Source organism: Rhinoderma darwinii, chromosome 10, assembly GCF_050947455.1.
Source record: "Rhinoderma darwinii isolate aRhiDar2 chromosome 10, aRhiDar2.hap1, whole genome shotgun sequence".
Classification (NCBI taxonomy): Eukaryota; Metazoa; Chordata; class Amphibia; order Anura; family Rhinodermatidae; genus Rhinoderma; species Rhinoderma darwinii.
In genome coordinates this window covers 19552677-19694325 of record NC_134696.1, presented here as the reverse complement: position 1 = coordinate 19694325, position 141649 = coordinate 19552677, and the positions used below count along the sequence as shown (strand labels likewise).

Genomic DNA, 141649 nt, shown 5'->3' with positions numbered 1-141649 from the left:
AGAGGTAGAGAGGGCTGGTGAAGAAACATCTCCAAATCCGGGCACGATGCCCAGTACAAGCGACCTGTCTAGCTTTAGTGAAGAGGCGCGTGCCAACCTACAAGGGAGCTTGCCACTAGATGTAGTATTTATTAGATGGCACCATACAGCCCCCTGTAGATAACATCATACAGCCCTCCCCATGTAAATAACGTCATACAGCCCTCCCCCTGTAGATAACGCATACAGCCCTCCCCCAGTAGATAACGCATACAGCCCTCCCCCTGTAGATAACGTCATACAGTCCTCCCCCTGTAGATAGCGTCATACAGCCCTCCCCCTGTAGATAACGTCATACAGCCCTCCCCCTGTAGATAACGCTATACACCCCCCTGTAGATAATGCATACAGCCCTCCCCCTGTAGATAACGACATACAGACCTCCCCCTGTAGATAGCGCCATACACCCCCCTGTAGCTAATGCCATACACCCCCTGTAGATAACGCCATACAGACCCCCTGTAGATAACGCCATATAGACCCCCCCCTGTAGATCACGCCGTACACCCCCTGTAGATAACGCCATACACCCCCTGTAGATAACGTCCCCCTGTAGATAACGTCATACGGCCCTCCCCCTGTAGATAACGCCATATAGACCCCCCCTGTAGATAATGCCATACACCCCCTGTAGATAACGCCATATAGACCCCCCTGTAGATAATGCCATACTCCCCCTGTAGATAACACCAGACAGTCCCCCCTGTAGATAACGCCAGACAGCCCTAAACTCCCCCCTGTATGTAACACCATGCAGCCCCCAACAAAAAACGGTGTATAATTTGTCCTACAAAAGACATGCAAAATGAAAGGAGCGCTGGTCACGCATGCGCACAAGTGCGACCGATGCACAAGTCATTTTTATGGAGCTGCCGACACAGACCCCGGAAGTCCGACGTTTGTCATGGAGAACGTCGGGGGACTTTCGTTCCCCTGTTCTCCTGATCGCTGCCAGCGATCACACATGTATCCCCTATCCTGTGTATAGGGGATGCATGTTTTTTGTAGGAACAACCCCTTCAGTGGCGTCGCGCTGTAGCAGCCATAGCGGCTGCTAGCATAGCCTCCGGCCATGGAAGGGGGGGGCCCGTGCCGGCGGGCAAAGCGGGCCCCCTCATGCTGCGGGCCCCATAGCAGCCGCTACGGCTGCTACTGCGGTAGTTACACCACTGTTTCCAAACAAATTTATATGCTTCCCAATTCATTTCTCAGAATCCCCGATCCTATTATGCCAGGCAAAATGTAAGGTGGCCAACAGATATTGATGTAATTAAAACATTTATAGGCCTCACATTTGCCATGGGGCTTGTTAAAAAACCGAGCATTCGATCTTACTGGTCCACCCATCCTGTTCTAACCACTTCTGCCATTCTTCCTAGAACCCGTTCTGAAATGCTCATGAGATTTTGGTATTTCAACGATAATAGCCAGTGCCTCCTTTAGTAGTGCCCCAGATTATGACCGACTCTACAAAATCAGGCCCATCATCAAAGTGTTGTCAGATATTTTTACGACTTTACACCCCCACGCAAAACATTTTCATCGATGAGTCCCTGGTAAAATTCAAAGGTTGACTACACTTCAAACTATTTATTTAATATAAAAGAGCAAGATTTGGAATAAAGCTCTATGAAATGGGTGAGAGGGAAACAGGGTACACAACCGCTTTTTGCATTTATGAGGGAAAAGGTAGCCAACTAAACCCACCAGGATGCCCCCCCCCCCATCTAGGGACAAGTGGAAAAATTGTTTGGGTGCTTACTCCCTCATTTCTAGAAAAGGGCCATAACCTGTATATAGACGACTACTACACGAGCATACCCCATTTTTTAAAAGTTTGGTCGAACGTAACACAGGGGCCATTCGTAAAAACCGGTAGAGGTTTCCACATTTATTGTTCATTAAAAAGTACAAAAAGGGTCAGTCAGGCGAAGTTCGCAGTGGAGTGCTGCTTGCCCTAAAAGCCAAAAAGGATATTTTTATCCTCACACTGATGCAACAATGGATATTGTACAACTAGGTTCTACTACCCCAAAGCAAAAACCTGTGTCAATCGTTGATTACAACAAATACATGGGGTGGGGGTAGACCTTGCTGGTCAGGTTCTACAGCCCATACCAGGTTTTAAGAAAATCATATACCTGGTACAAAAAATTTGTTATTTACCTAGTTCAGGTTGCCACATATAACTCGTTTGTGTTATACAAAAAGGCAGGAAATTCAGATACTTTTCTTGATTACCAGCAAATGTTGGCCCCTCTCATCCATTAGAATGTGAATCTGTCAAAAGACTCACTGAGCAATATTTTGTTGCTGTAAGGCTGGGTTCACACGAGGTCATTACGTCCGTAATGGACGGAACGTATTGCGGCCGCAAGTCCCGGACCGAACACACTGCAGGGAGCCGGGCTCCTAGCATCATAGTTATGTACGACGCTAGGAGTCCCCGCCTCGCTGCCGGACAACTGTCCCGTACTGTAATAATGTTTTCAGTAAGGGACAGTAGTTTCATGGAGAGGCAGGGGCTCCTAGCGTCGCACATAACTATGATGCTAGGAGCCCGGCTCCCTGCACTGTGTTCGGTCCGGGACTTGCGGCCGAAATACGTTCCGTCCATTACGGACGTAACATGGTCGTGTGAACCCAGCCTTAGGGTATGTGCACACGATAACGGCAAATACGTCTGGAATTACGGAGCTCTTTTCAGGAGAAAACAGCTCCTGAATTTCAGACATAATTGCTCTTACTCGCGTTTTTCGCGGCGTCCATTACGGACGTAATTGGAGCTGTTTTTCAATGGAGTCATTGAAAAACGGCTCCAATTACGTCCCAAGAAGTGTCCTGCACTTCTTTTGACGAGCCGTCTTTTTTACGCGCCGTCTTTTGACAGCGACGCGTAAAATGACAGGTCGTCGGCACAGTACATTGTAAAACCCATTGAAAGTAATGGGCAGATGTTTGTCGGCGTAATGGAGGCGTTTTTCAGACGTAATTTGGGGCGTAAAACGCCTGAATTACGTCTGAAACTTGGTCGTGTGAACATACCCTTATTCTCTTAACTGAGTCAAGAAAGTACCCAGGAGAAGATGTCGTGTATGTACCAAGATAGGAATGAGGTGTGATACCCGTTATTATTGGCCAGATTGCCCATCACTCCCAGCCTTGAGTCAAGGACCAGACTGAGACAAAAAAGCAGCCCTGGCACACAAGCCCCAGCAGCCAACACTCTGTCTAAAACCGGCCCTGGCCCTAAGCCCCCCAGTCACAGCACACGGCGCACGTCGGTCGATTCGGTCCAAAGTTATTTCTATTGAATGTCAGATTACCGCTCTTTTTTATGAGGTGAAATTGCGTTCCGGTGGAGCAGCGAGCTCACAGCTTATGTGCTTGACATTCAGCTTTCCCCCTTCCGTTTTTAAAAGAGGTGAAAAATGCATCCTCATAAGGCTGCCATGCAGCTAGCTCACAGCTCACGTGATCCAAGTTGAGTGCAGGAAGCACTTCTATACAATGTGGGTTCTAACCCCCACATTGTTCTCCTGGTGACCTTGGGCTCCTCCCCCTTTCCCAAAGTGCCACCCACAGAGGGATGGATTCTGATACCTGTTTGAGTGATGAGTATATTGCTGAAATCTGTAATAATCTACTATATAAATACAGCTGTCTCAAAAGAGACAGCTGCATAAGTAACTATCTTTAAATAATAAACTTTCTTTTGCAGCAACACTGCACTGCCTCCACACCACTATAAACACCACCCAGGAAAGTACCATTTTGGACAATCCACACATGAGGACTTGAACCAGGGGCTGCACAGAAGACACTTACTGTTTAGACACCACTTAATCACCACACCACCAGGGCACATTGGCACATTGGCACATTGGCACATTGGCACATTGGCACATTGGCACATTGGCACATTGGCACATTGGCACATTGGCACATTGGCACATTGGCTTTTTAGCTTTCTTATTGGCCCCATAATACCAAATGAAATCATCACCCAGCAGGAATAAGAACATATCATCTTTGGAAGAGTTTGTGGCCAGCTCTTGACAGCAGAGGTAGTGCACTGGTAATGTTCTCTGCTGATGAATTAGAGGAGTCAGGAACATGCGGGCTCTATCCCCAGGATCTCCTCCTTGTGTCTCAGTTTTGAAAGTCTTTCACCAGTTTAAGTTCACAAGCCGAGGCATCCTTTTAAAGGAGGAACACATTGCCCTGTTGAGCGTCAGCTGATTGCCAAAATTGTTGGAAAAACATCACCAAGCAACAAACTCGTATAAGCAAGGAGACCACCATCTACCACACAAGCAGGATGCTTTGAACCTAGGCTAACTCCATAGAAAACCAGGCCTAGGCACTTAAGCCACCATGCTGTCATACTGAAACACCACCCCCCCCCCACCAAATGTGATCTAAAGCTTTTCTTGTTGAAGGTCCGATGACCTGGTTTTAAAAGATGTGAAAAATGCGTGCTTGGAAAGCTGCCGTGCAGCTAGCTCACAGCTTGTGTGATCTGAGTTGAGCACAGGAATCACTTCTATACAATGTGGGTTCTAACCCCAATGTTGTCCTCAGGCTGCTCCCCCTTTCCCAAAGTGCCACCCATGGAGGGATGGATTCTGATACCTGTTTGAGTGATGAGTATATTGCTGAAATATGTAATAATCTACTATATAAATACAGCTGTCTCAAAAGAGACAGCTGCATAAGTAACTATCTTTAAATAATTAACATTCTTTTGCAGCAACAATCTCACTGCACTGCCTCCACACCACTATAAACACCACCCAGAAAAGTACCATTTTGGACAATCCACACATGAGGATTTGAACCAGGGGCTGCACAGAAGACACTTACTGTTTAGACACCACTTAATCACCACACCACCAGCTCACAATAGTAGCTTAGCTTTCTTATTGTCCCCATAAGACCAAATGCAATCATTACTTTCAGCAGGAATAAGAACATATCATCTTTGGAGGAGTTTGTGGCTGGCTCTCAGCAACAGAGGTAGCACACTGGTAATGTTCTCTGCTGATAAACTAGAAGTGTGAGGGATGTGTTGGTTCTAGCCCCAGGATCTCCTCCTTGTCTCAGTTTTGAAAATCGTTCACAAGGCATTCATGGGCTAACTCCATAGCAAACCAAGCAGTGGGTAATGTACACATATAGGGTAACTACACATTCCTTGAGGGTAAATTTTCCAAAATATGGTTTTTGAGGGTTTCCACTGGGGCTAAGCAAATTTGACATGGCCTGTGCACACCATACCAGATAAATTGGAGCTTCAAAAGCCAAATTACGCTCCTCCCCTTTTGATCCCCGCCGTATGTCCAAACTACAGTAAAGGACTGCATTTGGGGTTTAACTGTACTCTGAAAAAAATGTTTTGAAAAGGTTGGGGTGTTTTTTTTCCTTTAGTCGCTGGAAATATAAAAAATGGTTCAAAACCTATGTTTTATCGGGAAAAATTTAGATTTTCATTTTCACTGCCTAACTTCAATATTATTTGCAAAAAAACTGTAGATTCAAAATGCTCACTATACCCCTAGATAAATTCCTTGAGGAATGTAGTTTCCCAAATGGGGTCACTTTTGGGGGTTTTACACTGTTTCGGTCCCTCATTGGCTTTGCAAATTCTACATGGAATCTGCAAACCATTAAAGCTAAATTTGAGCTCCAAATGGCACTCCTTAATTTCTGAGCCCTGCCATGTGAGCAAACAGCAGTTTATGACCACATATGGGGTATTACCATACTCAGGAGAAATTACTTTACACGTTTTGCGGTGCTTTTTCTCCTTTAGTCCTTGTGGAAGTGAAAAAAAAAAAATCTAAACCTAAATTTTATTGGAAAGAAATGTAGATTTTAATTTTAATGGCCTAACTCCAATAATTTCTGCAAAAAAACATCTAGGATCAAAATGTTCACTATATCCCTAGATAAATTTCTTGGGGGGTGTATTTTCCAAAATGGGGTCACTGTCTAGGGGTTTCCACTGCTCAGAAGAGTTTGCTTTACAAATGTTGGGGTGCTGTTTCTCCCTTACCTATTGTAAATATGGAATAATTTGAGCCAAAACGTCATTTTACTTGGAAAAAAAAAACCTTTGATTTTTATTTCCACGGCCTAATTACACTAAATTCAGCAAAAAAATCAGTGGGGTCAAAATGCTCACTATACCCCTCAATAAATTCCTTGAGGGGTGCAGTTCCCCCTCAGGGGCTTTGCAAGTGCGACTTGGCACCCAAAAACCATTCCAGAAAAGGAAAATGGCGCTCCTTCCCTACTGGCCCTGTAGTTTGTCCAAACAGCAGTTTTTTGCCACATATGAGGCACTCCAAAATGATGGGATACTTTTTCTCCTTTATGCCTTGTAAAAACAGAAAATGTCACCGTTTTATTGTAAAAAAAAATTTAGATTTTCATTTTCACAGCCTAATTTCACTAAATTCAGCAAAAAACCTGTGGGGTCAAAATGCTCACTATACCCCTTGATAAATTCCTTAAGGGATAAATGGTGTCATTTTGGGCGGTTTCCACTGTTTTGGCACCACAAGACCTCTTCAAACCGGACATGGTGCCTAAAATATAATCGAATAAAAAGGAGACTCCGAAATCCACTAGGTGCTCCTTTGATTCTGAGGCCGGTGCTTCAGTCCATTACCGCACTAGGGCCACATGTGGGATATTTATAAAAACTGCAGAATCTGGGCAATAAATATTGAGTTGTGTTTCTCTGGTAAAACCTTCTGTGCTACAGAAAAAAAGGAATAAAAACAGATTTTCTGCAAATTTTCTGTTTTAAATACTTTGAGGGGTGAAGATTTTAAAATGGGGCGACTTATAGGGGGTTTCTAATATATAAGGCCCTCAAAGCCACTTCAGAACTGAACTGGTCCCTAAAAAAGGTTTTTGAAATTTTCTTGAAAATGTGAGAAATTGCTGCTAAAGTTCTAAAGTTCTTGTAACATCCGAGAAAAATAAAAGTATGTTCAAAAAACTATGTCAATCTAAAGTAGACATACGGGGATATGTGAACTAGTGACTATTTTGTGTTGTATTGCTATTTGTCTTACCAGCAGATACATTTCAATTGATAGAAATGCTATTTGTTTTTGCAAATTTTTACAAAATTTTGGTGTTTCCCACAAATAAACACTTAATGTATCGACCAAATTTGACCACTAACTTAAAGTACAATATGTAAGGGCCTGTTCACATCAGTGTTGGCTTTAAGGTCCGGGGTTCCGTCGGAGGTTTCCGTCGGGTGAACCCCGCAACGGAAAGTCAAACTGAGACCACAGCTTCCGTTTCAGCTACCATTGATATCAATGGTGACGGAAACATTTCTAATGGTTTCCGTTCATCACCATCCCGGCAGGTTTCCGTTTTTCCGACTGAATCAATAGCGCAGTCGACTCCGCTATTGATTCCGTCGTTAAAACGGAAACCTGCCGGAATAGTGACGAACGGAAACCACAAGCAATGTTTCCGTCACCATTGATACCAATAGTGACGGAAACGGAAGCTGTGGTTTCAGTTTGACTTTCTGTTGCGGGGTTCACCCGACGGAAACCTCCAACGGAACCCCGGAACGGAAAGCCAACGCTGATGTGAACAGGCCCTAACCCATGTCATATTTGAAAAAAAATTGACCTGGTCCACAAGGCCAAAACAGGCTCAGTCCTGAAGGGGTTAATGGTCTTTGAATCCCTGTGTCATGCTCCGCCCAGTCAGACCCTGCACTAGGTATAAAACATTGTATCCATTTTTCTCAGAGTCTTCCTGTTATGTTGTGGAAAAAAAATCCATATAACCGCCCCCCCCACACCCCGGTAAGGGTGGAATACATTTACGTAGTACGGCGCTGTAGGGACGCTGTGTGCTGTCATCTTCTTGAGACCTAATTTAAAGGGGATATCCACCCAAAGTGATCTTCTGATAGGTCATAGGGAGCCATAAGCTCAGACCTTTGACGATTTCCCAAATTTCAGAGCTGTCAGATCTCTTTGACACGGAGATTTACCTTTATCGGATATCTGGGATATTACATTCTCAACACTGGTTCTCAGAGATTTCCTAGAAATGAGGGGGCAGGGGTCTGTATAGAGCAGGACAGCCCCTCCTGAGATCAGCAGCGACTCCTCATTACAGAATATAGACATTTATATCAGTCTATTTAGGATCTTCTTGGGATTGGTCATTTTAGGGTGAAAGCCTCGGCCACAGCAGGTTTTCTGCATGAGTCATCAGGACATTACCACCATCGCCTGCAGGCTCCTCCTCGACATACATCACTCCCCATGGAGGGAACGTGAGGCGGATGTTCCTGGGACCAGCCCGTGCGATCCTCAAGAATTAAATTCTTAGGCCCCATGAACATGACCGTAGATTTCTTCCGTAATTATGGACCCATTCATTTCTATGGCCGACGGTTGCCTTCCCTCCCAACTTTACAATGGGAGCACAGTCCACAAATACGGATGACTGTCCGCGCCCGTAATTACAGACCGCGATTACGGGCACGGTTGTGTGCATGGAGCCTTCCTAGATGACTCTGGAGACAGGATGGCCACTGGCTCTGAATATCTTCATAGCAGTCATCTCCATCAAATGGCTCTCCAGCTGTTACATAACTACAACCCCCAGCATTCTATGTCAAAGCATGCTGGGCATTGCATTTTGCAATAGTTGGAGATCGTTATTCAATAGTTGGAGCGTCGGTTTAATATGAGGCCCAGACCGGGCAACTCCAAGGCCCCAGGTACAAGCGAAGAAAAGGGCGCGCAAAGCATTAAGTAGGGTACAGCTAAAACCTTTGAATATTCTGCCCACCCCCCTTTGTCTTCTAGCAGTGAACATTGTCCCAATGTACCGTAGGTGCTAGGGTTGTATGCAGCCGTTATTCGGGTGCTGTGGCTGACATTGTATAGGGGAGCAGTGTATTAGGCTCTGTTCACATTACGTTTGGGGCATACAAACCTGCAATGTAAAGTTCCCATAATATTCTATAGGGCAGATGTAAGTCAAGAGTTCTTTCGCCGTACGTTTTCCACTCACTAGAGATTTCTTGCTCCGACTTTTAGGGTCTGACATGATTAGGCGTCACCTATACAGGTGATGCTAACAGAATATCGGTCTGCAATGTCTACATCTTTACATGTATGGCCCAATCGTGTGAAGCTGCCTGTGAGGACAGGACTGGCGTGTAACATAAGGACAGGATCTTCTGCTTGATATATTACGCTGCAGTGTAATGTTTTCTAATGTGTGAGGATATGAGAGCTGAGATGATAATGACACGAACACATGACAGGAAGGAGCATCCCATGTGCTGGCGTTATTCCATTAGTCACAGTGAAGATATATCCGCGTGACGGTCCTGCCGGGATTAGTAAAGTGGATGGTATTTTATAATTACTGCACCTCTGTGTAAGGAATATGACATAATATAAATGATCATCTCTTTATATAATACTGGGAGGGACTGACTATGAGAAAAAAAAAAGTTAAGGGGGTATTCCGAGACTAATATTGATGGTCTATTCTTAGCATAGGCTATCAATATCTGTTCGGTGGGGGTCTGACTCCCGGCACCACCGCCAATCAGCTGAATGAATGGGAGTGCTGCGTCTTCTTCAATGTTACTCAGGTACAGCGCCATACATTTAGTAGTGGCTGCGCCTGGTACTGCAGCTCAGTCTCATCCATTAGAGCATCAGTAACTGGCGCCACCACAACTAAATGTATGGCGCTGTGCCTGGGTAGACATTGCAGGGGATTCCAGTTAGCGCTGCAGCCCCTTTATTCAGCTGATCGGTGGGGTTGCAGGAAGTCGGACCCCCACCGAACAGATATTGTTGGCCTAAGATCATTTGCAATCTCCTAAAATTCTTTCTACTAATACCAGTTTTTTGGACAAATATGTAAAAATAGTATTATAGGGAACGCAATTTTAAAAGGGACTTCTGAGTTAATAAAGGGGGCTCCCCCATGGAGGATCCTCATCTATTAGCCACAATGAGGAGCAGCTACAAATAGCGTTTCATCCGTACATTACACGGCGGGACTCTTTGTGATCAGAGGTTTGAAAACCCCCGTCCACACATAGCGGAAAACAGAACATGACGCAGATTTTCAAGTCCGGAACGTGCTCATTTTTTTTCTTGCAATGCAGTGAAATCTGCAGCAGAAAAAAGTCTGCTGTGTGTGAACTGCCCCTGAAGCAAACAGCTCTTTTTGGCAGAAGTTGCTTTTGGCTGCAGCGGCCACTATAGGGGAAATGTAGTATTACATGCTACCATTCAGATGACTGGCTGAGCAGAACCCACCTCTATCACATCTGTCTGCCAGAATAGTATTGGGGTGTTCATAAACATACTAGATCAACATCTTGTACTCAGCAATCCTCATCTCCACCGGTTATTCACCCACACGGTCAGTTACCCATCCCATTGCCCAAAACCACCCTCAAACATGTAAACCTGCTGTTGATAGTGTAATTGTTTTGCATTATTTAGGTATGATCTCAGCTTGCTGTCAGTGAATATAAAAATGCTTGTTTACATTCAGCAGCTGAAAAACCTGTCATGCGAGTGACACGAGTGCAATAGTGTCCTTTACTGCCACCCTGTGGCCATCCTTGTGTATTGCAAACAGATGTAAGATGGGAATCCCTACTAGTATATAGTTGGCAGTAATGGTCGTTCAGTTATAATTTAGGGCAGGAACAGCTTTAAATTTTACATACTTAGGAGCAGATTAAGGGCTCATCCACACGTAGCGGAATTGCGGACGGAAAATACGAAGAATACAGTAGCAGCAAGTGGGTGAGAATCAACAAATTTCATCCACACGGAGTAACAATTCCGAGCAGAAATTGACGTGCGCTGCGTATTTTTCAGACCGCAGGATGTCAATTCCTGCTGCGGAAAGTGACTGAATTGCTGCGTTTTTCAGGGGAGACGTCACCATCCCCCAACATTGGGAAAAACGCAGCAAAATATCCACCATTTTCTGCAATTTCGTTACGTGTGGACGAGCCCTACAGCCACTGAAAACAAAGTCATTAACCCCTTTATACCCCTCAATTTATAGCCTAATAAAGAGTTCAATATAGCCCCAAATTTATTTGATTAGTCCCCATCTTTCTTATCTGATAGGGACTATATAGCCAATTCTTTTTCTTCATTTGTTACGATCATCCTGCCGCCTTCATCTACAGTGTCATAAATCAGTTAAACCGTTAATTAAACTTACATTTCAGCGCAACACTTGTCCCTGACTTTCTTTGCAAAGATGATCCATCTGTGGTGCATACCAGCTTTGGGGGGGGGGGGGGGATACTGCGGCTACTGAATACCAGCTTGGGGGCGCTGCACACAGAGAAAGCGACTACTGAACACCAGCTTTGGCGCATACAGGATACTAAAGACCAGATTGGTGAGGGGAGCATAGGAGAGACCACGGCTACTGAACACCAGCTTGGGGGGTGCACGTAGGAGAGATGTAAACTTTTGCTAACGTTTTCTTTTACAGAGCAGTTTCTGAACTCCGTCCTTGTGACTATGAACTATGTCACTATGCACTTGGTGACGCTGAATTGTGTGCACTGCTGTCTCTTTTGATCAGCGCCGCCAAGCGCATATTGAAGTGCCACCATCTCTCGCTGTGTTCAGCGCTGCCAAGCACGCACCGGTGCTCGTTACTGGGAGAAGGAAGTGTGCCAGCAAACCATGCCCCAAGTGCCGACCCCTGATCTAGAGGAAGGCAAAACCACCCTAATGAGGGCATTAGTAAATTTTTCAACACATCACAATTAGGTTTGCCACCAAAAAACAGGGGCCTGGTTCAGGCTTCATAGCTCTCCACTGCAATCTCCCACCGGCGCTAATCTCACAGTTCACCTAGTCCTGGCATTGCCAGCGTTCCTAGGGCTTACTGGCCGGGCAAAGGAGGAGAATCCAATCTAAATAAAAAACGTAATAGACTGCGCACGCTTTATGCCAAAATCCCGCACTTGCTGTTGTCGGTGAAGAATTTTTACCGCCCTACCAGTGTAAATACCGGCTAGTGGCAATAACCGTGACACACAGAGGAAGAAAAGGTAAACCAATCCGCCCCTCCTGCATGGCTGGAAATGAGACGCACATCACACGGATGTCACATACAGTATTTCAATATGGCTGCATAATCCATCAGTCGCCATAGATCGGAATGAGTGATTGTAAGGGGGGAAACTGGGCGTAAAATAAGACACGGCCACCGAACTATCCCAAATGAGGAGTTACAGAAGAGATATACACGAAGTCCGCAGCAACTAGAATGAAAACTTGGTGTCGTTTTCTGAACACATTCGGCTAAGAAACGGTTTTAAATGGTAACATAAACCTTACTGATACATTTTTTTATAGTCATGAAATCACTTCACAGCCCTTTAAAGGGGTTTTCTGAAAATGTAACATTGATGACTTGTCCTTAGAACAGGGAACCAATATCTGATCTGTGAGAGTCCGTCACCCATCACCAATGCTGATCGGCTGAATGACAAGGCCATGTCCCCTTCAATGTTTACCCAGCGCCGTACATTTGGTTGTGGCTGTGCCTGGTACTGCAGCTCAGTCTCATTAACATATCTGCTGTAAGGTGCAGTACCAGCCACAGCCACCACCAGATGTACAATAGAATAATAAGGAAGGTGCCCAAAGATACCAACTACAATAATATTTTCCTTTTTTTTTTTATAAAAAAAAAAAAAAGTAAAACAATGTTTTTCCAACTTACTCTCTGCGAGCGGCAACTGAATTATTACCAACAAATAATCGAAAGCAGAGAAAACAAAACTTCTTTTTCGAGCCGCCGCAATCCTACAGGAGTCCTTCGTTATCTGGTGCCGTATAAAGCAATGCAAAACTATATTAATTAATATATGAACTGCTGCATTATTGAAAGCGTAACCAGGGGAGTGATACTTAAGGCGATCGAGGATCAGAGGGGCGCTTAGGTGCCCGGCCCTCCTCATATGCGTGTACTATTCAATTTGTATGCCAATCTGACTGCACTGCACTGAACTTCAATACAGCCGCTCGCCAAAGTCTTTTTCTATATTTTTATAACCAGAAGTATGGCGCTGCGCCTGGGCAAACTTTGAAGGGAACGTGAACCTGCTGGAGTGCTGCGGGCCCTACGTTTAGCCGATCAGCGGGGTGTCGAGATCAGATCCTCGCTGATCCCATTGTAGTAAATGAGAATTGTAAAAATGCTGTTTATACAATGCACTAAAAAAAACGTAATTCTCAGTATCACCAAATCTAAATAAAGGATCTGCTTCTTCTGTAGGTGGACTCCGCGTCTACACAAACATCTCACGTGCAAGTCAAAATTAGATCGATTTAAAAAAAAGTAAATTCCAAATGTGTGGTAGTAGGATGTGATATAATAAGGACAGCTCACGTGTATATCCAGCAGGAGACTATTGTAGCTTTATTATTCATATTCCTGCGCCTTCACCCACATGGCACTAGAAGACTATTACTCAGCAGCTTGAGAATGCTTTACTTACAGCGCCACCTTGTGTCCAACAGTGTTACATGAACTATACTATTAACTCACTAACTGTATGTTCCACTGTGCGAAAGTAAAATGTAAAAAAAAACCCCCCTGTACATATCTGGTAACGGTGAAAAGGTAACGTCACATGCAATTAAGCGGTTATTTATACCGTATGATGAAGAAAAAAAATAATAATTTTTTAAATTGTGGTAATGAAAAAACAAAAAATTTAGAGTCGCGAAGGCCACAATGGGAACCCAATAAAACCCTGTTCAGGCCGAGTTTTTTGCAGGCAGAAAAAAAATCTGCCTCAGATTTCATTTAGGAAATTTGAGACCTATTTTGAACTGCCTGTACTTTTTTTTCTGCCGCCATTGAAGCTAATGTCTGGGCCACTGTCAAAAACAAAAAAGCCACGAAAAACACTCAAAAACGAGTGCGGCAGGTTCTTTCTGCCTCCCATTGATTTCACTAGAGGGGGGGGGCGATTTCAGTTGTTTTTTGGTGCCGATTCCGACGTAGTTTCCGCGTAAAAAAACTCTGTGAACTCACCTCAACACTGTAATCTTTCCTTTTTTCCCGATTTTTGATGCAGTATGTGAACCAATTACAATATTTCGATGTTGAAAATGTGAGAAGCGGCGCAATCACTGTAAAATGTAAGTGTTGTACGAGCGCCGAGTGCCCTTACTCCCTCTAGGGCATTGCACTTATCCCTAGGAACTTTCCTTTTGGTGCACACCTGGCGGAGTGATATAAATAGTGCACAGTGCCTGTCAAATATGACCCAATTTAATCACATTGAACATAAGAAAAGGTGATGAAGCAAATTACAAATATGAATCTAGATGCCGGAGCCGTTCAATGAGCAATATAAATTTGGAACGACAGGTAGTCTTTAAGGAAGTCTGACTATTTAAAGGGTTACTAAACATTGAACAAACTTCTGACGTGTCAAAATGACACGTCAGAAGTTTTGATCGGTGGGGGTCCGAGCACTAAGACCCCCACCGATTACAAGAAGGAAGCGCTCGAGTGAGCGCTGAGCCACTTGGTTTCTGATCGGCTTTTCTCGGAAAGCCGATGTAGCGGTGTAAGGACTCAACAGAAAGTCTATGAGCCCGTACACCGCTACATCGGCTTTCCGGAAAAAGCTGATCAGAACGAAGCGGCTCAGCGCTCACTCGAGCGCTTTGTTCCAGCAATCGCTGGTGGTCCCAGTGCTCGGACCCCCACCATTTAAAACTTCTGACATGTCACTATGACACGTCAGAAGTTTGTTCAACATTTAGTTACCCTTGGAGCCACAATCCAAGCTTTTTGGGCCATTGCTTAGTAACAGAAGATGGAGCCTGGGGGTGACAATCCTGGATCAATGCTCTTGTAGATGCAGTGTCGTGACTCTGTTAGGCCCTATTCAGACCTGTTCTCTTCATTCCATGGTTCTGCTCCACCAGAGGAGCAGAACAAGGGAATAACCGGAAGCCCCTGTTCTGATGCACCACGGCCACCACCGCCGGCCAACCCATTGACTTTAATGTCTTCCATCGGCTTTCTGTCAAGGTGTCCGTGGTTTTATAGGAAACAATAGCACACCATCCAGAAATTTCTCGACCGGATCTGCGATGGAGGCCCTAAAGCAAATGTGAACCAGCCCTTAACAGTCCCAGCCCAGGGAGATGGCGGTGTACAGATGGAGCTAGGTCCCAAAACGACAGTTAATACTAGTGACATAGCTATATAGAGGTAAGCGGGGCCCAAAGGTCCCTCTGAAATAGAAGTGACAGCATTATTATAAATGGCACCTTACCCCTGAAGGCCCAGGAACTTCATTAAAACTTTATAACGACAACAATGCTTGTAAATTGTAGGCGCTATATATAATATACAGTTTGTCTGTAAATAAAATATTTAATTTGTAGGTCCCATGATGCATCATTCCTAGCTGCCATTTTCAATTCTTTACCTCCTGGGCAGAGTTCAGTCGGATGGTAATTTGCTGCAGTTAGCCAACAGGGCGTGAACTACCCTCAAGCTGCCACACGCCGATTGGACAGCATCAGAGGCAGGGAAGTTAGCTCCACCCCGTTGGCTAACTATAGCAAATTAGAATAAAGGGAGCCAACATAACAGTGGGCCATATCTCTGAAACAGGTGGTCCAGAAAAAAAAGAAAACCAGTGCTGGAATAGGGGAGACAGCGCAGGTCAGGTCAGTAAACCAGTTCAACTTACATGTCCTAGTGACAGGTCCTCTTTAAATCAGATGTCCAGTTAATAGTCACTATCTATTTCTGCTGCTTACCTTTCTATTTTCTCCAGAGTTGGCTGCATTTCACTTCTGATCCTTTCAGGCACGGCTATGATCAGTGACTATAGCTTAGCTGCATTACCTGCAAGTAGCCTGAAATCCATCTCCTGTCTCATCAGAGGCTTAAAGCGTCTCTGTCACCACATTATGAGTGGCCTCTCTTGTACATGATGTGATCGGCGATGTAATGTAGAGAACAGCAGTGTTTTTTATTTAGAAAAACGATCATTTTTGACAGAGTTATGACCTATATTAGCTTTATGCTAATGAGTTTCTGAACTGGGCGTGTTTTACTTTTTGGCCAAGTGGGCGTTGCACAGAGGAGTGTATGACGCTGACCAATCAGTGACCAATCAGCGTCATACACTTCTCTCCATTCATTTACACAGCACATAGCTATATCAAGGCAAGCGTAATTTCGTTTGAAATGACAGTTTACAGCTTAATCTCGCGAGATTACGCTTGCTGTCCTGTAGTGTCGGGATTGTATTAGCAAACTGTCAGGATTCTGAATACACATCACGTCCTGGCTGGAGGTAATGTATCTTCACTGTCAGGACACTTCAGTAACGTTATAGTGTGTGTATGTGGCTGCACATAGTGATATAGCTATATCGCTATGTGCTGTGTAAATGAATGGAGAGAAGTGTATGACGCTGATTGGTCACTGATTGGTCAGCGTCATACACTCATCTGTACAAAGCCCAATTCGCAAAAAAGTAAAACACGCCCAGTTGTTCATTAAGAAAGTCATTAGCATAAAGCTAAAATAGGTCATAACTCCGTCAAAAATGAATAAAAAACACTGCTGTAATCTACATTACAGCACCGATCACATCATGTACAATATAGGCCACTTATAATGTGGTGACAGAGCCTCTTTAAGTTGCTGCTCTGTCTGTCCCCAATACTTTACACTGTAGTTCTGCCTGTTCAGATTAGCTGCTGTAGAGAAGGACAAGCCTACCACAAAGTCAGTGCATGGAGAACGGATTTCCATTACAGTAAGGACAAAATGATTAACTAAGTAACTAAACCACAAGTGAAAAAATTATCAGGTCAAATGAACGTTCACTGTACAGGAGAGACTCAAAAGGACTCTTGGCAACACTTGTGCAGTAAATGTTGACAAGTATCTAACTATAGCTTAAAACTCGGATGCTGTTAATTTTGCTACTACTTTAACTGTCAACATGTGACACTGTTGGTCACTCCATACATTGCACAGTGTGCGCGTGTGTACCTGCGGTACATCCTATATTATACTTCAGAGCTGCACTCACTATTCTGCTGGTGGAATCACTGTGTACATACATTACATTACTTATCCTGTACTGATCCTGAGTTACATCCTGTATTATACTCCAGAGCTGCACTCACTATTCTGCTGGTGGAGTCACTGTGTACATACATTACTTATCCTGTACTGATCCTGAGTTACATCCTGTATTATACTCCAGAGCTGCACTCACTATTCTGCTGGTGGAGTCACTGTGTACATACATTACTTATCCCGTACTGATCCTGAGTTACATCCTGTATTATACTCCAAAGCTGCATTCACTATTCTGCTGGTGGAGTCACTGTGTACATACATTACATTACTTATCCTGTACTGATCCTGAGTTACATCCTGTATACTCCAGAGCTGTACTCACTATTCTTCTGGTGGAGTCACTGTGTACATACATTACATTACTTATCTTGTACTGATCCTGCGTTACAACCTGTATTATACTCCAGAGCTGCATTCACTATTCTGCTGGTGGAGTCACTGTGTACATACATTACTTATCCTGTACTGATCCTGAGTTACATCCTGTATTATACTCCAGAGCTGCATTCACTATTCTGCTGGTGGAGTCACTGTGTACATACATTACATTACTTATCTTGTACTGATCCTGCGTTACAACCTGTATTATACTCCAGAGCTGCACTCACTATTCTGCTGGTGGAGTCACTGTGTACATTCATTACATTACTTATCCTGTACTGATCCTGAGTTACATCCTGTATTATACTCCAGAGCTGCACTCACTATTCTACTGGTGGAGTCACTGTGTACATACATTACGTTACTTATCCTGTACTGATCCTGAGTTACATCCTGTATTATACTCCAGAGCTGCACTCACTATTCTGCTGGTGGAGTCACTGTGTACATACATTACTTATCCTGTACTGATCCTGAGTTACATCCTGTATTATACTCCAGAGCTGCACTCACTATTCTGCTGGTGGAGTCACTGTGTACATACATTACTTATCCCGTACTGATCCTGAGTTACATCCTGTATTATACTCCAAAGCTGCATTCACTATTCTGCTGGTGGAGTCACTGTGTACATACATTACATTACTTATCCTGTACTGATCCTGAGTTACATCCTGTATACTCCAGAGCTGTACTCACTATTCTTCTGGTGGAGTCACTGTGTACATACATTACATTACTTATCTTGTACTGATCCTGCGTTACAACCTGTATTATACTCCAGAGCTGCATTCACTATTCTGCTGGTGGAGTCACTGTGTACATACATTACTTATCCTGTACTGATCCTGAGTTACATCCTGTATTATACTCCAGAGCTGCACTCACTATTCTGCTGGTGGAGTCACTGTGTACATTCATTACATTACTTATCCTGTACTGATCCTGAGTTACATCCTGTATTATACTCCAGAGCTGCACTCACTATTCTGCTGGTGGAGTCACTGTGTACATACATTACTTATCCCGTACGGATCCTGAGTTACATCCTGTATTATACTCCAAAGCTGCATTCACTATTCTGCTGGTGGAGTCACTGTGTACATACATTACATTACTTATCCTGTACTGATCCTGAGTTACATCCTGTATTATACTCCAGAGCTGTACTCACTATTCTTCTGGTGGAGTCACTGTGTACATACATTACATTACTTATCCTGTACTGATCCTGAGTTACAGCCTGTATTATACTCCAGAGCTGCACTCACTATTCTGCTGGTGGAGTCACTGTGTACATACATTACTTATCCTGCACTGATCCAGAGTTACAGCCAGTATTATACTCCAGAACTGTAAAAATTATGTTTAAAGTTGGACATTATTAGGCTTGGGGTGGAGCTGCACTTTGAGAAGACTTTAATAAATTCTACAGCAGGGGTCCTCAATTGGCATACAAAACTCCCAACCATGACGCCAATTGTCCGGACCAGTGGTGTCACCGGACGACTGCCACATTAAATTGTATCTGCATCCTTAGGACGCAAATACAATTGCATTTCTATGGCAGGACAGAAAGCTATCAGCTTCCTGCTCCGCCATTCACTACGCTACAGGCCACGTCAGGCCTGCAGCCTATAAGACGCCGGGACAGGGTCGCACTGCAGGCTGGCACGATGACATCACTGCATCGCATCGGGCTACGCATGGGTCTGGTCTCAGCACCCCAAAAGCCTCAAGCATAACGTGTTTGAGGAGGTCTGCTGTGGAGCTCCGTTCATTGCGGGGACGGGGAGTACAGGTTCTTTTTATTATGTGTTTGTGGGGCACTATATACATGGGGTCTGTGTATGGTGCCATCTGCAGGGGATCTGTGTGTGGCATTCTCTACAGGGGGAACTGTAGGGCACTATCTACAAGAGGCATTGTCTGGCACTATCTAAAAGGGGCATTGCCTACACGGGGCACTGTGTGGCAACTATCTATAAAAGGCACTGTGTGTGGCACTATCTACAGGGGTTACTGCATGGCACTCTCTATAAAGGGTAGTGTGGCAGATAAGTCTCAGATTTCTGCCGCAGATCCTCGGGTCAGAATGGCCTATGGCAAATCCGACCCGTATGAACATTACTGTTCAGCTTGGACCACCACCTGATTGCAGACCCAGGTAAATGGACCTTCACTGAAAATAGTTGAGTACCCCTGTTCTTTAGGAAAAGATTTCTGGTTGTTGGAAACCTCAGACCTGACATAATTCATTCAGCATCTCCTTATACAAGTGATTTAGGAAAACACAAGTCCCCAAGAATCCACAAGCCTTGGAAAAATATCCTGGTTTATTTCACATTGTATTTATTTCTGGTGTGTGGAGCAGAAAGTAGAAAATAAACCTTTTCATGCAAATTCCTGGTCAAGTCTCTCGGATGGCCGCCTGCGGGATGGACAATCTGCTTGGCAGATGAGAAGGATTCACATTCTGTTGTGGAGCGGTTAATAAAAGCCATCACGTTCGATAACCAGCCCTGTGGGTGCAGCGATGGACCCCCACCCTCATATAGACAAAATATGACATCTATTCATCTATTCTCAGCCTAGAGGATCACAGTCTGCATAAAGGGATCACAAGGGAGGCCCTGAGGTAACGCTTCGCCTTGGTTAAAACAAAACACAACAAGCTTCTCTATGAAACCGGGATAAAATATTGAGCAGAAAAAGAAAAACACATGGCCGACAGCGGGTTTTCAAGGGTGTGCCAGGAAGAGACTTTGCAAACAAGAAGATGTGCAATTAAAAAATTCTAATAAAACCTGTATGTAAATATTCAATAAATAGGTACCCACCTCCTGGCACACGTCTCGGGACAAGCACCGCAACTCATTTGGAATTTTGAATATTTGGCATAGTAACAAAAAAAACAAAAACAAAAAAAATAATAAAATATTCTAATACAAAAATTATATATATATATATAAAGTAAAGTTCGTATAGTCCGATATCCACAGATCTGATGCCAGACTATTGGATCTTCGGACCTTTGAGCATCCTGCATGGTAGTGTTCCAATGACACATAAGAGATTGCACCAAAAACCAAGGATTCTGCAGTCTGGCCTCTGATTGGCCAATCTCATGGGTCTGGACTCAGGCTTTCATGCCCCAGACTAGTGCAGTTCAAAGCTTAGTTTTGATGTTGATTGGGCCTAAGGAGCCCCACACACGAGCGTGTTTGGTCCGTGATATACGGTCCGTATGGCGGCCGCATTTCCTGGGCCGAACACACTGCAGGGAGCCGGGCTCCTAGTATCATAGTTATCTATGACACTAGGTGTCCCTGCCTCCCCGCGGAACTACTGTCCCGTACTGTAATCATGTCTTCGGTACGGGACAGTTTTCCCGCAGTGAGACCTAGTGTCATACATAACTATGATGCTAGGAGCCCGGCTCCCTGCAGTGCGTTCGGCCCGGGAAATGTGGCCGACATACGGACCGAACACGCTCGTGTGTGAGGCTCCTAAAAGAAAAGGGAAAAACCCTGCCCTTGCAAATTCCTAAGGATGGTCATGTCCAGTTGAGTTTAATATATTTTCATATGTAGTGTCGCAACTGGCTGAATCCAGATGCACTTGGGACACTAAACCTGAAGTTGAATACAATCTATTGTTCCCTTTTATCAGCCATTTCAGGCAGAGGAGAAAATGACTATAGTGCTGGGATGACAAAGGAAGTCCACAAAACCGTCTCCCCCCATGATCGCTACTGTAGGTCACATATCTCCGGTGCTGGGAGACTCCAGATACATTTACATCCGTAGGTGTGACCGATTATAACACTGCTGGACTATTATAAGCGGCTCCTTTAAAAGCCAAGGAATATGCGGATACAGACATCATGTAACGGACAAGAAAAAAAGCCGGGTTACAGCGACATAATGGCTTCTCCACATGTAACCTACACCAGTGGTATGCAATGTGTGGCTTTTTAGCTGTTGAAGTACTACAATATCAGTACATGATGAGAGTCGTAGTGCCACGGCAGCTAAAGATGCACAGGTGGCAGAGCAAATGTTAGGACTGTTACAAGAAAGGGTAAAACCAGTTGATCCTTACTAAAGAGAATATGGCTCTGGTAAAACAAGTGTCATTTTATCTGCATATGCTCATTATTATATATTATTTTTAACAAGTTTTTTTTGTCTTTTTTAATAATAGGATATAGTAAAAAAAACAAAAAAACAAAAAAAAAAAAAAAAAAAATTCAGCTTGTCGGATTGATGTGAGGATAATCCAGGGAAGCGGTTCCAGGTCTGGGATATACGAGCTCTGAATATCAAAGTTCTGCTCCTGGAATGGTCTAGTTGTCCGCATCGATCTTGTGAGCTGAAAGAATGGAGAGAAATAGGAGGCCGATCATAAAATCACACTAAGAGCCGATATCACAGGCAGCGCGGGGGGAGGACATTGCCGCGCTCCGTCAGCTTTCCATGCAGGATGTGGTTTCATGTGGATGTGAAATGTTAGAAGAAAATTCAGGACATCCTGTTAAATTGGGAAAAGGGGGCGGGTGGCAATATTGGTACCTTTAAATGTGTCTATAAGGGCCAGGGGGTGCGTTACGTTCCCTTTCCTGTCACCCACCACTCGTCTCGGTGGGTCTACGTTTCCTGCCACAAGCTGCTGTTAATACCAGACCTGTGTATGCAGACCGTGCAAGCCAAAGGTTGGCGCATCTGAACAGCAAGAACAGGTAAGCTATGGGCACTATATGGCACATAGTAAAACGGTACCATTCGTATGGGCACTGTATGGAGTCATTGGAGTGTAATGTGTACTAGTTTTCTGGGCACAATATGGCACCATTAATTTGGAAGTTAAATAGTGCTATATAGTGCTTAGAAGACATTACATATCTCGGGACAGTGTAGCTTTTCTGGGTTCTTCATGGCACTATTTATCTGGGGGTAGCGTGACATTGTCTGGGTACTTTATGGCACTATATATCTGGGGTAGTGTGACATTGTCTGGGTGCTTTATGGCACTATTTATCTGGGGTAGTGTGACATTGTCTGGGTACTTTATGGCACTATATATCTGGGGTAGTGTGACATTGTCTGGGTGCTTTATGGCACTATTTATCTGGGGTAGTGTGACATTGTCTGGGTACTTTATGCCACTATATATCTGGGGTAGTGTGACATTGTCTGGGCACTTTATGCCACTATATATCTGGGGTAGTGTGACATTGTCTGGGTGCTTTATGGCACTATATATCTGGGGTAGTGTGACATTGTCTGGGTACTTTATGGCACTATATATCTGGGGTAGTGTGACATTGTCTGGGTGCTTTATGGCACTATATATCTGGGGTAGTGTGACATTGTCTGGGTACTTTATGGCACTATATATCTGGGGTAGTGTGACATTGTCTGGGCACTTTATGGCACTATATATCTGGGGTAGTGTGACATTGTCTGGGTACTTTATGGCACTATATATCTGGGGTAGTGTGACATTGTCTGGGTGCTTTATGGCACTATATATCTGGGGTAGTGTGACATTGTCTGGGTACTTTATGGCACTACATATCTGGGGTAGTGTGACATTGTCTGGGTGATTTATGGCACTATATATCTGGGGTAGTGTGACATTGTCTGGGTGCTTTATGGCACTATATATCTGGGGTAGTGTGACATTGTCTGGGCACTTTATGGCACTATATATCTGGGGTAGTGTGACATTGTCTGGGTACTTTATGGCACTATATATCTGGGGTAGCGTGACATTGTCTGGGTGCTTTATGGCACTATTTATCTGGGGTAGCGTGACATTGTCTGGGTACTTTATGGCACTATATATCTGGGGTAGTGTGACATTGTCTGGGTACTTTATGGCACTATATATCTGGGGTAGTGTGACATTGTCTGGGTAGTTTATGGCACTATATATCTGGGGTAGTGTGACATTGTCTGGGTACTTTATGGCACTATATATCTGGGGTAGTGTGACATTGTCTGGGTACTTTATGGCACTACATATCTGGGGTAGTGTGACATTGTCTGGGTACTTTATGGCACTATATATCTGGGGTAGTGTGACATTGTCTGGGTAGTTTATGGCACTATATATCTGGGGTAGTGTGACATTGTCTGGGTACTTTATGGCACTATATATCTGGGGTAGTGTGACATTGTCTGGGTACTTTATGGCACTATATATCTGGGGTAGTGTGACATTGTCTGGGCACTTTATGGCACTATATATCTGGGGTAGTGTGACATTGTCTGGGTACTTTATGGCACTATATATCTGGGGTAGTGTGACATTGTCTGGGCACTTTATGGCACTATATATCTGGGGTAGTGTGACATTGTCTGGGTACTTTATGGCACTATATATCTGGGGTAGTGTGACATTGTCTGGGTGCTTTATGGCACTATATATCTGGGGTAGTGTGACATTGTCTGGGTACTTTATGGCACTACATATCTGGGGTAGTGTGACATTGTCTGGGTGATTTATGGCACTATATATCTGGGGTAGTGTGACATTGTCTGGGTACGTTATGGCACTATATATCTGGGGTAGTGTGACATTGTCTGGGTGCTTTATGGCACTATATATCTGGGGTAGTGTGACATTGTCTGGGCACTTTATGGCACTATATATCTGGGGTAGTGTGACATTGTCTGGGCACTTTATGGCACTATATATCTGGGGTAGTGTGACATTGTCTGGGTACTTTATGGCACTATATATCTGGGGTAGTGTGACATTCTCTGGGTGCTTTATGGCACTATATATCTGGGGTAGTGTGACATTGTCTGGGTAGTTTATGGCACTATATATCTGGGGTAGTGTGACATTGTCTGGGTAGTTTATGGCACTATATATTTGGGGTAGTGTGACATTGTCTGGGCACTTTATGGCACTATATATCTGGGGTAGTGTGACATTGTCTGGGCACTTTATGGCACTATATATCTGGGGTAGTGTGACATTGTCTGGGCACTTTATGGCACTATATATTTGGGGTAGTGTTACATTGTCTGGGTGCTTTATGGCACTATATATGTGGGGTAGTGTGACATTGTCTGGGTGCTTTATGGCACTATATATCTGGGGTAGTGTGACATTGTCTGGGTAGTTTATGGCACTATATATCTGGGGTAGTGTGACATTGTCTGGGTAGTTTATGGCACTATATATTTGGGGTAGTGGGACATTGTCTGGGTGCTTTATGGCACTATATATCTGGGGTAGTGTGACATTGTCTGGGTACTTTATGGCACTATATATCTGGGGTAGTGTGACATTGTCTGGGTGCTGTTTGCCACTATATATCTGGGGTAGTGTGACATTGTCTGGGCACTTTATGGCACTATATATCTGGGGTAGTGTGACATTGTCTGGGTACGTTATGGCACTATATATCTGGGGTAGTGTGACATTGTCTGGGTGCTTTATGGCACTATATATCTGGGGTAGTGTGACATTGTCTGGGTGCTTTATGGCACTATATATTTGGGGTAGTGGGACATTGTCTGGGTGCTTTATGGCACTATATATCTGGGGTAGTGTGACATTGTCTGGGCACTTTATGGCACTATATATCTGGGGTAGTGTGACATTGTCTGGGTACTTTATGGCACTATATATCTGGGGTAGTGTGACATTGTCTGGGTACTTTATGGCACTATATATCTGGGGGTAGTGTGACATTGTCTGGGTACTTTATGGCACTATATATCTGGGGTAGTGTGACATTGTCTGGGTACTTTATGGCACTATATATCTGGGGTAGTGTGACATTGTCTGGGTACTTTATGGCACTATATATCTGGGGGTAGTGTGACATTGTCTGGGTACTTTATGGCACTATATATCTGGGGTAGTGTGACATTGTCTGGGTACTTTATGGCACTATATATCTGGGGTAGTGTGACATTGTCTGGGTAGTTTATGGCACTATATATCTGGGGTAGTGTGACATTGTCTGGGTACGTTATGGCACTATATATCTGGGGTAGTGTGACATTGTCTGGGTACTTTATGGCACTATATATCTGGGGTAGTGTGACATTGTCTGGGTAGTTTATGGCACTATATATCTGGGGTAGTGTGACATTGTCTGGGTACTTTATGGCACTATATATCTGGGGTAGTGTGACATTGTCTGGGTACTTTATGGCACTATATATCTGGGGTAGTGTGACATTGTCTGGGCACTTTATGGCACTATATATCTGGGGTAGTGTGACATTGTCTGGGTACTTTATGCCACTATATATCTGGGGTAGTGTGACATTGTCTGGGTGCTTTATGGCACTATATATCTGGGGTAGTGTGACATTGTCTGGGTACGTTATGGAACTATATATCTGGGGTAGTGTGACATTGTCTGGGTACTTTATGGCACTATATATCTGGGGTAGTGTGACATTGTCTGGGTGCTTTATGGCACTATATATCTGGGGTAGTGTGACATTGTCTGGGTACTTTATGGCACTATATATCTGGGGTAGTGTGACATTGTCTGGGTGCTTTATGGCACTATATATCTGGGGTAGTGTGACATTGTCTGGGTGCTTTATGGCACTATATATCTGGGGTAGTGTGACATTGTCTGGGTACTTTATGGCACTATATATCTGGGGGTAGTGTGACATTGTCTGGGTGCTGTTTGCCACTATATATCTGGGGTAGCGTGACATTGTCTGGGTACTTTATGGCACTACATATCTGGGGTAGTGTGACATTGTCTGGGTACTTTATGGCACTATATATCTGGGGTAGTGTGACATTGTCTGGGTGCTTTATGGCACTATATATCTGGGGTAGTGTGACATTGTCTGGGTACTTTATGGCACTATATATCTGGGGTAGTGTGACATTGTCTGGGTGCTTTATGGCACTATATATCTGGGGTAGTGTGACATTGTCTGGGTACTTTATGGCACTATATATCTGGGGTAGTGTGACATTGTCTGGGTGCTTTATGGCACTATATATCTGGGGTAGTGTGACATTGTCTGGGTACTTTATGGCACTATATATCTGGGGTAGTGTGACATTGTCTGGGTACGTTATGGCACTATATATCTGGGGGTAGTGTGACATTGTCTGGGTGCTTTATGGCACTATATATCTGGGGTAGTGTGACATTGTCTGGGTACGTTATGGCACTATATATCTGGGGTAGTGTGACATTGTCTGGGTGCTGTTTGCCACTATATATCTGGGGTAGTGTGACATTGTCTGGGTACTTTATGGCACTATATATCTGGGGGTAGTGTGACATTGTCTGGGTACTTTATGGCACTATATATCTGGGGTAGTGTGACATTGTCTGGGTACTTTATGGCACTATATATCTGGGGTAGTGTGACATTGTCTGGGTGCTTTATGGCACTATATATCTGGGGTAGTGTGACATTGTCTGGGTACTTTATGGCACTATATATCTGGGGTAGTGTGACATTGTCTGGGTACTTTATGGCACTATATATCTGGGGTAGTGTGACATTGTCTGGGTGCTTTATGGCACTATATATCTGGGGTAGTGTGACATTGTCTGGGTACTTTATGGCACTATATATCTGGGGTAGTGTGACATTGTCTGGGTACGTTATGGCACTATATATCTGGGGGTAGTGTGACATTGTCTGGGTGCTTTATGGCACTATATATCTGGGGTAGTGTGACATTGTCTGGGTACGTTATGGCACTATATATCTGGGGTAGTGTGACATTGTCTGGGTGCTGTTTGCCACTATATATCTGGGGTAGTGTGACATTGTCTGGGTGCTTTATGGCACTATATATCTGGGGTAGTGTGACATTGTCTGGGTGCTGTTTGCCACTATTTATCTGGGCGCTACCTGGGAGCTTTTGTCACTGTAATACTTCTATTATATTCCGCGAGGAGCGGGACGGCAGCGCACCTCCTCCATCAATACTTTGTGTTCATATGGAAGGTTTTGTCTAATGAGGCTGGACTTTCTTAAATATAAACTCACACTGCTTTGGTATCCTAAGTGACTCATTGTCTCCTGACATGACTTGGTGCATAACCCCTCTGAACTGGTAGAGGATCTTTAGGCTTTTATCTTCCCCGATACACGGGTCATAGAACCCAGGCAGTCCGGCCTACGGAGAAAGAAGGGAAACCGTGTTAGAGGCCAGAATGCAGGGACAGCAACTTCTCATTTATTTGTCCTCTAGGGGGAAATATTCATCCTGGAAATAAAACGTACACACAACGCGGACCCTGTTCATTATTGTATTTACCTTAGAAGCTTCTGTGAGGATTAACTTAGAGTCTTTGACCAAACACTGAAGGGGTACCGTCACGTCAATGACTTTCACTTTCTCGTTTTTCCGGCTGTTATCAGTGACAAACTTCCCATACCAGGCATTTAATATTATTAAACCTAAAATAAAAAAATAGACAAAAATGTAATTGGGTGGAGATATTTTAAGAGGGCGTGTCATGTCCCTACACACAGTCTGACAATGTCCAATCAGTGCTCACAGTGTCAGATTATGTAGGGACACACTATTGACAAGGAAAGTGGTAACACCCAGTTGTCGATTAATACATTTCCAGGAGGAATAACAGAGGAACAGCACAAAGAGTTCTAAGAAGGTAATTGTCAGTAGAGCTCTGGTCTTATTTCAGACTAGCTTCTATATTTCTTTTAAATGTGTTCATGACCAGAAAGGTACAGATGGGTCCTAGGGATCTTAAAAACTATTTTTATTTTTCTTACCCATTCTAGACTCCTCAGCTTCTATGATTCTCCGTACAGACTCCTGCATTAAACGCACCTACAAATCAGAAGACACATTAAAGGGATTGTCTGGTTTAGAAAATCAATTTTCCTACACTCTATTAGGGGACTATGAGTTAATAGAGGGGGGGTCCCCTGTTCCGGATCTTTATCTCTTGGGCAGCGTGTAGAGTGGTTCCAAAACGTCTCTCGATCTGAAGGACCCGTCCTGTCCCGAATTACATAGACAACACATCTATATGAATGGACACGATGTAATGCTTAATTTGCCCCTGTGGTGGCGCTGCAGGGAAATGAATCACTTACTGACAAGTTTCCCCACAGAATGGAGCTGATCGCTGGGGGTCTCAGCAGGGGGACACCTTTTGTTCTGCTTATTGTCAAGGGACCCTTTTAACAAGTAGGGATTGTCAAAAGCAGAGAAATCCTTTAGGCTGAAAGAATACGATAAGTATTACGTGTGGTTTTGCCGCGCCTATTTGCGTGCGGCAAATCCACAGTGTAATACAGTACCAGCACAGTCAATGAGAGTCCAGGAAATCTCATGTACACGCTGCAGTATTTTCCGGGACGGAAATCGACCTGCAAAATCCGCAGCATGCCAATTTATCTTGCGTTTCTGCTTGCGAATTGTATCTGCCTAGCGCTGTGGAAAATCGCGCTAAAACCCGCAGCATGAGAACGTGCTAAAGAACGCATCAAAACGTAAAAACCGCACCGAAAAACTGTTTCTTTGTCTCCTATTGTAGACAGAGCAATTGCGGGAGGCTCCTACTGCAGCCAGTTGTCTTACAGTCAGGCACAGGATTGTGAGGAGGAGGAAAAGAAAAGGCGGTGTGTCTGATCTCCGTGGATACATATACAAGCATTTTTTCTGTATTACGAAATTATGTTCCCTGTGATGTGGAGTTTCATACAACGGGAAAAGTAGCGCCTGCGGTGCACAGCAGCATACGCATAACGCATTCTGGTGCATGGATCTAGATCATCTAGAAAGCACCTCCTGGATCTACATTATAGTATGAGAATGAAGGACGATACTCACTGCAGCCTCGGCTTCTTGCTTCTTCTGTAAGACGTCAGACGCCGAGTTTTCCCTCTGCTTCTCCAACTCTCTGTCAATTATAATAAAAAAGGCAAAATTTGCTTAGCAAGAGGTGGTGCCGCTAGATGGCTCAGATCACAGGAGGAGTGCCCGGGCGAGGGGACGGCTGTCTATTGCTTTAAAAAGTAACTAAACTTTCAAAAAACTTTACACACGTCATAGTGACATGTTAGAAGTTTTGATCGGTGGGGATCCGAGCACTGAGACCCCAACTGATCGCTAAAACAAAGCAGAAGTAGCGCTGTGCCGCTTCGTTCCTGATCGGTTTTCCTCATAAACGTATCTATTGAGCCCATACACCGCTCTGAGGAAAGCCCAGCAGAAACGAAGAAGCACGTTGCTCACCCGAAGGCTCCTGCAGCTTAGTTTCAGCGATCAGTGGAGGTCTCAGTGCTCGGAACCCCCCCCCTCTTTAATGTAAAAACCTTCACTGACAAAATGATATCTGGAACAGGACTGCATAAAAAACGCCGACATCCTACCCAGTGCAACGACAGGTGTTTCAACTCTGCAGATTTAGATTTATAGTGAAGCTCCAGTTTGGGGCCCACTTCAAAGTGAATGTCCCCTCTAAACACGATTTGCAGTTTATATATGGACATAATCTATGTACATAAGTGTCACATAGTAAAAAAGGACTTATTACATTATTTATCTTGATCCAGAGCTGAAGTCTGTTTTATACTCCAGAGCTGCATTTACAATTCTGCGGTTTATTAATGGAAACGGTCTGCAAGCATGTTGTCTGACACACTCCTTACAGCAATGGAATTTCCTACAGGGGCAGTTTGCTTTTTCTTACATCCCATTACTGTACAATGCCTGGTATAAAGACACTTCCCAGAATGCAGATCACCAGAGCAAGCACTGTACAGACCCTGAACAAGCAAAGAATACTGGAAGATTTTAGCTCTGGAGGCTGCATTAGTGTGAATGCAGTTTTGGAGTATTATACAGGTTGTAACTCAGAATCAGTACATTGTATTTCTTATGGCTAAAGATTATATATATATATATATATATATATATATATATACACTAAAGAGGAGATTGGGATTCTGTATATTACCATATGTAGAATGTTTATGTTTGCAAATTTAAGGTACCGCCTACTCTCATTTTCCTATAAATAAAGATGGATCCGCCCCCTAGGGTAGAGACGGTTTGAACACCAACCCTGTGCGTCATTGTCTCTCTGGCCGGCCACTCTCTAAACCTCCAAAGAAAGAGAGTATCAATGGATTTGGAACTCAGAAAAATGCACATGAATTCCTAAACAAACTCTATCTATAAGTCAATTCTGCAGCGACAACAGTGACTCCACCAACAGAATAGTGAGTGCAGCTCTGGAATATAATACAGTCTGTAACTCAGGATCAGTACAGGATAAGTAATGTAATGTATGTACACAGTGACTCCACCAGCAGAATAGTGAGTGCAGCTCTGGAGTATAATACAGGATATAACTCAGGATCAGTACAGGATAAGTAATGTAATGTATGTACACAGTGACTCCACCAGCAGAATAGTGAGTGCAGCTCTGGAGTATAATACAGGATAGAACTCAGGATCAGTACAGGATAAGTAATGTCATGTGTGTACACAGTGACTCCACCAGCAGAATAGTGAGTGCAGCTCTGGAGTAGAATACAGGATGTAACTCAGGATCAGTACAGGATAAGTAATATAATGTATGTACACAGTGTCTCCACCAGGAGAATAGTGAGTGCAGCTCTGGAGTATAATATAGGCTGTAACTGAGGATCAGTACAGGATAAGTAATGTAATGTATGTACACAGTGACTCCACCAGCAGAATAGTGAGTGCAGCTCTGGAGTATAATACAGGATGTAACTCAGGATCAGTACAAGATAAGTAATGTATGTACACAGCGACTCCACCAGCAGAATAGTGAGTGCAGCTCTGGAGTATAATACAGGATGTAACTCAGGATCAGTACAGGATAAGTAATGTAATGTATGTACACAGTGACTCCACCAGCAGAATAGTGAGTGCTGCTCTGGAGTATAATACAGGATGTAACTCAGGATCAGTACAGGATAAGTAATGTAATGTATGTACACAGTGACTCCACCAGCAGAATAGTGAGTGCAGCTCTGGAGTATAATACAGGATGTAACTCAGGATCAGTACAGGATAAGTAATGTAATGTATGTACACAGTGACTCCACCAGCAGAATAGTGAGTGCAGCTCTGGAATATAATACAGGATGTAACTCAGGATCAGTACAGGATAAGTAATGTAATGTATGTACACAGTGACTCCACCAGCAGAATAGTGAGTGCAGCTCTGGAATATAATACAGGATGTAACTCAGGATCAGTACAGGATAAGTAATGTAATGTATGTACACAGTGAATCCACCAGCAGAATAGTGAGTGCTGCTCTGGAGTATAATACAGGATGTAACTCAGGATCAGTACAGGATAAGTAATGTAATGTATGTACACAGTGACTCCACCAGCAGAATAGTGAGTGCAGCTCTGGAATATAATACATTCCATAACTCAGGATCAGTACAGGATAAGTAATTCAATCTATTTACCATTTGACCCCACCGATATTGTTATACATACATAATGACTGACTGCATTCAGGTATAAATATTTAGTGTACAATTGCCTCAAAAAATAATTGTATATGTAGATTATATTTTAATTATTTTAGATTTATATTCTATTTTGAGTTATGGTGGGAAAACCCTCTTAGCAGCAGCCATACTAGCGGTCACCCAGCTTTCGCAAAAGCAGATAGAACTAGGAAAAGTTTCCAACTTAAAACAGAATAGGACGTGTCAAGGGTAAGAAATGTCATGATTATAGGGGGGAGAAGTTCTAACGAAACATTCCAGAAACTTAGTTGGTCAGTTTAGCTATAGAAAAAGAAGCTCCGTATTAATGCAAACCTCGTCTTTCCTGCCCATGGAGGAGTTGTCTGTGTGAGTTATAGGACGAGCCGCGGTGAGGTACTTACTTCTCTTTCTGTGCCTTGAGGTAAGGTTTAATAATAAGCCGATGCATCGCTACATAGATAATAAGGGGCCCCACAGTGGCGTAAAACACGGCGCTCGGTAGAAGCTGATCTGTCAGGTGAATGGGGAAGAAATATGTCTGACTGGCTCTATTCAACCTGGAATAAAGAAGAGCGGGAACAGATTAATAGAAACCGTCTGCGGGGCTCTGCGCCACCAAACAAGCCGTAATTTATACTTTGCAACGAATGCTGAATCTCGTCTGACCTCCGGAGCAAAACTCGACACATCTATTATCCCCATCCCTGTAATAAGCAGCTGCTGGTCAGCCTGAACGCCTCCACCATCTATCTGAAGCAACTGGCCGGCCTACAAAATGAATTCATCAATAATAAAAATACTCGAACAAATGCGGTTATTTCTTAAAAGGAAAGTGTCCGAGATGATGTCATATTGTTTGCGCCACAAATTATTATAATTAAGGAGGTTAATTCTGCAAGCTAAAGCTCCTTACAATTCAATATAATACAGCTTGTTACAAAGTAGCAGTGTGCCCCTTGTGGTGGAAGATAGAATACATTCTAGATGACGGAAATCACTTGTTTATGGCAAAATGACGAACGTCTTCAATAGGCAAGAAACAAAGGCTGCAGAACTACAATCCCGTGACGTCAGAGCATCAGTTATACAGCCAAGTATATTAAATCTGTGTCATACAGGTCAATGGAGATTTTCTCTAAATAATAGTTGTATAAAAATCACATTCTGGTGTTTGAACCTGACAATTCTAGAGATAAGCGGCACCACATAGACACCTCTTATCTTTCTCTGTCGAATTTCCTTCTCTTGTGCCAACCACTGACGGACATGTAGTGTTCATTCTCTCTCTAAAAAGGGGTTCTTCAGCAGCTGCACTGTGTCTTATACAATTCTGTGTTCCAACTGCGACAGATCATACGCTCTCTAGCTGCTGCAGAACCTCACACACCTCAGCTGCTGCAGATTATAATACACTCTCTAGCTGCTGCAGAACCTCATAATACACACTTAGGCCTCATACACACGACGATGGACCCATTCACTTCTATTATCCATGGACACTTTCCCGTTTAGTTACGGGAAGGTGTCCGAGCCGTAGAAAGCCGCCGCAAAAGAGGATATTCCCTATCTTTTGCTTTTCACGGACCGCGCTGCCATAGTTTATATGGGAGCACGGCCCGCAGATGCGGGCAGCTGTCCGCGGCTGTCAGCCTTGCTCGCTATCGCCCGCCGTGATTATATCGCCGAAGAACTCCCCCGTAAAGTCCTTTATTCTTGTTATTTAAAAAAAGGGGGCCTATAACCTCATATACAACCACATGTGATTCTATTGCTCCCCTAGTTTCCTCTATCGGAGTACGGGCATTGGCTGGGAAGACAAAGCCTAGCTTACAGAATTAGGCTCAGTTCACCTAGTCTCCAGTGCAGACAGCATGTGGGGAGGTTTCTGCTGCAGCAAGCTCCCTCTCAGCCAGGATAGTGTGTAAACCTCACCTCTTCCTATTGCACTAGTACTGGATGGAGGATGATGAGGGGGGGGGGGGGAGGGGGTGACACAAAACGGATGCATATTTACAAATTTTAGCCTTTGCATCCTAGATTAGTGTATTTTTTTCCTAAAATAATAAGAAAATTGCAAGCAGACCCCATAATACGATTATTAATTCCCCCTATGCATGTAATAACGATATGTAAAGCAGTGCACTCATGCTACAGCCAATCCACAAGACGCCAATAAACGGAGCTGTATCATTTTTTACTTAAGAGGTTAAACTGGGTTGGAAAAGTTCCCACAATGTGAACGAAAACAGAAAAACTCACTTGACTTTTAACGATACTCCTTGTGGCACGCCGACGCTCACTGTGGCGCCTAATACGCTGTGTCTAGAGATCTTCCTCTCTGCGCCGTACTCCACCAACGTCCCAAAGAAGCCTGCCCTGAAACACAGGAGACACGGTTACTGCTTAGACGGTCACTTGCATCACCTTATACCCTGTATCAGCCAGGACTCTGCAGAGCAGAACTCTCTAGGGCAGTGGTCTGCAACAGACTACAGCTCCCAGCATGCTCAGACGTGGCCAGTTGTAGTTTCCTAACAGTTAGGGGTGCGCAATGGGCTGCTCTAGGGGGGAGCAGAGAAGCGTTACTAATAGAGACATCGTCTGAGAAACAAAAAACTCCATCAATTAACCGGTTTTGCCTTGCGGTATAAGCGATCCGCAGTAAATGCGCCCACTCCCTCGGAACCCGTTAGGAGTCTGAGGAATCAATAAGTTCAGTCCCTGGAGTAGCAAGCTCTTGACTTCGCTCCTCACGCCACTGACATTGAAGGGATTAAACAACACATGAATCAATTGGTAGAGAGAAAAATAATCACAATGTTATTAGCGGAGCACCACAGGGTTAATCCTAATTGGATTGCAATAGGCTCATAATTCACTGTCAGCGCATCGACCGATACGCAGGGCTAGAATAGATACAGCACGGAAGAGAAGAAGAACGCCGCCGCCGCTATTCTCATTTTTACAGCTTTGACACCGGGTGATGAAATGAGCGCGTTGATAGCGAGGACTAATCTCCGGACGTCACGGCTACCAGGCTTCTACAATAACCACAGCCGCAACCTCATACGTCTCAATAGCCATCAAAGAGCCAGAATGTAAGACGCAACGGACGAGGCTTAAATAGGTTTTATATGGAAAACGCCATAACTGCAAACATATCAATATGGTAGAGTAATAGTGTGAACAGTCCAGGGATAAGGAGGACAAGCCCTCTCCATATAGACTATTGAGACATATGAAGTCAATAGAGGGGGGTCCTTAATGGGACTGCCGCCCATTAACCAGAGCAGAGATTCCATGCAAAGTACAGATCTCCCTCCAGGGAGTCACTTGCATTGGATGGACAGTCATAGATTTTACCTGGCGCCAAGTGGCTTTCCCGGAGATAACAGCTGACGGCAGCGGTGGGGGTGGCCGTGTGTTTCCCTGCAATTAGCTATAACCATGGGGAACCTGCTTAGTTAAAAGCGGTTCTTCAAAGTGGAAAAATCCTTTAACAGGGGTATTCCCATCTCAGACAGGATATGCCATTAACGTCCGTTAGCCCAATCCACTCGGCGAGACGGCCGCAAACTTGAGAGGTGGCATGGCTTTTTATGTAACTCCACACGATTCTGCGGCCATCTCTCCACCCAGCCTGTAGCTGCTGCTGCTGGCCGCATTGCCTGATGGAAAGGGGATAAAGGGATATATGGGGGCCCCAGAGTTGCCAAGAGGCACCTTGGACCTTATGCCTTCAATTACTAGATGCAGCATATATATGTAACATGGGGGCTCCAGGTACTGAATGGCTTGTGTTTTAAAGTGGTTGTCTCATTAGAAACAACCTTCATATAATACAGCCCCTGGGGCGATCAGCTGATCACCGCCGGGTCCCGGCAAACAGCTGTGGCGAGCCAGCCATTTGTAGTACTAGGAATTTTAGCATTACCTGGCGGTCATTCATATCCATGTCAGTCCTTGTAATACAAGGGGCGTCTTGAATACCCCAGAACAGAAGTCCCCTGTCCAGAGTGGCTCTCAGTTCTGGCTCAAAGAGTGGGGTCCCGAGCAGGGAAGACCTCAATGATGTCGATATGCAGATTTTGTTGCAGAAATTTCTGCGACCGCAACTCAGCTCCAATCATCTAAATGTGGTTGTTTCTGCAGCAGGTTCGGGGATTTCTGCGAGTTTCATTCAGAGGAATAGAACGGATTTTCAGTATGAGAAATTTCTGCAACAAAATCTGCCGCATGTGACTGCGCCCTAATAGGGCATATGGACAGGGCATCTCCTCATTAGACAACCCCTTTAAATCTATATTATATCACGCAACTTACTTTATAGATCCCTTTAGTCGTGTCTGTTCTTCATCTTGAAATTTGTGTTGGTAGCTGACCATCATAAAGGAATGGGGGATTCCAAGCTGAAAACACAAGTAACACAACGCAGCATTAACGTGATACAATAAATCTGCACATGACCTTCGTGTTAACAGCAGATGGGAAAAATATGACTAATTTGTCTCCTGAATTCCTTACTGTAATCTCAGCTGTTTGTGATCCTGTCTTTGGTTTCTTGGACAGGAAGTAGCTGTCTTTCAGCAACCACCTTGGCCATATTAGCGCTCATGGAGTGGATTTTCTGTCACCTGGTCACCCACAAAATACTCCCACCCCCTCTCAATTCTGCTTTCTTGAAGCTTTACTGCGTAAAATATGACCTGGTATCAATGACTAAATGAAAATGTTACTGGTGGAAAACTCAGAGGAAGCGGCACTCATCTGAGCTTTTCTGCTGCTCCGTTTTAGCGATCGATACGGGTCTAAGTGCTCGGACACCAATCAAAATTTCTAACATGTTACAAGTTTTTTTTCAAAGTTTAGTTACACTTTAAAGGTTAAAAGTTTGTTGGTTTTTGAGGTAAAGCAAAGAGAACAAAGAGCTGGTGTTCGGGTGGAGAAAACATCTGAATATTTGCCATGCCTCGTGAATAGCAGGCATTATTGTTTCCCAAAAGGCAAGTCGCCTGCCACCCCTGGCATATACAACATATGGCACCAGCTATGGATCGTCTACCAAAAGGCCCCCTTTAAAAGGAACACTAGACCTAAAACCATTTTATCTCCTTTTTTTGCTACGCAGATGAATGTACTCTTTTGCTTTCTGTTAGCAGCCATTTCAGACTGGGGTGAGCGGTTCTTCATTGTATTGCTGTCAGGAAGTCTCAAAAATTTTTTAATTCCTGGCCCTTTAATTCTGTGTGTTTATTCTCAATTGATACAAAATATCTCCAAAGACCTGACATAGGCAACAACGCTTGCAAACCAATCAGATTTCCCTATTCAGGGCGAAGTTTGCTAATTGCTTTGTTATCTACAGACCGCCGTGTTTTATTATATGGATCGAGAGGTTTAAAAGGGAAAAGAAAAAAAATCAAATAAAACCTTCCTTCAGCTATAAAGTCCCAACACGGGTTTTTTTTTTTTTAATTGAAATTTTAACCGTATGAGCAAGCCAGCTGGGAATGAGATTAAATATCACTTTAGTCAGATGCCAGGGAGCGCCACATTTAAGGAGGTGTTTATAAACGAGACGACGAGCTGTTTAACGGCATCGCTTACAGTGACCCTTGATAATGCGAAACGCGTCGGCTCGCCGTCATGGGCTGGCGAGTGTGTGAGATAGGACAGTGCTGTGAACTGCACTTAGTAGACCATGGCTCGTCCTCACATTGTAGCTCTAATACACGTAGCGGTGTAATGGCACACAGCACCCCCAGCCCCCTTCTGCATTAATAGCGCACTTCTATATTTATGGGTTTTGCAAAAAGCTATGCATCAGCCAAAACAGCCCAAAAAGGAATCGTAAAATGTACATTTATTAAAGAGTGTAATTGAACGGCATAAAACATTCATATAATGGTTATAGCGATTTGGGTTTTAATTATACCCGGTCTCTCCAATTCAACTTAAGTGGAGTGGAACCAGCACTGAAAGACGAGAAGTGGAATAAAAGTCTCAGGCGTTTCCGGCGTGCGGCACAGATCCGGAGACGCAGCCCTCATGTCCCAGCACGGATGACGGGGGTGTGCGCTGCTCATACACGATCTATTACTGCTTAGTATATGTACATTATATATGGGATTCTGCAGACACCCAGTCCCGACAGGCTGGAACCCATCACTTACTGGATAATTCAGGCCGCATCGCGTGATAAATTATTGTCTGCAGGCGCACTTGCTATCCTAACGCAGGAAATTTATTTACGTACTTAGAGAGCCGTACAGAAGAAGACAATTCTTATGATTTAATGAAAGCATTTATTTATATGAAATGAGGACTTCAAAATACGTTTTATGCCACATTAAAGCTGCAATCCTGTGGTGTTCTCTGCCACCGGGAGGTCTGCTCAGAAAGGGTGAGGAAGGTCCAATGCCAGGCAGGGGGGGGGCAAACAGAGGCATAGCCTGGGGGATGGGGAAGTAGAGCCCAGCCAGTTGTGGGGGAAGGGGCTTTGACCTGTCAAGCTCAGAGGGGGAAGGGCAAGCACCAGGCAAGTTGAGTGGGAAGGGCAAGCACCAGTGAAGCTCAATCGGGGAAGGTGCCAGTTGAGCTTAGGCAGGAGGGGCAGGCGCCAGGCAGCTCGGGGGGGGGGGGGCAGGCACCAGGCAGCAGGGGGGGGGGTGGGCAGGCACCAGGCAGCTCGGGGGGGGGGGGGGGCAGGCACCAGGCAGCTCGGGGGGGGGGGCACCAGGCAGCTCGGGGGGGGCAAGGCACCAGGCAGCTCGGGGGGGGGGACAGGTACCAGGCAACTCGGGGGGGGGGGGGGGGGGGGCAGGTACCAGGCAACTCGGGGGGGGGCAAGGCACCAGGCAGCTCGGGGGGGGGCAAGGCACCAGGCAGCGGGGGGGGGGGGGCAGGTACCAGGCAACTCGGGGGGGGGGGGGGGGGGGGGCAGGTACGAGTTGCCTGGTACCTGCCCCCCCCCCCCGCTGCCTGGTGCCTTGCCCCCCCCCCCGAGCTGCCTGGTACCTGCCCCCCCCCCCCCGAGTTGCCTGGTGCCTTGCCCCCCCCCCCCCGAGCTGCCTGGTGCCTTGCCCCCCCCCCCCCGAGCTGCCTGGTGCCTTGCCCCCCCCCCCCGAGCTGCCTGGTGCCTTGCCCCCCCCCCCCCCGAGCTGCCTGGTGCCTTGCCCCCCCCCCCCCGAGCTGCCTGGTGCCTTGCCCCCCCCCCGAGCTGCCTGGTACCTGCCCCCCCCCCCGAGTTGCCTGGTGCCTTGCACCAGGGAGCTCGGGGGGGGGGGGGGGCAGGCACCAGGCAGCTCGGGGGGGGGGGGGCAGGCACCAGGCAGATCGGGGGGGGGGCAGGCACCAGGCAGATCGGGGGGGGGGGCAGGCACCAGGCAGATAGGGGGGGGGCAGGCACCAGGCAGATAGGGGGGGGCAGGCACCAGGCAGATAGGGGGGGGCAGGCACCAGGCAGATAGGGGGGGGCAGGCACCAGGCAGATAGGGGGGGGGGCAGGCACCAGTCAAGATCACTGGTCAAGCTCAGGGGGGGAGAAAAGCACCAGTCAGCTCAGTCAGGGGAACTCGCCAGTTAGCTCAGTTGGGAAGGCAGGTGCCAATCAGCTCAGTACGGAAAGGCGCCAGTCAGCTCAGGGGGGGGGGGGGGGGCAGGCACCAGGCAGATCGGGGGGGCAGGCACCAGGCAGATAGGGGGGGGGCAGGCACCAGGCAGATAGGGGGGGGCAGGCACCAGGCAGATAGGGGGGGGCAGGCACCAGGCAGATAGGGGGGGGCAGGCACCAGTCAAGATCACTGGTCAAGCTCAGGGGGGGAGAAAAGCACCAGTCAGCTCAGTCAGGGGAACTCGCCAGTTAGCTCAGTTGGGAAGGCAGGTGCCAATCAGCTCAGTACGGAAAGGCGCCAGTCAGCTCAGGGGGGGTGGTTTGACTCCCACAGGCATGCACGGTTTATATATGTTCCTCACCTGGAAGGCCATAGTGAAGTGACCTGTCTTTGTGTCCCGTACAATACTAGTGTTCATTGCGGACTGGATACCCCAGCGCCACTGGATGTAACCCATTGTGTTTTTGTCTAGATGTCGCGCTACCATCGTCGTGAGGCCGGGTCTGATCCCCTGGGAGGAAAACTGCAAAACGCAACTTGTAGTGAAGAAACTGGAAGAGAGGAAAAGCAACAAGTAAATTTGCATACGAGGCAACGTTTTATTTTGCGCATACACATCAAAGTCTACAAGATATAGTTACAAAACGGACGCAGTTACTTTGAAGACAGAGAGTAAAAAATGGCTGCCTCAGTGAGGTCACCAACTCCACTCAGGTTACCAGTCTTGAGTAGCGCCGTCTTACACAGTAGTCATATCACATTTCTGCTGGCCGTCCCATGGGATCTGTCAGATCTATGCTGACAGACGAAACCACTACAGCTTAGAGAAAAACGTATAATGCCACGGACTCTACACCTAAAGTCAGCAGCTTATAATAGTTCAGTACCGTTATAATGTAATCTCCCCTATATACGTAAATGTATCTTGAGCTTCTCAGAACTGGAGATATACAGTACCCGAGATAAAATACAGATCATGGGAGTATTCTATTAAAGAACAGGACAGGCAGCCTCCTCCAGCCAGCAATGTCTGATAACAGGGAGCAATAGAATGCATTAATGGGGTTACAGTGATCAGACCCGACCGACCAGACACTGGTATCATAGCATAGCAAAACGTCACCAATGTCTATTCTGAGACCACCTCTTTTTTGTAGGATGACTCAAGGAGTCCAACATCTCGTGATTGATAGGGGGGGGGGTCGTTCTGTGGTTGCTTTGCACCCATTACACCTTTGTGTCCTCAGAGCATCACATAGATGCCCTCCTTTTCTTCTCCCAGTAGATCATACCAAAAGGCAAACTCAGCTCTGCTATGTCTATACAGAAAAAAACGTAAGTAAAGTCAGACTTTTTCAGCAGACGCGAGGCCCTCTACTGGCCGCAGGGTGGTAATACATGTCAACTGACAAAGATCTTTATGACAGCGGCGTCCTACATATCCAGCTGCAGAAGTAGATACTGCAGGAATAATGCTGATGTTAAACAAACAGTGACCTAAATAAAGTCTCACATTGACACGGTTTATGAGGGTCATTTCCTTATTCTGGATGGGAAATAAATTACTTCTTGCAAAAAATGCAAACCGTCTAAAAAATGTATCTAGTGCGACTCATTTCATCGGTGAAGGTGTGACCTTACGTCCCGGCCCAAAGGACCCTAATTATGGATTTTAAAGCTGCTGTTTAGTACGGCTGCCCATGAGAATCCTGGGGCAGGGAGGGGGCCATTACTGGCACATCAGTGTTACGGATTAACGACAATAAAGATTCGATAGACGCGTGATACGTTATTCCCACAGGACTCGTACCTATAAACAAGCCTGAAGCTGGCCGTAACTGGGACTACAATCTCCGATCCTACCAGCGCTGTAATGGTTAATCAGCAACAGGCAGGAATAACGTATAACTATCTCCTATATCTATTAGGACTAATGGAAGCCTCAAGGGACTGTCAGGAACTACTAGCCGCACCTACCAACAAAATTTGCAATCATGGCAGTGGTTTTGGAAGGTCGTATGGTTGTCTCGGTGCCCTATCGGGCGCGGCATCTCCTGTCGCAATTGTTGCCGGGGATGCAGATAATAGTTTATGTTACGGTCAGGACCAAATACATAAGGCTGCAGGGCCCCAACGATAGGACTATGGCCAATTTTCCAGCTCAATCATTGTTTAGTAAAAAGCTCTGCAACTTTTAATCTACTTTGTGTTTTATTTTCAAGACCTCTGTCTGCAGTCAGTGAATGGGAACAGTCAGTGTTGAGATCCAGAGAATGACAGTAGAGACTACTCACAGCTGAGAGTTTGTTACAAGTGTATAAGCAATCCTCTGTCAGCTAAACCAGATCAGCAGCACAAACCCCTCTCCTGTCCTGATAGTTTGCCGTTTGGGCATGCACGGAGTTGCAGTTTTGCAATTGTTTGAGTGTCAAAGGCTGGAGACTACTGCTGTGATGTATCATCTGTGAGAAGTAATACGTATGTACTGGTTTTCAGTCTCTAGTCTGTAAAGAACAATGCTCCCATTCACTGATAGTAAGCGGAGCTCTTGAAAATGGTTAAGAATGGAAACAAAGTATATTAGAAAGTCGAACTTTTCATTAAGTGACTGAGATTTTAAAACCCATTGTTTAAAAAAAAGCTCTAAATAAGGAGGAGCAGTGACAACTTTTTAGGAAAATAGACTAGTTATCTAAAAACGGAACCAGTACAAATATATATATTTTTTTACAACGTCTTTTCGTGTTGTCACAGCTCCTCCCCTTTTACTAGCTGTAGCCCCATCAGCTCGCAGGACTGAATTCTTATAAACCGTACATGAACACCAAACACATCGGCTATAAGAGCTTTTATGTAAAGAACCCCAATAACTGATCTCATGTCGGCACTTAATTAAGTCAAGAAACACCCCCCCCCCCATAATTTACCATTTTGGTGTAAGATTCCGAAAAACCTTAAGTCCAAACAGGGGTCCCTGAAGGTCACCAGCTCCAAACTCTAGCTGAAAACACACAAGAAAAGAAAGTAAATGGGGAGAATTACAGGAAACCTCAGCAGTTTCCCAGTATATTAGAATCCATCCCTCTGCATAGACCTGAACTCTGGCGGCTTGTAGCATTATTATTTTTACTGAAAAATTATGTACGCACCAATCTTTTCTATCTACCTGTAAATAATGTAGGCACAGATAGTACTGCCTCCATGTCTCCCCCTGTAAATAATGTAGGCACAGATAGTGCTGCTTCCCTATCTCCTTGTAAATGATGTAGGCACAGATAGTACTGCCTCCATGTCTCTCCCTGTAAATGATGTAGGCACAGATAGGGAAGCAGCACTATCTCTGCCTACATCATTTACAGGGAGAGACATGGAGGCAGTACTCTGTGCCTACAGTATTTACAAGGAGATAGGGAAGCAGCACTATCCGTGCCTACATCATTTGCAAGGAGATAGGGAAGCAGCACTATCTCCTTGTAACTAATGTAGGCACAGATGGTACTGCCTCCATGTCTCCATGTAAATGACGTAGGCACAGAGTACTGCTTCCCTATCTCGCTGTAAATGATGTAGGCACAGACAGTACTGCCTCCATGTCTCTTCCTGTAAATAATGATGACCCTGATGGTACTGCTTCCCTATCACCCTGTAAATGATGTAGGCAGATAGTACTACTCCACTATCTCCTTGTAAATCATGTAGGCACAGATAGAAGTGCCACCTTGTATATGATGTAGGTAGACCGTATTACCTGTCCTGTCTCTCCCTGTAAATGATGTAGGCACAGATAGTGCTGCTTCCCTATCTCCTTGTAAATATTTAGGCACAGATCGTACTGCCTGACTCTCCTTGCTAATGATTCAGGTAGATAGTACTGCTACCATCTTTCTCCCTGTAAATGACATAGGAACACACAGTACAGTCCTCCTGTAAATTATGTAGGTAAGGATAGTACTGCCTCCCTGTCTCTCCCTATAAATAATGTCGATACAGACAGTACTGCCTCCCTGTGAATGATGTAGGCACAGATAGCCCTGCCTCCCTAACTCTCCTTGTAAAATATATAGGTACAGATAGTACTGCCTTCAAGTATTTCCCTGTAAACGATGTGGACACAGATAGAACTGCTTGACTGTTTCTTACTGTAAATTATGTAGGCATATCTGTACCGCTTCCATATTTCAGACAGTAAACTGCTTTTAATATAAAGACAGGCTGCATATCCAGATGCAGCTCTTCAAATTATGGGGAGAACTGGAGTTTTTATTTTACTATTCAAACATTAGAAGATTAAAATCATTAGAAAGAGAAAAGTGAATATAGACTGAGCCTCAATATAATGTCATTCGACCGTAATTGCGGGACCGACCTGCCCGGTTCTATTGGCCGCGGACATCTTTCCGTATCGCTACGGAAAGGTGTCCGTACTGTAGATCCGTGCCGGGAATTGTGGAGCATGTGCTAGTTTTCGTTTTTAACGGGCTGTGCTCCCATACTTGTATGGGAGCACGGCATGAAAATGCGGCCGGCCGTGGCCGCAATAAAGCGCGGGCCGTGATTACGGGCTCGGACGTGTGCATGAGGCCTAAGTCAGGGCTTCACACAGAGTTTGCATTATTATTTCCACTTCTGAATGGATCCCGGTTTCCCCAGAAACTTTTCTGACACGGGGTCGATGATGACATCATGGCGGCCTCAAAACAAACTGCAATTACTCTGAAATCAACAGAACTGCCGCCATTCCAGCTATAACATCTATATATAGGCATATATACATATTTATTTTTTATTTTTTTATCCAGAAGCATCTCCCCCTCCCCCACACACACACTAACCCCATAAGGCGGAGATCGCACAATGTATTCAGTAGATCCGTGATTTTACTTTTTATTTTGCATATTCACAAATGCAGCCACTAAGGCGACTGACAACGTTAAAGAGCCGCCATCCACAGAGGCGGAAATAGAAATATCTTCTATATGCTGATAGATGCACATTTATTAACCCGGAGCCGCCAACAGGCGTATGTATGTTATTAATGCTTCCTTTGCATATGTATTTGAAAAGTTTTCATAAAATATACATAAACCAAAAGGATAAACAATAATTTAACCACTTCATTACCAACCCCACTACCAAAACTTACTTTCTGCAATAGATAAAATCTCCCCCTGCGGCTCTTTGCTGCTCACTTTTCTCCCTCCTTCCTGTTCTGACCCCGCGCGCTCCCTTCAGCGGTCAGTGACTTCTTTACTGTTCACCACTCTGTGTATACATGTGGTCACCAATAGTTCCATGCAGCACAGAGGACCTGCCCATGTTACCTACAGGACCTCCGTCTCGTCATTGCATACACAGGGTACCGAGCCATAGGGACTCTGTGTGCCGCCACACAGGCTCCTTGAAGTTATGAGTGCTTAAAAGCTACATAACCTTCCTATTGTATTATTCTACAACTCCTATGCAGACCTATGTGTCTCCATGGTAACAGACTACAAACAAACCCTGTGTAGTCATACAGCCGTCATACTCCCTTTTATCGGTCACTTAATTTTTGCGAACCTACATTCGGCTGGCTACAAGAGGGAGTATAACTGCAGGATCAGTCTACACAGGGTTTGTTTGTAGTCTGTTACCAAGGAGACGCATAAGTCTGTATAGGAGCTGTAGACACCAAACTGTAGGAAATATTTAATCAAATCTATTTGCAAAGGGGCTTCATTTTTCATTTTGGATGCATTGGAGCAATGAAAAAAAAATGTTGTAAAGGGTTTGTTACCTTAATTTTCAATCATCAAAATGTTCTAAAAATGCGTTTGCCCTCATCTTACGTAGAATATGTGTAGGGTATTTGACTGGGATAGAACGAAGGTGTAGGATTTGTCCTTTGTCATTTAAAAAAAAAAATTTTCACATTTTATTTTTTTCTCGCTCTCTCGAAAGGTCATAAAAGACGGATATTTCCTTCAACTATAGTGTTCCCCTGTGACTATAGCTGACATAGCATCCCCAGTTACAGGGAAAAGCTGTCTTGATATTGTGAAATTTGTCACAGTCAGAGCTGATTTGGGTCTTTTAAGACCTCTGACCCAGTAATGACATCCCAAGGACGATGTGATCTGTCACGCGATCCCCGCAATGTATACAGATGCAGCTCTACCACTCTCTGTATTTTATACATATTGTCCACTGAGCGCTGTGCACAATGTGATCAAGGCGGCAGAAGGAGGAGGAAAAACAACTTCTGGGGAGTCGAGCTACCACGAGCAGCCAGGTCTGATGGTGGACGCACGATTTAAAATACTGGTTACACCAACAATCCTAAAGAGTATCTTCACCAAAATATTAAAACTCCCATGTGCTCATGAATTTTTTTAGTCTATTTCACCAGTTAGAGAACAGTTTGTACTCCAGAGCTGCTCTTCTCAAAGTAACTAAAGACATAAATTGGCCACCAAAGCCATTTTGAAAGCTACATGGAGATAACTTTAGTCACCCGGTCACCGAGCATGTATGAAGGTATATACAGACTTAGCCACTGTCTTCTTACACAAGGGGCAGGCACCACTACCCTGAGGTAAGAATACCCATATGACAACCTACATGTACCCAGGATATAGAACTGCAAACTCCTCCTCCTACTAAATTATCTATAATTCCTGTGTTTTATTTTTGTATATTACTTTTTAGGGCATGTTTAGGCCGGGTCTTTCCATTGATCTGCTCTGACTTTAATGGGTTCCGTTTGCTTGTCCGCGGTTTTACCAAAAACAATAGCGCAGGTTGCGGTGATATCGATTCTGGTAATCTTAGTGGTTCATTCGTTTGGCTTCGGCTATGTTCACACTTGCAGCGCTGCAAAACAAGGCAAAACCAGAAACACCACGGACACGGCCGTCGGCACCCAATGACTTGTTGGGTCCGGTCGGCGTGTCCGTGGTTTAACAGGAAGGAGAGTAGCATGCTGCGTTGTTTCCGATAATCTCTGCCGGATCTGCGACAGAGGCCTCCAACATAGAAGTGAACAGCGCCTTAAAGGGGTTGTACGAGATTAGAAAAACATGGCTGCTTTCTTCAAGAAACAGTGCCACTTTTGTCCATGGGCTATATGTGGTATTGCAGCTCAAGCAAAAGACAATAAGTTGCCAAACCAGACAGAGCCCATGGACAAGAATGGCGCCATTCCGGAATAAATCAGTCGTGTTTTTCGAAACCCCTTTAACTCGCTTGCAGGTGCAGAACCCCTCAACTACTGACCCGAAGTGACGTGATGAGCCATCTAACAACCAGCATGCGAATGCACTTCCATAATATAAAGCAGAGTGGATTTGGTCGGACACCGCAGAGCATGTTGAACGCACTAGTGCTGTGTACAGCAGAGCCGAGTTTGTCACTTGGCACAAGAATGTTTTACATAGGAATGCACAGAAACCTTCTCCATCATTATAACTAAAAGCGAAATCCCAACCCCCAAAGCGAATGACAAATTCCTCTCTGCTACATCTACGCGCCACTATGAAGCGGCATACTGACAACCCGTGACATGGTTAAAATAAAGTAACTTCTCCGACAGCGATGCTGCAAGTGACAGCAAATGCAATTATGACCCACAGTGTGTAATGGGATTACATACAATATTGCAGCGTAAGCCGCTTAGCTACAGATATCAGTGCGCGGAATTCATTACCGATATGAATCGCAACATTACATATAAAACACACAACGCATGATTCATTTTTGGACCCCCCCCCCCTTTCAGTCGGATAAGGGCCGAAAAAACCAAAAACACAAAACCACAACCCATGGGTCTCCACGGATCAGGAAGGTCACGGCTCCGGAATAACGCAATCACTTAAATGTCTTCGTCTTTCATCCTAGATGAAAACGTTCTGGCCCCGGGGCCACAGCCCCATCCAACCCTTAAATTATAACCGGTGTCTCTTATTCAAACTCATCTCTTGACTTGGCAGCGGCGTGTCGGTTCTTTGTTGGGCCCGGCGCTCTGGAATAACAGAGGAGAGGTCTCTCCGGAGAAGACCCGGCTGTCTGATAACGGATTCTCCCCTCTCCGAATCTAATTAAGGGTCTATGGATGAATCGCTGCTTTTTTTGCATTTCCATTTGGTTGCACTCCACTGTATTTTAGGTCTCGCAGGTGGCTCGGGACGGCTCTCCAGAGTCCCATGTTAAACCATGTCAGCAGTTCTGCTTGAGCGCAGCCTTTGAAGTTGGAGCGAGCGCTTCCACACTCTCATTTTCTATACTGTGGGTGACTTTCACATCGGCTTTTCAATGTTAATCTGACATTCTTCAGTCTCAGCAGTACCAAACGCTTGTTAAAGATGCAGTATTTATATACTCGCTAAAAATTACAGACAGAGCTGGGAACACTTAAAGGGACACTAAACCTGGAGATGAACGAGAAACGGGCAGAGAGAGAACACCTATTTGTCAGTCGGCAAGAAACGGTCTTGAAGGAATCGGGCAGAGAAAACAATGTTCCTTCTCCTAACAGACCCATTGATCCTCAGCTTGGGACAGGCTAAGGGGGCTGGGCTATGCTGGTCTGCGCTTTACTGCTGCAGCAAACCTCCTCCCAGCCAGAAACTAAACATAAGCCCCTCCCCTTTTACCGCAAATTATTGCTTCACATGCTTTAGCACTGGAAAGAGTGATAAATATAGAATATGAAGTTTTTTTTAAAGTTTATTGTCCCTTTAATTACAGTAACAACATTCTTGCTCATCTTGTGCCATTTGGAAATCTAATTCTGTGGTTAGAGCAGGAGGGGGGGGGGGGGGTTAATATGGATTCTTATCTCAGTACAGAATTTTTGAAGCTAGTTTGCCTTTGGCTACGTAGAGTCTGTGCAATTAGCTGCAAATGCATTCTCCAGAAACCACATCTTATACCTGCTACATTAAAAGCAGGAAATCAGCAATTTATAGGACGGGTCATTGGTTATCACATCCAGGGAATAATGGAAGGGAAAGGGAAATCAGAGCGTGAGGGAGGCGCCAGATTATACACCAAGCACCAACCTGTACAGATGTAGACGACGAGGCAGATTGACTAATGTAGTCGAAGGTTTAGACCGCGTACGGATGGAAGATGCGCCGGATTTATCACAGTGGCGCACGCTGTAGGATAGAATTTGCAGCATCTTGCTTTACCGGTTAGACGCTCCTCCTTACACCACCTTTGATTTGGCTTATTCATTGCAACGGAATTTTGTGCCAGATTTTTGGCGCATTTCAAGCCACGACACCTTCGACCCATTTTTCCAAAAAGTGTTTAGTACAAAAGATCTGTTCCGAAACGACATGCGACATTATGCGCCACATTCTAGATGCAATCACATTAGTAAATCTAACCCAATGTATATAGTGCGTGTATGTGTCTAGGCCTAACTACTGTTCACATCTCTCATAGCCATCTATTTATCTCCCTATCTAACGCTATAGTCATAGCAATCTTCCCCTAAGCTTGGCGCATACGCCGGGAAAGCTCCCAACGTATATGCCAAAACGTATCCATAGGGCGCTATAAATCCGACGGATGCAAAAATAGTGTCCCTTTTGGCATCCGCTGGGCAAGTATACTTTTTTTAACTTTATAGGAAAGTACAGCCTGCTGTGCTTTCCTATACCGAGGCATTCTGCAACCAAACATATACGTGCTCTATAATGGAAGCGACACATGCCTACACTCCCGAGGTATAACTCTGGGAAGAATTCAGATCTAGCTCCCCTCAATTTTGCGTTGTAAGAATCCAAAAAAGCAGGTCCACGAGCGTCCGGAAGTTGTGAACAACCATAAAGGACCAGCTTGATTTCTGATAGAATTAGACAATACGTTGTAATGGTCCCTTTAAATACGCGTTTCGCCGGCCGACCGCGGCTAGAGGGCAGGAACAGAGACGTACACGCTGCCAGGCTGCGGCCATTCTTTTGCTTTTTGCTTTTATGGATTTGATTTTCCCGATCAGATCATTTCTCTCCGGCAGGTTCAGCGTGTTACGCTTTCTCCGGAAGTTACTAAATAGTGGCCTCGGGGGCCTTGGTAATAATTGATACCCCCTTAATCACCTTAACAGATATGGGGCTTGTTGTACAGCACGAGAGGCCGAGCGCTGGAAGAAGATCCCATTAGTTTTGTCCTTCACACAGAGGCAGCGATGTATAAAACCTTTTGCGCCTGACAGGATGGTAGACAGCCATAATTATATAAACACCAGTTTGCAAACTACCTTTCCGTCCTGTTTGGCCATTTATATTCATAATGTGCTGCGTGTGCGTTTCCTTGTTTGTTCGCTCGGGCGGATGTACAGATCTTCAGTGTTTATTTTCCACGGTGCTTACCTCTCCCCATCCCTTGGCCGAGGTCACTCGTCTCAAAGCTAAGTTTATTGATCCTCCCCCGTTGCCATTTTGAGTGGAGAGGCTCCCGGAGAGAATGGCCGTGTCTGTTGCTGTTAGTGGAGCCTGGAAGTGAGAAAAAAAAAAAATAGTTGAGAATTAAAAATCGAAAATTCAGCAAAAAATAAAACTTCAGTAATTTTCATTACTACGTGTGGCCTGTTTGGTGTCACGCCTGCAACCATTAGCTTTAGGGGCATCTTCCCTGGTGATGAATTCCAATGAATGGGAAACTAGTTTTGTTCTGGGTTGGTATTTGTTCCAAATACTCGCTCACAAAAACTATTTGGTTGGTTGCCTAGCCTGGAGAAGGAGCGTGGGAAAAGGGTTGTCAGACATTAATCTTCTCCCAGTTTACAAAATGTACAGGCTCTGCAGAGTTAAGTCATTTCTTAAATAAGACTTTCAAACTTTTGATAGGTCCTAGAGATCGGTGGGAGTCCAAGTGCCGAGACCCCCCCCACCGTTGCATCATGGAGAGCCGTCTTCAGCCTGACGATGAACGCTCATCAGTCAAAAATGCAAAGCACTCGCCTAAGCTCTTCTGCAACGGTGGGGGTCTCAGCACCTGGACCCGCACCCATCCAAACCTTTGATACATCTCGAGGACATATCAAAAGTTTAATGAAAGTGCCAGTTACTCTTTAAGGACTCTCTAAGGGCTCTACAGGACCATCTAGAGACTCTATATTGACCTTCGTAGCGTCTCCAAAAAAATCCAGCTCAATTTGGCAGAGCTTCTTGGGTGCTCTCTTATGCCAGATTGTAGACCACGGTGTTCAAGGCAGAAGAAATATCAGAACTCCAACCCCATAAAATATATGATTTATTTGAACACTTTAAAATCCATGCGAAGATGCCGTCACATATTGGGACTTTATCACAGGAGTTATCCGCTCTGTATAATCCCTTTTTGATAGAAGGGTCATCTGACCATAAATCAGCGATCAGCTGTAACACCCAGCAAAAAAAGCGTTCAATTTCCCTGCAGCGCCACCACAGGTGGGATAAAGAATTACACAAAGCTCATGCAAATCAATGGGCTGTCCATATAATGCATAGACATTCTGGATCCATCAGAGTTGGAAATGCTTTTCGCAGCCACATTCTGTACTGACCAATAGATGGGAGTCCTGAATGGGGGATCCTGCTCTATTTTAAGTGGGGTTTTTTTTTTGTTTTTTTTTAAATGGGGTTTCCAAATGAGACAACCCCTTTAAAGGCCTTGCCCAAGATTAGAAAAACAAGGAAGCAAAAAGAAAATTTTAAAAAAAGTGCCACACCTGTCCACAGGTTATGTCTGGTATTGCAGCTCAGCCATATTTACTTCAACGTAGCAGAGCTGCGATACCATACAACCCATGGACAGGTGTGGCACCGTTTCTGGAAGAAAGCCGCCATGTTTTTCTAATCCTGAACAACCCTTTTGATCGTAGCGTAGTGATTTAGGAGACTAGAGGGTCAGTCCTACTTCCGCTTTGAATACTACTAACACCTAAAACTTTTAGACGGACATGTGTACAAGGAGCCAACCCATCGCATTCTCACTTTGTGCCGTCTCATGCAGACGAGGCTCGGGCTAAGCTAATAATTGAATTTCTTTTATAAATAAAGATGAGCCCGTGGTGAATAAAAATAACATTTCAGCATCACTTAGATGCTACGTGGGGCTGCTCTGCCTTGCAAATTCAGTTATATTTTTATATGGAGAGAATTTGTACCTCAATAGACTGCGAGATGTGCATACGGTTAATTTCAATTTGGGGAAAGCCACTTCCTGGCAGGTCTTCAAAATCTTCATCGTAGCGATCAAACAGCTCAGTGGCATCTATGCCAACGCTAATTGTCCCCTGGGAGGCAAGAAATAAGAAAGAGGGAAAAGAAATACATTTAAAAATCAGTAAAAACACCAGATATTGCGCTGGATAAAAGCGGGTGACGCCGGTGCCGGACACCAACATGTATCAAGAGGGAGCGAAGAACATTATAGGAAAACTGGAGCCATGCTTATCACTAAATAAGAGGGTGTGGGTCTCCCGCAGCGCTCCGCACCCGTCCGGCATGAAAGAAAAGGGGCACGTCTCCAACATTACAGAGATTCAGGTATACGTCGCTGATACTAAAGGGCGTCGGGTCAATTTCAGACCCATTAATAAAAACATTATGGGCTTTATAAAGCCTAAAAGGGTACCTTAGACATTTATGGTATATCTACAGGATATGACATATCTGATAGGTGTGGGTCCCAGAAGTGGGATTTGCGCCTCTCAGGAAAATTGGGGTCCTTTAACCCATGTCCCGCCTGTTTAAAAGGAAAACGAAGGGGGAGGTGGCCGCGCGTGTGTCTCTTTCTTCATTCACTTCTAAGGGAGTTACTAGAACAGGTGAGAAAATGAAAGAAAAATGACACCCAAAGGCGGTTTAACATAGCAGGGCTCACTGGGGTCACGTGCTGTGCGGATTGTTTCGGGTGTTTTTTCTTCAGGGGCCCTCAGTGACAGTCATATAGAACGATGACCAGACATGGGGTTCTCTTACCCCTACATGTACTGGGAGACACCCTAACCAATCTCTGCAGGGGAACCAAAGTGAAAAAACGACAACCTCTAGAAAAGAGGATTTTGGATGAAGTTTTTCTTTAGAGGGAACCGGTCATGTAGAACATGAAGTCTGATCTGCAGAAAGCCATGTTATATAGAGCAGGAGGAGCTGAGCAGACCGATATATAGTTATTGTGGAAAAGATTTAGTACAAGCTGTATTTGATCAATTTAAACCTCTGTTCCCTCTTAGGAGTCCAGTGGGCGGCCCTAGTGAGTGATCGACAGACTACCCATCATGAGCATGCATACAGAGAGAGCTGCCAATCACTGGATAGGACCGCCCACTGGACTCAAGCCTAGAGGGAGCAGGGATCTAGATTCATAAATGACAAGTTCTATGAAGTCTTTCCTTACAAATCTATATATCCCTCTGCTCAGCTCCTCCTGCTCTGTAACAGGACGGCATAACCTGTACAGACCTAATCTTCTCACAGTTGAGGATTTGTAACAATTGCATCCAAACTAGACTCCAGGCTAAAATATTGTCCCTACACTGATACATTGTAGCAAACTATCGGGACAGGAGAGAGAGATTACTGCTACCTACTTAATTAGCTCCTAGACTATGTTACAATTGTATCCAGTCAAGACAATCTTCTGTGAGCTCAGCAGCACAAATCTCTCTCCTATCGTGATCGTTTGCTACAATGTATCAGTGCAGGTAAAATGGATCACTCATTTTAGATTGCAGATAATTGTTAAGACTGGATATAGCGGTGACAAACCCTCAGCTGTGAGAAACATTAGACTCGTACAGGTTGAAAGACTCTGAATGCAAAAGTAGAATGTCCAAATTCACTGCCAGCAAGCAGACATCTTGAAAACGATGAAGAACTGACGCACAATGTATAACAGAAAGCTTTAATATACAATACTTAAAGGGGTTGTCCAGTTTAAAGAAAAGAATCATATACTTTACTAGGGAATTCTGAGTTAATATGGGGGGGGGGGGGGGGGTTTCTGCTGTTCAGGATCCTCATCTTTCGGCCGGAGTGGAGAGCGGTTATAGAGAGCGTCTCTCGCTTTGTAGGACCTGTCCTGTCCTGTATTACACAGACAACACATTGATATGAATGAGAACTGTGTAATGCTTAATTTCCCCTGTGGTGGCGCTGCAGGAAAACGGAACACTTACTGTCAGGTTTCCCCACATATTACAGCAGATCACTGGGGGTACCAGCAGGGGGACACTTTGTGATCAAATTTTTGTCGAGGGACCCTTCTAAAAAGTACGTAATGTCCAAATTGGAGAATCCCTTTAAGTTGTGTGTGCTTAGCGTGGATGCTCGTCGTTTTTGGGATCGGTGCGAATCCTAGGAAAACCCTCCAAAGAGCAGGTACTCAAAATCAAAAATGTTAATTTTTTTTTTCAAAAAGTTTCACACACGTAAAACAGATCCTATTGAATTCCATTGTCCTTTAACCCCTTAACGACCAAGGACGAAAATGAACGTCATGGTCGGCTGCTAGTTCCCGCACCATGACGTTCATTTTCGTCCGCATTTCAAACTGTCACTCTGTGTAAACACAGAGTGACAGACCCGCGCTGACAGTTGTCCCCGACAGCTGAGACATCAGTCTTGCCGGACAGCGGACCATCGCCGCTGATTTCGGCAGTTAACCCCTTAAGTGCGGCGACGGATTGCCGTCGCCGCATTTAAGTGGTTTGAAGCACATCGGCAGCCCCCACGAAGTGATCGTGGGGGCTACCGATGCTTGTCACGGCAATCGGAGGTCAGATAATGACCTCCGGGTTGCCATGCACGGAAGCCTCGGAGGAACAGCGTCCGGCCGGTCCTCCTCTGCTTCCTGTCAGAGTGACAGTTACGTCACAATGACAGTTAGAACACATTACACTACGTAGGTAGTGTAATGTACTCTAGCAGCAATCAAAGCTGCAAGACTAAGTGTCCCCTAGTGGGACAAGTTAAAAAAGTAAAAAAAAGTAATAAAAATGTTTTAAAAAAAGTGTAAAAATAAAAGTTCTAAGTTCTATAAACACTAAATGCTTTTTTTCCTATAATAAGACTTTTATTATAGAAAAAAAATGAACACGTTAAAAAAGTACACATATCTGGTATCACCGCGTTCGTAACGACCCCAACTATAAAACTGTAATGTTATTTTTCCCGCACGATGAACACCCCAAAAAAAAATCAATAAAAAACTACGACAGAATCGCAATTTTTTGGGTCACCACCTCTCCCTAAATAAAGAATAAAAAGTGATCAAAAAGTCGCATGTACCCGAAAATAGTACCAATAAAAACTTCTATCCGTCCCGCAAAAAACAAGCCCTTACGCAGCTTTTTTGACTAAAAAATTAAAAAATTATGGCTCTCAGAATATGGTGACACAGAATTTTTTTTTTTTATAAATAAGTCATTTTATTGCGCAAACACTAAAAAAAAGGACCAAACCTATATACATCTGGTATCGCCGTAATCGTACCAACCCGCAGAATAAAGTAAAAATGTCATTTATAGCGTACGGTGAGCACCGCAAAAAGAAAACCTAAAAAACGGTGTCAGAATTCCTGTTTTTTGCTCAGGATTGCAAAAAAATTGAATAAAAAGTGATCAAAAAAAAAAAAATCGCATGTACCCCAAAATGGTACCAATGAAAACTACAGATTGTCCCGCAACAAATAAGCCCTCACGCAGCTCTATTGATGGAAAAATAAAAAAGTTATGGCTCTTGGAAAGCGGGGAGTGAAAATCTAAAATATGAAAGCAAAAAATGGATGAGTCCTGAAAGGGTTAATTCATTTCTAATGAAAAAAACGTATGACAACATGTGGGGTATTTCCGTACTCGGGAGAAATTGCTTTATAAAAAAATGGTTGTTTTTTTCCTCCTTTATCCCTTGTAAAAATGAGAAAATGCAACATTTTAGTGGAAAAAATTTTGATATTAATTTTCGCGCCCTAATTCTAATAAACTCTGCAAAAGACCCGTGGGGTCTAAATGCTCACTATACCCCTAGAAAAATTCCTTGAAGGTTTTTCCAAAATGGGGTCACTTTTGGTGGGTTTCCACTGTTTTGGTCCCTCCAGTGCATTGCAAATGCAACATGGCACCGAAAACCATTCCAGCAAAATCATAAATCCAAATGGCGCTCCTTCCCTTCTGAGCCCTGCTGTGGGTCCAAACAGCAGTTTATTACCACATATGGGGTATTGTCGTAATCGGGAGACATTGCTTTACAAATGTTGGGGTGCATTTTCTTCGTTATTCCTTGTAAATAATAAAAATTTCTATGTTGTTTCAGAAAAAAAGTACATTTTAATTCTTACAGACTAATTTCAATATATTTAGCGAAAAACCTGTGTGGTCAAAATGCTAACTATACCCCTAGATAAATACCTTAAGGGGGTCTAGTTTTCGAAATGGGGTCGTTTATGGGGAGTTTCTATCATTCTGGCAGCTCAAAGCTTCTCCAAATGTACATTGGGGCCTAAAATATTTTCAAGCAAAATAGGAGTCCTGAAAGCCTCCGGGTGTTCCCTTCCTTTGGGGCCCTGCCGTGTGTCCAGGCAGCGCATTAGGGCCACAATGTGGGTATTTTTGAAAACAGGAGAAAGAGGGTGATAGATTTTGGGGTGTGTTTCTTCATTTTCATGGTCGCTTTACAAAGAAATCGGTCTTCAAACAAATACTTTTATGAAAAAAATGAAATTATTATTTTTTTCACCTGATATGCATTAAATTTAGCAAAGAACTGTGGGGTCAAAACACTTACTATACACCTAAATAAATACCTTATGGGGTCTAGTTTTCGAAATGGGGTCGTTTATGGGGAGTTTCTATCGTTCTGGCAGCTCAAAGCCTCTCCAAATGTACAGTGGGGCCTAAAACATTTTCAAGCAAAATATGAGTCCTGAAAGCCTCCGGGTGCTCCCTTCCTTTTGGGTCCTGCCGTGTGTCCAGGCAGCGCATTAGGGCCACAATGTTGGTATTTTTTAAAACAGGAGAAACAGGGTGATAGATTTTGTGGTGTGTTTCTTCATTCTCATGGTCGCATTACAAAGAAATTGGTCTTCAAACTGATACTTTTATGAAAAAAAGTGAATTTTTTTTTTTTTCACCTGCTATGTATTAAATTTAGCAAAAAACTGTGGGGTCAAAATACTTACTATACCCTTAGGTAAATACCTTAAGGGGTCTAGTTTTCTAAATGGGGTCATTTGTGGGGGTTTCCACCATTCTGTCACCTATGAGCCTCTGAAAACCTGGCTTGGTGCAGGAAAACAAAATGTACTTCAAAATTTATAAAATTATTATTCAATTTGTAAGTCCTCTAAATTGCTGAAAATGTATTTAATTTTTTCAAAAGTGCTGCCAAAATAGAGTAAAGAGATAGAAATATATATTTAATTAAAAAAATTGTACAGTATGTGTGTACATATGTGACATATTGCAGTTAAAAATAGGGGAAAACGGTAATTTTTACAAAATTTCTTCCATTTTTCTATTTTTTAATTAATTTCCGCAAATCGTATCAGTCTACTTTTACCACTAAAATAAAGTACAACATGTGACGAAAAAACAATGTCAGAATTACTTGGATATTCAAAACTTTCACAGAGTTATTCTCTGATAAAGTCAGACATACCAGATTTGACAAATCTGGCTTGGTCATTAAGGTACAAACATGCCCGGTCATTAAGGGGTTAAAAAGTTGCGGAGAGAAAAAAATAAATAAACGAAAAAAAAAATAGTTGTGTAAGATGGATCTGCAAAGCAACGGCCATTAAAAGAAATGAGGCGCTAAATCCAGTCAACTGATTAACTTTGCAGCCGAGGGACCGTCGACGACACATTATGGTGCCGCGCAGCTTTAATGGTATTGCTTCCCTCACTTCTTTACAGTGGTTATGGCCTTTCCGAAGACGACGCGCTCAGCTTAAAAAACGGGGAGAAAAGGTTAACAATTCATCACGCCGCCCCCTCCTCGCCGGATTCAATTATGACGAATATTCTACCCAAATTAATCCACGTAGTCTACTCGGCGTGATTAGCCGCACTATTTATAGGACATTTTTCAAGGCTCGATCCCCCGGCCTAGACCTCGCTAGTTTACAAGCTGCTGGGAAAACACTTGTGGGAATTCGCATTTCCATTTGTACTCATTATATCTTCCGTGTGGGTGAGGTCATTCTTCCTTCTCAGAGGCCTCAAACTTATCTCCAAGTTTCCGCGTGTATTGAGAAGGAGTCGGCTCGAGGGTTTACGAAACACTCGTCCCTTTAAAAAAACGCCTAAACTACAAGGCTTCCGAATTTACACATTTTGTTCATTGGTGTCGCCCCTTTTAAAAATGAATCCCCACGCCTTCGATGATCCAAGACGCCAAAGTATCCGATCGGCTCTTTGATCTTCCTTTGTGTGGGTCTATAGCGAAAAGATATACGAAATCCTAGTGTGGGGGGGGGGGGGGCGGGGGCAGCGCTTGACCACATGAAGCGTAAAAGATCTCCCTTTAAAAAGCAAACATTTTACAAAAATTGGAATTCATTTATTCAGTCATTTCTGATCTTTCTGGAAATTATAAGCGGCAACCAATATGGCTGCCATTATCCGGGTCCTCACCCATCTTTCCACACACCCTGAATGGTAAATCTTCATAGTTAGGCAGCACTATGCGACTAGGGGACGCGCTGCTAGGCAGATGTGCGACTGCTCCGATGTGGAATAGCCGAGTGACAAAGATGGCCGTCATTAAAGCCATGAGTGGGGTCGTCACTCAACTTTCCACACACCCTGAATGGTAAATCTTCCTAGGTATGCAGCACTATATGACTGTGGGGTGAACTGCTAAGCAGATTTGCTCCTAAGGCAGTCTGGGGACACTGGATGACAGCTGAACAGGCTTCCCTTGTGGATGTGACCCAGCTTTCCGAGAAACAGATATAAATCTGGGAAACAACTGGATTTTTAACAACCAGAAAGAAGCGGGTGACTCAAGGACTTATATTGACTGACAATGTTTTTATTTTAAGGGGAAGACATTTTTAGCAGTGCAGCCATTCCAGTGAGATTGCACTTCCTAGTAGCAGGCTGTAGATGGCGCCAGCTGCACTGTCATCCATGACTTCAGTACATATGTGGAGCGGACGCTACAAACCGGTACAATACTGTGAACATGTCCACGCTACAGGTGCGGGCCACAAGGTGACACAAGAAGAGCAATGATGAGGAGAACTCCGTCTCATCACAAATGGAAATGGGTCGCCATAGTGAGAAAACCCTTTTGAGTGCACTTTATAGGAACACAGAACCTGGAAATGAATGATAAAGTGAACAGGAAATAAACTTGCCCAAAGTGTCTGCCAGGAGGCCCCTGACTCAGTCTTGTAAAAAATCTTTCAGAGAACAAAAAAGTGTTCATTCCCTTCTGATCTCCCACATTTTCAGCTGGCACACGGCTTATCGAGGTGAGGCTTAAATAAGAGGGCGGGGCTTAGCAAGCTAACAGCAGTGGGGAAGGGCTCCTGCTGCAGCCAGTTGCCTTACAGACAAATACAAGAAGGAGGGAGGGTGGCTGATTTCCTGAGACACACAGAAGAATTCTTAGAAATATAATCATATGAGAGAAGGATACTAAAGGGAGCTATAGGTAGCATTTTTTTTACTCCTGTTTTTTATTTAGATCAGGTCATCTACAGAATGCGTCTAAAGACTTAAAGGAGATATCTAGGATAAGTGGCTGCTTTCTCGCAAGAAACAGCACCACACCTGTCCACAGGTTGTATCTAGTATTGCACCTCGGCTATATTCACTACAATGGCATTAAGCTGCAATCCCACACATAACCCATGGAGGCGCTGGTTCTGCAGAAACCGGCCATGTTTTTCTAATCCTTAAAGCGCTTTTTGTCTGTAAGGAGTTGTAGAGGACCAACTGTCCAGCTTCTTCTCCCCCCAACACGAATATGGAGGTGCTGAATGCTACTTCTGCCATTATGCTGAACTGAATGGCTAGGAGCAGTCGTAGAGCATGGTTTGTTAATGAGACAACCGCTGACGGCAGCCGTTGTCTGTGTAGCGCTAGGTCTGGCAGTAATTTAGCTCTGACTTCTTCATGAACCAGGAAGCTCAGGATGAGCAGTGCTATATCTCCAGATAGGACAGTCCTGTAAATCATGGAATTGTGGGAAGCAGCACGAAAGATGAATAGTGTTTAAGTAAAACATGTAATTATAATCAGTGAGCGACACTGCATCTGTACACGGACCTTCTTGAATACATCTTCATCAAGCCTCGAGTAGAGCAGAGCTGCAAAAACCAAAAAATGTGAACGTTTTTGATGAAGCGAAGACATTGTTGGCTCTGGATGACTTATGTTCCATATAAAAACCAACACATGAAAATAGATCATGTCCCCTCCCCCCAGGAGACAGGCGCAGCACTGAGGCATTATGAGACCATTCACGGGTAACGCTGACAAATACGAGGCTCCTGTCTGCGGAGCACTTATGAATCTTCACCATCGTCTACAGACGTGTAAGACAACACTCCATCACCAGCTCCGTTATCTGAAGGAATCCATGAACCGCCAGCTCCACCCGAGTACTTATGGCCAAGAATAGGCAGAGGTTTTGTAGGGGTTAAACTATAAAGCGATGGTCTATATAACATTTCTATCAATTATAGGGGTTCTCATACTAGACAATCCGTACTGGTTATAAGGGTCCCATGACAAAAAGCAGATCGCAAAGCGTCCCCCTTCTGGGACCCCCAGGGATCAACTAATCTGTGGAGAGACCTGCCAGTAAGTGTTCAATTTCCCTGCAGCGCCCCCACAGGGAAAAATAAGCATTACACAGTGGCCCATTCATATCAATGTGTTGTCTGTGTAATGCAGGACAGGACAGGTCCTCCAGAGAGAGAGACAGACGCTCTTTGTAGCCACTCTCGCCAAGAGATGAGGAACCTAAACAGAGGACCCCCACTGTTAACTCAGAATTCTTTTTTAAACTGGACAATTCCTTTCAAGGGCAACTCCGCAGCGTATTACAGTAGCAGAAGTGTGGGTGAGATTCCAACACATCTCGCCCCCACACAACAGAAAAAAGTTGCAGAAAAAAATGCACATAAATTAAACCTGCGGTGCGGTCAATTAATGCTGCGGAATCGCTGCTCGTGTTGCAGGTTTTCCCCACTGAATTCAATGGTGTGCTTAAGCCCGCAACAAAGTGGTGTGTGTTGCGACATTTGCGGTGTAATATCAGCGATTCCAACGCAAAAATCATAAGGAGAATAAAATAAAGTTATACTTACCCAGAGTTCCCTGCTTCTTCTCCAGTCTGGCCTCCTGGGATGACGTTTCATCCCATGTGACCGCTGCAGCCAATCACAGGCTGCAGCGGTCACATGGCCTGCATCATCATCCCAGGTGGCCGGACCACGCACAGAAGAGGGCGGGGGGTAATTATGAACGTTTTTGGTTTTTTTCCGGTACGTTTTCCCGCCCGTAAAACAACGTGGTGCTGATTTTCAGACGGCATTCCTGCGGTGTTCTGGGAGGATACGCTGTGCAGCTTGTGTTTTATTGCAGCTCAGCCCCATTCACTTCCATTAAGCTGAACTGCAATACCAGAAACAATTTATGGACAGGTGTGGCACGGTTTCTGGATGAAAGCGGCCATGACTTTTTTTTTAATCCTTGGCAACCCCTTTAAAGGGACTTTCTGATTTTATGCAAATGATTCTGCAACTTTCTTATAAACCTTGTGGGAATTTATTAACCTTTCTATGCCGGTATTCATTTTGATTACATTCAGGTTAGGTAATGTTTGCGGCTCTGCACTTTGACCCTGATCCTTTGATTGCAGAAACGTGAGGCGTAAATTCATGCCGGAGGAAAGATCCGGAGAGGTCCGAAAACTTGCAATGTCAAATGCTTAACATGTATCTATTTGACTATATGATACATTAAAGATGTCACTGATGGTCAATTGATGGCCTACCCTTAGTAGAAGCCATCAATATTAGATCGGTGGGGGTCCGACTGTCAGCACCCTCGCCCATCAGCTGTTTGAAGGGGCCGCAGATACACACGCACAGGTTTTTGTCTTTTTTTCGCTCTTCCGCCGTCTCCCTGGGGCCGTCCTCGCTTTTATACTGTTACAGAGCAGGGCTGCTGAAAACACTAAGAAATTAGCTGCCAATCTCCTTGGCAGCGTGTCAGCTTGTAAACCTTCAATCCCATGGAGAACCCTCAACTCAACAGATTATTTATGGTTACAAGGAACCCGTCTAAACGATTTGTATCCCTTCCCTTAAAAAACAAACAAAAAAAAACAAAACACTGAATACTTGTCCATAGTGGACTCTGCACCGAAACTATATTGTGTCATCCCCTGCACCCAGTGGTGTCATCAAAGCCATACCTGCATTTCCAGGCTGGTTTAGTTGCATGGCGGTATGCGATCCAGACAATGCAATACTGTATATCGTGGCAGCTCCGACGACAAATGATTTGAAGCAAATCTATTGGTTTCCAGCCACAGATGCGACACCGCTTACCAATAAGAACATCGCTTAATAAACGCATTCATCTTTTTGATAAAATTCAATTTTTAAAGGGTAACAAACGTTTATAAAACTTTTGACATGTCACAGTGATATGTCTGAAGTTTTGATTGGTGGAGGTTCGAGCACTGAGACCCCCACCGATCGCTAAAATGAAGCAGCAGAAGTGCTCGGGTGAGCGCCGGGGCGCTTCGTTTCTGATCGGCTCTCTTGAGAAAGCTGAGCGAGCGGTGTGCAGACTCCTGAGCCCGTACATTGCTCACTGGCTTTGTAAAGCAAGCCAAGCCAATCAGAAACAAAACAGAGCTCACCCGAGCGCATCCGCAGCTTCGTTTTAGCAATCAGTGGGGGTCTCAGTGCTCGGAACCCCACTGATCAATACTTCTGATATTTCACTAGGACACGTCAAAAGTTTTATAAAAGTTTAGTTCCACTTTAAATTGTCTTCGTTATATGCCATAAATGGAACACAAGAGGATAAAACCATAATAATAATAAAAAAAATTAAAAGCTTACATAAGGCCTTATTCAGATGTGACGGATTTATCACGGATTTCGAAAAAAGTCTGTAATAAATTTACAGTACAATGTTAGAGAATGGGGTTTTACAAGACCCCATTCACATGCACAGCAGATTTTTGCTGCAATGTAAAAAGCGAGATCCGCGGCAGAAGAATAAATGGTAAATCCGCAGTAAATCCAGGGCAAAATCAGCGGCAGAAAAATCTGTTGCATCTGAACAAAGCCTAAAGAGATGCAGTTGACATTTGCTGGGTGAGAAAATACCATCCATGGAGGAACAAAAAAAACAAAAAAAAAACACCTGCCTCAAGCTGCTACAATGTAGAAACCATACTGTTACAGCAAATACATAGAGAACAAAACCCGCTCTGATATGCAAGTAAGGAACATATAGAAATACCTTGTAAATCCAACTGTTTCGGGTTGGATTAAAAAAAAAAAAAAAGCATAAAAAAAACAAAAAAAAAAATCACCTATAAAACAAAAATCTAATCATAAAACATAAAACGGTTAATGGCGACCGGACATTTGACTGTTAATGTAAACAAACAGCAGGAGCGGAGGCATTGTGCAGCAGTGAATTAAAATCGGAAATAAATGTAATGGTTATTGCCGATAATGCAAATGAATGATCTTGATAAAGACAGTGCAATCCGAGGAATTGGTATACTGGGGCTCATTTGTAGGAAGTCACAGCAGGAGAAAAACCTGCGCATCAGCAAATCGAAGAGAGCGAGGAAATTGACGAAGTTGTGCTTAGAAAGGCGAGCGGCAGGTGTTGTCTTACAAGGGCAGGAAGGAAAAAAAAAGAAGCCGGGATATACAAAAGGGAAGGAGCCCGCAGCACCTGAGACCTGCTGTCATACCGAGCCTCACAAGACTGCGAAACATCTTCACAAGGCTCAGAAAAATAAAGATATAAAATGTCAATATGTTCCAATAAAAGAATCACCTGCGTAAGACCGAGGTGATCTCCGGAGCAGCAAATCTGCCAAACTACGCAGCAGAGGGGGATGAATTGCTGCTTAAGGGGGTTCTCCGCTTTGACCAATCCATACTTGTTAGAAGCATTTTTTGACAGTAAGCTGATCATAGAGTGCCCCCCTGCTGGGATCTCCAGCGATCATCTGTAATCGGTCTGAAAACCTGGCAGTAAGTGATCTATTTCCCTGCAGTGCCACCACAGGGGAAATTAGGTATTACATAGAGCACATTCATATCAATGGGTTGCCTGTGTTTTACAGGACAGAACATGTCATCCAGAGCGAGAGACGTTCTATGTAACCGCTGTCCACTCTGGCCAAGACACGCGGATCCTGAGCAGGAAACCCCTTTATTAAGTCAGAATCCGCTAATAGATTGTATGGAAACGGATGATCTAAATCAGACATCCACTTTAAAGAACTTGATTTTCCGTTTATGACAATAGGAAAGCTGTTGTAGTTGTGATGCAGCCGTATGGATGTCTATCCAGCTTTCCCAGAAACCGATAACTAACAAATGGCTGGGAGAAAAAAAAAATTGCGCAGTTAACAGAGCTGCTGCTTTCCTCGTCGTAGCTCCCAGGCTGTACGTAGTACTGATGCATTGTGGGAGGTCTAGTGTACTGTACAGTAGTCGAAGGTGGGCAAACAAATGAACCTCCTACAACACATTATATTTTATGATCTTGGCTAGTAGTGTTTGTCAGCACAGTGTATATCAAACTTTGAAGGCAGCTTTGTCTGTGACTAGAGAAGACACAAAGTAACTAAAAAATCTGCATAAGCAAAGTAGTGAAAAGCCTTTGGAAAACAAAGCTTAGATCTAGAATTAATCTACATAAGTCACACGTGGAGTATTGATCTGGAGCGGAGCTGCATTTACAATACTGTTGACCTCAGAGCTGAAGTCTTCCAGTACTCCCTGCTTGTTCAGTGTCTAGACAGAATTGGTCCTGGTAATTTGCATTTGTTTTTCTACCAGACACTGTACAGTCATCTGATGTAGGAAGAACTAACTGGCCCCCCCGCTGCGTTATCGGAGCTCAGCTAAACAGTGACGGTTAGGTCTGTGGACCTGCTTGCTGATTGTCTCCAACAGTAACTAACATACAGGATGAAAGTCAGCATCAGTACAACATAAGTAATGCAATGTATTTACAAAGTGACAACTTCTTATGTCATTTAATTTACCTACAAACTGTAAAATGCTCAAAAGTGGAGCTGCACTTTAAGATCAATACAGGATCGGCACAGGGCTATTGACCACCTCATGGAACGTATGAGTATTAAAGACAGACATCAAGTTCTGCTTCCAAAATGCCTTCAATCAAGAAAATGTTAGAGTCAATTTTATGAATACAAAAGAGCTGCAATGATACAAAGATTATAAAAAAATATATATATAAATCCCTCAAGCGACGCGTCAAGTATTCGCAACTATCCTGGAACATAACAAACACCGCCATCACCGTGGCTTGCTCAAAAACCCAGCACACTTCATAAAACCCTCCCTGTAACAATACGTCTTACACAATTAGGCACGACATCGCAATAGAAGAAAACATTCGCTATATATTCCCCTTCTGGAGAGGTCACCAATTACATTTTCATTGAATGATGTCATCAGTTCCGCCAGGGGTTCATCCCGTAATGGGATTTCAACTCAATACTTGTGCATAGAATACTTGGAATCAGTAAACCAGGACAATTACCTCCGAGAACAGGAAAGCAAGATTCAAACAAAAAACATATTACTTAGAAAGGAAATGTAGCCGAAGAAGAAGAGCCTGATCTGAGTGTTCAGCCTATTTATCGGACGGAAGACGGCGGGACGAAGTCTCCGGGATCACGTCAGCTTCCCAAGATATACGTGTTACCACCTACACTTGTATGAAAGTAGACTGACGGCGCCGGGAGCCATGTTGTTGAATGATTAGAGGACAGAAGGCACCAGAATCAAAGAGTCCGGGGGGTGCCAGGATCAAAGAGTCTGGAGGGGGGGGGGGGGGGTGCCAGGATCAAAGAGTCTGGAGGGGGGCGCCAGAACCAAAAGAGTCCGGGTGGGCGCCAGAACCAAAAGAGTCCGGGTGGGCGCCAGAACCAAAAGAGTCCGGGTGGGCGCCAGAACCAAAAGAGTCCGGGTGGGCGCCAGAACCAAAAGAGTCCGGGTGGGCGCCAGAACCAAAAGAGTCCGGGTGGGTGCCAGAACCAAAGAGCCCGGGTGGGTGCCAGAATCAAAGAGTTTGATTCCTTCTTATGTAGTGGCTTTATAGGGCGAATGGACAGAGGTTGTCGTAATGAGACAACCCATTTACAGGAACACTCCAGAAAAAACAGACACACTGAGTTATACCTACTGGAGGGCCTGAAGGGGCGGTGCCTAACTTCTCTCTTTGGTACGCTCCGCCCCCTCAGGCCCTGCACTAGGTATAACAGTTTTTCTGGAGTGCTCCTTTAAGAAAGAATACATTCAATACCGCCCTAATGTGGCGACTAAGTGGTCTGTATAACCCCCACCCTTGAACACTTGCCCTTCACTTAATTGGAAATTTTGGAGTCCCCATTTAAAGAATACAAAATAAAAAGTCGAAACTACAGAAACAAAAAGCGTTTTTTTTTTTTTGTGCAAATTGCTTCATAACGTGCATCTGTTTATGGCCAAACATTTCTGGTTAGAAATGTTTTATTTATCTCAAGTCATTTTATTGAAACCAATAAAAGGTTGGAGATTTTCAACTAACTTCCAATCTAGTATGAAATCATAACAGCTGCCCTACCTAATTCAGCGCGAGCATTGCCCGGAGATACGTGGTGACTGAATCCCAATAAGCAATTGCTATAAACACCCCAGATGGCTAATTTTATCACAGGACACATCGACTCCGGATTCCAATCCTGCCTTTTATTTTATTTTTTTTATAGCTCGCAAACAGCAGAAAGAGTTTTGGGAATGGGGGTTGGGGAGGGGTACAGAGAAAAAAAAAAAAAGGAGGGGTGAGAAGGCGCAGACAAAATGCCAAACCACTAAAGCGACAGCGAGGATTTTTTCCACGGTTCGCGAATCGCTCGGTAAACACAACTGTTTCCTTAAGTCTCCACCGGGGGGCTTTACGGACGGGCACATGTCGGAGGTTCCAAAGACCAGGAGATGATTTAATAAGCGGTGGAAAGTCGCCCCTCAAGAAGGAAGCCGCTGGATGCGATTTTCGGTGGCTCGACGTCAGCTGCTATCTGGACTACGTGAGGGGAGTGGGACAGCCAGCACTTTTCAATGGGTTTAGAGAGAAGGACGAGATGACGGAGGCCAAACCAAAGTGATCATCCATGACAAATCTGCCGGGACGCTGGCACAGGTCGTCCACTGTGGAGCCCCCTTAAGAGGACCCGACAGCTCTTCTGACACGTCTGTTTTAGTAAAATGCTTGCATTCTCCATAAAACAACAATTCTGGAGCATCTTTTCTTAGAACAGTGTTGTGCTGTCGCCTCTGTTATTCCTCCTGGAAATACATGGATCTATTGACAAGTGAGTGTTCGCATTCTCCTTGTGAATAGGCTGTGCCCCAACAGTCTGACACGGTCAGCATTGATTGCGGAGTGCAGGAGTGAAATTGTAACACTCAGTTGTCAAGTTATTCATACATTTCCAGGAGGAATACAAGAGGAACGACAAAAAGCAGAGTTATAAGAAACGATTCTACGGCATGGTTATTTTATGGGAAATATTAACTGCTGAAAGGTCCTCTTTGAAGAAGACCGTAGTAAATGGCATAAATGACAATTCTCCAATATAACGATGTGATTGTAATTGCTAGAGACACTATAGATATGTAGGACTTGGCCCTATAAATCGGACAGGACTACAAGTCTCAATGCTCCACACATGGACGTTAATTTTCAGGAACTTCCATCTTGACTAAAGTTAAAAGAAAAAAAAAAAGGACTCGATTTACATCACATTTTATTCTCTATTCACATCTAAAGCTTCATTTGAAGTCGTGTTGGCTTCTCGTTTGCTCGCTGACAGGAGGACTTGCCATAACCCCCGGAGCCTACGACTGCTTTATGGTTTGTCAGCATGTTCTGCAGTAGATGTAGTGCTTACTCCAGGGCTTGTACGGAATCCAATGGTAGAAAATGTCCAACAATGCAAAGCAGCAGAGCTGGAATCTCACCGAGTAGTGTCAGCATTGTGCAAAGTGGCAGTTATGAATGCAGCTCTGGATGTGACTAGAGAAGATGTACAAAAACTAAAGCTTAAAAGGCAATTCCCAAACGTACAGGTTATCGGAATTGCTCTTTTTACGAGCAGATGGGCAGTGGTGCCACCTTTTGCCTGGGGCAGGAGGAGCTGGCAGGGTGGCCGAGGCTTCACCAATCCACATTCATAGCAATGTTAGCTAACGAGTGAGGGGGAGTTGCCCAGAGGGTCATAACTATAAAGCTATGGAAAGGGGGGGGGGGCAGCCTTGTGCCCTCATGTCCTGGGATCAATGGGTATGAACCAGCAGCAGGTAACTTCTGCTATGGACTCCCCTAGGGACTGGCAGATCAAGGTAAAGCAGAGGGCAATGCCATGAAAGACACGGGCACAACTTACTGATTTTTGACTGACACTGCAGAACTTATTGTACTTTGGTTAAAAAAAAAAAAAAGGAGTGGCGAAGGGTTAAATGCAGACAGATTGTGCTGTTCTGAGGCTTCGCCCAACCGCATCAGCGTACGTTTTTCCCTAGTTTCTCGTAAAGAAATTGAATGTATCGTTTGCACGACACGGATGACTATAGATTTCAATTTACAGTTTTATGACTGGAGTATCAGCTTTTATTGTTAATGAAATTAAAAAAGCTTTGATTGACTTTACAAAAAAAAAAAAGTTCATTGCCGTATGAGAGCGGCGGGGGCGTAATAGATCACGAAGCTGCGGATGAAGGGCTCCTGATCCAGTCACGCAGCAGAGATGCCTGTGAGCCAGCAATTCTGACAGCAGCAAAAAAAGATAAAAAATAATAAAATAGTAAAAAAAAAAAAAAAAAAAAAAAAAGATAATGAATGACTATGTGCAATGCCACGTCATCGTAGAGAGAGTCTTAATTAGGATCTTCGGTGAGCCGCCGGCGTCGCGCTCCGCATGGGGTAAAATAAGCAGCGGATCAGACAGTTGCCGAGTTATAACCTACGGTCTGGTGATTTGTGACGCCGTAATAAACCAGGTAACGCACAACCTCCGTGGCGAGTCCCTGAACCAAAGTAAACAGATGGCGTTGCGGAGGAAGACGCGGCGCTGCGACTTTTTTTGGGTTCTTGATATTGGTTATTGCAACATATTTTCCATATGAAAACAGCGCGGTGACAGATACGACTAAACAATAAAGAATATTTAGCTGGAGAAGCCATGAGCGCCGTCGTAAAACGTGATACCGGTTGAAATAAATTAAAGAGACAGTAATAGTAAAAATGTGGCATGTGAAAACGTGTATATAGTGTTATTTATTAAAGCCCCGGCGGAGAGGGGAGACGCTGTATACCAGGCTGATCCGCACATTTCCATGGGGAGAATTTCAATGGGTTTTCAAATTGCTTCCTTGGAGCTTTGTGGGTGGCGGACATTTCTTTTTAACCCTTTGAGCACGAAAACAATAGATCTAGGTAATGAGGATATAACTGCAAAAACCCTGAATACATCCTAATTTGACTATGAAAGCTTTTTCATTTTTCATGGACGCAATAAGCACTGGACTATGGGATATTCCTGGAAATTGCTACTGTTTGGCACCTACATCTGGTGATTCATTTCAATATATCTTTATAGCGGTCATTGATCCTTTTTTGAATGCTAATGTACTGCATAGACCGTAATGTTAAATTATATAATTCTTCCTGCCTGCAGCCTCCACTAGGGGGAGCTTTCTGCACACTGTATATAAAGCAACCATTGAACTCAATAATAACAGTATGCCGTAAGCTCCCTCTAGTGGTGGCTGCCGGCAGTCAGAAAATAATCATTTAAAGGGTACCTAAACTTTCAGAAAACTTCTGACATGTCAGAAGTTTTGATCGGTGGGGGTCCGAGGACTGAGACCACCACCGAACGCTAAAGCGAAGCGTCAGAAGCACTCGGGCAAGCGCGGAGCTGCTTTGTTCCTGATCGGCTTTTCTGGGAAAGCCGATGTAACGGTGTACGGGCCCATAGACTGCTACATCGGCTTTCTGAGAAAAGCTGATTAGAGACGAAGGGGCTCAGTGCCCACCCAAGTGTTTTTGCCACTTCGTTTTAGCGATCGGTGGGGGTCTCAGTGCTCAGAACCCCACCGATCAAAACTTCTAAGAGTCACTATGACCGGTCAGAAGTTTTCTGAAAGTTTAAAGAGTTCCAGAACGTTCAGAATTTTTTTTATATGTCAGAGACATATCAAGAGGAGGTTTGATCAGTGTGGTCCGGAGGCGGAGACCCCCATCTTTACTGAAACGAAGGTGCAGAGACTAACAGTTAAAAATTAAGCGCTCTGCACCTTCGGCTCCGTGATCGGCGCTCCTCGTCAGCCTGAAGACGGCTCACATAAAACGTCTATGAGCCGGTCTTCAGCCTAGTGAGGAGCGCCGATCACCGAGCCGAAGGTGCATAGTAGACAACTGGGCGTGTTTTTACTTTTTACCAACTGGGCGTTGTACAGAGGAGTGTATGACGCTGACCAACAGTGACCAATCAGTGACCAATCAGCGTCATACACTTCTCATTGTTCCAGCTCATCTTCTTTCACTGCACAATCACACTGTAACAATGAGAAGTGTATGACGCTGATTGGTCACTGATTGGTCACTGTTGGTCAGCGTCATACACTCCTCTGTACAACGCCCAGTTGGTAAAAAGTAAAAACACGCCCAGTTGTCTATTAAGAAAAACTCATTAGCATAAATATAAACTAGCTCATAACTTGCTCAAAAATGATAGTTTTTCTAAATAAAAACCACTGCTGTTCTCTACATTACCGCGCCGATCACATTATGTAGGAGATAGAGAAATTATAATCTGGTGACAGAGCCTCTAAATCTAGAAATAGCAATGTGGACAGCCCTGGCCGAGGAGGCAGTGCGGTGCTAGACTTCTAAACTAGCGCTGCCGGCTGTCAGGACATGGTGGGAGTTGTAGCTTTGCAAAAGCAGGAGAGCCACAGGTTCGAGATGACGGCATTAAAGAACACCACATCATAGGTCAAAGAAAAGGGCAGAAATGGCGCCCAATGTGCCTATCTCCATGGGTCCACATTACCTACAGCTTTACTTGGACATGCACGATTCATGTTTTATAGTAATCCTATGCCTGTAAGGCTCTGTTCACATCTGCATCCTCGTTTCTATTAACAGAAAGCAGGACGCTGTGCTGGATCAGTTTTACGACGGTCAACAATGACTTACAATGGAGTGTGTTGGGTTCCGCCACAGCGTCAGCTGTTTTGACGTGAATGATAGTGCGGCATGTTATAGTATTCCCGTTAAGGGTGGATTCACACGAGCGTGGCGTTTTTGCGCATGCAAAAACGCTGCATTTTGCGTGCGCAAAAGCCACTTACCAGCTCCGTGTGGCAGCAGCATATGATGCGCGGCTGCGTGATTTTCGCGCAGCCGCCATCATTATGACACTCCATTTGGATGTTTGTAAATAGAAAAGCACATGGTGCTTTTCTGTTTACATTTATCCTTTTGACAGCTGTTGCGCGAATCACGCACGTCCCACGGAAGTGCTTCCGTGCGGCATGCGTGGTTTTAACGCACCTATTGACTTCAATGGGTGCGTGATTCGCGCAAAACGCCGAAAGAACGGACATGTCGTGACTTTTTTTCAGCGGACTCACGCGGAGTAAAAATCACGCACATGTCTGCACGTGCGTGATATAGGTCCGTGCGACCGACGTAATTCCCATTCGTCTGAATAAAGCCTAAATCTGACGGAATCTGCGACGGAGCCTGACACAGATGTGAAAAGAGCCTAAAAAAAAGCAACAAACATATTGTGGGTTTTACCTTAGGATTTGTGCGTTGCTGAAGCCGCCTCTCTTCTCGTTCACTTTGTAACCTCTCAAACTCCTCTCGGATCTCGGCTGCCGTCCTCTTCCTCTCCACCACCTAAAAACGGAAAACATATAGAAGCTTATTACATGTAATATACGGTATGAAGCACTTTGTGGTATAATTATTATTATTACTGCCACCTCTAGCACTGGGATAGTCATACATTATAGTCATTTACTGCACGTGGAGAGGTGGATATCTACTCTACAAATACTTGGAGAATATTTTCCTGAATGGCTATCCACATGGCTACGGTCGTGTGCATGAGGCCTTATAGAACCAGAGAAGCAATTTAAAGTATAGTTCACCAAAAAAAAAAAAAAAAAAAAAAAGGAAAAATTATATATACCAAAATTTAAAAAATGACAAAAAGATCACCAATAAAATGGCCCCATTAGACGGAGCGATCATAGAAATGATTGTATAATTGATCGAATGCACGGGATAATCGCCGTGTGTAATAGCGTGCCATAAACTTAGAATGATAAATCATTGGGTTTCCGTGGATCGGCCGCATCTACCTGAAAAGCGATCACTCGTTGCTGCCACATCCCCTCGTCTGATCAGAAATCTTCCATTCGATAGCAGTTCAGAGATAAGATACGGGTGAACGAGCAACAATCGTAGCAACGACTGAACGGCGAAAACCTTTAGCAATTATCGTCACGCGTAATAGACCGTCTATCAAACGCAAATGGCTCGCTAGAACATCACTCAACGCTTGAGGATGAAAAAAATCTGCCGGTCTAATAGGACCCTTAGGCTCTCTTAATCTCGGCATTTTAGGCACCGCTTGACGTCCCAGTCCCAGATTGTGTCAGATGTGAACGCCGCGTTAAATTTTCCATGAAAGAAGACGGACGCCACGTCGGTACCCGATGGACCACCTTATGAGTCAATGGGATCCATTGGGCACTGGTGGTCTCGGACGTACGACAGATCCGGCACGGTGTTATGGTTCCTGTAATAACCAGGTTACAGATGTGAACAGTCTTATAGCTACTTTTTGGAACGCTGGGTGACAACCAATATGGACGCCATGACAGGGGTGGTCATCCATAGCTTTACTACACTCCTGAATGGCAAGTTGGCCTAACTATACAGTGATACACCAAGGCTGCGTCACCATTCAGGAAATTTTAGGAAAGCAGCATAACAACCCCTTGTAGCGCTATCATGTAGGTCATAATTGTTGTCACTCAAAAACATATAGAGCTAAAAAAAAAAATTGCCATTTTTGTTACATTTTTTATCCATTTTGTGATTGGTTAACAGGTCCAAATAAAAGCCCAAAAATAAACCCTCCTAGTAAGACAGGTTATCGGTCTCCGTCCCTCGCGCAGGCCGACTGAGCCAAATTCTTTATGCCCCATAGACCCGGATAGGTAACGATGGCTCTCCGGGCTCATCGGAAAAGTACGAGCCAATGTTTCAAAGATGAAGCTGCTCGGAGAAGCGACGACCTCTCCGTTCCACCTGAAACTTTTTGCAAAGGACGAAATAATAAAAAGACAATAGTGCAGGTCATTAATGCAAAAAAAAAAAAAATCCTCGAGCCGAGTCTTTGTCTAAATATCCTTATCTTCAGGAGACACTAATGAGTGTGATAGAAAAATGGCTGCAATAGACACTACAAATCTCCAACTGTACATTAAGCAGATTATATCGAACAGATATAGCAAACGCTTCGTACTTGGCCCGTTTCCCTCATCTTTTCCTGCCAAATCCGAGCGACAGAAAGAGAATCCTATTTTTAGAAGGACAATTTCTGAAAATCAGCGGCGCTCAGATTTATCACTCGGCTGGTATTTCATTTCCAATGTTATCTCTCCAAGACCAATAAAATAAAGGCCTGGTTCAGAGTCAAATTATAGATAATCCGCTAACTTATTCAGTTAGCTTAAATCAATTTTATAGACTCCAGGTTTACTAATGCCGGGACACAATTTATTACATACAGGAGAGGAAAACAGATATGACGGCCGCGTGCATTTATTACCATTCGTTACGGCCGTTGTGTTTACGCCCCGTAAAATGGGTTTATTTCCCTTTAAAAGACACCTAATTGCCCCCATTGTGAGGATTTAAAGGGGTATTCAACTTTCGGCAAATCAAAGTTAAATCATTGTATAATTAAAAACGTATACAATTTTCCAATATACTTTCTGTATCAATTTCTAACGGTTTTCAAGATCTCTGCTTGCTGTTATTAATTAGGAACTTTGATTGTTTACTTCCAGTGGATCAAAATGATTCCTGGTCATGTGATAGAGGAAAGATTTTGAGCCACTGGAAGTAAACAACGAAGGTTCCTATTCGATGATGGCAAGCAGAGATATTTAAAATGACACGTAATTGATATAGAAAAGTAGATTACAAAATGTTATAATGTTTTATTATATCTGTACTTTTTGTAGACATCGGAATATCCCTTTTAGAATGTTCAGGATTAGAAAAAAAAAAAGGGTCTGCTCTTTTTTTTATCCTAGAAACAGCGCCACTCTTGTCCATGGGCTGTGTCTGGTATTGCAGCTTTTATTTGAGTGGAGATTAGCTGCAATACCAGACACAGGCCATGGTCAAGAGAGGCACTATTTCTGGACAAAACCAAATAATTTCTTCTTATCCTGGACAACCCCTTGAAGATGCACCAATAGAGGCAGGTCAACGTCTTAAAGGAGATATTACCACTAGAGCTCTGGAGAATGCGGTTTTTTTTACATCCAGTTTTACACCGTCCCCTTTAGCGGACTTGTGTTGTTGCAGTCAGATGTTATATGTTAATAGGGTATTGGGGGCTCTTTCCGTATCTTGCATTGACTGTAAGAGGGGAACTATGCATCAACAGTCTCATCTCTGTAGGAAAATGGACAGGGCCCCCATTCTTGGGATTGGCAGGGGGTCAAACCTGGCAAAAACGTTCATACTGGTGCAAATATGCGCAACACTGCGGGTCTGCTCAAATGAACGTCATCTTCATGTGAAAATCCCCTTTAAATCAGGATAAACCTTAAAAGAAACCCTATACTTGTTCTGATTAACGGGAACAGATTCGATCAATCAGAACCATTCGTACCAGCACCAGTAACTCCCATGGCCACCTCTCCATACCTATATACAGGTGCTGACTTTACTGGTGAGGGGACCCCCAGTACTCCTCATAGGTGGGAACCCCACCCTTTTAGACATTTAAGGCACCCACAGGATGTCTCTTATTGCTAGGACCCCCACTGATCACTAGAACGGGGGTCCCGAGTTCCCTTCTTAGTTGCACAGCTGTGGTGGTGAGAAGTTTGAATGGAGCGGTGGTCTAGCACGCACGCTGCCGCTCCATTCCTACTCTATGGGAGTGACAGAAACGCGACGCTGCGCGCACACAATGCGGTATTCACTATAAACTATTGTAGGAACATTACTTAAACAGTTCCTTAGAAAATCCCTCAGTGCAGCCTGATTATTGGAAGATTTTTTTTTATTGTGGCAGTGGTGCAGCTCTCATGGGGTGAACGGGGCGGCGCAGCTGATCAGCGGCAGCACATCGCGGACATCTAGACGGCACTCCTCTAATTACAGTATATAAGAGGTCTTCATCATCGTTGTTATTGCAGTCAATTAAGAGGCTTGGAATAAAGCAGACACAATCACATCTAATGAAATGCGCTGCGCTCATAGGATGGGTTTTATAATACTTTTAACTTCAGCTGAGGAATAATAAAAAAAAAAACATTCCACAATAAAATATACAATAAAATCCTGACGTCCTGGATCATTGCACACGTCTGACCACGCGATGTTACCCTGGAGCATCAGCTTTTTACCAGGGGGAGAGAAAGACTTAAAGTGCCCTCTCGTCACAAAGTATCCCCTCCCCCCAGTCTCTGCCTGAGGATCGTCCTCGACCACCGCTCATTGTGATAGTCATCGCGGGGTACAAGTAGCTGTGAGGCCTAAAACCTCTCCTGACTTGTCTTTTTTAGTAAATTCTTGCATTCCCCATAAAACAACAATTTTAGCGCATCTTATCTTTGAACTCTTCATTGTACCGTTCCTCTGTTATTCCTCCTGGAAATGTATGAATCAATTGACAACAGGCGGTTACCATTCCCCTTTTCAAACGGTTATGCCCCTTCACACTCTGGACAGTGTCAGACTAAAGTGATGCAGATACAGAAAGACCTTCCCCGATTCTCTCTTTAAATAAAGTAAGCACTAATAATACAGCCACTGTGTCTCTCTGTACATGATGTAGGCACATAAACTACTCTCCATGTCTTGCTCTGCAAGTGATGCAGATAGTACTGCCTCCCGGTAAAGAATATAGGTACAAATAATACTGCCTCCAATATAAATAACGTAGGCACGTGTAGTACTGCCTCCCCGTAAATAATGTAGGCATAGATAGTACTGCCTCCCCGTAAATAATGCAGGCACAGATAGTACTGCCTCCCCGTAAATAATGCAGGCACAGATAGTACTGCCTCCCCGTAAATAATGCAGGCACAGATAGTACTGCCTCCCCATAAATAATGCAGGCACAAATAGTACTGCCTCCCCGTAAATAATGCAGGCACAGATAGTACTGCCTCCCCGTAAATAATGCAGGCACAGATAGTACTGCCTCCCTGTAAATAATGCAGGCACAGATAGTACTGCCTCCCTGTAAATAATGCAGGCACAGATAGTACTGCCTCCCCGTAAATAATGTAGGAACGGATAGTACTGCCTCCCTGTAAATAATGTAGGCACGGATAGTACTGCCTCCCAGTAAATAATGTAGGCACGGATAGTACTGCCTCCCCGTAAATAATGAGGGCACGGATAGTACTGCCTCAACGTAAATAATGCAGGCACAGATAGTACTGCCTCCCCGTAAATAATGTAGGAACGGATAGTACTGCCTCCCAGTAAATAATGTAGGCACGGATAGTACTGCCTCCCCGTAAATAATGTAGGCACGGATAGTACTGCCTCCCAGTAAATAATGTAGGCACGGATAGTACTGCCTCCCAGTAAATAATGTAGGCACGGATAGTACTGCCTCCCCGTAAATAATGAGGGCACGGATAGTACTGCCTCACCGTAAATAATGTAGGCACAGATAGTACTGCCTCACCGTAAATAATGTAGGGACAGATAGTACTGCCTCCCTACAAATAACGTAGGCACGGGTAGTACTGCCTCCCTGTAAATGATGTAGGCACAGAGCGCTGCAACCCTGTCTCTACCTGTAAATAATTGCAATAGGTAAAGAAGAAAGCTTTGCCGGACCTATTCAACTAAGACACCCGCCACAGCTTTTGTCAGCGACTATCTAAAAATGTACACATTTTTTCTAATATTTTTTATAATCATGACAATTTACGCAACAACAGGCCAAACTTCCTTACTACATTCCCAGGATTTAAAGGGGCTGTGCAAGATTGCAAAACCATGCCTGATTTCTTCCAAAACTAGCACCACACCTGTCCACAGGTTGTGTGTGGTATTGCAGCTCAGCCAAATTAGCTTTAATGGAGCTGAGCTGCAATACCAGACACAACCTATGGAAAGGGGTGGCACTGTATCTGGGAGAAAGCCGCCATGTGTTTCTTACCCTGTACAACCTCCTTCATCTCACAATGAGGGCTCTCTCCAGAAGGCGGGCGAGGGCGGCGGGATAACAGTCAGGCCAAGATTTGTTGTACAGCATCGCAAGAGTTTAACCTTTACAAGGGAGAATTAATAACTCTAAATTACGTTACCCGTGACAGTTTTGGTGACATACTGTAGAGGGAAGAAAAGAAAAGAAAAAGATGCTGCTACTTTTCATTTCAAGTCATCAAATTGTAACATGATTTACAAATTTAGGAGACGTTTTGAAGGGCTCACCGCAAGGTGAAAATGTCTGGCAGCCGTAATTCTCATCAAAACTTACAGAGACGTATTGAAGTGCGTCTGTAGAGGAAAAATAGACTCTTAAGATGAAGTAAACACTTGTTCTGCGTTTCGCCTGCACTTCTGCATTTCCCCGGCCGCCGCCAATGCGTAATCTATATTTGCACAGGCTGATAATACAGACAATGCATAAAATATGGATAGTTGAAGAAAGTGCGATGCATCTGGAATGGATACAAGCAGAGGCCTCCCATAAAAACTGACGTGACCGCCTTACTCAATTTATAACACGTTCTGATGCGCTACAACATAAAGGTAGTGGTTTTTCAACCTATGGGCTGTCCAGCTATTGTGAAACTACAACTCCCAGGCTGCCAGGGCATGCTAGGAGGTGTAGTTTTCCAACAGCTGGAGAGACAGGTTAATGACAGATGACATAAGGGATTACATATATAAATATAGAAAATAATGGGGAGCAGGAATTAAGGAGGAAATATGCCCCCATTTCTGCTGTTCTTGTATATTATTAGTCCAATTTAAAAAAAATCTTAAATAATGGACTGGGCATAGCAGGACTGCTGCCAGGCTGTGATCCACACACTGCACAGTGACAGCCCTACTTTGAGCTGAACAGCTGAGACAGACTGGTTGCTAGGCATACTCTGCTTAACAACGACATACTTTATATAGGGTTGTCAGGCGGCAGGTCCCTAGCAACCAGTCTGTCTTAGCTGCTAAGCTCAAAGTTGAATTAGCACTGAACTAAAAGGGCAGATAAGGGGCATTGTGGCTGTTCTACACATCTTAACCTGCCCATACACTTCTTTTGGCTATTCCTCCAGACCCCCTCATGCACACTCCGCTCAGCCGAGCGTGCACGTGTTTTCAATGGGGAGAGGCAGATAAACCGCTGCCAGATCTCCTTGGCAGTGGCAAATCTCTTGCAGGAACAATGGATTGGGCATGTTGAAATCCAACATGCCCGATCCTTCTTACCCCCACCACATCTGCCATCAGGGCAGGGTCAAGACACCCCCATACATATTAGTCGACTGGTTCCGCATTTCATCTAATGTGTATGAGTATTATTCTAGTCAAGTTACTCTGAATTGTTGGAGAACCTCTTTATAGACTTCTAGGACATATGGATTGGATATGCCATAAATGTTTGATTAATGGGAGCCTGACCTCTGGGACCCACAATGTTCATGATGGAGTTGAAAAGCAATCCTCCAATTACAGAAATCTTCTCATATGCCAGAGCAACATGCCAGAAGATTTCATCGGTCTTTGCTCTGAGAACCCACCGAGAGCATAGTAGAATTACAAACCCTTTTTTTGCAACTGCCAAATGTGTGTGTCATCTGGGCAGGTTTTTTGGCTCTAGATGAGAGAGCGAGAGAAAGAGAGAGAGAGCGCGAGAGAGAGAGAGCGCGAGAGAGAGAGAGCGCGAGAGAGAGAGAGCGCGAGAGAGAGAGAGCGCGAGAGAGAGAGAGCGCGAGAGAGAGAGAGCGCGAGAGAGAGAGAGCGCGAGAGAGAGAGAGCGCGAGAGAGAGAGAGCGCGAGAGAGAGAGAGCGCGAGAGAGAGAGAGCGCGAGAGAGAGAGAGCGCGAGAGAGAGAGAGCGCGAGAGAGAGAGAGCGCGAGAGAGAGAGAGCGCGAGAGAGAGAGAGCGCGAGAGAGAGAGAGCGCGAGAGAGAGAGAGCGCGAGAGAGAGAGAGCGCGAGAGAGAGAGAGCGCGAGAGAGAGAGAGCGCGAGAGAGAGAGAGCGCGAGAGAGAGAGAGCGCGAGAGAGAGAGAGCGCGAGAGAGAGAGAGCGCGAGAGAGAGAGAGCGCGAGAGCGAGCGAGAGCGAGCGAGAGCGAGCGAGAGCGAGCGAGCGAGAGCGAGAGCGAGAGAGAGAGCGAGCGAGCGAGAGAGCAAGAGAGAGAGCAAGAGAGAGAGAGCAAGAGAGAGAGCGCAAGAGAGAGAGCGAGAGAGAGCGAGAGCGAGAGCGAGAGAGAGAGAGCGAAAGAGCGAAAGAGAGAAAAGGGGAGCGAAAGAGAAAGAGCGAAAAAGAGACAGAGAAAAAGAGCGAAAAAGAGACAGAGAAAAAGAGCAAGAGATCACTTAAACAGTAGCAAAACACAATTGGAGAGGTTTACAAGAGGATAAAGCAGTGCCGAGTATGTGGAATGTAGCAGAACTGAAGAATGCCCTAAAAATGTGCTTCCTATATGTATAACGGGAAATTGCTAATAGCGCTACTCCCTAATACTGCAAATTGCAGCTTCTTTTAGAGCAGCGATTCCCAACCACAGGGCTGCGGACCAATATCAGGCCGTAGATCATTTAGTACCCTAAACACCCCCCCCCCTCTGCCGGTCCATGGGAAAATAGTCCTGCATGAGACTGGTCCTTGGTTAAAAAATAGTTTGGGGACCACTGATTTAGAGGATAATAAAATTGCGTGATATTTGTGCCGGTCTTCCGTCTACCACCTTGTAAACTTATTAGATCAGCCGTTTATGCGGAGAAACTTCGCCATGTATTTCTATCCTAACTAACTTTGTAACCCCGACAGAACTCTCTAACTTTCCCCTTTGAAAGTGAGAATGAAAACTTCCTATCATTAAAACCCTCCTAACAAGACGGTGCTTTATAAGAGAATAATGAGTCTCCAGGCAGGACTCTTTGTACTAGTAGGTTCTCCAGGACGGTGATTACAGAGCCTAATACACATTATTAAGTGCCGGCATTACACAACACTTTTATAATGACGGCGGCGCTACCTGTTGGGCGCTCTGTGAACGGGAGTCTTCTGGGAGGCAACAAAAACAGCATCAGAAGGGTTTTAAAAAAGCATTTTACCAAATAGCTGCACTTTTATGACAATGTAGTAATTAGTGCAATCTGTAAACTATAGCGATCCGTGACACGTAAACCCCAAGTATAAAGCGGCTACAATATTCCGTTGTATATATTTGCCGTACATTTTTTGCAAATGGAGACTAAATGCCCTTTTACACGGGCCAAGGATCGGGCAAACGCGCTGATCATATAGTTCAGGCACCAATAAATATAGTTATCGGCAGCGCATCTTCTGTGTAAACATGGAGACGAGCTGCCCACATGATAGAAATGTATGGGGACGAGCGCCGATCAACGAGCCGTCTCGTTGCCAATAAGGTGATTCGCTAGAAGATGTCCAGACATTCACCTCAATAGTAATATAATCCCACGTGCAATGATTTCATAATAAAAATAATGCAGTGAGATCACGAAGGATTGTCACGGAACAAAGCGGCAGAATTGTAGCTCAGGCCTCATGCACACGGCCGTGCCAGTAATCACGAACCCGCGATTGCGGGCATGGCCAGCCGCCGACACCCGCATTTTCGTGCCGTGTACCCATACAAAGTATTAGAAAAGTAGGACATGCTCCACATTTCCCGGCATGGACACCCTTCCATGGCGATAGGGAAAGGTGTCCGCGACTAATAGAACTGGGCGGGTCTGTAATTACGGAGTTTTTTATACGGTCGTGTGCATTGGGCCTTAAAAATCGGGAAGTGGCCAGGAGGCAGCGTGAGCACAAAATGCTAGAACTGGGTTTAGGGTGCTCCATTTTAGTGATAGGTGCGGGTCCCAGAGGTGGCATCTGACATTTATGACAAATCCTGTGGATATGTCATAAATGTCCCTTATGGACATCGGGGTGAAATTATTTACTAAAAACAGACATAATTTTGGAGCAACTTTTCTTAGAAATATGCGTTGTATCATTCCTCTGTTCCTCCTCCTGGAAATGTATGAATACAATAACAACTGGTTGCTACCATTCTCTTGGTCAATAAGGTGTTTCCCAGTAGAGAAGGGAGGAAACCTCCAGCTCACCGGTTTTTGCGTCTCCAGACACTTTGCTCGGATCCCCGCGACGGCCAGCGGTAAGCAATGTAGGAAAAAGAAGAGATGATCCAGCGCTGTGTAGAGTTTAAAAAGGAAATACCATTCCCACTTTTATTGGAAAATTTGATTAAAAAATGAAAAGGAGACGCAGTCTCAAGATGAAGAGTAGTGGCGGGCTGTTGCCCGGGCCTACGCGTTTCGAGCACGTGCAGTGCTCTTAGTCATGGCAGAGAATAAGCATATGACTGACTTTTCTTTTTTTAATCAAATTTTCCAATAAAAGTGGGAATAGTATTTCCTTTTTAAACTCTACACAGCGCTGGATCATCTCTTCTTTTTCCTGTTTCCCTACACAGTCGGTCATTGATAGCACGGATTGGACAGTCAGACGTGTAGGCCCCACTGTCGAGGGGAATAGTAACCCCCAGTTGTCAATTCATTCCTAAATTTCCAGGAGGAATAAGAGAGGAATGGCCCAACGCAGCGTTTAAGAACAGCTGCCCCAAAATGGTTATTTAATGTCGAATACAGGTATTGATTAATACAAATAATGCTGTCAGGTCCCCTTTAAAGTAGCCTAGACAGCCCCATTAAGGGCCACACGGCGCCATGTTCGGTCCTGAATCAGAAGCATCCATGGAATAGTTACACAATGTAACGCATCTGTGTCATCTCATCACAGCAAGGTTGCAGTGCAAAGCAGTGGAATAAATCTCACCTCCCATCCTTCCATCTCCAGTCCCTTCTTTCCATATACATCGTAGATGGCTCTAGATTGAGGATCACTAAGCACTGCAATACAGAAAACATGTAATAGTCAGCAAATGCAACCACGTCACAAGAAAAAACACGCATAGTAAATACAGGCTGAACTTAGGTGAACTTACACGAACAGATTAGGGAATTGCATGACAAGGACGATGTATATTGGGGGTTACTATCTGTATCCTACCCCGGCACCAGATGCAGCGATTCAATAACAAGCTTGTAAGGCTGTGGGGACTTCATGCTCCGTAGCAAGGGCCGGTTTCATAATGCGGCCATATAACTACTGGACGTCCAGTCATTTCTGCAGTAATACGGACGAGAACGGTCTATTCACAATACATTTGCAGTGTACGTTTGCCGTATACGCCGACTTAGTCACAGCGCGTACATTGAACGTCTCCATTGATTCCTATGGGCCTGATGGTAGCCATAAGGCTTCGTTCACATCTGCGTCAGAGCTCCGTTTATGGGTTCAGTCGGACCTTTCCGTCAGGGGAACCCATGAACGGAACCCAAACTGAAACAACCGCAAACCATAGGTCTCCGTTTGCATCACCATTGATTTTAATGGTGACGGATCCGGTGCCAATGGTTTCCGTTTGTCACCATTGTGTAAGGTTTCCGTCGTTTTGACAGAATGAATAGCGCAGTCGACTACGGCATGGATTCTTAAGCAACGGTGACAAACGGAAACAATTTGCACCGGATCCGTCACCATTGAAATCAATGGGGATGCAAACGGAAACTTGTGGGTTCCGCTGGTTTCAGTTCGGGTTCTGTTCATGGACTGAAAGCTCCGATGGAACCCATGAACGCAGTCCCAACACAGATGTGAACGGAGCCTAAAAGTGTCATTTTGGCATCCATCGGGCTGATATATGTCAGTGTGCCTCGGTTTTCGCTGTATCAGTTGCCTCCAGCCAGATATTTATAGCCTGAGCCGGACACAATGGATGACACTTTGTGCACCGGCACGGTGTCCATCGCCGGTCAGGAAAACACAGCATGCAACATTCTTCTGTCCAGCTACGGTAGACATCTGGCGTAAAAACGGATGCAAATGATGCCAGGAGCAATCCCATAGGAAAACATGAAATCCCATCTACCATAAATTTCCCTTGTTGGATATATAATTATGGGGCCTAAAAAAGTGCAGCCTATACAGCTGGGTACAGCATGCCCTAAAAGTAGTCTGAATAGACCCAAGAAACTATCCCTATTATGTTAGTCTGAAACCGGCCTTGTCCTGTGAACAGCAGAATGCCATTTATGGCAGCCTGTATTCTGTCTAAGGAGCAGCAGATACAGACTATCCACAAAATAGCTTGGCTGCTGATGGACTCAAAGCCATGCTGCAGGAAAGTGAGTGATTCTCCAGCTGTTGTGAAACTACAACTCCTAGCATGCCCTGACTGGGGATGCTGGGAGTTGTAGTTCCACAACTGTCGGTGAGTATTTTATAAATTCTAAAAATTCTTTATCACGGGTGTATTTTGCTGGAAATTTACCTAAATGCCAGAGACTATAGAGAAATAAAGAGGAAGAAAAAGGGGAAAAGGGACAATTCAAGATAGCGGCGTCAGCGGCGGGGTAATCAGAGAGGCTGCGCACATCAAAACCACTCTGCAAATAGATTTTTGTGTATCTGCCACGGATGGGAACATTACGTCTGATAAGAATGTATTATCTTTACATTAATTTATCATCTGCCTCACGCTAAAGCGGTCGGGCTTCGCCATTAAAAACACATTTCAAGGAAAGATGGTAAACAGGACTCCTGGCGCACTTTTACCGCTCCCAAATTTCAGGCTACAGAACATGATGTTCACGGATTCCTTCTCTGCCTAATTACCAGACAACGACTTGTGTGTTTTCAAAATCAGATTCTGATAAGAAATTTGGGCGATTAGCAGAATTATTTAAAAAAAATTAATTACATAAACGTATTAAATTTAGAAGTCCATATGTCAAAATTTGAGGTGAGATGGGGGGGTTAGAACTTCACTTAAAGCGTATTTTTTTTCATAGCCTACATAAGAAGTAGAGTAACTTTGTACCTGCTTTGCTTTTTTGTTCTGTGTCCGTTTTGAGTCATGTCCTTCTCTCCATTCACATCCATAACCACCTTCAAAATTCTGCTGGTTGCCCTTGGAAACAGACTGCAGTTTAGCACCACCCCGCTGTCAGACATGTGACCTAACAGCTTAGTTCTAACGGTGTAACGGTAACCTCTTCTCCCACAATGCACTGCTGTCTGATAACAGGAAACCAGCAGAATTCTGAATTTATCTTTAGACATAAAAGGAGAAGAAAACCTCATATCACTGAAAATCAATACAAGAGAAGTAAAAGCCAAGAATTGAAAAAGTTGCTCAGCATTTTGTGGAGATTTTAACGGCCTTGACTAGATAAAGACTTTAGATGAGCATCATTACGTGATTTTTTTTTTAAGTCATGTGTTCGCTGCACCAATGGGAATACATCGAGCTGTATAATTGATGCAACTGCTACACAAAACGGAGCCAACGTTGCGTATAGCTGCAACGTCGGTGCGATATACAACAGCGGCGCTCAAATAGAAGCGAATAAGGACCAGGGGATTAACATGATTTAAATGGCAAAGAGGCGCCTCAAGGGGCGCTGCTAAAGTCGCTGTGTTCAGCGGCCTTGGTGCTCATTCAGACGAGCGTTATTCTCATCCGGGTGCTGTACGTTGAAACAACGCGCAGCACGCGGACCCATTCATTTCAATGGGGCTATTCACAAACGCGTGAGCCTTCACACAGCGAGAGTCCGTTACGTGAAACTCACGGCATGTCCTATATTGGTGTATTTCACGCACCTAGCCGCCCATTGAAGTCAATGGGTGCGTGAAAACCACGGACAGCACACGGACCCACATCAGTGTGTTGTCCGTGTTTCACGCATCAATTACATTGAAAAAATAAAAGTGCTTGTGAGTGCGTGAAAAACAACCACCACACGCGAAGCACACCGATGCAAAAACGCAACGCACATGGACAGATTTACGCGCATTTTTTACGCGCGTAAATTGGTCACGCTCGTGTGAATGTAGCCTTAGTCTGACCGAATCGGGAGATGTATTTATAAGCCTGGAATAAAGCTGTACCTGTAAGAACAAGGACGGGGCTTAAAATGTTTAATGGTTTTGGATTCAAATGTTAGTAAGCTAAAGAGGGAGGGGATAGCAAACTCTGCAGCCAATCGGATCACGTGAAGGATGACTGCAGCAGGAAATAAGCTGTAAAGTGGGCGGGGATAGAACATTCTGCAGCCAATCAGATCACGTGAAGGATGACTGCAGCAGGAAAGAAGCTATAAAGTGGGCGGGGATAGAACATTCTGCAGCCAATCAGATCACGTGAAGGATGACTGCAGCAGGAAATAAGCTGTAAAGTGGGCGGGGATAGAACATTCTGCAGCCAATCAGATCACGTGAAGGATGACTGCAGCAGGAAAGAAGCTATAAAGTGGGCGGGGATAGAACATTCTGCAGCCAATCAGATCACGTGAAGGATGACTGCAGCAGGAAAGAAGCTATAAAGTGGGCGGGGATAGAACATTCTGCAGCCAATCAGATCAGGTGAAGGATGACTGCAGCAGGAAAGAAGCTATAAAGTGGGCGGGGATAGAACACTTCCTAGCTAATCAACTGGTGCAAAGGATAACAATGGAGTTGTGTGCTGATCTTGTGGGGAGAAGTGGCCTGTCCATTCATGTGATTATGGTTATGTAGAGAAATAGTAGAAGGAGCATAGCTATTCAGCAGCACAGATTATTTCAGGAAATGAGTGAGCTGACTTTGTAGGGGGGCAGTGACCTTTATCCTCACCTGTCCTGAGGTGTGGAGGATTAAAACCAATATATATATATATATATATATATATATATATATATATATATATATATAAAAGTTTGGTAAAAATCTATAATGTATTTACTAAAATTAAATTTAAGTGATAGTGTCCCCGAAAACCCCGCTGACCTTCACGCTTCTCCCTTTTGTTTTGGACAATGCTGAACAATCGGCCTCAGCGTATAATCTCCAACTGATAATTAACGTCTACAACAAAACACTTCAACCACCTGCAGGAACCTGACAAAGAGCAAATACTATTGATTCCTACGCAAGAAAAGACTGGAGCTTCCAGCACCGGCTCCGCACAAAGCAGTAATTAATAGCTGAAAAAAAAAATGGGAGTGTTCATCTGCGTTACAATGTGCCAGTATCTACAGTGAGCACATATTGTCTAGTTCCTTGTGCTTTAAAATTCCAATAATCCAGAATTTTAGGGACCAGGTGAGCGTCCGTGTCTGGATTAATGCATTGTCCAAGATATAGGACTTTGCTTAAAGGGGTTTTCCAGTCACTGAAAATTGATGGCCTGTCCTCAGGATAAGCCGTCAATAGCTGATCGGTGGGGGTCCCACTCCAGGGAGCCTCACCGATCAGCTGTTTTGAAGGAGGTGCAATGCTCCTACGAGTGCTGCTTCCCCTTAATTTCTTCCTGCTCACTGTGAATGGTCGACACACATTTAGCGGTGATTCACAGGTATTTCAGCCTTCTTCTCCCATTGAAGTGATGGTCTATCCTTCAAAACAGCTGATCGGCGGGGGTCCCAGGAGTCAGACCCCGACCGATCAGCTATTGATGGCCTATGCTGTGGATAGGCCATCAATTTTTAGGGACTGGAAAATCCCTTTAAATCGCCACAGAACCCTAAGGTGACCTAAAGTCAGGTTACTTGAAAGACAGTGGGGTTGGTCCGAGTCTTGTAGCCATAATACGGATAACACATCTCCACCACTTCCATTCTGCATATCTAGGCTGATTTGCCATTCAGAACTCTAGGAAAGCTGGGTGATGACCCTTAAAGAAGACCTATCATGTTAACTCTCCTGACATGCCTGTTTTAATAAATACTTGTATTTCCCATGTAATAACCATTCTGGAGCACCTTATCTTTGGACTCTGCATTGCGCCGTTCCTCTGTTATTCCTCCTGTTAACGTATGAATAAATTTACAACTGGGTTTACCATACACCTTGACAATAGGGCGTGTCCCTTCAATGTCCAAACAGTGTTAAGACTGTGTAGGGACACGCTTCATTGACAAGGAGAATGGTAACACCCCGTTGTCAATTTATTCATATATTTCCAGGAGGAACAACAGAGGAATGGCACAATGCAGAGTTCTTCAGAATTATTATTTTATGGGGAATGTAAGTATTTACTGAACAGGAAAAATCAGGAGGTGACCGGTCCTCAAGCACTGGTGCCATATTGGTTGTCACCAAGGACTAAATTTCAACTTTTTACACCTCATCGTATAATACGCAACAATTGCGGAAGTTTGTGTCAACAATTTTGAGCACAGTGATCTATAACGTTATATGTGGGATATAAAAAAAACACAAAACTAATTAATATTAAGACATAAAACCAGCAGTTTAGATGACAATCCAGTTGCCCAATTAGCTCAATTAATCCCTACTTTTTGAAGACATGACAAATACCGATCGCCGGGGTTAACGAATTCTCATTTGTTTGAATAATGATCTGTCGGCAGATTGGATTTACAACTCTGCGACTCAAACATTAGCGACCTGTCACCATTTAAAAAATAATTATTTCAATAATTAGTCAGATCGCTAATTTCCCCAGCAGACATTGATCGGAGAGACCTAGGTGAGACAAAGGTGCAAAACCAGCCGTCATCTTATAAAACCCTCAAAGGAACGTCTCTCCTGCCAGACACACAATTCAAGGGCTGCGAGAAAATTCAATATCTGCCACCAAGGCAGTTTTAGCAAATCTTAAATATCCACTGACCTTCATAGGCCTGGTGGACAAGGTTAAAGAGTTGCTCGGCTTGCGTTTTCAGCTCAGGGTCCCTGTGCTTGTCAGGGTGGTATAACATGCACAGTCTGCGGTACGATGCCTTCAACTCCTCCTGGGTTGCCTGTAAAAATAGAATAAAAAGAAAGTGAATTAGTGACATCTGTGACCTTAAAGGGCCGGTACATCTTAAAAGGGGTTGTTTGGGATTAGAAAAACATCCAGAAACAGCGCCACACCTGTCCATGTGTTGTGTCTGGTACTGCAGCTTAGCTCCATTGAAGTGAATGAGCTGCAATACCACACACAACCTGTGGACACGTGGCGCTGTTTTTGGGAGAATGTCCATGATTAGAAAAACAATCCCTTTAAACAACTTCTAGTATCTCCCTTAAAGGGAACCGGCCATACATTATTTCTCTCTATGCACGGTAATAGGGAGAAATCTGTTAATCAGCGGAAAATGGGCGGAGCTAGAGCCAGGTCACGAATACGCCAAGCTCATCTCTGGCAGCGCTGCCCGGGTTCTGAATGTGAGTTCTCCAAAATGGCTTCACTTTAGCAAATAAGTTACAGGCCACTGAAATCAGTAAAGGGCAGCATCATGTAGAAGACTGGTTCCCTTTAAATGGGTTGTACCATTAGGACATATGCACTCACAGAGGGGGAGGGGGCCCTCTATTAACCAGTCCAGTGTACCACTATAAAGAGAGGTGCCCGCTCTGGAGGATTCAGTGCAGCGGTCTTTTAGTGGCGCTCAGAAAAGTCTGCTCCTTTCCTAAATCATTCAAGCTATTTCAATGGAGATCAGCAGTCAGACACCTCTGTAGCTGCTTATCTCCAGGGTAAAAATAGAATTAGACAAGAAAAAAAAAAAATCTAACATTTTTTGGGGAAAAAAAAAAAAGACACACTAAAAACTGATAATGATGGTTCTGGGTTATCATGATTCTTCTTGTACGTATTTTTATAATATAAATCTACGGCAGCCGTAATAAAGACACTTCACAAGGCCATAAACCCATTCGGCGAAGGTCGAACTTCTTGCGATGCATTTTATTTTTAACCACAAATTAGGCAGCTCTTCCCCTTTAAGGCCATAAGACATGACACAAAGTAATATTTAAAAAAACCAAAAAAACCTTCCTCCTCATTATTTCCGATATTATACAGAAGAGCAGCAGAGACCTTACAGATAGATCTATCCAGGATGTAGAGCTGGAGTACAAAGCCAAGGTCACCGGGGACGGATGTGGTCCAACTTCACAGTCCGCTGCTTTACCAAGTAGGTCACCCGATCAACGTCTACACCAAGAAGAGTAACACGGAGTCATGCCACTCACTTCTCACACGCGATGCCTTAGGCCTCATTCACACATCCTTCACCGTTTTCACGTCCATTTAAACCGGATCCGTGTGTCCAGGTGACATCTGTGTGGCTTCGGTGGTCACTCTGCGTCCGTTCCGTTTTAAACGGATGTTGTGCTTCTGTTTTAAACAGTCCATTAAAATCCATCTTGTGTGCTGAACGCAGGGAACTTTGGCACGCCGCCATTGCTTAGCAACGGATCCGTGCAACGTCCGTTTTTTGGACGGACCTATAGAAGTCAATGGGCCCCGCGGTCACTGAACGACGGACAAAAGTAGGACATGCACTACTTTTGACGGAACGGATGAACGGGACAGTCAAAACACCGGACGTGTGCATGGCCCCATAGAAATTAATGTGTCTGGGTGCTATCAGTTAAAAAAAACGGATAGCACCCTGAAGAAATTAACTGAAGCGGACATGAGGTCGTACGCCTCATACACAGGACCGTGCGCGCCGTCCGAGTGCCGTCAGTGATCCGAGGAAAGATGGGACATGTTCTATCTTTCCTCGGATCGAAGACTCGGCCCATTTTTCAGAGACCCGATTCACCCGCTAAAGTGAATGGGTCCGTGAAGACTATTGGGTGCCACTCGGATGCCGTCAAAACCGGTCCAAGCGGCACAACGGTTGTGTGAATGAGGCATTAGGGCTCATGCACACGACAGTTTCTTTCTTCAGTGTCCTACCCGTTGTTTTTGCGGCGAGCACACAACCATTTATTTCTATGGGGCTATGCACACATCAGTTTTTTGCGGATCCATATAGAACATGTCCTATTCTTGCTCGTGTTTGCGGTCCGTCTCACCCATTTTAGTGAATGGGTCCGCAAAAAAAAAAAGCCAGGACAGCACACGGAAGTCACTAGGATCCGTGTTTTGCCGTTCGCAAAATGGAAACAGTCGTGTGCATGACGCCTTATACATGTGTACTCTACCCTATACTTTTCTCTGATTCACCAGAATTTAAAAGGGAACCGGTCAGTAGGTTTGGAGTTACTAAACCACCAGCACGCCGTTCTGCAGCTGGGGTTTAGTGCCACCTCAAAATTCGAGAATAGTTAGTAAAGTAAATTACAACTTACCAAAAGGAATTCAGGCAGGGAGTCCGGCAGCATCGGGCGCACGATCATTGTGCACATAAAGCCGAGGACTATACACCTGGCTTCACTCCGCACGCACAGCGTATAGTCCTCTGGTTCATGCACACAACACACACACGCGCCCGATGCCACTCCCGGTCTCCGCTCGGTAAGTTGTAGATCACTAGCTATTCCTGAAATGTACGTTTTTGAGGTAGTCAGATTTAGAACACTAAACACCAGCTGCATAACGGCATATTGCTGGTTTAGTGGCTCCAAACCTACTGACAGTTTCCCTTTAAAAACAAACCATAGGGTTCGGTACCAAAAGGGTGCAACTCCTTTAAATAGGGCAGAGGGACACTTTATAGGGGCTGTACAGGATTTGAGATACATAGCCGTGTTTATCCAAACACAGTGTCGCACCTGTCCGCAGCTTCACGGTGTTCCTACGATGCAGAGTTCTCACTATGGGAGAGGTATCATCTTCTATTACGTTTTAGGCTACATTCACACAAACATAGCCGACCTCGGATGTGAAAAGCTGGGGTGCGCCTGTGTGGGACATGTTATCACGCATCCCCCATAGACTCAAGTATATGACGGGATGCGTGAAGTGCAAAAAAATAGGACATGTCCTAATTTTTCATGGACCCTTCACACATGCCATTGAAACAACTGTCGTGTGAACGGCCCCATAGAAGTGCATTAGTCCGTGTGACGGCCGTTGTTTTAACGGCCATTACACGGACGAGATACACGCTCGTCTGAATGAGCCCTTAGTATTCAGAACCTACGATAACATCACAACTTCCACAATGCACTACAGCACAGTGTGCTCAGCATGGGGCTTGCAGTGGAATGTAGGTATGCAGCCCCAGAGCTAACAGGAAAGCAGCACAATGCTAAATGAAACACTACATGGGACTGGAGTATAAAATGGGATGATCGTATATGATCAATACAAAAAGCAGAGCAAATGTCACCAAATATGTTAATCAGAAGTATAGGACAGATTGAAGGGAGTGTGACTGTATGATCAGACTACGCATGGTTTGTCTGTAGTCTGTTACCATGGAGATACATAGTTCTGCATCAAGCTACAGACACAAAATGTAAGATTTTTAAGACTATTTACAAAGTTGCTTTATTTTCCATTTTAAATGCATTAGGACAATACAAAAAAATTGATTGCAGAGGTGAACCGTCCCTTACACTGTATAATGATGCTCAGAAGAGCTTCACTTTATATTTGTGCTGTTTAATCACTTGAGACTAACGTACAATATTACCTCAAGTGTGATCACCAATTAACTGTACTCTTCGATGTCCCGACGTATGGCCGGTCTCACAGTCATTCAATTAGAGCAAGGTCACGTCTATAGGAGACTGTTTATACCTCAACTCGCTTCCCGCATTGTACGTCTACATGTCTGGGAGGCTTCAGCAGTTACTAGTCTTTCGATCACCACCAGTTCTTCCCCTTTCAGGTCTGAACTACGCAGCGCCCATAATGCCGCCATTAAACAATAATTCAGCTCTGGATCGACGCCTGTGCTTGGTGTCTTAAGTGCCTCACTTGTCGAATCCCAATCTGTGCCAAGCAAGAAGGTTGAACCAAAGATTTCTGAGACCCTCTCAAATTCTCTGTGTTGTTCTTTACCTTTTATTGTACGTATTCTATACAAAATAGAGTGGGCAAGAGTTGCTTTACTAGAGAAGGGTCATGTGATCAGGATCCCCCTCCCAATTAGTTCAAACTAGGGACCTCGATAACTATGCTCTCGGCTCTGGAGATCTGCAGGTATAAACTGCAATCAGTGAACCCATCTATAGGGGTCCATGCAATGTCTTGTTTTCCCTGCAGCAGCAATTTTGATGGTCACATGTGAAGCTGGGGGGGGACGGGACGGGGGACAAGAGCAGGACCTGCAGTCCGACATGGGTTTCATACACCAAATAAAAATACAACAGTGTATGAGAGGAGCTGCTATATATGTCCTGTATACTACCTGTAGGACAGAGGAGAGGAGCTGCTATATGTCCTGTATACTACCTGTAGGACAGAGGAGAGGAGCTGCTATATGTCCTGTATACTACCTGTAGGACAGAGGAGAGGAGCTGCTGTATGTCCTGTATACTCCATGGAGGACAGAGGAGATGAGCTGCTGTATGTCCTGTATACTCCATGTAGGACAGAGGAGATGAGCTGCTATATGTCCTGTATACTACCTGTAGGACAGAGGAGAGGAGCTGCTGTATGTCCTGTATACTCCATGTAGGACAGAGGAGATGAGCTGCTATATGTCCTGTATACTACCTGTAGGACAGAGGAGATGAGCTGCTGTATGTCCTGTATACTCCATGGAGGACAGAGGAGATGAGCTGCTGTATGTCCTGTATACTCCATGGAGGACAGAGGAGATGAGCTGCTAAATGTCCTGTATACTCCATGTAGGACAGAGGAGATGAGCTGCTATATGTCCTGTATAATCCATGTAGGACAGAGGAGATGAGCTGCTATATGTCCTGTATAATCCATGTAGGACAGAGGAGATGAGCTGCTATATGTCCTGTATACTCCATGTAGGACAGAGGAGATGAGCTGCCGTATGTCCTGTATACTCCATGTAGGACAGAGGAGATGAGCTGCCGTATGTCCTGTATACTCCATGTAGGACAGAGGAGATGAGCTGCTGTATGTCCTGTATACTCCATGTAGGACAGAGGAGATGAGCTGCCGTATGTCCTGTATACTCCATGTAGGACAGAGGAGATGAGCTGCTGTATGTCCTGTATACTCCATGTAGGACAGAGGAGATGAGCTGCTATATATGTCCTGTATACTACCTGTAGGACAGAGGAGAGGAGCTGCTGTATGTCCTGTATACTCCATGTAGGACAGAGGAGATGAGCTGCTATATGTCCTGTATACTCCATGTAGGACAGAGGAGATGAGCTGCTATGTGTCCTGTATACTACCTGTAGGACAGAGGAGATGAGCTGCCGTATGTCCTATATACTACTACGCAGGAAGGAGATGTTGGGTGTCCCTTATATAGTACATGCACAGAGGAGGAGATAATCGGCGTCATACATGTATGCCGTACATCTCCCCGATGCAGATTTGTATTTGCGATCCTTCCAGAAATCAGATAACGGAGCTAAAGCCAGAAGACAAAAAGTCTAAACAGTGATAAAATATCATTATTTCCACCTCCACGTATATGAGGGAAATGAAGATTTGATTGGTGACTTATGTTTATTGCAAACAAACAGCAACAACAAAGTAGCAAAATAAATCCTGATTCATGACCTGCCAGAGAGAGAAACGCGACAACACTCAGGACTATAAAACTTCCACTAAGGAGGATAACAAAGCATTATCCAGGCAGCAACCGCCAAAGAACAAACACACCCCTCATAGATGAACAGGATCCAAACCTTCCCAACATATTCCAGCCTTTAGCACTTATACTAGACCGGTGGGGGTCCGATCGCTGGGACCCCCCACCAATCACCAGAATAGGGTATCCAGGTCCCTGAACCCCCCCTAGATGCAAGACAGCGGCTAGGAGGATTTTGAATGGAGCAGAGGCCGGGCGTGCGCAAGTCCCTCTCCATTCAAAGACTATAGCGCTGACGGAAACAGCCGAACACAGCCCATTAGCCTCATAGACTTTGAGCAGAGCAGCACGGCCGTCGCTGTATTCAAACTCCTCCTAGCCGCCGTCTTGCGGAAGAGGTAAAAAAAAACTTGCCAAAAACTGTCTGTGGTGCAAAACCACTTCAAAAACACCAGAGCTGACTTTTCCAGACAGAATTTTCTGCCTGCAAAAAACTCAGTGTGAACAGGGCCTTGCGTTAGACGTGAAGCAGCATTATTTGAAAGGGGTCATCCCATCACAGACAGCTCTTTAACATGAGTTGCAGTGGCCACTACAGGGGAAATGTAGTATTACATGCAGTCATTCGCATAAATAGCAGCCCACATAATACATGGATGGACCAGTACCCCCCTGAGCAAGAGCCACTGCTTAATAAGTGTCTCCACTCTGGCTTATAGAGGGGGGGGGGGGTCCTGAGTGGGGGACTCATCTCTATAACCTCTATATACCATTATAATGCATAATTCTTGTATTACTGTGCATTACTTCCCATTCATTGCATGTATTCAGAATGAGCAGCATTAATGTCTGAAGTCAAAATAATATAGACCAAAAAGACAAAAAAAAAAAATCTAAAAAATAATTTCTTAAGACGGGAAGCCAAAGCGTAATTCTGCTTATCTAGTCTGTAAGACGTCTGCAGTAGAAGTAGGTTTGTTTTAATATTTTATGAGGACAATATTCTTTAGAAGCAGAGTATGTATCTAGGAGAGCGCGGCCCGGCAATCTGACATAATAAAGACGTTCACCGCGCACGCAGCTTTTGTTTTCATTGCAAAAAAAAGAGAGACGTAAAACTGGGACTTTCTGAAGTGTGACAGGGAGGAATGGGAATCATATCTGGAAACGTAATGGAAATCTGCAGCCCTGAGCCGCGTTTACATGGCCGGAATTGTGTTCCCTCGTTGGCTCCGCACAGGGACAAAGCCCAGCAGACTATGGTATAAAAGTGTCGGTTTTCCTGCTTTTGTCTGCTGGGATCCCTTATATATTTAGCAAAGCATATACACCCCTGTTAGGGCTCATTCACATTGATATTTTTGCAGCCTGTGCCCCCCTATGTATACCGATTGTCCTTTCCTTTATGTTCCCATATACTGGTCCATTATAAAAATATCGATCCACACCTGGGCTGGTAGGTATATTCATGGACAGCTATCGATCCACACCTGAGCAAGAAGGATAAATTCACTGACATCAAGCAGTGGTCTTGAAAATAGTTACCAGTTGAACCACAAAATATATTAGAATGTTGCAGAACATTTTATTATACACTATTTAAAGGGATTGTCCCATCTGGACAACCTTCACACTAACTAAGGACCCTCTGGTTATCGGCTGAAGGCGAAATTTTGCATTGCAGTGCGCCCATGTAATAAATGTCCCAGTCCTCCAACACAGGAGCTGCTTTGTGTTAGTGGCTGCACGTCCTGGCTAATAAGAGGCCGATCCAAAGCAGGGGACCCCCCCCCCGTATGATACCCAAATGCCCTAATATAGTATACGAACAGGGGTTGTCCTAATGGGAAACTTGGGTTGTCCTAACTTGCAAAACTAAGAAACAAAACCTTAAGAGGCTGTTTTTTTTTCACGGAGAGCGGAAAAAAACGCGCCATGCTCTTTCTTCCCGCGTTCCGTGTCTGACCTGCTATTGACATCAATGGGAGGCAGAGAAAGCGTTTTTGGCTGCGTGTTTTTGCCCGCGACCGAAAAACGCTGCAAAGAAAGTGCAGGCATGTCAAAATCTGCAGATTTTTCTGCCTGCAAAAAACTCTGTTGTGAACACACCCTAAGGCCGGGTTCCCACGTAGCGTAAACGCTGCGGAATCTCTAAAACGGAACTGTGTGTGGAAAGTCCGCAGCATTTACAGTAGCAGCAAAGTGGGTGAGACTTTGAGAATCTCATGCCCGCGCTGCGAAAAAAAATAAAAATGCAGAAAAGTCAGGCGGAAAGTCTTCTGCGGCGCGACTTTCAATTCCACAGCACGTCAATTTATGCTGCGTGTTCTGTGCGGAGATGTTTGGCCCAAAGACTTCAATGGGGAGCAGAAATTCTGCAGCAGATTTGTTTTGTCAGTAAGGGTATGTTCACACGAGGGCGTCCGTAACGGCTGAAATTACGGGGATGTTTCAGCCTTAAAACATCCCCGTAATTTCAGCCGTAACGGCATGTGCAGGCGCTTGAACGGCGCGTCCATTATGGACGTAATTGGTGCTGCTATTCATTGGAGTCAATGAATAACGGCTCCAATTACGGCCAAAGAAGTGACAGGTCACTTCTTTGACGCGGGCGTCCATTTACGCGCCGTCATTTGACAGCGGCGCGTAAATTACGCCTCGTGTGAACCGACAAACGTCTGCCCATTGCTTTCAATGGGCAGATGTTTGTCAACGCTATTGAGGCGCTATTTTCGGACGTAATTCAGGGCAAAAACGCCCGAATTGCGTCCGTAATTAGTGCGTGTGAACATACCCTAAAAGCCACCGGTAATCCGCAGGTGCACAATATATGTTGCTAGTCAACCTTTAACAATAAATCTGCAGGTAAAACCGCTGCGGGGAAAAAACGCAGTGTTTCTGCAGCTGTATGAGAAGGAAAAATGCAAAATCGGCTGCGGATTTCTGGGACAGATTTACCAGCGTTTTTTTCTTTGCAGAAAATCTGCAGCTTATCCTGTGTGTTGGAACATTCCCTAATGGGGTTGTTCGGGATTAGGAAAATAAAAAGGGACGGCTTTATTATTATTTTTTTACCCAAAAAACAGCGCCACTCTGGTCCGTGGGCGGTGTTTGGTATTGCAGAATTCAAAAGAATTGCAGACAAAGCCATTGGACAAGAATGGCGCTGTTCCTGGGTTACACCCAGACCCTTTGTCTTCATTCAATAATTTTGTCTACGCTCTGCCCATAAAACCAACATTATAAGTTTAGTCTCTTGTACTGATGGGCACAGATTTTATTGCCCTTTGTGCAAGTTTTCATGGCAATAAAATTTGAAGTTCCTTCCATTCCACGGAAACGTGAGCCAACATCACACTGTCATATCAGATGTACGCTTTCTATCGCCAGACATGGCCAAGAGGGGGAAAGAACGTCCTCTCTCCGTCTATTCAATGGTCCAAGCACCGCAGGTCACCGCTATTACGGCCTCCGCAGCCCTCCTGCCGCCATCCTATTACCTATAGGTTCACGTGTGCGCATAGCCATCATTATAAAAACGGTGTCCCCTCCCCCCTCCTTCCAGCGGCCTCGCGTCAGATCCAATACCACATATTAGTGTCTGTAAAAACCAAAATGTATCTTATCTCGGCTAGAATCAAGTTACTCATCTTAACTCCATAACCCTTACGACTTTGTGCATTTGAAAGCAGAGGGAATTTATAGAGGAATAAAATCTTGCAGCGGCCGACAGAACAGACGGTTTGTGTTTTCGGAGAACTAGTCGGCTTTATCTGACCTTTTTTTTATTTGCCAATATAAGTATTTATGTTACAATTTATTCTGAACTATTGATACTGATGAGAGTCCGGACTGGTGTCGACACAGTCGTAAGATCTCGGAGGTTTGGTACACGGAGCGGATATGGTTTACTTAATAAGCCTATAAGAGATCAGATTTATTTTATGTCGTATGTTCTGGGCGACGACGGATAGTTGGCCCTATATTGTATTCCTTACCACTTGCTGCAAGAGCTGTAAAAATGCAAACTTACTGAGAACTTTTCTTTTTCTATCGCTTAGGTTATGCTCTAGACCTTTTCTTCCTCTTGTACCTGTATCTCAGTAGTAGCTCAATTACAGCAGACATTTTTAGCAACTCTGGGGATATCATTTAGTCACGGAGTCACCCAGGTTTCATGCTAATGCACAGTCCCTGCTCTCTCCTGCACATTGTTTGTTGCCCTTTTAAAAAGGCATCTGAAAAATAATTGCTGCAACCCGATTGGTCGCTATAGGTAAACGCTCCACGTTTTCTTCGCAGTAGCTTTGATACATCTTCTCCATCGGACACAAACCAAAAACGTTTGAAGGGGTGTCTAGTGGGCTTCCAAAAAGGGTTCTTTGGTTTTAGGTAACGTTTAATGGTATAATGGAAAGTTCTTTAACTTTTAAGTTTCAATTCCTCACTGTTTTCAAGATCTCTGCTTGTTGTCAGGATCAAAAGGAGGAAACAAAAGGTCAAGATTTAACCCTACCCTTTCCTTCAACCCACATCCCCTCCCTTCCCTTGGTTGACTCGGATAGAAATATCTTTCAATAACTATGAAGAGGCCAAAAACCTGTATAGACTTAAGGCTATGTTCACACATTGGATTTTTCATGTGGGACAATGTGATGTGGAATTGGTCGAGAAACAGCAAAAGAAATCCAAGGCTGATCCTTGGAGTCGCAGTAAAAACTGCCGTGTTTTTGTACGCAGATTAACCCCATTGAATGGGGCGAATCTGCCTGTAGTTACCGTCACTGTATTCGCGGCATACATGTCAAAAAGTGACCCGTCGCTTCTTTTCTGTTCATATGGGGCAGTTTCCCACTGAAGATAATGGGAGGCTTGTTACAAGCGTTTTTTCACACGGATTGCGGTGCAGAAAACCCGCCGAAATTAGCGAGAAGATTTCTGCTGCGTGAACAAGGAGCGCGTTTTTAATTGTATCCAGTCTAGACGGTTCTCTGTAAAAATATCAGTAGCACAAACCAGTCTCAAGTCCTGTTAGTTTGCAACAATGTAATAGTGCAGGTAAAATGTATCATTCGGGAGTCAAGGCTCTTTAACCGATTGTATCCAGTCTAGACAATTGTACCAACTAAGTAATACGTTTTCGCATCACAGGCAACCCCTTTCATGTGGTAGGCGGCACAGCGATCACGGTTCAGATCTGGCTGCCGCCAACCCCAGCAAACATCAGATTTTGTAGAGGGAAAGCCTCGGTTAACCAGACATTTCCTCTGCAGGGCCATTGAGATTACAAACCGGGCATTCAAATGGACAGCTCATGTCCGTCAGAGGGAACTGAAAGGGTCTCAGGTCCACGACATCCACATGTCCCTTTAGGGCACATGGACAGCGGTTGACAGCAAGAAGAAATCTGTTAGGCTGTGTTCACATATGTGTCGGAGCCTTCACTGCAGATTCCGTCACACTTGACGCAAAAAAACAGCCCTGCGGGCTTGTCCAGGTTGGAGGTGTTTTTTTTATACTGATGACCTATCCACAGGATAGGTCATCAGTATGTGATCGGTGGGGGTCAGACACCCGGATCCCACACTGATCAGCTGATCTGGCTGCCTCAGCGCGCCGGAAGCTATGCAGGGTCAGTGCTGGAAGCAGAAGGCTCCAGTCACTGTATAGCGGCCGTGCTGGGTTACTGTAGCTCTGCTCCGATTCACTTGAATACTGCAATATGGCCGCTATACAGTGGTTGGAGCCTTCTGCTTCCGGCACCGACCCAGTATAGTTTCCAACGCAAGTAGGCAGTCGGAACAGCTGATCGAGCAGGGTCTGGGACTTATCCTGTGAATAGGTTATCAATATAAAAAAAACAAAAAAAAAACAACCCGAACAACCCTTTTAAAACGATGGAAACGTCTGTGGAACCCGACGGATCTTATAAGACAGTCAATGCGTGAAGCGGATCTGGAATACCGCAGCGCTATAAGCAGAACCTATAACGGTGAGAAATCAAAACATAAAATATATTAAAAAGTTGCAGAACTTTATCATTATCCAATGATTACGCTTTATTTACATAAAACCGCCGGGTGTTCTTTCTAGAAGGGATTGTCGTCACAGCCGCCGGTGCTCATATCGGCCTCGTTCCTGCTCAATTAGCATTACACAACTATACCGGTCACATTATTTCCAGCGCGCAGATCATGTCATTAAGCGGCGACGTAGCAGCGAGCGTTAATACGGTAACTCTGCAATTCATTTATTCTTTATGTCACAGCTGGTTAACCGCGGAAAGAAGTCCTGCAGAAAGAAGCTTTCCAAATCTTTGAAACATTAAATATAGTTTAGGAAGGAATGCCTTAACGCTCGCCATTTCATGCCGCTCGTGTAATATTTTGCCTCTTGCTCGAGAGGAAATCAAAATCCTCACTTCAATTTTCTCTGTACGAAAAAACAAAAGCTGTATCCTAGTCTGTCTTTTATTAGGTTTGTAGTCACTACAGTCAAGAGACCGACTCTTTCCAGGAGCACGCTGTCATCTCCTCGCCCAGTGAAGGACACAAAGGAAACGGGTCATTAGTGTCATATTTATTTCCGTAGCAATAAAAACCGCCTTAGGTCTGGTCACCTCTTGGGTAGCCGCAGAATGTGCGATGCTTGATTACTATGGAGGTGCGAGGATTGGAGGGTAACGGGTGACATTTTTGACGCGGCTTACGGGGACTCAAGCAAAAGGAAGACAAATATTTCCTTCAAACCATCATTGGATGTAAAAGGGAAACGTGATCATTTCCACTAGAGGGAGCAGGTTATAGCGAGGGCGCCAAGGAGACATTTGGTAGTTTACAAACTTCCCCACAACCTCAAATGTTTCTCTTTGGGGAAAAAGTTGGGCAACTGTGCAAAGAGTTGCGACAGTCGGAATTCTTTAGATCCGCGGAAGTTGCATATGACCCTTTTCTTCATAGGGAAATGTTGAGGTCACGGTAATGGCGTGATTTTACTATGACTCTTGGGTGAATATATAGAGCCCTAGCCTTAAAGCGGTTGTCCCCAGATCGACAATTTTCACCTATCCACAGAATAGGTGATAGATGTCTGACAGCTGGGGGCCCCACGGCTGCAACGCCCACCGGTCACTAGAGCAGGGGTCCAAACCCCCGTTTCTCTTCACTGCACCCCCGAAATGAGAACTTTGAATGGGGTGGAGGTCAAGCATGCTCAACCACGGCTCCATTCAAAGTTCTTCTCGTTGCAGAAAACTCAGTATCGTCATGGGGCCCCCGGCAATCAGACATTATCATCTATCCTGTGGATAGGTGACAAATGTAATTCTTGGGACAATCCCAACCCCTTTCCATATGCACCAGTAGGACATATGGACATCGTGGGAGCCTCTATTAGCTAGAGGGGAGACCGGCGCAGAATCAGTGACTCTGTCGGACCGAGTCCATGTATTACCTGCATTTGAACAGCCGTCAAGTAATAATTCAATTCCCCTTCAGTGGTCGCCGATAAACGATCGCCGGGGGGTTTCAGAACTTGGATCGGCTTCTTTTTAAATAGGGGTGGTCTTCATGAGATAACTATTAAAGAGCATTTACCCTTAAAAAATGAAAGAAAAATACTTGAATCTTTGAATAGTCTTTCTCCATCAAGTTTTTTTTAAACCATTCCTAGATCACTTCTGGGAAAGCGGAGTGATAACCAATATGGCCGCCGTTCCTGCTTCTACAGGGTTTGTCACCTAACTTTTCTGACCTGCCTAGTTATGCAGCAATTCAAGGGTGGGTGGGGTATCACTAAGGGCCGGGCAATTCATCGAAAAATAAATCACAATTCAGCACAATTAATCAACGTCATCTTGCGAATTTTGATTTTATCAATTATTTTTTCCGGTTGAAACGGTGTCTGCATATTCATGACGCAGATCCAGTTTAAACCAATGGTAGAGCAGGGGACCGCAAGGTCCCTGCTCTACCATTCACTATGTATGGCTGGACGTGAGGGAGTGACATCATCGCGCCTGTCTGTGTCGTGCCGCACAGACCAGAGGGATCTCCTCCAATCAGCATTGGAACGGGGTTAGGCGAGCATGTATATTATTTTTATCAGGCACTATTGGGGCAGTGAGGGGGGATTATACTGTGTGGAGGGCAGTGAGGGGAGCATTATACTGTGTGGAGGGCAGTGAGGGGGGCATTATACTATGTGGGGGCAGCGCCAGGGGGGTATATCAGATACAGTAGTATACAGAAGGCTCAGGGATAAAATATTCAATGGCGTAGCATGCAAAAAGAGGTGGGGCCTAAATAATACTAATCGAGGTTACATGTTCAATTAATTGTGATTTTGATAATTGCCCAGCGCTACTATCACTGTGTAACACTTGTACAGAAGGTCTCAAAAAATGCATCAATTAGTGCAGCGTCTTATGGTCAAGACACTATAGAGACATTTTAATGTGAGTTTGAACATCCATGAACTGCTGGGAAATTTATTTTTTTGTACAAAAAAAAAGGGAGAAAAAAAATAAATATTAAAAAATCAGAAAACCATCCCAGCATTTCCACGTCTGCCTCGTTGCTTCTGTTTATTGTCCAATTTAATATTTCATGGTAAAGACATGTATAGTGTAATCTGCCAGCGGGCGACAGCCAACACCACATAATGGAACATCTCGCCGCCGCATGTCATATTACATATTGCATGGGAACACAAGTCATCAGACGGCTTTGTCAAGCAAGAACATAAAACATCCTCGGCACCCAAATGCCTCGATTCCTCCTCTTAAAAGCATCACTGGGAACAGGTTTAAAATATCAAAATCCCCAGGCAGAGGCGTGTATATGGAGCCCGCACCTCGCACACGGACCCCCCATCACCCTGTACTATGGAGCTGTACACTCTGTGTGCCGCCGATCTGCCTCCGTATGATATATTACAGGGGTATAGTATGGCCCCATAGACTTCTATAAGCGCTGTATTACTACTCAGTACAACACGGAGAATGTACGGAGCTGTAATACGTGCGTAAAGCCTAAGTTATTGCATTTTTCGGGAGAAAAAAAAAAATCAAAACAGTTCTCTTTCAAAATTGGCAGTGGCCCCAGATTAGACGCCAACTGAGCTGAATGTTATAGCATTTCTTAGTGATATGTCATAACATCACGTCATAGGCACTTGGAAGGTACGGATTCTCCATCTGGTAGCGAGTCTTAAAGGGGTTGTCCAACATTGGAAATACAGCACTGCTTTCTTGCAAAAACAGCGCCACACCTGTCCAAAGGTTGAGTGTGGTATTGCAACTCAGCCCCATCCACTTCAATGGAGCTAAGCTGCAATACCAGACAGGACACATGGACAGGTGTGGAGCGGTTTCTGGAAGAAGGCAGCTACATTTTCCTAATCCCAGACAATCACTAAGGCTTTTTGGGAAAAGTATGCAAAATAGCTCTCCTCCAGAAAGACGAAAACGCTCCCTAGTGCCACCTAGAGGTGATTACCCTGTAAATCAACAGCCGACCCTTTATAGAGCCCTGAAACATGACTCGAGTTAATAGCAAAACCAGAAACACCCATCTGTAGACAGCACTGTTTTGGAGTTGTTGCTCCTCATTAGTACAGGGTAGGGTTATGGTTGGTTGGTTGGGTACATACTTTTCCCAAGGATCATAGCCCTTAAGATTCCCTACCAATTGGATCTCCACAAGGAGAATCAGTACCTTCAAGAGCTACTTCAAAAGCATTTTGTTCAGCCAACCAGGACCCTGCTCTGTACTGATGAGGTGGAACAACTCCGAGACAGTTCTTTCTACAGATGGGTGTGCTTTTTTCGGCTATTAACCAGTCAAAAGATCGGAGAGTGACTTATACGGTAGTCTACTAAAGATGACAACTTGACAGTTTTCTTCTTTCTGGAGAACTATTTTGCATTAGGTGATAATGAATTCTCATCTTAAAGGGGTATTCCTAACTTTTAGGGGCTGTTCACATCTGCGTTGGGGCATTCCGTGGTTCTGCTCCGTCAGAGAACCGGCCGACGGAACCTATTCACTTTAGTCCATTGATTTACCGGAAACAACAGCGCAGCATACAGCACTCGTTTCCGGTCATTTCTGCTGGATTTGCGACAGAGGTCCCTAAAGGAGCCTCTAACCAGATGTGAAGAGCCCCTTACTGGTGCATGAATCATGCACCTCTCTACAAATATTTGTCAGATCTGATCCGATATTTAGAGCGTAAAATAAACAAAAGCAAAGACAAAAAAAAAAAAAAAAAGACAAAAATATATGGGGAGGAGGGGGATGTTTAATGCCCTCAAATCCTTGTATGCCCTCACGCTCCCTCTACATCACTCGATCACAGGACAGCATCCGCTAGACCCTAACGCCAAGTCAATCAGGGAGATGGTCAATACCGAGAATCCCTTGATCTCGGCTGGCTGCTAGGCAACGCTACTTTGTGAATCTTGGTGGTAAAAGCGGCGTCTTGAAATATGGAACACAACCCTAGTGGTGTCAAAGATGATTGTTCTAGCTTGACTATTAATTATTGAGATCTCATGTCGGATTGCCGTCTTGTTTTTGCGCCGCACCACACGATTGCTTGCAGCCAACGGATAGGTTCTTCTTCTGCCCCTTACTGGTAAACAGGAGGTAAAAAATTGATCTTTACCCATAAATAATTTCTTTTTGGCCTTTTAACAATCGCTTCTGATGTGTTCATCAGCCCAACGCAAAAGGGGTCGTTATTACAACCAGCGCCGCAAACAACAACAACTCCCCTCGTGCTCCGTCCTCTTGACACGTCTCTACCTTTTGTTTCTTCTGCCTTTAATCAGCGCGCGCAAAAGATACCGGCTGTAAAAATACATTACTTATATCTTCATGCGCGCAAGCTTTTCCAGAGGAGAGAAGGCGAAAAAAAAAAAAAAAAAGCCGAAAGTACAGCCAAATACATAAAAATGGATTACTTTCAGCTTCATCATACCTTCAGATCTGAAATTGCTTTCAACATTCATAAACTTCACTATCATTTCCCACAAATTCTGCCTGTGCAGCACCATTTCCCACCAATTCGGCTTTCCGAGCAAAAGTCGAAAAAAAATAAAATAATGTATGTATATATGAAATCCTTATTTTAAATAGATTTTCGTCTCGTACTTGGTAATGAAAAGACAATGATGATCATTTGTATTTCCACTGCGGTTCCTCTACGATCCAGGGTGGGATTATCGTAGCCTGCCGTGTGTTAACCACTTCAGATCCAGGCAATGGTTTGCATCCATTTCCCAAAAAATATATATATTTTTATGGGTTTTTCCATAATCATTTATCATGGATCCAAAGCATAGATGATAAATATCTAAAATCGGTGGGGGTCCAACTGCTGGGACCCCCACAGATCACGAGAATGGGCTTACCTTGCCGTTCCTGGGATCCCCATAGGAATGGAGTGGTAGTGCGTGTGCTCGACCACGCTCGATTCATTTCTATGGGGCTGCTGAGCGCCATCTTCGGCAAACCCAAATAACGGCAAGCCCATTCTAGTGATCGGTGGGGGTCCCAGCTGTCGGACCCCCACCGATCAGATATTTATCACCTATGCTGTGGATAGGTGATAAATATGGATTAGGGGAAAGTCCCTTTAAAGGAGAATTGTCACCAATTCTTCCACTGTAAAATTAATATTGGGGAGTGTACAGGCCCTCTAGACAATGTTGGGCGTCCCCTCAACTTTTAAAGATTGAAGTATAGGGGAAAGTAAAGCTCCGAAATATTCCCAGCTGCCAAATATTCGGGCAGCAGTTCCAGGAGGAGAGGAGTCCTTTTTGTTGGTTATATTTACATTTTAGTCAATCAGCTCTCTGCAGTGCTCACTATTGCCCCCTATGGAGTATTATGCTTTAAATAAGATGTCAAGAACAGTGGGGGAAGGGCAGTGACAACAGTTCTGAGCACATTTTAGCCTTACAAGTAAGTTATCAAGGTGCAGTAAAATCCAATGGTTCCCCTTATTAAAGAAACATACTGAAAAAATTGATACACTGTTATACTTAGCACCGAGCCTAAGGGGGCGGAGCATGACAAGGATTTAAAAAAACACCAACGATAGGAGTTATGCCCCGCCCCCTTAGGACCTGTACTATGCATAACACAGTACATAACTTTTTCCAGGGGTGTCCCTTTAATTATAGATATCAGCTTCTCTAATGAAAGTTTTGGGTTGACTGACCCTGTCTTTATATGGCTGACATAACAAAGGGGGGGGGGAGGGGTCTCTGGCTCAGGACCGCCCCTCCATGGTCCAGAGAAGAGAGCCACTGCAAAGACTGTCTCCCTCTCTGCCAGACTCAGTACGACTGGGTGGCACATGCAGCGTTGCTGTTAGGTAAAGTAGACAGATGCCCGCAGCTTCCCCTGGCAAAAAATTTAACGTGTGGAAATAAATCAGACCAACTTGCGGCGGTTCAATTTGAAAGGGGTTGTTTAGTTCATATCCCCTTTAACCACTGTAATACTGCCCCCTATGAACAGAAATATTAAAAAAAAAAAAAGCCATTCACTCAATACATGAAGACACCTGAAGCCCCTATGTGCACTTTTTTTTTTTTGGACGGGGTATACAAGGGACTAAAAGCTAGACGGCCTCACCATTTCCCGAACATGTAGGACAGAGATTATTATTTCATGGACTTGACAGCGTATTTTAATCATGTGACAGGCCGGTTTTACTTTGGTCGGTGTCAAGACATATCGTCAGTGTGAGCAGACTCCTTCGCAACCCACAAACTCCATGCATCAAATATCTGATATTCCAAAGAAAACATTAAGATGATAGAGCGGCCGGTGCAGAGATAAGTGGTTTCATTTGCAGCGGCTCAGACACAAAACACATCAACATTACTCAGCTCTTATGCAAGGTAAGCAGCGGGGAAACTAGGCTAGGCTGGTAAACGCTCGCTCAGGTCATAATCTGTCCACCGTTCAGCGTACGCAGCGGGCTTCAGAGGTCAGGGCGGAAACATTAATATGTAGCACCAGATGAAATAGGCCGGCATTACTTCTGAATATTATATACAGGGTTTCATATTAGAAGACTTCGCTACATAGGCAATTTCTAAAAATCCAGTCAATGGTCAAAGATGCAGGTCAGGAGATCACATTCTCAGAGTCTGATCTTGGACCATTGCTGATCCTTCAGAACTAATAGTTTGCGCGGGTCCATAGAGAACCTGAACTGCATTGGCACCAGATTTCCATTTTAAGCACATGGCCATTAATTTAAATAACCCCATGCTAGGGATGAGCAATAAATGGAAATAAAGCCGAAATTTAGCGCAAATAACCGACGTCACATTGTGCATTTCGTTTTGGTTACCTTCTGGTTTAAACTGTATCAGCCATCAGCTCTCCCATTTACTATGCAACACCGGCTGTGAGTGGCCTGGTGCAGACAGATGAGATGAAGTGACATCAAAGCGCCTGTCTGTGCCAAGCCACACAAAGCACAGACTGGAGGAGACCTGCAAAGGGATCTCCTTCACTCGCTGTGGGAATGGGGTAAGGTATTTTTTTTATTAAGCACTATGGGGGCATGATACTGGGCAGGGGGTCACCATGGGGCATGATACTGGGCGGGGGGGGGGGGGGCACCATGGGGCATTGTACTGGGCAGGGGGCATTATACTGGGCAGGGAGCACTATTGGGCATTATACTGTGTAGGGGCTTTGTCAGGGGGTATATTATATACAGTAGTATACAGCAGGCTCAGGGGATACATATTAATTCAATAGCGTGGCATGCAAACAGGGGAGGTGGCATGTAAAAAGGGGATGTAACCTAAATAATCGTTCATTAATTATAAACGAGGTTACATGTTCAATTAATCGTGATTTTAATTTAGGTCATAAATCGACAAGCCCAGTTTCTAGGGTCTCAATATTTTAGTAATTTAACAGAAGTTAGGGTCTATTCACACTGCAGTGTACGTTGGAAGGATTTCTTGATGTACGCCACTGTATAGCTCCCATGTATACCCCGACGCTACTCCATACAGTTGAAAAAAGGGCATACTGACTTATACCAGCCTGGCGGATGCCCAGAGTGCAAGTTTTCAGCATCCCTAGTGTGAACAAGGGCCGTGTGGATATATTCGGAGCGGTTTTGGCACATATGACAAACATTCACTGCAGTCAGTGTGAATGAACCTGCAGGATTTGTGGGCTCCACCAATGGGATCTTCTGACCAGTCTATGATCCCTCAGGTGCTCACATTTGGGTGAAGGCCCCAATCTGCCGCCTGATTTCCACTGGCAGCAGAGACATTTTTATTTTTTTATCATCACAGCTTTACTTTCTGCCATCTTTTTGCCGCAAAGGAAATTCACTTGACCGCTACAACGTAAGTTCACATGACTAGCAAGTCAGGACTGGGACACCATCGCATCATTTAACTATTAAAACTACCGCCATGTGGAAGTCGGACAAATCCGTGACATCCGAAACATGGCCTTCGCAACGTCTAGGATTTGTAAATACTTTTGCTCTTTTTTAAACAGGATCTATACTGAAGAGACAGCAGGAAGCCAAAGGTGCAGCTGATATTCTCCGCTCCAGGTCGAGAACTACAACTACAATACATAAATTATGTGAAAAACGGAAACAGTCAGGACTGACAATAGAATAAACCATCAGAGCTGTGACAGGCAAGAAAGCAGAACAGGAACGCTTTATGCCAGAGTGACCTTGGGCAAGTTGTGTGATCTCTGAGCCTGAGGCCACAGAAATCAGATCATAAGCTCAGCTGGGCAGGGGTGGTGTGTGAACGGATCCCGAGAATGCCAGTCACTGCCATATAACAAAGATGTGACATTACCAACATCAGCAGTGAAGCCGGCCTTCCTCCATTCTCATACTACAAGCATGTTCCCCACTGTATAAGATTATAGGGAGCCCTTCAGTGGTATATTCACCTTCCAACAGAGTTTTTTATATAAATATCATCTACATAATTAGTGGAGTCATTTTGTAAAAATATTATATTACTTATCCTGTACTGATCCTGAGTTACATCCTGTATTATACTCCAGAGCTGCACTCACTATTCTGCTGGTGGAGTCACTGTGTACATACATTACATTACTTATCCTGTACTGATCCTGAGTTACATCGTGTATTATACTCCAGAGCTGCGCTCACTATTCTGCTGGAGAAGTCACTGTGTACATACATTACATTACTTATCCTGTACTGATCCTGAGTTACATCGTGTATTATACTCCAGAGCTGCGCTCACTATTCTGCAGGTGGAGCCACTGTGTACATACATTACATTACTTATCCTGTACTGATCCTGAGTTACAGCCTGTATTATACTCCAGAGCTGCACTCACTATTCTGCTGGTGGAGTCACTGTGTACATACATTACTTTACTTCTCCTGTACTGATCCTGAGTTACATCCAGTATTATACTCCAGAGCTGCACTCACTATTCTGCTGGTGGAGTCACTGTGCACATACATTACATTACTTATCCTGTACTGATCCTGAGTTACAGCCTGTATTATTCTCCAGAGCTGCACTCATTATTCTGCTGGTGGAGTCACTGTGTACACACATTACATTACTTATCCTGTACTGATCCTGAGTTACAGCCTGTATTATACTCCAGATTTGCACTCACTATTGGAAACGGACAACAAGTATGTCAAATACATATTATGCAATGAGATCAAATTACTGAACAGTGGATGGTGTAAACATTACTCTTCCAAGAAAGCGAGCTCTGTGCAGACACTGAACAAGGAATGCAGGGAGATTTCACCTCTAAAGCCTACAGGACTGTGAAAGCAGCTCTGGAGTATAATACAGGCTATAATTCAGGATAAGTAATGTATGTACAGTGATTCCACCTGCAGAATAATAAGCGCAGCTCTGGAGTATAATACAGGATGTAACTCAGGATCAGTACAGGATAAGTAATGTAATGCATGCACACAGTGACTCCACCAGCAGAATAGTGAGTGCAGCTCCGGAGTATAATACAGGATATAACTCAGGATCAGTACAGGATAAGTAATGTATGTACACAGTGACTCCACCAGCAGAATAGTGAGTGCAGCTCTGGAGTATAATACAGGATATAACTCAGGATCAGTACAGGATAAGTAATGTAATGTATGTACACAGTGACTCCACCAGCAGAATAGTGAGTGCAGCTCTGGAGTATAATACAGGCTATAATTCAGGATAAGTAATGTATGTACAGTGATTCCACCTGCAGAATAATAAGTGCAGCTCTGGAGTATAATACAGGGTGTAACAGTAATGGCCATTACATTACTCGAAAGACTCCTCGATATTCCACAGTTCACGCACTCTTTGTTTAGCATTATATACAACCTATCCGATATTAAAATGCATCGTAGGTCGTCCTTAAGAACTCAACTGATGAAATGTTTCAAGGCCGGCAGGACTTCGGTTATTAAAAGGTGGAGGTGGTCAATGGGGATTTGCAACCGTGGCTGCTGGGAGCATAGAAAATAGGACTTCAAAAAATATATATTCACATAATCTAAGAACCCATCTCTCTCGGTATTCTGGAGCTTTAAAACCAATTCAAGGAAGGGCAAACGTCTGAAACAAAGGCCCACGGGGTACATCTGGCAGAGGTACAGCTCCTATCCTCTCATCACCTTACCATGTTTTATTCATTTTGACTTATTTTGTTCTGTCACAGTGAAAGACTTCTCTTTATGTTGACCTCAGTACTTTTCACGTTAAATTACAACCTATTGATATTCCTGGCTCAATTTGGAGAGATATTATATCAACAGCTGTCAAGGCTCAAGCCAAACGTATGTATTTCTTTATATATATATATATATATATATATATATATAAAAAAAAAAAAAAAAGCAAAAGTATATCAGTCAATACAATACAAGCTCAAAAGTGCAACGTTGATACAATGTATCGGAGGGCGCGTTCTGCCTTAGTTCGCATTATTTGCCCTCGTTATGATGTATGGAACATCGTATCTGTCTTGACCTTCCATTGTGCTCCTTGTCAAGTCCCTTTATGTCTCCAAATGCATAGATTGGCAACAAGAATAGCTTTATTTATAGCTGCTGAAAGAAACAGTGCGATGCTGGGAAATTGTCGACAAGTTTTTTTTGTTATCTTTTTTTTTAAAGTTAAAAAGGGAGAGAAGGAGATACTGAGCGGACGGGTAATTATTCCTTCTCGTCTTGACAAGTGACGTTCAAGTTTTTCCCGAAAACTTTCCACGCCGACGAACGGAAAATTAATAGGATTAGCCGTATAGTACGAACGAGATGCAGACAACAAACAAATAATTATAAATAATAATAATGGGCTATTATCTATTCTGAACAGGTGCTTTAAAAGGAAATTGCATTTACATTGAGTAAACACTGATAATACGTGGATAAATAATGGTAATAAGGATTAAGTATCGACTGCCGTATTCATCTTACAGCTCGCCAGCGTTGGAGTGGTTGGTTATTGCCGGGCTTCCCTAGACAACCCCTATCCATATGCTCTTTTAGGGCCTATGCATAAAACATAGTTGGGTCCCTGCGAAGAGCAGCTCTGGCTGCCAATTAATTTCAATAGGCGTCATGTCATTTTTAAAGGGAACCTGTCACCAGCAATTCACCTGATGATTTCCATGTAACCTATAATTATCTTCTAAGTAGCTCTGTACCTTTTGAATTCAGTTTTTTAGTGTCCTCGCGCGGTATGCTAATGAGCAAAAGAGTCATCTCTTCATTCCTCAAGCCTTTCCGAGTTAACCCCGCCTCCTTACTTTTGATTGACAGCTCCTCGCCTTCCCCCAGCACACATGAAATCCTGCACAATGGGTCAACACGTAGTAATTAAAATGGAGGCCCAGACGAAGCAGGGAAGGGTGTCGGACGATACAGGACGGGCGCACGCACACTATATCAGAAGAGATATCGGCATTCAGGGCAGGCCAGTTTTCGGCGGTGGGCGGGCATAAAAGGAGGAATGAACGAGACCACCATAAAAAGGCGCAAAATGTTTGCAGACCGTTATTTAAGGTCGGAGGAGTTTAGGAGAGGGGATAGCGGCAATGAACTTTTAACAGCAGCGGCCAGCGAGGGGTGAGGAGAGTTCAATAGGTGAAATACGGGTGACAGGTTCCCTTTAAAGTGGTTGCCCTATTAGGACAACCCACGTCCATATGCCTTATTATGGCATAATAACTTCATAGAGGGGAACGAGAACACTGCTCGGGACCCCCCTGCATTAGCTAGAGCGGGCAGCTGCTGTAAAGAGTGCCTCCCGCTCTGCAGGACTTGGGCAGCTATGGTCACATGTTCATTTGAATGGTCGTCATGTAATATCACATCTCTCCACCAGCGATCGCAGTTCCTAATAGATAATCACAAGGGGCACCCAGCAAAGCCATAAACAAAGCAGGACCAATCCCAGTTGGCACGTCGCCTATGCTAGTAAAAATTTTCTACGGGAGCTTACGTTTTTAGAATGGTTTTCCGTTCTTATACCCGGGTGACTACAAATGTAACAGGGTATTTTGTTCACCCCCGCTTAAATGTTATTGCACACACATCATTGGTCCTAACCCAGGATCATAATGCAAAGGATGAAATCATACATCACCGATCCCGAAGGGGTCTTCAACCAAAGCCAAAGCCACTTCACTTTAGTGTTGGGAATAGAAGTGACAACCCACTGGGCCATCAGACGATAGCATGCTCATGATGGACAAAACTGCAGTTATATTTGGATTCTGACCAAGCGCTTTCTCCGGCAGCCACATAGAAGTGAATGGAGCGGTGGCCGAGCACACGCACTACCACTCCATTCCTATGGGGCTACCAGGAACGGCAAGGTAAGCCCGTTCTCGTGATTGGTGGGGGTTCCAGTAGTCGTCCCCCCACAGATCAGATATTTATCACCTATTTTGTGGATCATGGGAAAACCCCGTTAAATCTTCTGACACGCCACATGATATAATCATAAAAGTCGATGGGCTTAGACACTATTCGGTTCCAAAATTGGGTAGAAAAGGAGCTTACTAGAGCACCCAAACCCCTCGGGAGAGATCTCTGCACGTTCTAATGAAATTTTCTCTCTACTTTACCATTCTCCTCCTAAAAACGAATCTCTGGAAACCTTATATACAATTCTTGCACTAGTGTACAAATGAAAATATTGGAATAATGGAAAAAGAATTTGCTTTGCTCTACAGTGTTGTGACCCCGCTAACTCCACCGCGGACAAGAGATCAGATTTTCCTCCAAACAAAATATCAGAAGATAATTAAAGCTGGACTACCCCTTTAAATGTGCAAGACACACGCATATACAGGAACATAGGGGATCTGCGGCCCTGTGGTTTCCTAGGTGACCTGTACTGCATAATGGAATTACATAAACTACTAAGGGTTAATCTAGATCTGCACACACTCCGTATACAACCCCCACTACCCCCTTATATGAGGCAATAAGGCTCTGCAAATATATACGTGTATGGGATTTAACTATGGGTTGACGTCACAGCTTCTCGGAGACCGAGGCATGATCATGTATTGATTGACATGGGAAGCACATTCTGTTGCAGGAGACGTTTGCACCTTTCTGCCAATAACAAGGTCACCAGCCCCGACAACAAGGTGACACCACAGTGTGAGCTCCCACCGAGACGTGGGCAGATTGAGTGTCTGTCATTAAAATGCATTACCCGTTTTATAGTTTCCTAGATCTAAAGGAAAGTAAATTACAGGCAGCGTATAACGGAGAACGTATAGAAAGTCTGTGCTGCAAGAAACAATGATGTAAAGTGACGCCTGCCACAGGAGAACCCGACGAGGACGTGCGAATAAAAGAGGAGGAGCGTTAGTACGGCCTCAGAAGGAGACTCAAAGAGCAACTAATATATATATATATAAAATATCAGCAGTACTTGTGAAGCTTTGTAATATATATATATCTTATATTGGGAAAGTGGCATCTTCCTCTCCTTTGAAAAGCAAGCTGTTTCCCTTTCCCTATCTGCAGGTTCTATGTAAATGTCCCCGTTGCCCCCTAAAAAAATCCTTGCAAAGTAATAGAGTAAATAGAAGAGAGGGAGGAGGGGGATGCAGCTGCAGGACCTCTACTTCAGTGTGTCTGTGATACTGCATGCTGTAAGAGTATAGGCAGAGCACAAAGAGGAAGCATCTGATTGGCTCAGAGCACACAGGAAGAGCCCGCCCACTGAGCAGGTATGGAGAGATAAAATGTGCACTTACAGAAAGCAGCAGAGGAAAGGAAAAAGCGTTAAGGGGTTTGCCACAATTTTTTTTTTTTACTTTTTAAATCATTGCAATGCTTCAGTCTTGTTATATTATTATCCCGTGACTATCGTTTTCACAATTTTATACATTTAACCCGCTAGTGACCGCCAATACGCCTTTTCACGGCGGCCACTAATGGGCTTCATTCCGATGCAATAGCCTTTTCACGTCGCTGCATCAGGATAAATAAACAGACCAGGGAGCCGTTAAATCTCCCTGCTCTCAGCTGCCAGAGGTAGCTGAGGGCTGGGGGCATCGCTGCTCAAACAGGTGAGATCGATATTAGTATCGCTCTCACTCGTTTAACCCCTCAGATGCCACGCTCAATAGGCGTAATCAAAGAAAGAACAGGGCGGGCATTGAGGAGGCCTTAGACCAATCGCATGCCTCGAGCGCACGGCCGCAGTCAAGCGGAATCAAAATAGCTAAAATAAGATTTTTATAATATTTTACATGCGCAATGAAATTGCTTTCAATGCGCATGTGCAAAATATTGAAGGTTGCTGCGCATGCGTGAAAAATATAATTAGATCGGAACGCGCAGGCGCAAGGGGAAACAACGTCATTCGGAAGAGAAGAAGCAAGAAGACCGGAAGAGAGCGTCTAGAAGAAGACCAAACGAGACGTCAGCAGAAGAGAAAAATTCAGACGGCGGCGGAGTCACGTGACACTAGACGTAATTAGAGGTAGGTTTAGATAGGCCCAGGTGATTAAGTGGAAGGGTGCATGACTAGGGGCCCAACCCACCATCAATTGTAGAAAGTACTAAGCACAATAATAGGGGTAAAACTGCAGATAAAAAATAAATATTTAATTTCTCATACCAGGGTGCAACGTTTCGGTTCAAACATAAACCTTTCTCAAGAACATCGCCGTGACGGCGCAAGAAAGAGCGATTAACCGCTAATGAGGGCGCTCTACACGGAATTAGAAGACATCTGCAACTTTGAAATGGTAAGTATATTTAAAAAATACTTTAATATTTAATTAGTATTGCTTGATAGTGGACAACCCGTTAATGACCGCCGATACGTCTTTTCACAGCGGTCATTAAGGGGCATTATTCTAGGCTGCCGCCTTTTCACGGCAGCCTAATGAACGTCCTGCACGGGTGTACCATGCAGACTGGAGCGGGTGCTCGGTTGTCGATTGACAGCCGGGCTCCTGCTCCAACAGTAGCGATCGAAGTTTACTTCGATTGCAACCGTTTAACCTCTCAAATGCCACGGTCGTCAGCGTCCGCTGCATTTGAGTGGTTTACAGAGGGAGGGAGCTCCCTCTGTCACCCATAGGCGGCCCGCAAATGCAATTGCGGGCATCCGATAGGGTGCCATGGCAGCCGGGGCCTAACAAAGACTATATACCTATTAGGCCGTGCCAGCGGCATGTCCTAATAGATGACTGTCAGTTTTACACTGTGCAAAGTATACCAAAGCATTATATCTGCGATCCAAAGATCGCACAGTGAAGTTCCTAGTGGGACTGAAAAAATAAGTAATGTGAACTAAAAAGGTACACCTAAAAAAAAAAAAATGTTCCCATAAAAAATGGTTTTATTTAGTAAAAGTCTAAAAATAAATAAAAAAAAATACACATATATGGTATCCCCGCAATTGTAATGACTGAAAAAAAAGCATATTATTTAAACCGCAAGGTGAACGCCGTAAACAAAAAAAAAAACAACGCTAAAAACCACGGCAAAATTGCTATTCTTTCCCCCATTCTCCCAAACAAAATAATAATAAAAGGTTAATCAATAAGTCCCATGTGCCCCAAAATGGTAGCAATGAAGTCCCACAAAAAACAAGTCCTCGTATCGCTATATGAGGACTTGTTTTTTGTGGGACTTGATTGACGAAAAAATAAAAAAAAGTTATGGCTCTTGGAAGGCGGCGATGCAAAATAAAATTATTTAAAGCGTCTCTGTCCCCACATTATAAGTGCCCCGTCTCCTACATGATGTGATCGGCGCTGTAATGTAGAGAACAGTGGTTTTTATTTAGAAAAACGATCATTTTTGACGGAGTTATGACCTATATTAGCTTTATGCTAATGAGTTGCTCAATGGACAACTGGGCGTGTTTTACTATATGACCAACTGGGCATTGTACAGAGGAGTGTATGAGGCTGACCAATCAGTGACCAATCAGCGTCATACACTTCTCTCCATTCATTTACACAGCACATAGCGATATAGCTATATCACTATGTGCAGCCACATAAACACACTATAACGCTACTCATGTGTCCTGACAGTGAATATACATTACCTCCAGCCAGGACGGGATGTTTATTCAGAATCCTGACACTTCGCTAATACAATCCCGACACTACAGCACGGCAAGCGTAATCTCGCGAGAGTACGCTGATAACTGTCATTTCAAATGAGATTACGCTTGCCGTGCTGTAGTGTCGGGATTGTATTAGCGAAGTGTCAGGATTCTGAATAAACATCCCGTCCTGGCTGGAGGTAATGTATATTCACTGTCAGGACACTGCAGTAACGTTATACTGTGTTTATGTGCTGTGTAAATGAATGGGGAGAAGTGTATGACACTGATTGGTCAGCGTCATACACTTCTCTGTACAACACCCACTTGGTCATATAGTAAAACACGCCCACTTGTCCATTGAGAATCTCATTAGCATAAAGCTAAAGTAGGTCATAACTCCGTCAAAAATGATCGTTTTTCTAAATAAAAAACACTGCTGTTCTCTACATTACCGTGCCGATCACATTATGTACAATATAGGCCACTCATAATGTGGTGACAGAGACGCTTTAAATAATTTTATTTTGCATCGCCGCCTTCCAAGAGCCATAACTTTTTTTATTTTTCCGTCAATCAAGTCCCACAAAAATATGAGGACTTGTTTTCTGTGGGACTTCATTGCTACCATTTTGGGGCACATGGGACTTATTGATTTAAGTTCAAAAGTGTTTTTATTCTGCAAAAGTAGTAAAACATAAAGCAAACTATACATATTTGGTATCGCTGTAATCGTACCGACCCATAGAATAAAGGTAGCATGATATTTATGCTGCATGGTAAACGGTGTAAATGTAAAATGCATAGAACCGTTGCTAAATTGCTGGGTTTTTTTCAGATTCCCCCCCCCCCAAAAAAAAATTCTATATACCCCAAAACGGTGCCATTGAAAAATACACTCAACCCGCAAAAAACAATCCTCATAGCCACGTGAAAAAAAAAAGTTATAGCTCTTTGAACGTGACTATGGAAAAACTAAAAAAGTTGATTGGTCATTAGGGCCCATAGTGCATGGAGGGGGAAGGCGTTAAAGGGGTTTCCCCATAAACAATATTTATCACCTATTTAGAGGATAGGTGAAAAATATTTGAGAACGCTGGGACCCCCACCCATTACTAGAACGGGCTTACCATGCCGTTCCTGTGCGCCCAATATGAATGGAGCGGTACTGTTCATTTTCTATGTGGCTGCCGAGCGCTCGCTCTAGAATTGAACAGTGGCCAAGCATACATATAAATGCTCATTCAAATTGGTCACACAAGGACGGCCTAGTAAGCCCGCTCTCGGAAATTGGTGGTGGTCCCAGTAGTCGGACCCCCACCGATCTGATATTTATCACCTACCCTGTGATAAATATCCACTAGGGGACTATAAAGCCTGTCCGCTACACACATCATTTCTGGCTGCTGCACTACATCTACAGCTGTTTAAAGTATATTCCCAACTCAGACATTTATGACTCTGGGACCCGCACCTATATAGAGCAGGGGGGCTCTATCTATTATGTTCTATAGGAGATACAAAAACAGCTGAGAAAAGTGTGGCTATGCTATAAATATCAGCATCATCAGACATATCAGCCTTGTATATTATCAATTGAATTGATGCGCAAATCACGTACCGCACACAAATGTGCATCGGGGTGCGGTGCGTGGTTCTCACGCACCCATTGCCTTCAATGCGTGCGCAGGTGCGTGAAAACGCACCAATAGACAGGCAGTGAGTTTCATGCAGCGGACTCTCGCTGCGTGAAAAACTCACATGCGTGAACAGTCCCATTGAAATCAACGGATCCGTGATTTCCATGCGCAGCACACGGACATTTTTCACATTCGTGTGAATGGGCCCTAATGGAAACTACAAAGCACGAGGCCGCAGGCTGAGAGCATGTAGGGTGCAGTCACACACCGCAGATTTTGTTGCAGAAATCCAACCACCTGCTGCAGAAACAGCCCCACTCAGATGTACGGAACGGATTTTCAGTCACAGAAATTTCTGCAACAAAATCTGCCGCGTGTGACTGCAGCCGAGTAGAGGTCTAAGATGACAAGAGATTTTGATCATTTAAAGGGTAACTAAACGTTTGATTGGTGGGGGTCCGGGCACCGAGACCCCCACCAATGACTAAAACAAAGCGCCAGAAGTGCTCGTGTGAGCGCTGAGCCGCTTCACGTCTGTGCGGCTTTTTCCGGAAATCGATGTAGCGGAGTACGGGCTCAATAGAGAGTCTACAGTGCCCACCAAAAGTCCCGGAACACCCTCATAACTAGTGCACGGCTCGAAGTAGACGGTTGAAATTTGGTGGGATTTAATGGGGTCATAAAATCTACCAGTTAACGCCAAAAAAAAAAAAACACTTTGGGGTGGATGGGGGCAGCAAAATCTTAAATGACATGAGGGGGTCAAGTGGGGGCTCATTTGAAAGCTATTTTCAATACAAAAACAATGCTGCAAACAATTTTGAGATACAATTTTTTTTCACAGATATTTAATCATCTTCATTATCGGCTACCGCTAGTGTGAGCATTACCCAACATGTACCGCACGGGTAAAATCCTATATGTGTGTGGGCGTGTGTGTGTGTGTGAGTGAGCTTGGGAATGTCACATCAAGGTGACTTTAAATTACGTATTATAATCGGCCTCAGCAGGGGGGGGCACAGTCACCAGAGGCAGAGAGGGGGGGGGGCACAGTCACCAGAGGGGGAGGGGGGCACAGTCACCAGAGGGGGAGGGGGGCACAGTCACCAGAGGCAGAGAGGGGGGGGGGGCACAGTCACCAGAGGCAGAGAGGGGGGGGGGCACAGTCACCAGAGAGGGGGGGGCGCACAGTCACCAGAGGCAGAGAGGGGGGCACAGTCACCAGAGGCAGAGAGGGGGGCACAGTCACCAGAGGCAGAGAGGGGGGCACAGTCACCAGAGGCAGAGGGGGGGGGCACAGTCACCAGAGGCAGAGGGGGGAAGTCACAAAAAAAATATAGGGTTAGGTGGGTTGGGGTAGGGAAGAAAAAAGTTCAAATGTGGAAACAATGGGGGGCACATGTAGATAAAGCAGGGGGCACAGGAAGGAGAAGTGATGGCTCATGGGTACAGTAGTTCAGGGGGAAAGAGGAGAATAGAGTAGAGCTGCGCCGGCAGGGGGCGCTGTATTTACGGACTAAAAAATAAACCCCCGATGTGACCGGCTGCCTCGTGTGTCCCCTGGTGGCTCTTTCTATAGACGGGGCCACATGACGAGTACACAGCCTGGCCGCTGCCGCACTTGGTGTCACCCAGGTGACAGCTCCTGGGGTCACCGCACCATGCCGGCTACCACCGCCCCGCAGACACACACTCTCCCCGATCTTTTCAGCCACACACTCCAGGACAGCACGTCAGACACCGGTCTACACTCCCATCCAGCAGCTCACCTCCCGACGGACGTTTAACAGCGCGTAATAATCGTCGTTATCCAATTCTTCCTCCATAAAGGCCGCCGCCATCTTCACAACCTTTCACCTTGACCGCCGAGTGCAGCGGGAATATAGATCAGCCGGGAGGGAGAAAGCGCCGCACAGCGACCCCTGCAGGACCGGGGAGGAACTACAACTGTTAATGAAACTTCAGCAGCTGGACAGCTCACAGACTCAGCTGCCTGTCAGATAATGTAGATCCTGTGTGGGATTAGACATATTAATGGGAGGGATTTATCAAAACCGGTGCTTCTGTTTGTACCCCACTGTCCCCGGCCTTTCCAGTCAATGACCCCGCAACACCTCATTTCTATGTCTCCTATCTGTAACATAGCGCCCCCTACTTTTCCCATTTATATCCCAACGTCCACTAGTTTTCTTGCCAGTGCCACTGCTCCACTTTTCCTTTGCACCAGTTTTGATAAATCTCCCCCATTAACTCTGCTGAAAGACTTTAAATCCACCTGTGACCGCAATATTCCCACTATGTCACCATGTGCATACCTCCTAAGTGTCCCTCTTTTGGAGGGACAGTCCCAAACGCGTTACTTGGTCCTAATTGTCACATTTTTTGTAACTATTCAATAGATTTGCATTAAAGGGGTGGTCTCTGTGCAATCATTGATGGCATATTGATAGGATATGCCATCAATGTCCAGTAGTCCAACCACTGTGATCGCTGTCGATCTCTAGCAGGAAGGCGCTGCACCACTTTGTCTCTCGGCTTTTTCTAGAGGCCACACGGAGGACTATAATGGCCTGACCATGCAATCTCAGGATGAGGCACTAGCAAGAAAACTGGTGGACGTTGGGATATAAATGGGAAAAGTAGGGGGCGCTATGTTACAGATAGGAGAAATAGAAATGAGGTGTAGTGGGGTCATTGACTAGAAAGGCCGGGGACAGTGGGGTACAAACAGAAGCAAAGGGTCAAGGGGGTTGAACCTGAGGGTGCAATGAGATGCAGGGAGCAGCCCAGCAAAAGCTAGGGGGGAACTTAGGCACAGACAGGAGAAGCAGAAGGTGCTGGAGCACAGGTGGGGGCACCGTGGAGGTGCTGGCAGGATTGTTGTCGTGATTATGACCATTTTACTTCTATGGGCACCATCAGACATATCAGCCGGGTATACATTTTAGGAGCTTGTGCTCGTATAGTGGGACCTAAAATAAGTCACGCTTAATCAGCCTTAAACAATATGTAACCGTCTTTGCCTCTACCATTATTTTTATGCTCCATTGCAATTGTCTCATATTCTCTGAGGAGACACAATTAATTCTTCCTCTTGTCAATAACAAATAAAATGTCCTTATAGGAATTCTTTCATTAAAAGACATAAAAGGTGCAGCACAAGAACGCAATGGTTGGAGCAGCCACCTGTCCATAAATTGTGGCTGAATCACAGCTCAGCTACATTGAAGTGAATTGGGATGAGCTGCAATACCACACACAACCTGTGGAGAGGTGGGGTGCTGTTTTTGGAAGAAATCTGCTATGTTTTTCTAATCCTGTACAACCATTTTAAAGACCAGCTTCGTAAAAAAAAAACCTTTATGGAACCATCGGATGGCACAGCTCAGGATTAGAGCATCTTGCCCACAGTGCCAGGTGAAAATTGACTCATACTAGTGACGGGGTGAGGCTTTGCCTTTATTAATGATCAGCTACTATGTGCAAAGCAGCCATGATTTTACCTACTATCCTGCTGTGGGGTACAACATTGATTGTAGGTCAGTATCACAGATGTGTCAAATAGTTAGACAATCATCCTCCTTGAGATCTTAGCCGAAACTGTAGTATTAGGGCCCGTTCCCATATATAGCCGGTAATTCGGCGTAGTTTATGTACCACGCCGGCGAAAATCTGATGCCAGAGCTGATTCAATTCTTTCCTATGGGAGCAATTCTGTCATCAGTTGCGTCCGTTTTAACACAGGATGTCTACCTTCACCAGACAGAAAAAACGCTGCATGCAGTGAGGCTATCCGCACCGGATCGGTACATAAAATGTCAGTTGCGTCCGGCTTAGGCTTCATTCACATCTGCGTCAGGGCTCCCTTCAGGCGTTCCATCTCAACTTTCCATCAGAACAGAACCCTGACTGAAACAAACGGAAACCATAGGTTTTGCTACGGTGTTGATTCCGTCACAACGACTGAAACCCTTGCACAACTAAGACAAACGGAAACCATTTGCACCGGATCCGTCACCATTGAAATCAATGGTGACGCAAACAGAAACCTATGGTTTACGTTTGTTTCAGTCAGGGTTTCGTTCTGATGGAAAGTTGAGACGGAACGCCTCAACGGAGTCCTGACGCAGATGTGAACGAAGCCTAAGGCTACAAACAACGATCCAGACGCAACTGATATAAGTGAACCAGTCTGACATGTCGGCCGTTCAAGAGGTCAACCATGTAATAAATGGACATGCCACGTATGCCTTACCGGGGTCCTAAGTAGATAATCCCCTTTTATGGCGTCCGTATACCTAATACTGCATATAGACAGGGCTTGTCTTGAAGCGACAAGTGGTCGTGTATTACAAGCATGGGATCTTGTGGTCGTACTATTTCATTTAGGAGGTTTATATGACAGGCCGCATTCTCCATGTTCTACAATTATCCCAAGTGCAGGGATATAAATAATAACATTTTGTTTAATCCTGGGATTTTATAATCCAGAAAGTCTGATAATCTGGCAATTGTTTCGGGCACGGAGCGGCAATAGAATGATTTTTCACAAGATCAAAAGCAAAAGAATGAGCAAAGAGAACCAATGTGAAGACTTCTCTTATAAACAAGGTGATAACACCCAATTTTGTATCCATTTATTTTGGCCTTTCTTCCCTACAAGTGAGTTTTATATACTTTGCAGTCCGCTAATCCAGAACTACTGATACTCTGACATCTATTAGGTCCCATTGATGCTGTTTTAAGAAATTTTTACCATACATGGTTGCCCCCTAGTTCAACATCAGAAGGTCCTTGTGCTTCTTCACCCCGTTTTTATAACTTGGGGTGGTACCAGGGTAAAAAATAAAATGCATAGTCCCCCAAATTGGAGATGGAAATGTGCAGGTTCGTCTGTATATCTTCCAGATTGCTGTCCCTACTGTCCTGGCTAGTGCACCCTATTAGGGCATGACCATACGTGGCGGAATTGCTCTGGAATTCCGCTGCGGACAGTCCGCAGCGGAAATCCGGTGCGTACACGTTTCTCCATTGCCTTTCACAGCTTTGTGGTTGGGTTCGTTTACACGTTGCGGACAATTCCGCTGCGTAGCATAGGCTGCGGTGCGGAATTTGGTGTCCGCAGCATACAATGGTTGTTGCAGACGTGTAGCGGACTTGTTGCGGACTCATTGCGGAATTTCTCCATTGACTTCAATGGAGAGTCAAAATTCCGCAATGAAGTCCGCAGATGTCATGTACATGTTATGTGTGCTGCGGAGCGTATTGGTGTTACTAACATGACATTTCTTCATTCTGGCTGGACCTATGTATTTCTAAGTCTACAGCCAAACTGAGGAAGTCAATGGGGCTCCCATAATTACGGGTGACTACGTGTGTGCACCCGTAATTACGGGAGCGTTGCTAGGCGAAGTCAGTAAATAGTCACTGTCCAGGGTGCTGAAAGAGTTAAGCGATCGGCAGTAACTGTTTCAGCACCCTGGACAGTGACTTCCGATCACAATATACATCAACCTGTAAAAAAAATAGAAGTTCCTACTTACCGAGAACTCCCTGCTTCTTCCTCCAGTCCGGCCTCCCGGGATGACGTTTCAGTCCAAGTGACGACTGCAGCCAATCACAGGCCAATCACAGGCCAATCACAGGCTGCAGCCAATTACAGGCCAATCACAGGCTGCAGCCAATCACAGGCCAATCACAGGCTGCAGTGGTCACATGGACTGCCGCGTCATCCAGGGAGGTCGGGCTGGATGGCGAAAGAGGGAAGCGTCACCAAGACAACGGCCGGGTAAGTATGAATTTCTTTTACTTTTACTAGGGAAAGGGCTGTCCCTTCTCTCTATCCTGCACTGATAGAGAGAAGGGAAGTACTTTCACCTCAATACGCAACGGCTAGTCCGCATCAATTTAATGCCCATTTTAGGCAGAGCCGCAACAGAATCTGCAACGCAGATTCTGTGCGGCATTGATGCGGACAGTGGCGGAAGAACTCCGCGACGTCTGGGCGGCCTAGGATGGGGCAGCCTAGGATGTGCACTTTCAAATCTCCATTGGATGAGGGGATGGGGGTCTGTGCTTGGTTTGTGTCCCTTAAAGTAAAAAAAATGTCATCGTTTATGTCATCGTTTTTCTATTGCACGGGTTAAGGTACAGTCCTACATAAAGAGAGGTGACCTTTTTATTCATTAGTTGCAGAGTAAATTGCTCATGTTACAAGAGCCGAAGTATAAAATCCTAATAGGTTTATTACTGCAGCCACTGAACATTATATAGTATTGCAGACCCTAGGGCAAAGATCATATTGTTCAACCAATTCTGCGGCAATCCACACTCTCTTAATGCTGCCCACAAGAGACGACATCTCGGCTGCGGGGGCCACCGCTTATTTGCTAGTATTTACAGACTGTTGCCCTATTATTGCTTGTCAAGGAAAAAATAGCTTAAGTGACGATGGATAAAGGTTATGCTACTTGTGTATTGATCCAGGGGGGTCCCCGGAGAGTTGTATAACGTCAACACTTTCACCAGATCTGTGATTATAAGACTGCATCTTAATAGCTGTCAGGGACACTTGAGGTATCTGTGTCACACGTGGCAATTAGGTCCCACGGAGGGGCCCCCATACAGAAGAAAACTTGCACTTTATGTTACGGTCATTGGATACAAATCGCTTACATGGTAATCCCATCAATTTATTTACAATAAATAAGTCACCGGGAAGAATTGCGTGTCTGGAGCGGGGAATCCTGATTAATTTATGTGTTGCAAACAGGGCAGGAAGCGGTGATTTATCTCGCACTGGCAGCAGAACCTATATATCATCGATCAGTTCTGTGTAGGACACATTAAGAGGATCATCAGCTGACAACTTGCAGCCAAATTGAGTCGCATTTTACTGTTGGGAATTGTTGCAAACCGCTCTCATATGAGAAAAACGCTTATCTTTCTTTTCTACGTATCATTCGTTGGATAGATTACTCAGGATTTTATGGGATTTTAAGGAGGAAAAGAAAAACATCCCTCTTTCAGTTATTTTGTGCTCGGCTGGGGTGTCAATGTTACAGTTGGATATTGTGGGATCGTTCACGCAATGGCCAATAGGGGTTCAAAGGGGACCTGCCAGGATTCTTTACTGTTAGAGCTCGTTCACACAAGCACCAATAGGGGGTTAAAGGAGACCTGCCAGGATTCTTTACTGTTAGGACTTATGCACACAAGAGCCAATAAAGGGTTAAATGAGACCTGCCAGATTCTATATAGTGTCTATTGAAAATGTGAAGTTCCCCAAACTAGAAAACATTAAGGCCTCATGCACTCAACCGTAGCCATGTGCACCGCCGTGATTTTCTGGTTGGACGGCCGCGAAGTGCCACCCGCGGCCGCCCGCAAATCACGATCCGTGCACATGGCCGCGTGCATTAATTTCTGTGAAACTGGACCGCAAAACACGGCCGTAATAAGACATGTCCGTTCTTTTTGCGGTCCAGGCTCCTGGGCCATGCACGGACTGTGAAAACCATGGTCGTGTGCATGGGCCCATTGAAATTAATGGGGCCGCAATTCCCCCACAGATTTGCGGGTGAATTTCGGCCTCAAAAATGCGTTCGTGTGAATGGAGCCTAAATGTTGTAACATACTTAAAGGGGTTGCCCGGACATTTTTTATTGATGGCCTATCCTTAGGATAGGCCCGCAATCTCAGATCGGTGGGGATTGGACTCCCGGCACCCCCAACGATCAGCTGATTAATGGGGCCACAGTTTCCATCACCTTTTCCCAGTTTACAGGCACAGCGCCGTACACTTCTGTAGCGGCTGTGCCTAGGCAAGTGTAGAGTCAACAGCCGTGGACCGTCGGGATTACTCTCCCCCCGATGGCCGCAGCCATGGATCTGTGAGCGCTTGCCAGCCTCCCCTCCCTAGGAGACGCCAGTGCTCACTTCCTCTCCGTTCTGCTGTGTCCCGTAGGGTGCACATGCACACTCGTGCCGGGCCTTAAAGGGCCAGCGCGCACATGAAAATAATCATTTATTAGCCCATGATCACCCTGGACTATAAGAAGGGCCCTGCCCCTTTACTCCTTGCCAGAGCATTGCTGAGTTTACCCGTGTTAGTCTTGCAAATGGTCCCTTAGTGTTATCCTGTTCCCAGTGTTCCCGTACCTGCTACTTGTATCCTGTATCCCGTGCTGTCTTTGTTCCTGTGCCTTAGAAAGTTGGAGTCGTGTTGTGCCACCGGTCACGCCTGCTGTGTTACACCACGTCTGGTGTCTGCTGCCAAGGTCCCATCTGAGCCTAGCCATTGCTACTGTCTGAACTACTACAGGTAAACTTGTGCTTGGACTATATATACATTGACTTGGTACACTGTTTGGCCAGCTGCTATCCTGCTACGGCGGTACGGCCCAGTGGATCCACATACCCACAGATCGTGACAGCTTGTTGTTCCTGTCCCATTTAAGTGAATGACACTGAGCTGCAATCCCAGGCACAGTCGCTATAGATATATACAGCACTGTGCCTCGTAAATGAACACCGTAGACCCTACAGTCAGCTGATCGGTGGAGGTGCTGGCACTTGGACCCCCACTGATCTGATATTGGTGGCCTATCCTAAGGATAGGCCATCCATGAAAAATGTCTGGACTTCCCCTTTAATAGAAGTGGGTCCCTCATTCAGCGCCTTTCTCAATTAGCCAGAGTTAAGAACAGCTACAAGAGCAACTTCTTCTCTGGAGGGTTCGGCGTGTCCCATACTTGCCAACAGTTTTGTTTTCGCAGAGCAAGCCGAGCAGTGTTAATGCTAATTTCCATTAAAGAAAGAGTTTTGGGGCAGTGCTTGGTGGGATTTGGCGAGGCTTAAAATGTTCCACAATGTGCAAGTCAAACGTTAGAAAGTATTCATGTAAATGAATTACACAGTCTATTGAATTATTTGGGCAATTTCTCCTGTGGGGCGCTGAAGGGAAATTGAATATTTGCTGCCGGGGGGTCTCAGCAGTGGGACAACCAGTGATCAGTTTATTTTCAGAGGCCTGTTCTAACAAAAAGGGATTTTTAGAAGCAAACAAACCCTTCCGATTCCCCTTCGCTCCACCACCACCAGTCCCCCTTATATCCACGCTGTTTCGGTGCTATGATCTTGACACAACGGTTAGGACCGATTGACTGCAGTGGACATGTGATGTTGTCATGGAAGACAAGTTGTTGCATCAAGATAAATTCTGCAAATTATTTATAGTTATCAGTTATGCTAGATTTTCGGGTGTGGTTTTAAAATTGATATTTAAACCCTTTTCATTAGGAGATGAAGACCTGCTTTTTATTTTTCTTAAGTCTGACATTTACCCTTTGTCTCTGGTTGCTGCTCTGTACCTCCACCATGCTTTACACTGCAGCACTGGTTGTCCATCTTAGCTGCTCTGTCTTTGCCAGTTCATGAAATGATGATTTCCATTAGAGCAAGCACAGACTGATAATAAATGACTAGCACCAATGACAAAAAACAAGATGATCAAGTAATTGCCACACATACGTATACGGATGGAATTGAGGCTTCATAAAGGGGGGTGCTGGGGTTCCCTTTTAAGATTCCTTAAACTTTCTTCTGTTTTGATCCATCTAGCAGTAGGACCTCGGAGACTCAGACAATAAGTACCAACTCGGAAAACTTTCTATTTTGCCAACTAGCAGGGAACATGGGCAAAAATAATGACAAACAATACATTTTAAGAAGCCTCCGTGTGCAAGTGTTTTTTTTTGTGGTGCTCTGAATTTCCCTTTTTTTTTTTTTTTTTTTTAAATCCATGCCTTTCAAATCTGCAAGAAATTGGCACAAACACATATTTCATGGGGAAGAGAAAAATTATAAATCTGATGCTTTTAGACAGCTGGGCTTGTCATGAATGTATCGGGGGCCGGTGACTGCTATGATATAGTTGTGCTCACTTTCAAAATGAAAGACGGCTGGCAAAACCTAAATCAAATCCAAAGTACAGACTTCCAAAATGCGCCAGGGAGAACAATGCTTTCCAGTGCATGTTGCTGAGCTCTTAATGGTGTGGGCTGTTCAGGAAATATATATCAAGATGTGCACATCTTTACATTGTCCGCAATCAAAAAATACTAAATCAGCCCTTTAAAGGAGCTCCTGTTCTTCACTTCTCAACAACACAATGTCTTACGATCTCCACGAATAGGTAAAAAAGGCGAAGATACCAAAGGCACCGCAAAGCTCACACCTCCTGATATGAAATCTGTTAACATCCGAATTCTGATTTCACTACTTCACTGCATGGTCCCCCCAAAAATCCCCAACAGGGGCCATTGTATGTATATCAGTATACCCCTTATGTCTGATTGACTGGCAAAGGTCACTTTAGTTGGTGCGATTGACGTTGGCCTATGGACAAGGGATTGGATAAAGTTTAGTGCACAGATCTAATGAGCAATAATGGAATACCAAAAATAAAAGTCCTTTATTTTGGCATCAATGATTATCACATATTCTAGATGACCAGATTGCCATAGAAATATATATAAAACTTTTTACGTCTATAAAAACGAATACAAAAATAACGAGGCTGCACTTTCTGTTGTCACTTTTGCATAAAATGGGCACCACAACAAAACCGAAAAATGAAAAAAAAAACAGTTTTTGCATGCTTTTTTTTTTTAATATAGCTGTTTTAGCCATGAATAGGACTTGCTGCGGCAAAACCATGGCAAACCTAATATATGAGAATGTGCCCTAAAATTTTTAACTATACAATGTGTCCCAGTTCTTCTACTCACTTCTCGCAATTGTATCTGCATCCCAGGATTATTCAGTCACTGTATTGAGGCATTATTTAGTCACTGTATTGTGATATTACCCAGACAGTGTATGGCGATATTATTCAGTCACTGTATAGAAACATTATTCAAACAGTGTAAGGTGGTATTAGTCAGACAGTCTATGGTGGTATTACTCAGTCACTGTATGGCGGTATTATTCAGTTACTGTATAGAAAAATTATTCAGACAGTGTGTGGCGGTATTAATCATTCACTGAATGGCGGAATTACGCAGACAGTGTATGGCAGTATTATTCCGTCTCTGTATGGCAGTATTCCGTCACTGTATAGAGACATTATACAATCAGTGTGTGGCGGTATTAATCCGTCACTGTATAGCAGAATGATTCAGTCCCTTTATATAGGCATTATTTAGACAATGGTATTACTCAGTCACTGTATTGAGACATTATTCAGTCACTGAACGGCAGAATTATTCAGTCACTGTATGGTGCTATTATTTTGTCACTATATAGAGGCATTATTCGGAAAGTGTATGGCAGTATTATTCAGACAGTGTATGGCAGTATTATTTACTCACTGTGTGGCGGTATTGTTCAATACATTTTTGGCGTCATTATTCAGACACTGTATCGCGGTATTATGTAGTCACTGTATAGAGGCATTATTCATACAGTGTATGGCAGTATCATTCAGAACATGTACACTGGTATTATTCACACAGTGTATGGGACTATTTTTCAATCACTGTTTGGCGTCATTATTCAGTCACTGTATCATGGTATTATGCAGTTACTGTATAGAGGCATTATTCAGACAGTGTATGGCGGTATTATTCAGACAGTGTATGGCGGTATTATTCAGACAGTGTATGGCGGTATTATTAAGAGATGGTATGGCGGTAATATTCAGACAGTGTATGGCGGAATAGGTTATACAGTGTATGGCGGTATTATTCACACAATGTACGGTGATATTATTCATACAGTGTATTGCAGTATTATTTAGTCACTGTATAAGGGTATATGAAGACACTGCATGGTAGTATTAGGCTATATTCACATCTGTGTTGTAGTTTTCATTCAGAGCCTCTGTTACAGACTCTCTTAAATTTAATGGGAAAAATAGCGCTGCATAAAGCTTTAGTTTACCTAGTAGCTCTAGTACCGCAATTCCGGTTTCCCATAGAAGCAGTTATAGAAACATCTCCTAGAACTGTACCTTTAAGGAAAAAACATGTGGCCATTAATCGTGACAGCAGTATATTGAGAGGTAGTTTTTCGCTGTGGTTTTGTAAACATCTGACGAGATCTCCTCTGGCAGTGAAAAAGTTGCTGCAGGTAAAATCTCTCTGGATTGGCTTTTGTGCTATGTAATATTTTCTGTTGTCTGCTAGCTACTTGGGTTTTTGGATTTCCATTGGCAAAGCTATTAAACATATCTTAACCTTATAAAATAAACATTTTAAAGTAGAAATCCACTCTATGCATCATAAAATATAAATGTTTTCATTGTTCTAACTCCTGAAAAGTCCTGTGGTGGCTGTTTCTAGAAATCCTCTCATTTTTCACATTCACAAACTTAATTCCTGGACTTAATACATGACGACCAGGGAGTTCACTATTAAAGACCTGAAAAAAAACTACAATATGGACAGAGGTGTCTGTTCTACTGCTACTAGCACATTCATTGTAATGCCAGGCCAATAACCAAAGTCTTGTGTTCATGGTCGCCCTCTTTTGAATGCATTTTGTATGAACTGATAAAAGGAGTGGAGGAAGGGAAGTGACAATTAACATATTTCTGGCTAGTTGTTACTCATTACAGAATATCAGACTATAATGCTGCCCCCCATGTACAAGAATATAACTACTATAATACTGCCCCCCATGTACAAGAATATAACTACTATAATACTGCCCCCTATATACAAGAATATAACTACTATAATACTGCCCCCTATGTACAAGAATATAACTACTATAATACTGCTCCTATATACAAGAATATAACTACTATAATACTGCCCCTATATACAAGAATATAACTACTATAATACTGCTCCTATATACAAGAATATAACTACTATAATACTGCCCCCTATATACAAGAATATACCTACTATAATACTGCTCCTATATACAAGAATATAACTACTATAATACTGCCCCCTATGTACAAGAATATAACTACTATAATACTGCCCCCTATATACAAGAATATAACTACTATAATACTGCCCCTATATACAAGAATATAACTACTATAATACTGCCCCCTATATACAAGAATATAACTAATATAATACTGCTCCCTATGTACAAGAATATAACTACTATAATACTGCCCCCTATGTACAAGAATATAACTACTATAATACTGCCCCCTATATACAAGAATATAACTACTATAATACTGCCCCTATACACAAGAATATAACTACTATAATACTGCCCCCTATATACAAGAATATAACTACTATAATACTGCCCCCTATATACAATAATAAAGCTACTATAATACTGCCCCCTATATACAAGAATATAACTACTATAATACTGCCCCCATGTACAAGAATATAACTACTATAATACTGCCCCCTATATACAAGAATATAACTACTATAATACTGTCCCTATGTACAAGAATATAACTACTATAATACTGCCCCCTATATACAAGAATATAACTACTATATTACTTCCCCTATATACAAGAATATAACGACTATAATACTGCCCCCTATATACAAGAATATAACTACTATAATACTGCTCCCTATACACAAGAATATAACTACTATATTACTTCCCCTATATACAAGAATATAACGACTAGAATACTGCCCCCTATATAAAAGAATATAACTGCTATAATACTGCCCCTATATACAAGAATATAACTACTATAATACTGCCCCTATATACAAGAATATAACTACTATACTACTGCCCCCTATATACAAGAATATAACTACTATAATACTGCTCCTATATACAGGAATATAACTACTATAATACTGCCCCCCATGTACAAGAATATAACTACTATAATACTGCCCCTATATACAAGAATATAACTACTATAATACTGCCCCCTATATACAAGAATATAACTTCTATAATACTGCTCCTATATACAAGAATATAACTACTATAATACTGCCCCCTATATACAAGAATATAACTACTATAATACAGCCCCCTATATACAAGAATATAACTACTATAATACTGCCCCCTATATACAAGAATATAACTACTATAATAATGCCTCCTATATACAAGAATATAACTACTATAATACTGCACCCTTTATACAAGAATATAACTACTATAATACTGCCCCCCTGTGTACAAGAATATAACTACTATAATACTGCCCCTATATATAAGAATATAACTACTATAATACTGCCCCCTATATACAAGAATATAACTACTATAAGGCTATGTTCACACGGAGTATTTTGGGGGAGGAATATCTGCCTCAAAATTCCGTTTGGAACTTTGAGGCAGATTTTCCTCTCCCTGCACGCCGATTTTCGTGGCGATTTTCGCGCTGTTTTTCGCCCGCGGCCATTGAGCGCCGCGGGCATAAAACAGCGCGAAATACGCTTTCTCTGCCTCCCATTGAAGTCAATTAGAGGTCAGAGGCAGAAGCGCCCGAAGATAGGGCATGTCGCTTCTTTTTCCCGCGAGGCAGTTTTACTGCTCGCGGGAAAAAGACGCCGACGCCTCCCATTGAAATCAATGGGAGGCGTTCTCGGGCCGTTTTTGCCGAGTCTTGCGACGCGGTTTCAGCGTAAAAAAACTCGGCAAAATACTCCGTGTGAACATAGCCTAATACTGCCTCCTATATACAGGAATATAACTACTATAATACTGCCCCCCATGTACAAGAATATAACTACTATAATACTGCCCCTATGTACAAGAATATAACTACTATAATACTGCCCCCTATGTACAAGAATATAACTACTATAATACTGTTCCTATATACAAGAATATAACTACTATAATACTGCCTCCTATATACAAGAATATAACTACTATAATACTTCCCCTATATACAAGAATATAACTACTATAATACTGCCCCCTATATACAAGAATATAACTACTATAATACTGCTCCTATATACAAGAATATAACTACTATAATACTGCCCCTATATACAAGAATATAACTACTATAATACTACCCCCTATATACAAGAATATAACTACTATAATACTGCCCCTATATACAAGAATATAACTACTATAATACTGCTCCTATATACAAGAATATAACTACTATAATACTGCCCCTATATACAAGAATATAACTACTATAATACTACCCCCTATATACAAGAATATAACTACTATAATACTGCCCCCTATATACAAGAATATAACTACTATAATACTGCTCCTATATACAGGAATATAACTGCTATAATACTGCTTCTATGTACAAGAATATAACTACTATAATACTGCTCCTATATATAAGAATATAACTGCTATAATACTGCCCCCTATATACAAGAATATAACTACTATAATACTGCCCCTATATACAAGAATATAACTACTATAATACTGCCCCTATATACAAGAATATAACGACTATAATACTGCCCCCTATATACAAGAATATAACTACTATAATACTGCTCCTATATACAAGAATATAGCTACCGTACTATAATACTGCCCCCTATGTATAAAAACATGCTCCACTCTGATCACCTCATGTAAAATGAAGTAGAGTATATTGAAGGGATGTTTAGAAGCCTTTCCCCATCCCTGCATAGTTTAGCTAGTGGACAATAGGGGAATGGGATATCCAGGTAGTGGAGATTCGGATGCAAAAGCTCTTTAGGGCCTGTTCACATCGGCGTTCATTTCCGCTGAGTGGTTCCGTCTAAGGTTTCCGTTGGGTTAACCCCTCAGTGGAAAGGCAAACGGAAACCTCCGCTTCCGTTTCCCTCACCATTGAACTCAATAGTGACGGAAACCTAGCTAACCCGACGGAACCTCCAACGGAACCACTCAGCGGAAGGGCAACGGTGATGTGAGCAGGTCCTTATCAGTGGAATTAATAAAGCATCCGCTAAGTGTATGTGGCATATCAGGAGATACAGTTCGTTGTTCTACCTCTTTAATTAACTCCATATAAAAATATACATACAACAGCAGCCAAATATCACAAGACAATAGAATAACAATGGCGCTAAATGATCCCTAGGCGCAGTCCTGACTCGTTCCTAGTAAAGCTCCGTCACTTCAATACACAATGTTACCTTATGACTGTATCGATACATTTGCTTTGCTTCAAGGCAGCGACACAATGTAGCAATCTATTCTCGGAAAATAAAATCTGACTAAAATAAGCAATATAGATTAAAAAAAGAAGTCTATTAATGGAAACCAAAGCTTGAATTCCCTTGGTTTAACAGAGCAATTTGCTACTGGTTTTTCACCAAGTGTTCATCAATTCTAATCAATTTTACTCCAACGGAATTGAAACTACACAAACCTCTGCTGCAACCACAAAATGTTAATCAGTCTCCGGAATCTAAATCAGCCCCTAATAAATGCTGCGGGGCTTCAATGCAAACTCGCCATTGTTTTTCCAGAGAGCTAATAGGAAATAATTACTTTGCAGGCCAGTCCACCGTCCCTGCCTGACTGCGACTCCTAAATTCCTCGGAGATTGGCTTTGGAGTGCATTATTTATATAGGTGCCATGGAGAATAGCGCAGACCTGTCAGGATTCGCACTTTGAGCATGAAACAAAGAGGCGGCCTGGTTCACAGGATGAAACTCACGGCCGGGGTCCCTAAGGGCGAGGAGATGTCAGGTGTCCATTATCGTTCGCTGTCACTCATTACAGATCTAACCCTTCCGCGCTGCTCCTTATTATTATTTCCCAGAATGCTCTCTGCTTGGCTCTGCAATAATGGCTCAGTGTACGAACGGATTTATTCATCAAAAGGAGAGCTCATAGAAGAATGAAGAACTTCTACTAGACCCATGACCTGTACATCTATAGCGATGCCCGGACTCATTGTATGTCATAGGTTCCTCCTTGGCATGATTTATATGTAATTGACATCCATATATAAATGTAGCACAAGACCACCACCTCATGCTCCGTGATTCCATGAATGTCGGACCATGATGCTTTGCAGCTAATACCGAATTCCAGGCTTAGAGAGAGTGAATCGATCTTTTCCACTCCTGACTTGTTGAGGAAGGACAGCGACAAACATTCCAACTTCCAAGGTGCAGTTTTTAGCCCACCATGGTTGTTACACAGAGTGAATCATCTATCTATCTATCTATCTATCTATCTATCTATCTATCTATCTATCTATCTATCTATCTATCTATCTATCTATCTATCTATCTATCTATCTATTTATCTATCATCTATTTATCTATCTATCTATCTATCTATCTATCTATCTATCTATCTATCTATCTATCTATCTATCTATCTATCTATCTATCTATCTATCTATCTATCTATCTATCTATCACGATCTGTGGATATGTGGACCCACTAAGCCGTACCGCCATAGTGGGGTAGCAACAGATGGGACCTTGGCAGCAGGTGATGCAAAACGTGGCAGATGACACCAGACGTGGTGTAAGTCAGCAGGCGTGGTAGACGGCACAAGACGACTCCAACACTAGAGATGGCACAGGAACAAATACAGCACAGGATACAGGTAGCAGGACACGGGAACACAGGGAACAGGATACAGCTAAGGGACCATTTGCAAGACTAACAGAGGAATACAAACAATGCTCAGGCAATGAGCAAAAGAGCAGGGCCCTACTTAATTGCAGGGTGGTCATGGGCTAATTAGTGATGTTTAACCTGTGTGCACACTGGCCTTTAAGGGACACAGCAGAAGTGAGCGCTGACGTCGCCTGGGGAGGAGATGTGAACTAGCGCTCACAAGTCCATGGCTGCAGCCGTCGGGGGGTGAGTAGTCCCGACGGTCTGCGGCCATGGATGTTACTCTATCTATCTATCTATCTATCTATCTATCTATCTATCTATCTATCTATCTATCTATCTATCTATCTATCTATCTATCTATCTATCTATCTATCTATCTATCTATCTATCTATCTATCATCTATCTATCTCAGGTGATGTTTCATCACTATGGATGACACATCATCACTTAGGATTTTCAACAGAGCGCAGCAGGAGACTGACCTGATCAGCGTAGCATAAACACAAACTCAAATTTTTACTCGGAAAACTCCTCTAAACAACAAGAGATCAACCATCTTGGACAATCCCATCCTCAATAGGTGGAGTTCTCCTTTAATTCAGCACTGTATAATATGTCATCTTTTTGAAGCAACTATTTTTAGAAGTGGGGAAAAAATAATAAAAAATTAGGCCTAAGGAGATTCACAATATAACTTTATGGTCATGGTTGCAGCGGCGCCAATAAAAATGTTATATTACTGCAGCAATAAGAACATAAGGATATATATCTGCTCTCTGTTTGTTAATTCATGATCTGAGCTCCTCTTCATTTTTACGAGGCAGGATCCAAAGGTAACATTTCATTACTTAAACAGTTTTATTCTGATTTTATTACATTGATTGAAGCCTGGGTTGGAAATTGATACCAGGCAAAGTGTCTTTGAGTTTATAAATGAGAACGTTACCCTTCTGTGGATGATGGGCGAAAAAGTTATGTAGGATGTGGGTGACACTATAGCCGCTGATGTACGGTGACCGTGGTGCTTTATGTATCTGGAGCTCTTATATATAAACCTATATTGCCACATGTAGGACAAAATTCTCCCACAAGGAACAAGAATAATGGAAGATTTTAAGACACTTTTTAATCGCACTTGGAGAAAAGTGCAAAATGCGATGTGGGCATAAAACTAAGGAGAAGCTTCTTGTTTTATTGTTATGATTTCTTACAAATAATATAAAAGTGCAAAATAAGGTAAAATAGTCAATGCCAGACAAAAAAGAGCGCGACCAGCATAAATAAAGATTACAAATGGGCCGGGGACTCACCGGATATTGACTCGGATCACTCTATGCTATTGTGAGATAGGATTGTTCTTAAAGGGGTTGTCTGGTTTAAGAAAACCATTATCAAATACCCTTTAAGCAATTGTGACCTAATAGATAGGGGTCCGCCTATCAGGACCCTCATCTAATAGCCAGTGCCGAGATTGGCTACAAAGAGCGTCTCTCACTCTGGAGGACCCAGCATGTCTATGCATTACGGAGACAACCAATTGATTCTCAATGGGAACAGAGTAATACTTCATTTCCCCTGTGATGGCGCTGCAGGAGAATTGAACACTAGCTGCCAGGTTTCCCTACAGATTACAGCTGGTCACCGGGGGACCTAGCAGCGGGACCTTTTGTGGTCAGGGTACTGTCAAGGAGCCTTCTAAAAGCTAAGGATTGCAAATGAACAGTATGTTGGCAAGACAAGGTAGTACATACCATAGAGGCGGACCATACAGCTGCTATGGGGTCCTTTAAGAGAGGGGACACGCCCTAGTTGGTCTTGTCAGGGCAGTGGCGGTGACATATTTATAATGTATATGTATAGAATACACAATATATTCATATTTCTTTGCTTATAGTAATATTTCGAAGTAAATAAAAAATACATACAATTATTCACCGCTTATGGACTCCAGGACATTTTTTTATTTTAAAAAAAAAGGTAATTTTATTAAGACCTCACAGCAAAACAATGGTACAATTACAAAAGTGTAAAATCTGGAGCGTTGCACATAGTAATACAATAGTACCAAGTGTACAAGGTCAGTTATTAACTTCCAGCTCAGTACAGGGAGTAAAGTGTCTATGAGTAAACCACTCCAGGACTTTATTTTAGTTTCTGCTTCGCATTAAGTCAGACATTACATTTTTATTATTATGATTACTTGGCTATTTGAGGTCTTGTTTTTAGCTGGATGACTTGCATATTTTTTAGGTATAATTTTGGGGTACATTTCAGCATTTATTATATATACATTTTTCCCTAAAAAAAATTAAAATCAATTCCATCATAGTTATGTCATCGGTTTACATTAAATAATACAATAACTTTATTGCATGGGTTTTCACAAGTATAAGGATATCTAATTTGTATATTTTTTTTACTTTTGGGCATTTTTGGTGAAGAAAAAATTGTTTATTGTCTTTTGTGACTTTTTTAAACTTGATCAAACAATCACATTTTTTTTAAGGGTTATTCTCATTATAAAAAGTGATTGTATACCACTAGGATGTAATCACCTTGTCATGGTTGTGGGTCTCACTACCGGGACCTCAGCTAGGAGCCGAATTTTTCTGCTGCAAATGTTGCTGCAGATTTGGGGAAATTATGCAACGTATCTGCCGCAATATTTGCATATTTGACAGGTAATTCAGACGTTGCAGATATCACAGCGGACTTGCCGCAGATTTCAGTTTTTGCAATGCAAAGGCTGAAATCCGCAGTGAAATTCTGCTGCTTCTCCGCAACATAATGAGCTGCTGCGGAGGGAAAATTCTGCACCGCAGCCTAAATTCCGCACAGTTATTTTCTGCAATGTCTGAACTAAGTTTCCTAAAAATGTATAGAAACCAATTAAAAAAGCGGCCTGTCCGCAGCGGAAATCAACAGCAATTTTGCCGGTTTGGCACTGCGGCCCCTTTAAAGTTTTTCCCTGCACAGCGGGGCTCAGGGAACTACTGTCCAGTCTGGGTGTGCTGCTATGCAAGGAAAACACTTTAAGTGCACATTCAGACGTGGCGGAATTGCTGTCGAATTCCGCTGCGGACAGTCCACAGTGGAATTCTGCAGCAGCCGTTTTTTACATTTGTTTCTATACATTTTTAGGAAACTTAGTTCAGACAATGTGGAAAATAACTGTGCGGAATTTAGGCTGCAGTGCAGAATTTTACCTCCGCAGCATGCACATTATGTTGCGGAGGAGCAGCGGAATTTCACTGCGGATTTCAGCATTTGCATTGAAAAGGCTGAAATCGACAGCACGTCCGCTGTGATATCCACAACGTCTGAATTACCTGTCAAATATGAAAATGTTGCTGCAAATTCGTAAAGAATCTGCAGCAACATTTTCAGCGGAAAAATTCTGCCACGTCAGAACATGGCGTAAAGGGGCCACACAGCTAAACCATCGATGCAGCCCCTTCATTCTTAGGATTAGCTGAGGTCCCGGCAGACAACAACTAAAGATCTACGACTACATTATTTTCAAATAAATTATTTGAAACCATAATATATGAGTCCTAAATGCTCCTGGTCCATTTTATGCAAATTTTTAAAGAAACACGGGACAAAAATGATAAACCGTGTTATGCCTAGTTCAGCGCCTGAGTACGAACTACAAGTACCGGACGACAACACATAGCAACTATCCAGAAGAGAATGTATCGAGTCCAAAGGCGAATGTATCTAGTGTAATGACTCTTTTAAACAGACTCAGGGGGGATTCACACGAGCGTGTATTCGGTCCGTGCGGGCCGCGTGGTTTTCACGCGGCACGCATGGACCAATACAACTCTATGGGGCAGTACAGACAGTCCGTGCTTTTTGCGCAGCGTTTGTCTGCTGCGCAAAAAGCGCGACAGGTTCAATAACTCTGCGTATTTCACGCATCACGCACCCATTGAAGTCAATGGGTGCGTGAAAACCACGCAGGTTGCACGGAAGCACTTCCGTGCGAACCGACTGAAACAGCGCACCAGCTGTCAAAAGGATGAATGTAAACAGAAAAGCACCACGTGCTTTTCTGTTTCCGAACATCCAAACGGAGTGTCTTTGCGATGAGCGAAGCCGGACAAGCGAACCGAACTTCACCGGGTTCGGCCGAATTCGTCCGAACCTGGCAAAAAAATTATCGGTACGCGACGTCAGGAGATAGTCACTGTCCATGGTGCTGAAAGAGTTAAACTGTTTCAGCACCATGGACAGTGACTTCCGATCCCAATATACATGAACCTGTAGAAAAAAAAACGAAGTTCTGACTTACCGATAACTCCCGGCTTCTTCCTCCAGTCTGACCTCCCGGGATGACAATTCAGTCCAAGTGACAGCTCCAGCCAATCACAGGCCAAGCACAGGCTGCAGCGGTCACATGGACTGGCGCGTCATCCAGGGAGGTGGGGCCCGATGTCGAGAGCCGCGTCACCAAGGACGCGTCACCAAGGCAACGGCCGGGAAGTTCTCGGTAAGTACGAACTTTTTCTTTTTTTTCAACAGGTTTTTCGATATTGTGTTCGGAATTCACTGTCGAGGGTGCTGAAAGAGTTAGCTCTTTCAGCACCTTGGACAGTGACGGGCGTTGACTAGCCTCATCTCTATGATGGCGGCTGCGCGAAAATCCCGCAGCCGCGCATCATACACGGATGACACACGCAGCTGTCAAATGGTTTTTGCGCGCGCAAAAACGCAACGTCCGTCTGTATCTGCCCTCAGGGTGATGTCATCAGAGCGATACGGTCATCATGTAGAGCTGACGCGGATGTGAGCAGAGAGTCATCGACCGTGAGTTTCTCGCTGGATTCGAACGACGTGAATAACATAATTTTTGAGTGGAGTACCCCTTTAAATAAGGTGTACAGATAAGAAAAGTTCAGAATTCACGCTTTACTAAGCAGTGCTCCACATACAGTCTGCTCTGCCCCCCTCCCCCGCTATTAAGTATTTTCTTAAACCACTTCAATGGTCTATATAAAAGTAAGATACTAATTTAATAACCCAGGCACCAGATTTAAATTAATTAGATTTTGCAATAAAACAGTGAGGTAGGAATTTACATGAAAATGACTCTCTCTGAATATAGCAATGGCGGCTTGTGTGTCTACCAGAACCAATTAAGTTCAGAAACAAAAGGCATGCTGTCTCAGCATGCAGGCTGCCTCGTAATGAAAAGGTGTTTATAAAAAGGCGCGTTGGAGATAAAAAATAAGATGATATGGGACATTCCAGCCATCTGCAAGTAAATAAAATGGAATGAATAATTATTGGATGTGGTAAAAGAAAGCAGTTTTAATTGGAATGAGCACACTTTGGGGATCCCATTCCAAAAGCAAGACGGTTGCGTGCCAAAGTTTTACTACTAAGGGCGGTTAAAGTCAGAATAGAGTCAAGATTGCACGACGGCGCGGGGAGAAAGAGGTTGACACTGCATTAAATCTTTGTTAATTAGCAATTAATAGGACACGTAAGATATTATCAGGGAGGGAATGACATAACAAGTGCACAAAGTAGTCCCAACAATCTTCGGACTGACATAAAAATAATAAGATAATAAAATAAGGTGGAAAATAGCATTTTCGGCGCGTTTTCAGAATTCGGTGTAATAATATGTTCTTTTAAAGTTCAATCGATGCGACTTGTGTATTATAAAAATATCAAGCCTGCTTTTATTTATTGCTTATATTTTATGTGCGGCGGTGGATTTTCCGCTCGGTGAAAAGAAGAAAAAACAACAATGACCTAGATGAATCCTTGCTTTAAAAAGATTAGAGTTTAATGTAATACCTAGGGCA

The 141649-nt window shown here is 44.1% G+C and overlaps 1 protein-coding gene across 1 annotated transcript; it reads right to left on the bottom strand.

The window, feature by feature from the left end:
- Positions 1-21747: 21747 nt before the first annotated feature.
- On the bottom strand, positions 21748-120167 carry DNAJC11 (DnaJ heat shock protein family (Hsp40) member C11). The gene is made up of 16 exons (XM_075839431.1): positions 120060-120167; positions 88233-88362; positions 82328-82401; positions 71802-71903; positions 51861-51989; positions 50083-50205; positions 42652-42725; positions 40086-40275; positions 36435-36520; positions 34371-34487; positions 32513-32668; positions 29458-29527; positions 28392-28449; positions 27910-28052; positions 27639-27768; positions 21748-22002 (listed from the first exon to the last, which is right to left on the bottom strand). The coding sequence occupies exons 1-16, from the start codon at positions 120129-120131 to the stop codon at positions 21977-21979; spliced, it is 1680 nt and encodes a 559-aa protein (XP_075695546.1). The 5' UTR covers positions 120132-120167; the 3' UTR covers positions 21748-21976.
- Positions 120168-141649: the final 21482 nt, after the last annotated feature.

Coding starts and splice junctions, on each gene's coding strand:
- DNAJC11 (XM_075839431.1), bottom strand. CDS start 120,131: ATGGCGGCGGCCTTTATGGAGGAAGAATTGGATAACGACGATTATTAC. Junction 50,206..51,860: donor ACATCTCGCAGTCTATTGAG/GTACAAATTCTC, acceptor TCTCACTTCCAG/GCTCCACTAACAGCAACAGA. Junction 28,053..28,391: donor AGCTGAGGAGTCTAGAATGG/GTAAGAAAAATA, acceptor TTTTTATTTTAG/GTTTAATAATATTAAATGCC.